Genomic DNA, 144,179 nt, shown 5'->3' on the forward strand with positions numbered 1-144,179 from the left:
CATGCAAGGCGAACACCATTTGCATTTGCCTTGCATGCAGCTGACCCGGGTTCGATTCCTCCAACCCTCTTGGAGAGCCCAGCAAGCTACCGAGAGTATCCTACCCACATCGCAGAGCCTGGCAAGATACCCGTGGCATATTCAATATGCCACAAACAGTAACGAGTCTCACAATGGAAATGTTACTGGTGCCCACTCGAGCAAACCGATGAACAACAGGATGAATAATATTGCATTGTGTAATACACCACAGTTTCTTTATTCAGTCATCTGTTCTTGGAAACTCATCTTGTTTCTAGATTTTGACAATTGTGGATAATGTTGCAGTGAACATGGAATCACAGATGTCATTTTGGAAAAGAGTTTTTGGGTCCTTGGGGTAGATGCCAGGAAGGGGAATTGCTGGGTCATATGGAAGTTCAATTCTTAATTTTTAGTGAAGTGTCTATATTATTTTCCCAAAAGGTTGAGCCAATTGATACTTCAATGAGCTGTGAATGAGGATCCTTTTCCCCTATACCCATGTGAACATTGGTTAGTTTTGTTCTTTTTGTTGTGTGTAACTCTCACTGGTATAAAAGATACCTAATTGTTATTTTGACTTGCATTTGTGTCATGACAAGTGATGCAGAGAAATTTTAATATACTTAATAACCATCTGTGCATCTTATTTGAGGAAGTGTTTGTTCCTATCTTCTCCCCATTTGTTGACAGGGTTATTTATGTTTTTTTGTTGTTGTTAAGTTCTAAAAAGTTTTGTTTATCTTTTATATTTACTCTCTGTCAGATAAGTGCTGTACAAATATTTCACCAATCTGTGGGGTTGTGGAGTGTCATTTTCTTTTTCTTTTGTGGTACAGAAGCTTCTTAATTTGAGGTAGTCCCATTTGTTTATTTTTGTTTCTGTGTCACTGGCATTGAATCATTGAAGATGCCTCTTGGTTCAGTGACATGAAGGGTTTTGTTTTCGTTTTCCTCACTGAAGTTCATGGATTGAGGTCTACTCTCAAGGTTTAAAATTGACTTTTGTGTATTGCATGAGACAGGCATCAATGCACTCACGTCAAGGAAGAGCTTTCTTATCTAAGCCCACAGAACAGTCACATCAGGGAAATGAAGTGCAGGGTACCAAGGAATCATTCATTTTTACAGAGAAAATGATCAAATGAAAATAACGCTCTGGGAACTGGAGTGATAGTATTGCAAGTTCTTTGCATGAGCTGATGCTGACTCAGTCCCCAGCACCAAATATGAATGGTTTGAGTCTAATTCACATACACAGAAGAAAATGAGGATGTCTATTTAACCAGAGTGTCCATATTTCCCAAGCCCCAAATTTCAGGCATAACAAAGTATATTTCATTCCTTTTTATTTTAAAAGAAAAAAATCATTTCAAATTAAGGAAAAATCAACATTAATAGTAACACATCTCATACAATGATGGAAACAGACAACTCAAAATATATAAATCTTTACATAGTTAACTGTATCTTCTTTATAAAGACTTTACACTATTTTCTCAGCATACAGGACATATAGTTTTATTTGCTTTACCTAAATATCAGAAACCCGCCTTCCTGATTGTTCTGGAAAAACTCATTTTTGTCAAGCCCCAAGGATTCATGGAATTGTTCCTGACTCCTGAGCATCCTGCTGGGAACTGGAGGAGACTGTGGAAGTTGAAGCTAGGAATCAATGGAAACCTCCAGAATTCCCAGCAAAGCTGTGTGTCACTATCAGTCCAAGTACAACGCCAGAACACGAATTATCCCCATAAATCATTATGTAACAAGCAAAGGGGTTTGCTGCCTAATGTGTGGTTGTTTGTCAAATATTTCTAATCTCAGAACAGAACTCCACTGGTGGGATTGCAGCTCTATTTTCAACAATATTCACCTTGGATGACAGCAATAACCCATGAAGATGAGGTGTCAGTTTCATCTTCCTGAAACGTGCTATGCTGAGGCAGCCACCGGTTAGCAGGTGTGAATTCTCAGCTAGAAGGTTGTTGAATGCCCTATAAGCCTGTAACTGAGCCAGAATCCAGACTCCCATCTAATCGAAATCTCGTGCCCTTAGAGGTTTGACTGTAGTAGAGAGGGAAGATTCTCTTGGAAATTGTAACTCTAATAGATTATAAGTTAATCAAAAACATACAATGGGAACCAAGAGATAGCACATGATTGACTCAGGTTCAATCCCCAGTACCCAACATGGTACCCTAACACTGCCAGGAGTGGCCCTCACACATGAGATCTGTGGTTTATTGTTTCTTTTTTTAAAAAAAACTTCTTTTGTATCTGCAGTGGGAAGGTACCATCTGTACTTCTTTTGATGGAACTCTCTGTTAATAGAAACAGACAAGGATCAGGTTAAGGATTATTAACCACCCATTTCTGAAATACTACTAGCCACAACCTCGTTTTCTTAATATGCCAATAACTCACATACTGGGGTGTATATAAAGCATAGTATAAAAGCTGGGTATTAGAGACTGGAGTGATAGTACAGCAGTAATAGTACAGTTTTATTTATATAGAGCCAACCTGAGATCAATCCCCACATTCCATATAGTTCCCAGAGGCCACCAGGAATGATTCCTGAATGCAGAGCAAGGACTGAGCCTTGAGCATCGCTGGGTGTGGCCTCCAACCAATAATAACAACAATGAAAAAAATAAATGTTGAATTTTAGCATAAGGACTAAGTCATCTCCAAAAATCCTAATACTGCACTTGATGCTAGCAAGCCTGAATATAGCAGCTTAGGAAAAAGAGATGAAGATTCTAATCTATGAAAAGGAATTAAATGAGTGTCTTATAAAATTGACACCTTAAGTGTACTTTTAGGATGCTACCAAATTTTTCCTAACGCAGAAACCAACGTTCAAATTTGGTCTGCTGAAGTGATAGTACAAGAGTTTAGGTTCTTGCCTCACTGTGGGGTTCATCACTAGTTTGGCTAGGGTCCCCTGAGCATTGCCTGATTTGGCCCCAAGAAACAAAATGAAAGTATCCACCTCAAAGTGTGCTGCTTCCACAGTGTGATGGCAGATCTGGTGAATCCAGCGCTGCCAGGGAGATTAACAATATTCGAAAGTCATTAGAATCAATGATGCTGTAGGCTTACAGCTATGAGTTCACTGGAATAAAAAAAAATAAATGTCGCTAAATAGAACCAAAATTATCTAAGATATCCATAGAAATATGAACATTTTAATAACCTGGATTACTAATGAATATCATGAAAACAACATCTATTGTTAAGATGGTAACTATTTATTAAACTAGTCAATCAGAATCATTGATGTACAATAATAGGTGGCTACTCAGGAAACCACTATCAGAATTTTGTCACTCCAAGTATTTTTAATTTTTTTTGTTCTTATGGCCACACTCAGTAAAACCCAGGACTTACTCCTGACTTTGCATTCAGGGATTGATCCTTGAAGGATTGAGGTGACCTCAGGTGACAGGACTGGGTGCTGGAGAGGAAACTCATTTACCCAGATCAAGTAAAACATCCCACCTCTGTACTATCACTTTAGCTCGTTCTAAAGGCATCTTAGATTTTCAAGAAAAATATTCTAGTAATATAATGGTATATGAAACAACTAAAGATACATAGGTGACAATACGGATCACTGTCCTTTTTTTTTTCATTGTTGTTTAACTTGTAAATGATGGCAGTATAGTTGTCATTTTTTTCCTATAAGGTATAAGAGTCTTTGTTTTGTTATTTTGGGCCACACCCAGCAATGCACAGGAAATACTCCTGGCTCTGCATTCAGGAATCACTCCTGGCAGGGCTCAGGGGACCAGACATGATGCTGGGGATGGAACCAGGGTTAGTTTGCATCCAAGCCAAGTGCCCTGTCAGCTGCACTAGCCCTATGGAGACAAGAACACATTCTTGATGGAGGAAAAATCTAATTAGGGAAGCCACAGTATTTTGTGCATCATGGTGACAAGCCCCAAGCACCAGAAGAGCAAACCCTATTGATACATACCTGTATATCTCATCATCTTGCTGTTGATATAAATACTTTCATGTTCTTCTTGCTAAGTTTGGAATCAGAATGATATAAGTGAGTTATTTATGCATGTTTTAAGCCACCCATAAAACAATTATTTACGCACATATATGCTTATATATTAAATGTGTACACATAAAACAATTTTGTTGATGAATGCTATGCTTTATTCACATAGCTCTGTTTGTGAAAAGTTTAGTGAATATCAGTTTACTTGGTCTCATCTGGTTGGACCTCCTCTTTCAGGACTCTGAAAGTCATTGTTAACTTGTTCCAAATTACACTAGGAGAAATGAGATCTAAACAGAATTATAGTGAGAGTTCCTAAAATAAATTTCAAGTAAAAATTTAGTTTGTTGTGTGGCTACAATAGCGTCCAAGAGGTTTTGGATTTCTGTATTTTAGTATTTCAGTAACTAAGTCCAGAGAAATTTCTGCCAGAAGTTGCATCATTGCTAGCTCGTACCTCTCCGCTACTTTATATTCCACATATGAGTGAGATCTTTCTATGTCTGTCTCTTTCTTTCTGACTCATTTCACTCAACATGATAATTTCCACGTTGATCCACTTATATGCAAATTTCATGACTTCATGTTTTCTAACAGCTGCATAGTATTTCATTGTGTAGATGTACCAAAGCAGCAATGAAAAACAAATTATCAGATGCTTCCTTTCCAGCATATCTGACTTGGGGGGGGTGAAACTCCAAACAATAATAGTGAGTTTTTTGTTGAAATATTGAATGTAATCAAAGTAAAGAGAAAGTAAAGTGAAATTTATCAGCTACACAGGCAAGGTGGGGGCTGGGGAGGTGGGGGTTGGGAGGTGGGGGAGATTTACTGTGGTTCTTGGTGGTGGAATATGTGCACTGGTGAAAGGGTTGGGTGTTTGAGCATTGTGTAACTGAGACTTAAGCCTGAAAGCTTTGTAACTTTTCACATGGTTATTCAATAAAAAATGTAAAAAAATTAATTTGTCATTTTTCTTTACCAATTACTCACAAATTGTTATTTAAAACTAAGACTTTGATTTTAGGAATGCCTTAGAAAATTAATAAAATCACAATTAATAATTTTGCTAGAACTAGATATGATAAATCACTGAAACTTAAGGAAATTCTCAGAAAATTATCTTATTTTTGTATGTGCTAACTAGGAAGACTTATTAATTTACTTCCTTTTTAAAAAAATTTTATTAGTGAATCACCATAAGGTACAGTAACAAACTTACAAATTTTTATGTTTGTATTTTGTTTACATCCCTCCATCAGTGCCCATTCTCCCTCACCAATGTTCCCAGTGTCCCTCTCACCACCCCTACTTCAACCCCCACCACCCCACCCTGCCTCTGCGGCAGGGCATTCCCTTTTGTTCTCTCTCCTGTTGGATGTTGTAGTTTTCAATAGAGGTATTGAGTGGCCATCATCTTCGGTCTATAGTCTACTTTCGCACGCAGCTTTCAATCCGAGTGGGTCCTCCCAACATTCTCTACGAGGTGTTCCCTTCTCTATCTCAGCTGCCTTTCCCCCCAGCATGTGAGGCCAGTTTCAAGCTGTGGGACAGACCTCCTGGTTTTCATCTCTACTACTCTTAGGTGCTAGTCTCCCATTCTGCTACTTTATATTCCACAGATGAGTGTGATCTTTCTATGTCTGTCTCTCTCTTACTGACTCATTTCACTCAACATGATACTTTTCATGTTGATCCACTTATATGCAAAGTTCATGACTTCATCTTTTCTAATAGCTGCATAGTATTCCATTGTGTAGATGTACCAAAGTTTCTTTAACCATTCATCTGTTTTTGCACACTCCATTATTTTCCAGATGTCAGCTATTGTAAACAGTGCTGCAATGAACATACAAGTGCAGATGTCATTTCTACTATACCTTTTTGCCTCTTTGGTATATATTCCCAGGAGTGGTATTGCTGGGTCAAATGGGAGCTCAAATTTCTAATTTTTTGAGAATCATCCATATTGTTTCCCAAAAGGGCTGAACCAGTCAGCTACATGCAAAAAAATGGGCTTAGACCTCCACCTATCACCATGTACAAAAGTCAGATCAAAATGGATTAAAGACCTGAACATCAGACCAGAATCCATAAGGTACATTGAAGACAAGGTCAGCAAAGCCCTCCACGACATTGAAGCCAATGGTATCTTCAAAGATGACACACCACTGGCCAAGCAAGTGAAAGAAAGATAAATAAATGGGACTATCTTAAACTCAGAAGCTTCTGCACCTCAAAAGAAACAGTGACCAAAGTACAAATACAGTCTACAGAATGGGAAAGGATATTCACCCAATACCTATCCAATATGGGATTGATATCAAGGATATACAAGGCATTGGTTGAACTTCACAAGAAAAAAACTATCAACCCGATCAAAAAATGGTGTGATGAAATGAACAGAAATTTTCTCAAGGAAGAAATTCGAATGGCTCAGAGGCACATGAGAAAATGCTTGACATCACTAATCATCAGGGAGATGCAGATCAAAACAACCATGAGATACCATCTCACACCACAGAGACTGGCCCACATCCAATAAAACAAAAGCAGTGGGTGTTCGCTTGGATGTGGGTAGAAAGAGACCCTCCTTCACTGCTGGTGGGAATGTGGACTGGTTCAGCCCTTTTTAATTTACTTCTTTTGAACGCAAATGAAGGCATTTATTTTAGTTGTCATAACATGGTTTACAATAGCATTAACATATATACGTAGGCATACATAGTTATTGCACCATACACACCACAAACAACCAATAACACCTGGCTGCAAAGGCATAATGTCTTTGTATGTCAAAATCATAAGCATAAGCACTATTGTAATCATGGTTTTTATTGTTTTTATTGAACCACTGTGAGATGCAGTTACAAAGTTGTTCATGTTTGGGTTTAAGTCAGAAAATGTTCCAAAACTCATCCTTTCACCATGATGGTTGTACATTTCCCAACCAACAATGTCCCCAGTTTCGCTCCCACCACCTACTCCCCAGCCTGCCTTGGTCTCTGTGGAGATTCTCTTATCTTTATGTCCCCTCCCACCCTTCTCCCTTCCTCTCTCCACAACTCCCTCTCTCTCTTTCTCTCTGTTTCTGTCTGTCTGTCTGCCTATCTCTGTCTCTGTCTCTCTCTCTTCCTCTTTCTCCTCCGCCTCCCCCTTTGGGGCACTATGGTACTGAATGATATCATGTATATCCATTTACCACTTTCTAGCATTCAGTCCTTGTCAGGGTGAACATTTCCAACAATTATTGTCATAGTAGTCTCTTCTCTATCCTAACAACCCTCTATAACTCCCCCATTTGTGGCAAAAAAATCCTGTAACCATGTTATTTAAACTATAATAAAGATTAATTGAAATGTCCTAATATTCTTTACAACCGACCCTTAGTCTTTTCTCTCTCATAATTATGTAGGACCTAATATGCCTACATGGGATCATATAATATTTTATTCTCCTTTTGACTTACTTTGCTTACCATGATCCAGTCTTGTCCATTGAAGTTGCAGCAGACTGTATGATTTCATTTGTTCGTAGAAACTAGCAGTATCCCATCACGTGTACATTGGCTCCTCTGTCGCTGGAAATTTCATTGCTTCCCAATACTGGCATTTTACGCAGCCCTGCCGTGAATAATGTCACGGCATGTAATGTTTGAGCAGTTTTGCATTCTTGGTCCATATACTAAGATACAGTCTTGTTAGATCATGGGGTATCCGTATTTTCAATTGTTTGAGATGTCTCCAAACTGTTTTCTGTAGAAGCTGCACCCGGTATGCTCAGGGATCACTTCTGGCACTGTGCTCAGGGTTCACTTCCAACGGGCTCAGGGAACCCCATAGGGTACTGGGGATCCAAGCCACATGCAAGACAAGCACTTGCTTGCTCTCAGGACCCAGTGTCTTTTTATTTCAGCCCTGCGGAAACATTTTTAAGTGTGATATAGTTCCATTTGTGGATTTTTGCTGTGACTTTCTTTGCCATTGACATCATATCATTGGGAAGAACTCTGCAGTCAACATTATCATGGGGGATTCAATGTTTTCCTGGATGTATTCTACAGAATCAGGTTTCAAATCAAGGTCTTTGCTTTTCATTAACTTGTGGATCTGGTGCAAGTAGTGATCTACTCTCATTTTTAACCTGTGGTTAACCAGTTTTCCAGGTGCCAATGGAAAGAGGACTTCCTCTTTCCACTCAAGCTTTTAGCTTTTCTTTGTAAATTAACTGTTCCTGATTGGAGGCTTTGCATTTGGACTTTCCATAGTAAAGATGATTGGAGAGTATGTTTTTATTTCTGCTCCTCCTCCTCATACTACAGTCTCCTGTTAATGTGATTTTTCACTTGTGGACTTCTTGAAATACCCTAGAGTCCCATATGGTTGAGAAATTATGCTATAGATCAGTATAGTTTCAGGTACAGTGTATGGTATAGTGTGGTTTCAGATCAGGGAATACAATGTCTCCTATCTAATTTTTTCAGAATTGCTTTAGCACTTTGGGGAGTTTTATGGTTCCCACCAAGTTTTAGTAGTAGCTAAGCTGTGTTCTTAAAGCTGTTGGCATTTTGATAGGACTTGCATTGAATACATATGTTTTGTCAAAGATGGTCATAATATTTTTTAAATTATTTATTTTTGTTTTGAAGTCACATCCAGCAGTGCTCAGAGGTTACTCCTGACTCTATGCTCAGGGATCATGCTTAGCAGGGCTCACAGTAGGGTGTGGGATGCCAGAGATCAAACCTGGTTTGACTATGAAGACTCTTGCTCTGGTCACTAAAGATAGTCATTTTAACTGTTAATTGTTTATAATCCATAAGCATGGAATAACTTTCCATTTCCTTTTGCTCTCTTGTTTCATCTTGTTTCATTTTTTATATTCTGTCATATGTATTCTTACTTCCTTTGTTGATTCCAAAATGACACATGGTAAATGGAATTTCTCTTTTCTGATTTCTTTCTTTTCTAATAATTGTTTGCATGTAAAAGATTTCTGTACATGGATTTTGTATTTCTTTATAGGTTTATAGTTTCTAAAAATAATTTTTGTTTAATTTTAAGGGTAAATGTAAGTCATTTCTAAAGATATTATTTTCCAATACAAAGAAATTGTCAGTTCTTTTCATAGTAATGTGACAACATTCTTCATCTTTTTCAAAGCAGCTAGAAGAACAAAAACTTTTTAGTCTTAGTTTAGACTTGTCAGGTGAGCATTTACTGAAGGTGGCAACTATATTTCCAGTTAACAAAAAGATTGTCAAATGTCAGGAAAACTTTGACATCTAGGAGAAAAACTTGATGTCTCTTTTTCAGTAAGTTGCCCTCGTGTCATTCAAATAAAATATATTAATTCATTTTTTCTGAATTTAGTTGAAAAACTAAAATATTTCTAGGCAGGTTATCTGCCTATTTGTTCTCTTTCAGAAAATAATGTTTAAATAGAATATGAATCAAACTCAAGCACACAGTTGATCGATATTGTGTAGCTCTATTCTATTGCATCCCATGGAAACAATGTTCTTTGGAAGAGAAACTAAAAGTGAAATATGACTTCTTCTCTAAATGTACAATAGATAAATATTTGTGTTATGTAACAAGATTTATAATTGGATGCTTCTATGCCCATTGTAATCAAATTTACAAATTCAGCATATTTCATTCTTGCAATAGAGATGCCAAAAACAGTAACAATAAGTCTTTGATTGAGAGATGTTACTGGTGCCCGCTCAAACAAATTGATGAGCAATGTGATTACAGTGACAGTGAATGTTTCTTAGAGCAAAAGAGTGAGAAAAGTAAACTTTGTCTGGAGCTAAGACATATAAATACAAAGTCTTCTATGAGTTCTTTGTTTTCCTGTTGCATTTCCAATCCAACTTCAACTTGGTCAGGCAGAATGTGCATCCCTACAGACGCCTGTGAAGTGGGTGCTGAGAGGGAGGTCAGGACTGATGAAAAGCTGCAGAAACTCCTACCAGGCAAGTCCACTGTGGCCCTGCTTATGTCCAGCCTGAGTCTCCTGGACCACGTGGTGTGACACCTGATCTGTATCACTCAAGGTTTTGGGGATCCAGTGCTTTCCTGCTGAGGGCAGTGTATACCCTTTGAAATAGTCCAACCTCTACCCAAGATGCTGCCAGGTAAATCTGATTATATAACAGTCTTTCAAAGATGTGTGAGCTTGGGGCTGGTTCTCTGCAGATAAGGATAATTGCTAGGGCATTGTCAAGAAAAAGCTTTTAATTCTTGGAGACCAACCATTCAGTGACTTACCAAGACCTTTGTTCCTATGGAGTTTTGTCCTGAGGGATTATAGCCTTTGGTTTTGACCACTTGGATAGTAATAGAGTAAATTCCAAGCATATCTTGGTTGTAGGGATTCCTGAAGTTATTTCATAAGCTCCTCCTTACCTGCCTTGGGGGTGAGATACTCTTGGTAGCTTGCTGGGATCTCTGAGAGGGGCAGAGGAATCAAACCCAGGTCAGCCTTCTGCAAGGTAAATGCCCTACCCGCTGGGCTATCGCTCCAGCCCACGGCAGAGCCTGGCAAGCTCCCGTGGCACATTCAATATGCCAAAAACAGTAACTACAAGTCTCACAATGGAGACCTGGAGACGTTACTGGTGCCCGCTCGAGCAAATCCATGAGCAATGGGATGACAGTGATACAGTGATACTCTTTACCTGACTGTCTATTCTTTATTTAATTTAGAGTTTCTTTTAAATGAAATTATTTCTGACCTATGATAAAAATAAAGATTAAACACTGGGTTCAGTCATTGTAATACTCAAAGTGCTTTTCTGTTATGAACATAAACATAAACATATATGTATCTGTTACATTTAATGTCAATTATATGCTAATTGATATATTACTTAAAATTTATTTATATGACACTAAATGCAAATAGAAAAATAACCGGGGGAAACAGGAAGTATGTAGCAATATCACATACAAACATGTTTTCTGTACATTTGTTCTTTAATAATTGCAATATTATACTTACAAAACTATTTTTTGACATGGGGAAATCATTCTTGTAAATCTGTACTATTCTTGACTAATCAGCCATTCATGGAATGATTGCTATCACATTGGAAATTCATATTTTCTCTTTCCTTGAAATAATCGCATCCTGTCCGTCTCAGAGGAAACTGCAGGAAGCTGGCTGGCACACTTCTCTGTGGGGAAGAGGATGTAGGCAGGACATTGTAAATTGAAAGTAAGATCTGTACTGTCTGTTCTGACTGATTCCAGCTCTAATCCTTACACATTTCCTAGTTCAAATGAGATAGCAATGATGAGACATTCAGACAACCGGTGACATCTCCAGTGATTTTGCTTCCTCTTCTTTCCTCCGGGCCATCTGGAAATGAAATATGACACTATAGTTTGTGCACAGACTAAACTCCTTTATTCCATTTTGCTCATGAGACTTATTTTGGCTTTTCCTTATGTTCAGCTGGCAGTCCCTTCACTATTTCCTCCTTGACTCATTTCCTAAACTACGCGCTAAAAGACATTCTGATGTTTCTTAGGAATCTATACATTTCCTATCATTTCAGTCTTCTGGAGAATGTGCACTTGGCCCTGATTTGAACTGCATGATTCCACTTGCATATTTTCATATAAACAGATGATGCAAACTTAAAGAGTCAAGAAATACATTTGTGTTGATGTAATTTTTGCTTCCATCTGATTGTTAATGTTTTTAATAAGATGTATCCTCACAACAAGTATACAATACATACTAAGTATATATCTTGTGTTGATTAAACGTATTACTTTCCAGATTACCAGCAGTTTCTCAATTCAATACATTTCCTTCTTTCAATATCCCTCCCCCACTCATAGCTGTAATTTTCCCAACATGCAAAGGAATCTCAAATAGTTTCCTTGCTTAAAAACATCAACTATTCAATTTATCTAAAAGTAAATTCAGTGTTATCTGAACTTATTAATTTTATACTAGAGTACTTCATTTCTTTCTACATTTCAGTTTTGTCTCCTAAGACCTAGACCATGAATTAATAACTCTTCATCTTGCATTTATAATACAATTATAATGCACCCAAGATGTTATTTCCTTGACTTTATGACTCCTTGAATATTTTTGAGGGTGTGGGGGGAGGTAATACCTGTTGGCTATATGGAATTACTACTGTCAGTGCTCGAGAGACTATATGGGATGCTGGTAATTGAACCCAGGTGGGTGAGTGCAAGGCAAATGCCCTACTCACTGTTCTATCACTCAGGCTCCTGACTCCTTGAAGACTTAGGTCAACAGATAGCATTTGGAGGAAGCTCACAGGAAACGGTTTTCTTCTTCCTGTCTGAAGACTTATCACTGGCTTTCATCGCTCAGTCTGTACCTGTCTTGAGAATAAGTTTAAAATTTTCCATTATTATAGCTGCAATACTTAGCATAAGACTGATATTGTATGGTTTGTTAAATTTAATTTAGAATGTACAGTTGTAGTAATTGAGCAATGAAATATGATTTTAAGAGGCTGTCAGGGGGCCAGAGATATAATACAGTAGGTATGTGCTTGCTTTGCATGTGGCTTAATTGAGCTTGATCCTAACACCAAATACAGTCCTCTGAGAACAGAAGAGAGCCAAAAGTAGGTTTTGAGTACCATTGGATGTGCATCACCCCCGCAAAAATACTTAAGGGGTTCTTAGTTAAACTCTAGGGTCTTCTTAGGAAAAAACCCTAAGCCCACTTTTCTTACAATCCTTAGTAGAGCAGAGTTGATGATATCAAACTCATTTCCTGCTTTCAGAATCAGCACTTAATATCAAAATGTGCAGAGAGCTGATTAACCGAGGGTAGGTGTTACTACTTTAATACATGCACAGACTAAGAATTAGACGCAGGCAAATAAGATAAAGAATTATATATTTGTTAAAAGCACTGAAATAGAAGGTAGGTTTCTCATTCTGTTTTCAGGTATGCAAAGATATTATCTCTGTAATAATAAATATGATAAGAGATGGGGTCCTTATTGAATGTTATGAATAGTATTTAGTAAGTAAATTATTTATTGAGTTTCTACATAAATACAAAGTAGCAGCTGGTTTATCATGGTTTTTATGGTTGTAAAGCAAGATAGTTACAAGGGCCAGGTCATTGTTTTCTACTTATATTTTCCAGCATGTGGTTTTGTAAACTCATTCTTCATAATGGGCCACATTCAGATGAAATTTGGGCAGTAAGACAAGTCAGGAATCACTTAGGATTGTTAGGGAGAGAAAAAGTGGTTGTCTTCCATATAGACAATGGTCAGAGACCAGAAAAATTAGACTAATTTTTAATGATGGAGAATCACAGTGCAAAACTTGGGTGAAGCAAAACTTTTAGAAGCTGGATAATTATACAGCTACAAAAAATGAAGAGGAATATGAGACAGAATGTCAGATGGGTACAATTTTGGTTAATGGAATGACAACACCAAAACTTTTGCCATCAAGTTTTCTTCCAGGGAGTTTTGTACAAGTTACACAATTTCAGTGTGGGCTCCAAATACAGGCACTTTCTCCAGATAATTAAATACTCTGGTTAAAGCCCATTAAAAATCTCCCAATTATGACACTGAAAGTTCACATCATTCTTTCTCTCATGCACTTCCTGGCCTTCGTTTCCTGTAGTGCACATGTTTTAGATATTCTTTAGAAACAGTGTGGGATAGAAATTGGTAGCTAATTGGATGCCAGTGACATGGGTCTAGAGAGATCAGACAGGACCTGACGGTTTCAATGCTTGCAACTAATTGGATGGAGAACAGTCACTTGAAGCAGGAATAAATACGTTTGTTGCAAAAAAAAAAAAAATGGGCGTATTGCTGGGGCAAGGGGGAGAGCCACCAAATTGGCTTAGTTTGTTTTTGTATAATAACAGCATAAGTTTATTCTTTCAAGACTCCTTGGAAGAACAGAAACCAGCTCGTAATTGAAAGACAAAAGAAGATAATTTGGGCTTTGAGGCATTGGATTGTAACAGGGAAGAGATGAGAAGGTGAAGGTGTGATTTCAAGAAAATGTTCACTGACCACTGTGTCTGTGAACTTTGAGACTATCAAGAAACATTAACTGATAGAGAAGGGAAAATAAATGATGTAAATTTGGTAATAGGTTTTATTAGGAATTAATATATATTTTTTAATTTTATTGAATCATGTGAGATAGTTACAAGCTTTCATGTTTTGGTTACAATTGCACAGTGATCAAACACCCAACCCTCCACCAGTGCACATTTTTCACCACCAATATCCCTGGTATATCCCCTTTCCCACCCTCCGCCTGCCTCCATGGCAGACAATATTCCCCATACTCTCTCTCTACTTTTGAGCATGATGGCTTGCAACACAGACACCGAGAGGTCATCATGTTTGGTCCATTATCTACTTTCGGCACACATCTCCCATCCCAACTGATTCTTCTAGCCATCATTTTCTTAGTGATCCCTTCTCTATTCCATCTGCCTTCTCCCCTCCACTCATAAAGCAGGATTCCAGCTATTAGGCAATCCTTCTGTCCCTTGTATCTACTGTCCTTGTGTGTCAGCCTCATGTGATGTTCTTCTATACACCACAAATGTGTGCTCCCTCTATGTCTGTCCTTCTCTTTCTGACTCATTTAACTTAGCATGATACTCTCCATGTCTATCCATTTACAAGCAAATTTCATGACTTTATCTCTCCTAATAGCTGCATAGTATTCCATTGTGTAGATGTACCAAAGTTTCTTTAACCAGTCACCTATTCTAGGGCACTTGGGTTGTTTCCAGATTTTGGATATTGTGAAAAGTACTGCAATGAAAATATAGGTGCAGATGTCATTTCTACTGTGCTTTTTTGCATCCTCAGGATATATTCCCAGAAGTAGTATTGCAGGGTCATATGGAAGCTCAATTTCTAGTTTTTGAAGAACTGTGCATATTGTTTTCCAGAAAGGCTGGACCAGTAGGTATTCCCACCAAAAGTGAACCCTTTTTCCCCACATCAATGTCAGCACTGGTTGCTTCTGTTCTTTTGAATGTGCGCCAGTCTCAGTGGTGTGAAATGATATCTCATTGTTGTTTTGATTTGCATCTCCCTGATGACTAGCAATGTGGAGCATTTTTTAGTGTGCCTTTTGGCCATTTGTATTTCTTTTTTGAGGAAACTTCTGTTCATTTATTCTTCCCATTTTTGATGGGGTTGGTGGTTTTTTCTTATACAATTATACTTGTGTCTTTTATATCCTGGATATTAATCCCTTATCAGATGGGTATTGGGTAAGTATTCTTTCCCATTCTGTGGTCTCTACCTGTTTTTTGGTCACTGTTTTTTTTTTTAAGTCCAAAAACTTCTTTGTTTAATGTAGTACATTTTGTTTATGTTTGCTTCTACTTGCATGGTCAGTTCTGTTTTATCCTTAGAGATGCTTTTAGCTTCAATGTCATGGAGAGTTCTGTTTACATTTTCCTCTATGTACCTTATAGATTCATGTTTGATATTGAGGTATTTAATTCACTTTGATCTGACTTTTGCACCTGGCATTAGACAAAGGTCATAGTTCATTTTTTTGCAGGTAGCTATCCAGTTTTCCCAGCACCCCTTGTTGAAGAAGCCTTCCTTGTCCCACTTTACATTTCTTGTTCCTTTGTCAAAGATTAAGTGGTCATATATTTGTGGGTCTGTGACAAAATATTCAACCCTGCTCCATTGGTCTGCAGGTCTGTCTCTAGCCCAAGACCATGCTGTTTTAATTACTACTGCTTTGTAGTAGAATTTGAAGTTGGGGAAGGTGATGCCACCGATCTTCTTTTTCCCAAATATTGCTTTAGCTATTCATGGGGGTTTATTGTTCCATATGAATTTCAGGAATGTTTTGTCTATTTCTTTGAAAAATGTCATGGGTATCCTGATAGGGACCACATTAAATTTGTATATTTGTGCTTTGGGAAGTATTGCCATTTTGATAATGTTAATTCTTCCTATTCATGAGCAGGGGATGTGTCTCCATTTCCTAGTGTCCTCTTTTATTTCTTAAATAGTGTTTTGTAATTTCCCTTGTATAGGTCCTTCACCCCTTTGGTTAAGCTGATTCCAAGGTACTTGGTTTTCTGAGGTACTATTGAGAATGGGATTTTTTTTTAATGTCTCTTTCTTCTCTTTCATTATTTGTATATAAGAAAGCCATGGACTTTTGGGTGTTGATTTTGTAACCTGCCTCTTTACTATATAGACCTATTATTTTTAGGAGATTTTCTGTAGAGTCTTTAGGGTTTTCTAAGTATAGTATCATATCTTCTACAAATAGTGTTAGCTTGACCTCTTCCTTTCCTATCAGTTTGCCCTTGATATATTTTTCTTTTCTAATGGCTATGGCCAGGACGTCCAGTACTATATTGAATAGGAGTGGCGAAAGTGGGCAATCTCGTCCTGTGTTTGATATTAGAGGGAACACTTTCAGTTTTCCCCAATGAAAATGATACTTGCCGTGGGCTTCTGGTAGATGGCTTTGACTGTATTAAGGAAAGTTCCTTCGATGCCCATTCTGCTGAGAGTTTTCAGCATAAACGGGTGCTGGATCTTGCCAAATGCTTTCTCTGCATCTGTTGATATGATCATATGGTTTCTATTATTTCTTTTATTGATATGATGAATTACGTTGATTGACTTGTGAATGTTAAACTATCCTTGCATCCTTGGGATGAATCCTACTTGGTCATGGTGAATGATCTTTTTGATGAATCGTTGAATTCTATTTGCTAATATTTTGTTGAGGATCTTTGTGTCTGTGTTCATCAAGGATATCGGTCTGTAGTTCTCTTTCTTCTGTTATCTCTGTCTGCTTTTGGTATCAGGGTGATAATTTGCTTCATATAAACTGTTTGAAAGTGTTTTTCATACTTCAATTTCCTGCAAAAGCTTAAAGAGGATTGGGAGTAAGTCTTCTTTAAAGATTTGAAAAAATTCACTAGTGAATCCATCTGGGCCAGGGCTTTTGTAATTGGGGAGACTTTTTAATTACCGTTTCAATTTTCTTGATGGTGGTAGGTCTCTTCAGGTATTCCAGGTCTTCTTGGTTTAGCCTTGGGAGGCTACAGAAGTCTAGGAATTTATCCATTTCCTTGAGGATTTTGTGTTTTGTGTTATAAAGATTCTCAAAGTAATCTCTGAGGATCCTTTGAATTTCTGTAGTTTCTGTTGTAATGTCCCCCTTTTCATTTCTGATTTGGTTTACTAGAGTTTTCTCTCTTCCTTTATTTGTGAGTCTTGCTAGAGTTTTATCAATCTTGTTTATTTTCTCAAAGAATCAGCTCTTGGTTTCATTGATTTTTCGCATTTTTTTGGTTTCCATCTCATTAATTTCAGCTCTGAGTTTTAGTATTTCCTTCCTCCTCTTTGGATTGAGCTTCTTTTGTTGGTCATTCTCCAAGCTCCTAAGCTGTGAGGTTAGGTTACTTATGTGGACTCGCTCCTCATTTCTGAGGAATGCTAGTAGAGCTATAAACTTTCCTCTTAACACATCTTTTGCTGTGTCCCTTAAGTTTTGGTAACTCTTGTCCGCATTTTTGTTCGTTTCCAGGAATCTTTTGATTTCCTCTTTGATTTCCTTTCTAAACCACTCTTCCAATAGTGAGCTCTTTAATTGCCAGGTATTTGATTTCCTTTCCTGTTTTTGTGCGTGATTTACTTCTAATTTCAGTGCATCATGGTCTGAGAGGATTGTTGATACGATCTCTATCTTCTTAGTTTTATGGAGGTATGTTTTGTGGATCAGCATGTGGTCTATCTTGGAGAATGTTCCATGCACAATTGAGAAGAATGTGTATTCAGCTTTTTGAGCATGAAATGTCCTGTATATATCTACTAAATCCTGTTCTTCCATTTTTTCCCTCAGATGAAGTATGTCCTTGCTAAGCTTGAGTATGGTTGATCTATCAAGAGGTGATAAAGCGGTGTTGAAGTCTTCCACTAGTACTGTGTTGCTATCCATGTCTTTCTTCGAGTCTATGAGTAGTCGTTTTAAGTACTTTGCTGGTCTCTTATTAGGTGCATATATATTTAGTATTGTAAGTTCTTCTTGTTGTACAGATCCCTTTTTCAATAAGAAATGACCTTCATTGTCTCTTCTGATTTCTTAGTTTGAAATCAATATGGTCTGATACTAGGATGGCTACCCCAACTTTTTTTTTATGGGAATTGTTTGTCTGTAGGATTGCTTTCCGACCTTTGACTTTGAGCCTGTGTTTGCTCTGACTGTTGAGATGTGTTTCTTGCAGACAGCAGAATGTTGGGTTCAATTTTCTAATCCATCCTGCCACTTTGTGTCTTTTAATTAGTGCATTTAGCCCATTGACATTGAGAGAGATTATTGTTATGGGGTTCTGTCCCATTTTTCTGCTGATATTTGGTGTTTTTGAGGGGACTGTCTTTGCCTTAAAGTAGCCCATTAAGTTGTTCTTATAACCATGGTTTTGAGTCTATGAGGTTCCTGAGCTGTTGTTTTTCTGTGAAATGTGTGTTGTCCCTTCTGTTATGAATGAGAGTCTAACCAGGTAAAGTATTTTTGGTGAGGCATTTATTTCATTGAGTTTTTTAACTCTGTTCCACCACTGTTTGGGGACCATGAGGATTTCATCAGACAAGTTGCCTATGAATCTTAGGGATGCTCCTTTATAGGCAATTTTTTTTCTTTGATCTTTCTGCTTTCAGGATTTTGTCTCTAAGATTTTGGTCATTTTGATCAGGATGTGTCTTGGGGTGTTTTTATTAGGATTTCGTCTAGCTGGTACCTTTCAGGCCTCCTGAATGTGGTTGGTTGCATGTTTTCTTCAACATTGGGAACATCATAGCAATGATGTCTTTCACAGTTTTTCTTCATCAGGTTTTTTTTTTTCCTGTCCCTCTGGGACTTCAATAATTCTTATGTTACTCCTCTTGACTTCATCCCAATTTTCTCTTGCCATCTGTCCCCGGATTGTGAGTCTCTTTTCCATTTTCTGCTCTTTTCTAGAGAGTCTCTGGACTTCATCTTCAAGCTCACTGATTCTGTCCTCAGCAGCTGTTACTCTGCTGCTGAGGCCTTCCACTGAGTTTCTTAATTCTCCTATGAGTTTTTTTGGTTCTGACATTTCTGTTTGTAATTTTGTTTGTATTTTCCTCATTTCTGTCTTCAAATCCTCTTGTATTTTTTTGGCATTGCTTTCCATTGTTTCTTTTAGTTCCCTAAGCATGCTCTTTTAGTTCCCTAAGCATCCTTCTAAATTCCCTGTAAGAAAGGTTGTCTATCACTTCATTGCTGTTGGGGTCTTCTGGACTAGCCTCTTTAATAAGTAAGGTTGGTGGGCTTCTGCGATGCTTTACCATTGTGACCTATGTGGTTTTGTCCTTCACGCTCACTGTTACTATTCTGCTTATGATGCAGCATTAATTGAGGTGGGCTTAATGAGTTATTGGCTACTGTGTTTCTGGTGAAGCTAACCTAGTGAAAGTTCCAACTAAGAGAGTAATTTCTGGTTCTTATGAGATGTGAATGGGGGAGAATAACTTGGGCCATGTTAGGAGCCATGATTATGGGAAGGAGCCCTGACATGGGATAAGTATCTGAATGGGATGAGCAGAGAGTGCCCGGAACATTGCAGCTTCTGGTGTGCACAGTGTGCCTCAATTCCTGTCCCCTGCAGACCAAGGATGAAAACTGGCTGCCCTGGGGTCTAGTTAGAATCATGGCTCTGGGAAGGAGCCCTGACAAGGACAGGATAACTGAATGATGAATTAATCTTTAAGAATTGAAAAGGGAGGTCATTCAGGACTGGAGCTATAGAACAGTGGGTAAGGCATTTGCCTTGTATGCGGATGACCCGGGTTTGATTCCCAGCATCCCACATGGTCCCCAGAGCACCGCCAGGAGTAATTTCTGAGTGCATGAGCCAGGAGTAACCCCTGTACTGTACTTTGCCGGATGTGACCCAAAAAGCAAAAGAAAAAAGGAAAAAAAAAGAAAAGGGAGTTTTCTTTTCATTCTTACTCATTCTTACTCATTCTCAGAGTAAGAACACAGGGACTGATGTGACAGCTAGGTGAGTAGTAAGCTTCGAACTTACTACACAGATAAGCACAGGTAAAGAGCACAGATAGATTTGCTCTTTAAAAAGCATGGTTTTCATTTCTTCCCTTTAGAAACACTTGAAGTAACTGAAAATATTACTTTTTGTTAGGACTGTTTTCTATAGGAATGACGCAAACTATCCTGCTCCAATCCTAGTTCCTATACTTCTAAGGATGGGGCTGTTGCATTTTCCCATGATTCTGTGATTCATGTCACATTTTAAGTTCATTTACTTATGTTTGGGGTTAGTTGATCCGGAATGAGAAAATGTCTTTGCTTAATGTCACATGTATTTAATATAAAAATATATTCCCCAAAGTGGATTATAAGAAAACATATTAAAACATAAAATTTAATCATATACTTTGGGTAACAATGAAGGTTCACTCAATCTCCACTGCCTACATACATTTGATCACTTGTATCACTTATCTTCCCATTGATCTTCGATTTGCTTGAGTGGATGCCAGTAAGGTCTTCATTTGTCCCTGTTGTGTGCTAGTGTAGCCACATATATTTGATAAATATTAATATTGATAGAGTTCAAATTGTACTTGCTTTGCGTTTTGAATCTTTTTGTCTGTTTGGATATATGGTAGTAAGTCCATAATATTTGCAACATTTAGAGTTTTGGTAGAAAATAACCATCTTTTAATGAGTTATAATAATTCTATACTCTATTTCCCCACGCAATCTGCAAAAATTGAAAGGAAATAATAAATATGTATCTATTTTACTTCTATCCGAGAATAGACACATGCCAGTGAATCATCATATCAAACTGAGAATTCTAACCCCCTGGCCTCATGTTATAGGAAATTGGCAGGTAAAGAAGGTGGTGGGTGGGGAGGTCTGAGATCCAGAAGGATCCAGAGAAAAGAAAGAAGGTTCCTAAGGTGACTTCCCGTCTTTACACACCTAGGTGACAGAAGCAACAATTACCCCCAAATTATCTGAAAAATTAGAACACTGTCATGGAACCAAATGTTGTCTAAGCCTTGCCCCCTTATTCAGGGAGAAGAGAAACTACCTGAAGAGACTTTACAGAGATCCTGAGTTTGATCACAATTCCCTGCATTAAAACTGGAATACAAGCAAAAATATTTAAAAGTGGCATTTGTACCCAGCCAATAAGGACAAAGAATACAGACAGAAGGACATCAATTTTCCCTTAAATCCCTAAAAATGTCTGTTACGGGAAATAAAATATATGTGTTGAGTTACAATAATGATTCTATTCAGACAATATAATCAATTTTAGGTTAAACACTATGAATTCAAACTCTGGAAAGAAAATGGAAGAATAATAAATACATGCACTAAGGAAAAGATATCAATTTGAAAAGGCTACAGAATGCTTAACTCCAGTTATGGCGCATTCTAGAAATAACCCAAGTGGTACAGTTACATAGTCAGTGTTTGCCAGTGTGTGCCAGTGGGAAGTGGGTAAACTGAGGGAGCGTGGAGAAGTTTTTAAGGCAGTATGAATGCACTGTCTGCTGCTCCCAGGGTGTCCCGCCCCATGGGATCAGACATTTGTTCAAGAACTTGTGATGAATGTAGCACTCTGGTGGATACAACATCCTGGAGTGTCTGTGTACGTGGTGGGGTTGGAGCAGAGTTGAAGGTTGTGAATCTACAGCTGCTCTAAAGATGAATTTGAGAATTCTTTAATAAATCTGACTGGAGTGATGGCATAGCTTTAGGGCGCTTACCTTGCATGTGGCCGACCCAGGTTCAATTCCTTCATCCCTCTTGGAGAGCCTGGCAAGCTACCAAGAGTATCCCGCCCACACAACAGAACCTGACAAGCTCTCCGTGATGCATTCAATATGCCAAAAACAGTAACAAGAAGTTTCACAAAGGAGACATTAAGGTGCCCGCTTGAGCAAATCAATGAACAACAGGATGACAGAGCTACAGTGCTTTAAGAAATGAAGCTCAAATGGTACTTCTGAAAGAATGGGTGAATAGCTAAAGGAATGATTCACTTGAGGTGCTATGGTCAAATAACTGAGCTGCCTGTTTGTGTAAATTAACTTCTAGAAATTCTGTCCATGGAAGAAGGCCAGAGGGACATGATAGGGTGTAAGGTATTCTACATGTAACATAGCCAACCCTGGTTCAATTCCTATCATTATGTGTATCTGAGTCCCTGAGCACAGCCACTCATATACATGGCTCCCAAAAGAAAACCAAGCTTCTGTCCGTGGAAGCAAATTCTCTCCTTACAAAGAAAATTTACTTGACAGCAAACTAAACACTAGAGTTAGAGAAGGAGAGACACAGGGACAAACACTCCAGTTTAAGAGCTTTACACAATGATCCATGGCTTGAATCCACAAATCCATTACTGTGCTGTCTCTGGCCAGATAACCAAGCTGACTGCATGATGATTTAATTATCTTTGCTGACAAATGTTCAATTACTGAGATGAACATTCTCCGTCTTATCATTTAAAATATTTGAGAAAAGTTAAAAGAATACCACTTACAAGATGGGAATGAGCCATAGAGGTACTCTGTTATGTCAGTAGAATTAGATCCACTATGAATTTAGCAGGGATGTTAATTTCTAAGTGCATATTTGCATAGTGTTTGTTCAATTATCCTTTTTGAACTTTAGGATGTCAAAGTAAACTGTTGTTTAAATACAATTTTGCCCTAGCTTTAGTGAACACAAAGATAATGGCAGAGTAATTTGACAAATAGTTTGGAGTTATAAAGCAATCTAAAACCGTTTTTAAGAAATGGATGAACCAAGTATAATTGATTCTTGACTGTGAGTGGTGTATTGAAAAGAAACCCATAGCAATCAAACACTCTGTCCTTTCCTAAATTAATCTTAATGACAAAGGAAAAATCATAATTTGCTTAGTTAGAAAAACAGTAGAATAGAAATTAGTTCACATAAAATCATTAAGTCATTTTCTTTTTATTTGTACTGATGGAACTTACTCATGACAGTGGTTATTCTTATGGAGTAAGGGTGTGTTTTTACACATCTTGTAAAATCATGGAATGTTCATGTATGTCAGACTTGGTTTTATGAGTGACACTTATTCAATCTTTCAGCTAATTTTATTGAAGAATACCTTTACATAGACCAAAGATGAAAATATCTCTTGCAGAAATATGATTTTTTCTCTTCCTCCTTCTCTACCTCCTTCCTATAAGACATGCTTGTAAAACATGTATGCCTCTGTGATACTGATATATTTAAGAATATTAAAATAATTAGAACATTTATAGAATAATATTACTATTATGTACTAAAATGTTGATCTGAAATAGCTAGCTAGATATTCTTTGTTCTAAACAACACTAAATTTCATGCAATTTGATTTGATATTTTTATAATCTTGATGCTATAGCACAGCGGGTAGGGTGTTTGCTTTGCATGTGGCTGACCCAAGTTTAATTCCTCCGCCCCTCTCAGAGAGCCCGGCAAGCTACCAAGAGTATCCCACCCACACGGCAGAGCCGTGCAAGCTACCTGTGGCATGTCCAATATGCCAAAAACAGTAACAACAAGTCTCACAATGGAGACGTTACTGCTGCCCACTTGAGCAAATCAATGAGCAATGGGATGACAGTGATACAGTGCTACAGAAAAAAGCATGAACAGAGTGCATATATAATACTTGAGGGAACAATGTAAAATTACAAGAACATTCAAGTCAGGAGCTATTTTTGCTGGGACTCACACAATTTTTGACAAATGAGAATGGAATAATCTTCTGCCAACAGGACCTGGACTCTATCCAGTGGTTTGCTAGACCAGCTTATACCAGTTCCTATGAGTTGATTAGACACATCAATTCCTGACTCCACATGCTGTTCTTTTATGATCAAAAATCTGCCTTAGTGGGAGTATTTTCATTAAAGAAATCAGCAAACTCTATAAATAAGAGCTCCTCCCTCCCCTCCTGGTAACATTGTTAACAGCATATCCCTTATTTTTTTTTTCATTTGACTACTGCATACTGGTAAATGGATGGTTTTGGAACACCATATGACCTAAGCCCAACCATGAAGAACGTTGTATCTCACAGCGATTCAATAAAAAATTAAAAACATAATCCTTCTCCTCTTTATACTCAAAACCCTCCTAAGGTTAGTAAATAGTGCCGGAAATCCACGTTTTGACTGTCTGAAAGGACATCTTCAGGAACTATTTCAGGTAGGAAAAATTTATGTTCTTAACTTTCTGCTCATCAGTTACAACCTGGATGATAAATGTATAAAGGACAATGTTTTATATTATTTGCTCAAAAGCAAAAACCTAGGTATACAGAAATAAGGCAAAATAAAAGTATTGTAATGTACTAACGATATAACCTTTTTATCTTCACTACAACCTTATAATTTAAAGTTTTACATGACAATGAAATTGTGTTTTCTTCTATTTTTTAGATACACAGTTACAAAGTTGTTCATGATTAGATTTCAGTCATATAATGTTCCAATATCCATCCCTCCATCCCTTCACAAGTATACATTTCCCACTCTCCACCCTGACTCTGTCAGGAACTCTCTCTTTCTCTCTCTCTCTTTCTCTCTCACTCTCTCTCCCCCTCTCTTCCTCTCTTCCTCCATGCCTCCCTCCTCTCTCTCAATTTCTCTCTCTCTCTCCCTCTCTGTTTGCATTATGGTTTGCAGTACAGACACTGAAAGTTTATCATGTTTATCATGTATTTCTCTTTACGTGTTTTCTTTATTACTCTGAGATATTCAGGCTAAGCATTTCAAAAGTTATTTAAACGTTTAATTAAGCTTGGCTAGTTTTATGATTGTATTAACTATAATACCTAAAATGGAACATCATAAAAATATATCATAAAACAAATATACTTAAGTAGAAAAGCAATACTGGCAAAACCTAAAGTAGCTTACCTATCTCCAGGAGAGGTACCGTGATCACCAGGAAGATGGTTTTCCCAAGGTCAGGCTTATCCATTGCACTCCGGATGTGCTGACCTCTATGATTTTCCCAAATGTGGAAAACTCGACTGCAGAATTTGTGGCAGTGGGGTCTGAGTTTGTGCTTCTCCCTGAGAGTGAGCCTGCGTAACAAAAACCTTTTATTTTAACTGGAGCTAAAAAATCTAATAGTTGTTCACATAAATAACAAATAACTTCACCATATATCAAAAATGCTAATTTTGAAAAATATCTAATATATATTTAAAGAGGTGATGCAAAATTACTATAATCAAATAATTGGAAATATCCAAATCCATCTGTTTGTTTTGGGGCCACACTGGAGTGCTTAGGACATCCTCGTGACTTTGCACACAGAAATAACTCCTGAAGGCTCAGGGGACCATATGTGGTAAACAGGCCCCATGCAAGGCAAATCCATACCTACCTTACTATTACTCCAACCCTCAAATCCATTTTGAAACTATGAATTTTAGAAAACATTATTTTAAATTATATTTTAAAAAATATATATGAAGTTGTGTAGCACTGTATCGCTGTTGTCCCATTGTTCATCGATTTGCTTGAGCAGGCACCAGTAACATCTCTATTGTGAGACTTGTTGTTGCTGTTTTTTGGCATATCGAACACTCCATGGGTAGCTTGTCAGGCTCTGCCATGTGGGTGAGATACTCTCGGTAGCTTGCTGGGCCTCCAAAAGGGACGGGACAGAGGAATCAAAAACGGGTCGGCCTCGTGCAAGACAAACATCCTACCCACTGTGCTATTGCTCCAGTCTGTGAAGTAGGGTAATATACTGTTATAATCTTATCAAAATATTTATAATACTTTCATTTTTTAAGTGCATAATGTGATGAGAGACATAGCCCAAAGGGGTAGAGAGAATACCAAAGTCCCTGAGTTCAGTTCTCACAGTGGTCCTCTGAGCACACTGGGAAGACCAGGATAAAATTAAAAGTTTGACTGCATTTCAGTTTTGTTCACTTTGTCTCATGATAACTCACAGACAGCTATTCCACAGCTATTTTCCATGCCGTTACAGAACACTTTAACGGCTTACCATGAATTTTAAGCCCCTATTTTCTGCACCTCAAATTTCTGTCTGTTGTAAGGAATGATGCTTTTTCTCTGAAAAATTTAAAGGATAAAATTCATATGCGGAACTATCTTTCTACCCTTAGTCTAGAACACAGTTGTTCCCAAGTTATTTCAGCAGAATCATTTGCTTTAAAAGATTGTCTTTGGACGGATCCTTAACTAGCTTGCCAAGAGCACATCTTACTGTACCAGTGGGAAACAATACTTAGAAGAAACTGAAAAGCACCACAGCAATCTGGACATTCATGCAAGGCTGCAGTAATCTTCCCACAGTGCATAATTTTCCTAAGTTGTGTTTCTTTAAAGCATCAATAATACATTCTAGTGTCTGACAACCTGTCGTGACACTGATGAAAGAATGTGAAATCTTTCTTCTCTGTTGTTTTCTGTGGACTCTTGTAGCTAATTTTACTGCTTCAGTAGAGCAGATGCTTCTGTGGGCATATAGTCTTTGTCTTCATGATTACAAAATACGGAAATAAATTGTCATTTTTCACCAAGATTGTCTTTAGGATTCTACTTTTCCTCTAATGGGGTTGTCAAACTGAAACACTAGCTGTGTCAATCTTTTAATAGGAAACATACTCTCAAGTCCTTATTGTTATCCTTTATTACTGGCCTCTTTGCAGGACAATTAAGTCACATTTCTTTTTTTTTTTTTGAAAAATGGCTCAGTTATGAGTAGAGCACATTATCTGTAAGCCGTATTAGAAAGATACAGGGAGACTGTCTTAAGAATACAACAGTGGGGCCGGAGCGATAGCACAGCGGGTAGGGCGTTTGCCTTGCACGCGGCCAACCCGGGTTCGATCCCCGGCATCCCATATGGTTCCCCAAGCACTGCCAGGAGCAATTCCTGAGTGCAAAAGCCAGGAGTAACCCCTGAGCATTGCTGGGTGTGACCCAAAGAGCAAAAAAAAAAAAAAAAAAAAAAAGAAAAGAAAAGAATACAACAGAATGTAACATACAGATCTGAGGTAAATAGTACTCAGAATATACCCACCTATGGGACACCAAGAACACCTAGTAATACAGATTAAGCCTCGAATTTAACAATTAAATCATGAAGACAACCTCCAGAATTTTATGATACATTAACACTGATATTTAGTAGAAAACTCACATGATAGTTCCTAAAATCTCAGCTAGCTATAGATACTATTGATCAGTCTCCCTTTATTCTCATAAAATTATACCTTTTTGCTAAGAAAAACAATTCAAAGTAAACTTAATTCATCAGCACAAAACAGGAATAGTTACTAATATCAACAGAAATAGTCTACATGTTTTACATGTAGCTTATAATACAACTTTGGTATAAATGCATTTACATATAGTACATATACATCTATTTTATTAGATAGATAGATCCTATACAAAAGGAAAAATATAAGGGAAACATAACTGGTTTTACACTTGTCTTCTAACAGTTTGATAAATTTAAACTCTTTTTTCTGTTCTTATCTACAGATAAGAGCTATAAAGTAGCAATTTAACTAACTTTTTATCTTCCACCTCTTCACAGATTCCAAGGAATGACATTTCTCAGAAAGTGATTTCAGCATCCCCGTTTTATCTCCTACATTCTGTCTAAATCAAGACACTAGGAATTTTCTCTTCAGCAGAGTACAAATTGCCCTTCCTTTCAACCTAGGCTACTCATAAAATAAGGACTATTTTTAATGGCAGAATTAATAACACTTAGAATTGACCAATCTTCACACGCATTAATCAATTGTTGTTCTGTAGGAGAATTTCATTATTTGCAAATATTTGCTTCTGTTTTTCTTTTTTGCTTTATTTTTGTTCCATTTCTATTTATAGAAACATTGACATAACGTGGGTAAGATTTTTTTAAACTCTAGCATATGTTGCAAATATTTTCTCCCAGTCTGTCACATCTTTTATCATAAAAGTATACTGATTTTGTCAGACTTCCCTGTACTATGTTGTGGTTAAGTTCCCTAGTGTTTATAATCATTTTACTCTCTTGAGTGGAATAAACATTTTATCAAACTTTCATATCCCAATCTCAACCTGCGCTTCCCCTTGGAGCTTTTCTCAGCATGCCTCATCCCTATCCAATTATTATAGCTATGTTATAGCAATATAATTATAGAGTGGAAGTGGCCAGTTCTCTTACAAAAACTCTTGTCTGATCAAGTACAGTGTTATTTGCTTCCGTTATGGACAACCAAAGTTTTCCATCTTCGAAACCAGCATTTTGTGTGCCTTTTAAAACCATATACAAATATCTCTTTTCTGTATTAAGTACAAGGCCTTTACAGATAGATCACCCAGCTTAATCTGCCCAATTTGAGATTCTTATTTCTAATCTCATTTTACCCTTGTAAGATAACATGTATATTCAGGAATTAAGTCTCAGACACACTGGGGGGGGCATTTTATGTCAATCTTTTTGTGTACTGATAAGTGTAAAACACACTTAAAAGAAAATATTTCATGAGGCTGGAGGGATGGTAAGTAAAGTGTAGTAGGCAGTGTTCTTGCTTTGCATGTAGCTGACCCAAGTTCAATCCCCAGCACCCCATATAGACTCCCAAGCCCACCAGCAATGATTCTTGAGCACAGAAACAGGAGTACACACAGCTGGATATGGCCCAATGCCCTCGCCCCCAAAAACACACAAAATAGAAAAAAAAATACTTCAAGGAAGACTATTATAGAATATAAATCAAGAATTTCTTCTCTTTCTCCTCAATAGCTTTCTATCTACTAATATGCTGTAAAAACTAAACAGATAAGTTCCAATGTGGGAGAAAACATCCATGACACAATGTACAAAGGACTTCCACCTCCCTGCCATGGAATAAATATCTTTAGAAAAATAAGTGATAATGATAATGAGATGCTCACTTTGCATTGGCAAACCAGAGTTTAATCCAACATTATACATAGACCCTGGAGGCAAGAAAAAACCCAAAAATCTGGATATTAATAAAATTATGAATATAAGAAGCCTTTCTAAATATTTCAAAAGGACTCATGTGATTCTCTCACATACCATTATTGAAAGTCAAATACTTTTTCTGGAGATGAAAAATTTCTACATGCAAATATTCAATATATACTCAAGATATACAGCTTTGCATGAAGAATCCTGGACAAGTGTCTTTCTGTAGCATCATTTGAATTAATATTCAGTAGAGAACAGGACTACCTATCACTAAGGAGAGATAACATCAATCTGACCATATACCCAGCTCTGTTAAATTGAAAATGAGACAAAATCTCTATTGACTTACATAGAAATGCTGTAGAAAAGTTGCCCTCAACCTATCCTTAAACCTAATCAGAAACTCAGCTCATCCTCCATAGATCTCCCTTTGAATCTTCAGACTATTCTTGCTCAGTGTCAGACAATGGATCACAACATGATGAACACAGAACAGGTCACTGCTCACAGACTTAAAGCCTGGGGGATACCATGCTCAAATGCCCATTAGAGTAACGGTGAATATGCATGTGATTCTAAACATACAAACTGTCCTGACAAAACAGTCCTCAACAAATATATTCTACTCTAGAAAGTCAAATAAAATATTTAAAAATCTAGCTGTCTGAAGAGGTAGATGGAAAACTGGTATTTTCAGTCACTATTATGGGCTTATGCAAATGGAATACATCAATAAAAGGGAATACATGTTAAGTTATCTTTAAATATATAGGCTTCATTAAGACTCTTCACTTATCCTCACTTTTATGGCATATGTGCATTAAGTTGTTGACAGATCACTCTGAATTTTTTCTTTTGTATTGCTTTTTGGGTCACACCCAGAGATGCACAGGGCTTACTCCTGGCTCTGCACTCAGGAATCACCCTGGCGGTGCTCAGGGGACCATATGGGATGCTGGGAATCAAACCCGAGCTGGCTGCGTGTAAGGCAAATGCCCTACCTGCTGTGCTATCACTCCAGCCCCAGATCATTCTTAATTTTAAAGAATACAGATTGCCCAAAGCACTGAACACTCGAGCTGATGGAGTTTGTAGTCTTTCAAGCTAAACATACAGTGCAGTGCGTTCTCAACTGCACTTAGCAAAGATTCTAGGTCTTTTGTAGTAAGAATGGAGCCATAGTGACTCCAAGAGAAAGAGAAATTGCTCAGTGGATATTTAACCTATCGGTCCATATCTGTGCATCGCTTTGTGTGACTTGGCTTGCTGAATCCTAGCAGTACATTAGAGCCTTGAATGATATTGAGGTCGTTTGTATTCATAGTCTCTCACTTTCTGCTCTAAGTCATTAATAGGCTTCATCTCCTGTTTCCAAAAGCTTTATTTCCTAGCAGGTCTTCATCCAAAAGACTGAATTTAGAATATTTCTGAAATATTACTCAGGATTTACTTGCTTTATCAGAACAAGCTGATAGTCCAGCCTTTGACTAGCCCATCTGTTTCCAGGCCCCTGTTGAAATCCCCCTCATCTAACTTCACCTTCTCACAGCCACAGCTGAAGGCCTCATCTTGGATGAACTTGCTCACTCTCTCTCTCTCTCTCAGAATCATATTTGGTGCCTCTCCTGTGGAAAGCCATACATTTTTATTCTCTTTGGTCAGTATTACAGTGTAACTCATTCATTCCTCTCTCAGCAGGGTTAGACTATATGAGAAATTAGTATTCACACGTGGGAATTTTACTTCAGTTAAGAAGTAAAAGGAATTTTTATCTTTTGTTTTTAAAATCCCTTTTGTCTTTAACTTATTTAAACTCTTTGTATTTTTCTGCTTATTTACTTCACTTGTTATTCAGAGTCTCTTGCCTGCACGCCTGGCTGTCTTCCCTGGGGCCCCTCAGAGGGGATGGGCTCCAGCTTCCCTCCCCACCCCAAGCAGAGCTCCTTGCGCCCAAAGACCACCGGAACCTAGACACAGCCCACATGGGACAGACTTGCAAGCTTCCCATGGTGTATTCATATGCCAAAGCCAGTAACAAGCTGGATCTCATTCCCCTGACCCTGAAAGAGCCTCCAATGCTGCATCATTGGGAAGGCTGAGTGGAGAGAGGCTTCTAAAATCTCAGGGATAGGACGAATGGAGACGTTACTGAGCCCGCTTGAGAAATCAATGATCAACGGGATTTTGTGATTTTTGATTCGTGATTCGTGATTTACTTCACTTGTTCTTAGAATATTTCTTTTACTGTATCTCTTTAGTTCTTTCCTTTTACTTCTTAACTGAAAAATTCCGGTCCCCTGCTAAACTACATTAATATTCAGGAAACATTTTATTTCTATTATAAAAAAATGTAAGGTTTATTTCAATTATGCTTGCTGGCAAAAATTTGCATACTACTTTATTTTTCTAAATAACATTTGTACGAGGAATAATAGATAATTCCTCATTGTATTTAAATACTTTGGTATCTATAATAGTCAAATATGTTTTTATAATTTATGGAATGTTTTAGTAGCTACTAATAATATTAGTGGGTGGTTTGGGATATGCTTAAATTGTTTTAAGTGAGAAGAATATAAAACGTTCAGTATTTAAATATTAAAACTGATTTATGGTACTTATTAGTGAAGACCTTTCTATATTCTAATACTTTTAGGGTCTAAAAGCTCCAGTCACTATGTCGAATGAGGCCCAGACACATCTGGTTTGATCCTTACAGTATCCTGATAGCATCTTGGAGCCTCACATTTTCCTATTTTAATTAAATTTGTAATTACTGAATTCCAGAAAAGCTTAGTTTAGATATTCCTTCAAAGACACACATAGAAAATGTAAAAAATCCTGTCTAGGTGCCCAGAATCTTAAATTGTTTCTTGCCACTAGTGCTACAACTCAGTTCTTTACAATTACTTATCGGTGAAGGTTGCTATTCTCTGATCCCTGTTACATGGCCAGTTCTAACTTATTACTTTCATCCCGTTATTATTTCTAGCTGTGTTCTTAGTGGAGAATTCCATTTTTTTTTTCTGTGTTTAATTCCCCTCTTCCTACCTTCTGTGTGGACTTCTTTTCTCCTTAAAAATTACTATAGCTAGAAAACTACTTCATGTTTTTAATAGAGATTTTTCTTGGGAACTAATTTTTAGAAAACAAAATGCCACTCATTTTTAGCTACTCTTAATGCATTCTGACAAAGGTACATGCCAGCATGACTAACACCACAGTCCTCGTGTTGAATATTCTGGTAATCTCTGACCTTTCTTCCTCGACCCTAAGTGTAGCATCTGCAAGGTGTAACATCCCTTTTGGGCTGCCAGAATGTCTGTTATCCAACTTGGGAGGTGTAGCATATTTCCTGTCACCAAGGTCATAATGGTCGTATCTACTATGCAAAACCATAAAATTAACTATTTGACTTAATTTCCCTCTGCTAGTCATGAAGTTGTGGGCTTAGCCAGAGTCAAGTGGCTGGTAAGCTAGGTGATAGGACCCCATACAGAGACACAAGTTACTCCCAGAGGTATGTGGGAAACAGTGTAATGCTAGGGATTGAGCATCTTGGCCACAGGAAAGGCAGGTACTTTAACCTTTGTACTTTAAGTTTACATGTAAATAACTGCAAAGTAGAAGCAAAACATAAGTCATGCATATACAAAAACATGCATTGCTATAATCAGAAAATTGCTTTTTCTGATTCACCATTAATTTTTATCACTATGTGACTTTTATATGTTGAAGTTGGCATTTGAAAAACAGACTAATTGTTTATCCAATAGTAACTTTGCACACAAAATTTCTTTTAATGGTATCTCCTGGTCTTCCAGTAGAATATAATTTCTACTTTGGAAAATGCTTTGAAGGTAATGAAACAGGGATCAATGTATCAATTTAAGAATCTTTATCCAGTACTCTACGTTTTGAATATTATATAATATCTAGACTAATATAATCTCATATTACATATTGGCTGTTGACAGTATCAAAATTAGTGACAAAATCTAAAGTAACCCCATGCTATACCAACTAGCAAATAATTTCAAAGGTTATTGAACCTCATACACATATTCTTAATTTTTTTTTCTTTTTGGGTCACACCTGGCGATACACAGGGGTTACTCCTGGCTCTGCACTCAGGAATTACTCCTGGCATTGCTCAGGGGACCATATGGGATGCTGGGAATCGAACCTGGGTTGGCCACGTGCAAGGCAAATGCCCTACATGCTGTGCTATCGCTCGAGCCCCTACACATATTCTTTAAAGTAACATATGTACCAACAAAGAAACTAGGTGTAGTACTATATAACTATTTAAGTTACAAATCATCAAAATGGTCAATTTAGGATATTGCTGTTAAACGTAGGGAAAAGTAATTGGAAGCAAGTAAAGTGCATGCATTTCCAGCTTTCACTGTTAGAACAATCATATGTGGTCTCCACTTTGAGGAAGATAATAAAATTTTAAAAATTCCTGACTCATCATTTTCTGACACACCTGTCAAAACACCCCTGGCCCCATGCCTGTCATTCAGTAGCAGCTGGGATACAACCAAGACAGAAACACCTTCTTCCCTAAAGGCTCAGTTGCTTTGTCTTATTTCTCATAATCATGCAGCTTCAAATACAATTAGCCAGCCTAAGAAGTAAAGGACAGTCAGTGACCTAAAGATCTGTAAGAACTATGATTCTGGCCTAGAGTAAATACACCCAAGTGTTTTTTTTAACATTTTCAGTGTAGCAATATGGCATGTTCCATTTCAGGGACACTGGGTTATAGATCCAACCTATAAATATCTGTCTAGGCCAGAAAAGTGAGAAGAATGCTTGTTTAAAATGCAGGATCACCGAAAGGTAGGTCAGTTTAGAAAGGTAGGTAACTTACCTAAGGAGGTAAGTTTAGGAGAACGTTTTGGGTTACTTGTTTTATTTTCATCTTTTAAATGGCAACATCTGCCAAACTGGAAGTCCTGATTGCCTAGGGAGCATCTTTCTCTTAGCCCACTCCTTCGTTGCAGAGGCTGCTCCCCATCTAGACAAGATACCACACTGGAGACTCCCTCAAGTGGGGAAAGAAGTGTGATTGTTTCAAGTCTGCTGAGGGCTTTCCGAAAGGTGCTCTGTCTACTCAAAAAAGAGAGGTACATGAAGACAGCTAGACTCAGCATCTCAGCGTTGTTGTGAAGGTATGATATCTGGAGATGAGGCTTCTGCCGTGTGGTGACCATGAAGTGTAGCCAAGAATGGGAAGAGCAAACATGTTAAATAAAATACACATTGATACACAAACTGCAATGCACAGGAAAAGTCATTTTCCTCTGTGCACATAAACTGGGAGCACATTCTAGGAATGAGGGGCTTGAAGGCGTCACTACGGAGTAACTGGATTTTGATTGAGTGATGGAATTGTTTTGCAATTTGAAACCTGAGACTTCAAGGGGTGAAAATACAGCTGACTGTCTCGTCCCGGTTGCTCCTGCCACGTGGAGTGAGAAAATGCTTGGTTCTAAGAACTAGCCTACGGGTAATAAAATAACATCCTAGAGTTGTCAGCAGCGACCTTTCCCCTCATCCCTTCCAACTTTGATGCTGTAAGAATTTAAAATATACTGTGATTCTTGGTGGTGCACTGGTGAAGGGATGGGTGTTCGAGCATTGTATAACTGAGATTTAAACCTGAAAGCTTTGTAACTTTCCACATCGTGATTCTATAAAAGAATAAAAAATTAAAAAAAAAACCTAAAAAAAAAGAATTTAAAAGATCTCCATACATTATCAGAATTCCCAAGTTCCTAAAATTATTCCCTGGCTGAGAAGTTCTGAGTCAGGGTGATTTGAGGCATTTGGGATTTCTAGAGACATTGTTAGAACTACAATTTCTAGAATCTACTTTTCCTAGTTTTTTATTTATGTGTTTGAAATAAATATTGCAAGACCCTTACAGTAGAAAAGTAGAAAAGTCACCAGACCTGGAAAAAAAAGGGCTAGCTTGAGCACATTGAATTCTGACATCTCCTCTAGACCACTTTAAAAATATATATGTGTATGGTAGAACCTTGAAATTTTCTGTTTTCTGACTTTGCTGAAAAATGTTGTACTTTTAGAACATCTGTAATATCAGGTTATTAAACTATCCTTGGGCCAATAATATTCTCTAAGAAAATGTCTCTCTCTTAAATAGTAGTTTTATATCTAATAAAATTTCATTTCAAAAGGCCAGAAAATAAACCCAAATGTTGTTACTTTTATATGATATCAGACTAAATAAGAAGCATAGTTAGAGATTGTAATAAAAAGCTTTTTACCTAGAAATTTAATAAAAATTGCTATATTTCTTATACCAATTTTATAAAAGTAATAGTAATACTGATGGGATTTAGTTTTTTGAAGGGAAGGTTTAAGTTATATGACTCTCAGATTTTATAATGAGAAGTCTCTCAAGAACTTTCCAAATTCTCAAAGTTGAATTTCCTGAGATGGCAAACAATTCTGAAGAGTGTATGGAGTTTTCCATCCATTCAGTTGTCTTTGAAAATGGCAAGGCAAATTCAGATGACATTTGCACACACAATATCTACTTTACAGCTAATGAATATTATTAACATATCAACTTTCAATATGAAAAACTGGCTATCATGTATTGAATACCAAATTTTTCTAAAATCTATAACTCGCCTATCTTGCCCTGCTAGATATTTTCTAAAATCTGTAATTCACCTATCTTGACCTAATATTGTATTTTCTTAGGAACTTACCATTCCTCTCTAACCATCAGAATTTTCCTTAACATGAGATCAAGAAACACAGCTTTAGGACTGGAGCGATAATACAGCGGATATGGCATTTGTTTGCCTTGCACTCAGCCAACCCGGGTTCGATTCCCAGCATCCCATATGGTTCCCTGAGCATCACCAGGAGTAATTCCTGAGTGCAAAGCCAGGAGTAACCCCTGTGCATTGCCGAGTGTGACCCAGAAAGAAAAAAAAAAGAAAAAAAAAAGAAAAACATACCTTCTAGGATTTTATGAAAAGTAAAAGTAAATAAAAATTATGTACATGAACTACTACCAGATTATCTGCTATTCAATAGTGCTGTAGGTGCAAGTAAAACCTGTACTGAAGGGAGCAAATTTGAAAAAAAATCAACAGTTCGAAAATAACATCCAGAGAAATGGTTATTAGCACACTAAAGAATTTTTCTGAATGTCAGTAGTAAATCCTTTACATTCCAGTCCCTAAATGGAGAAAATTGCCTTAATGATAGACATACCAAATTACTATTTTTTGCACTGAACTTTTTTTGTTGAACATATTAGAATCAATGGATGTAAATAATTGAATTGTAGCTTGTATCCTCAGACGATGGTTGCTGAAATGTGTGATTCCTAGTCAGTTTCTAGGCCCGCTATTAGTGTCTCTGCAACTGCTCAGCAAACTGAAAACAAATCTTAAGGAAAATAAATAGAAAATATTCGGAATCAGACTTTGGCACCTTGGCAGTCCTCCGTGTGTATGAAGGTTGTTGAAGCAGAGAGCGGCTCACCTTCTCCACTTGAAAATCTCAAATTCCATGAGTGACAGTAGGATTTGAAGGAAACAAAAATAATCTTGAGTGTAAGGGTAATCATGCTCCGTTACTCTAAACTGAAAGTAATAAACAGCTCCTGGACTGTGCGGAAAAAAAAATATAACTCAGAGCAAAAATGGAAAATATATTTACTAATTCCAAAATATCTTTAATTCCCCAACATTAGGATAAAACAACATAGGCACCAGTATTAGATGTTTAGCTTAATACACACACCACATTCTTCCATATTCTTCTCAAGTAAACTTTTATCTTTATTTATTTATTTATTTATTTATTTATTTTGCTTTTTGGGTCACACCCAGCGATGCTCAGGGGTTACTCCTGGTTTTGCACTCAGGAATTACTCCTGGCAGTGCTTGGGGGACCATATGGGATGCCGGGGATCGAACCCGGGTCAGCCGCATGCAAGGCAAACGCCCTACCCGCTGTGCTATCGCTCCGGCCCCAACTTTTATCTTTAAAACCTAGCTTTAGTCACTAAACAAATGCCACTCTCAAAATGTGTACTTTCAGATTTTTCTCTTATATTTACAGCAAGACTCAAGTTCAAGGGCACTTTCACAGAAGTTTCTTCATCTTAATGAAACTTTGGTTAAACCCTTGGAGAAATAGTTTATTATCTTGATGTTAAAGTTCTCTAGGGCTATGAAAAATGAATGCTGTTACAGGAACTTACTTTTGTTATTTTTCCCACTGACATTTAGGAGACAATTATGTGAGCGGTTTCTCTTCATCCTCTGAACCACAATATAAAAATCCATACCCGAAGTATGTTATGAGAGACTAACTCTGTGTTCCATTCTTAGACTCAATCAGTTTACAATAAACTCCTTGGGTCACGGAGAACAAAATTTTATGTTAAAAACTAAGAATTCTCTGTAGAGATGGAAGAAGGCTCCGCTAAATAGAAATTTTGGTTCTAAATTCTGATGATTCAAACACAGTTCCAAGTATCAGTGTCTGTAGAATGTTATTAAATTTTTCCTTCTTATCTAACTGCTTATCTTGGCTTCTCTTCATCTAAAATATAAAATTCTATTAATTGCTATTATCTTGAAAATAGTTGTTTCTCATCCAAATATTAGTCATGTGTGTAAGTAACCTACAAAATCTGTCTTTTTCTATTATTGCCCAAAAGGGGACTTCAAAGATAGCAAGGAGGGTAAGGCTCTTACCTTCCATGCGGCCGACCTGTGTTCAATTCCCAGCAACCGTGTATTTCCTCTGATTTGGCCAGGAGTGATTCCTGAGTTCAGAGCCATGAGTAACTCCTGGGCACTGCCAGGTGTGGCCACCCTCACCCCCCCCAAAAAAAAAGGGAAGAAAAGTGTCCAAAATATACAAATAACATTTAAAGCTCAAAAGTAAAAAAATAATAATAATAACAATTTTTTAAATTAGCAAATATCTAATACCTGTGAAACAAAAGTTATACATCTGTTAAGATGGCAAGGAAGTCTGTGGTAAGGCAGTTGATGTTACTGAAGCATTTGATATGAAGGCACCAGCAGTGTGCCTTTACACCCCATTAGAATGGCTGAAACAGAAAACAGATAAAATCTCATCCAAATTCTGCTAAAAATGCAGAGCAATAGGGACCCTCAAACATTTCTGGTAGGAACGTGAGGAGTAGATGCATGCTGGAAGAGCTTGGCACTTTCTTACAGAGCTAAACATAGTTTTCCCATACGATTCCATATGAACGTTTTCCCTTGAAAAGCAAACATGCCTGACGTATTTACCCAACTGATTTGGAAACACTTCTATGCAGAAACCTGCATGGAAATGTTTACAACAGCATATAATCACCCCAAACTGGTATCGACCCAAATGGCTGGGACTAAATAGACAGAAAGACGCCTTAGAGCATCTGGACAATGCGTGACTAGTCAAAAGTGAAAGGAAATGAGCTCCTGGCTCTCAGAAGGATCTGGTGCACCACGACCTATTGCTCAGTGGAAGAATCATGCCTACAAAGATGCCATATTCTGCCAGCACAATCATATCATGTTTTGAAACCATCCCCCTGGGTTCCGCCTGGCCTGGTGAGGCCAGAAGACTAAGTCATCCTTTCTGAAAGGGAGACTGACAAATAGGATAAGCTTTCAGCACCTAAATTGCAAACCATACTGAGAGAGGGCTGGAGTGATAGCACAGCGGGTAGGGCGTTTGGCTTGCACATGGCTGACCCGGGTTTGATTCCTCCATCCCTCTCGGAGAGCCCAGCAAGCTACCAAGAGTATCCCGCCCATATGGCAGAGCCTGGTATGCTATCCATGGCATACTTGATATGCCAAAAACAGTAACAATAAGTCTCACAATGGAGACGTTACTAGTGCCCACTCGAGCAAGTCTATGAACAATGGGGTGACAGTGAGAGAGAGAGGAGAGAAAGAGGAGGAGGGAACAGGAAGAGAGAGGAGAAGGGAGAGGTAGAGAATAAGAAGAGGAGGAGGAGGTGGAGGAGAAAGAAGAAGAGGAGAAAGAAGAAAGAAGAGGAATGAAGAAGACAAGAAAAAAGAAAAGTGCCTGTAATAGAGGAAGGCTGCAGGGGGAGTAGGGTTGGACATTGGGGACATTGGTGGTGGGAAATGCACACTGGTGGAGGGACCAGTGATGGGGCACTCTGTGACTGAAACCTAATCCTGGACGACTTTGTAACTGTATTTTGCTCCCAGTGATTCAGTTGGAAGCAAAGCTTTTGTTACTTTACCTAGGATGCTTCTGGGCATTCCTATCCATATTATTCCTCTCCCTCTACCAAGTCTACTAAGCTGCTTCTTAGATCTTCAGCAGGAGAATCTCTTGGCTCCTTGGAGATAAAACTCATCTCAGTGTGGGACCTCTTTAACCCTGTTCTCCCCTCCCCCAGCCTCACTGCCCTAGGCCTACACTCAGCCCCTCCCCCCACCCCTTTTGATTAGTTGAGCCACCATGAGATACAGTTACAAAGTTTCCATGTTTGAGTTTCAGTCATACAATGACTGGACACCCATCCCGCCACCAGTATACAATGCACACCAGTGCACATTTTCTGCCACCAATGTCCCAGCACCCCCTCCCATCCCAACCATCCCCCCTGTCTCTTTGGCAGTCAGTTATTCCCTGTACTCTCTCTCTGCTTTGGGGCATTATACACTTAGCCTCTTGAGATGCTGGAAGTGACCCCAGCAGGCTTCTCATCCCTGCCTCTGAGGCTTTCCCAGGGGTCCTCTGTCTACCTCCACCATGACTTGGGACACTGTGGTTTGCCTCTTGACCAAAGTTCTGCATAGTTCTGTGATAGGCTCCAGAAAAAAATTCTTTTCCGTTTCCTTGCATTCTGCTATTATTAAAAGGGCAGGAATAATGACTTTCAAACTCTACATTTCACAACTGAAAACAAAAATTAATCATCGTGACTTTGAAAAAGCATGTGAGGCTGAATTCAGAGAGAACTTAGATGAACATTGGGAGGAAAGCATTCCCAAATAAGAAAATATAGAGCAACCTCTGTTTTATGAAGTGAAGGAAATAGAGAGATGCTAATTTTATGGAAGTTATTTCTTGTAGAGATTGTAGAAATTTTAGTACATAAAAAGGAATAGAAGATTCTTATATCAAAATTTAGGAGAGGAGCTGAAGTGATAGCACAGAGGGTAGGGCATTGGCCTTGCACACAGCCGACCCGGGTTCCATTCCCAGCATCCCAGACGGTCCCCTGAACACTGCCAGGGGTAATTCCTGAGTGTAGAGCCAGAAGTAATCCCCTGTGCATTGCCGGGTGTGACTCAAAAAGCAAAAGAAAAAAAATTAGGAGAGTGAGGATAGACCTGGAATATTTGTAGCCTTATAATTATTATGATAAAGTATACCCATTTAAATGTTTTTGTTCTACAAAAACAACATTTATGACAAATGCTTTTTGTTCCAATCTATGTGGTTATGAATTGACAGAAAGCTTATTTTCAGGTAAAGATCAAGTCAATGAGAAAGAAAAATCAAAACAATACCTGCTGTTGACAGTTAGGATGCCAGATTATAGGATATGGTAAATATTCATTTTACAATGCAGTATTTTTCATTTTAATACTTTAAATGTTTAACATTATTATAATTTTAATTCACTATGCTTGACTAATGCTTATTATTTTTTTCTGTTGCTGATAACACTAAAATTTACCTTCTGTCTGTCTGGTTGTTGCCAAACCTTGGAAATTGTCAAGGTAGCCTAAAACTTGGCAGCAGATTCAATTGACTGTGGAGGTAGTGAAATCCTACTGCCCCTTCCAAACAAATAAGAAATATATACTAGAAAGGGCTTATACAATCGATAAAATAAAAAAAATATATTAGAATCATAATGTACTATAATTATCTAACTGGGATCACCACCATTCCAGACAGGTTTTAATTTACCAGCAAACTCCGGCACTGGAAATTAGAGTCTAGATAGGGGTTCTTGAAATCAATCTGTGGGTTTGTCTCTCAGCTATCCTAGCAGCTGCCTACACAGTGCTGGGGATGAAAACTGTTTGTAGGTAGCACTGTAGCACTGCTGTACATTGTTCATTGATTTGCTCAAGCGGGCACCAGTGATGTCTCCATTGAGAGACTTATTGTTACTGTTTTTGGTGTATCGAATATGCCACAGGCAGCTTGCCAGGCTCTGCCGTGCGGGCAGGATACTCTCGGTAGCTTGCCAGGCTCTCTGAGAGGGGTGGAGGAATCGAACCCGGGTCAGCCGCCTGCAAGGCGAACGTCCTACCCACTGTGCTATCGCTCCAGTAGGAAAAGTGGAGGAAGAGCCTATGGGTTGGGTAAATGAATGACAACACCATTTTTAAGGCAAAAATAGCAGCTTTTGTTCTGTGTTTTGGGAGTGATGCTTTGAGCCACGCCCAGCTGTGCTCAGGGACTAGGGCCCTACAGTGCTCCGGGACCACATGCGGGGCAGAGGAAAGGACCTATTCATCTTCTTGCAAAGCAAATACTTCACCTCCTGAGCCCTCTGTATGGGTCCTGTGCACTTTTTTTCCAAGAAAAGAACAAAACAAAAACCAAAGCAGAGAAGACAAGTGTGAGAATTCAATAGCCCCCACCTGCTACATGGTCTTGGAAATGGAAGTCAGTTCTTCATTATTTCATCACGCTTGTCAAATGAAGGTCCCAAAAAAAGTGATTTCAGATAGGACAAGAGCTATGTTCTGAGACTCTCCGAATACAGGAGTGAACTCTCAGAAATTCTCTGGATTCTTCTTCTCTGTGATATCCCAGGTGAATTTCTTGCTCAAGGTAGCTGACGTCTCATCAATCAGTGACACTATGTAACTTTGATAATGTTCTATCTTTACATAATTATGTTTCTTATGACCAAATAATCAACAACGTATAATAAATGAGTTAAAGTGGTTCTTTGCTGTAAGACCATAACATACTTTTTGTCACGGAGAAGTTTTCTGTCATTGTAGCACTGTCATCCCATTGCCCATCATTTTGCTTAAATGGACACCAGTAACATCTCCATTGTGACACTTGTTGTTACTGTTTTTGGCATAAAGAATATGCCATAGGTAGCTTGCCAGGCTCTGCCCTGTGAGCGAGATACTCGGTAGCTTGCCAGGCTCTCCAAGAGGGGCGGAGGAATGGGGTACTGTATTAATAGTAATTAATACCTTTAGGTTCAAGGCCATTCCTTGCAAAGCTTGGGGAGCCATATGCATTATTGGAGATCCAACTGGGACCCCGGCCGTATGCAAAGCAAGTGCCGTATATCATCTCTCTGTCTCCATCAATCATATTCCAAGACTAGACAGGCCGTTGATTCACATTCCAAAGGGAACTGACAGGTCTATCTTTTTAGTCTAGTTAATGTTTCTCCTGTCTCCTAAGACTAAGTCTGAGACCCATGTAACTTTCCTCCTACCATTCTCAACGTGCTAACTATAAATTGGCAGAGGAATCAGGTAACTTGCCTACTGAATTTCATTTTGTACATATTTTTCAGTGAACTCTGGGTTCAGTGTTGATATACTCCTAATAAGAACCTGACTTGCTGTTTTTTTCCCCCTTTTCATGAGGAACTGGCTATCTCAAAGGCTGAGTTTTTCATTGGTAGCTGGACAGGTGAGGTTTTAAACTACAAACATACCTTCATTTGTGCGGGGGTGGGGGGACAAATAGTTATTCCCAAAACTTTAATCTAGTATTGTTCTTGTTTTGTTTGTTTGGTTTTTTCTTTGCTTTTTTGGGGGAGGGGGGGCTCACAACCGGCGATGCACAGGGTTTACTCCTGGCTTGTGCACCCAGGAATTACTCCCGGAGGTGCTCAGGGGACCATATGGGATGCTGGGAATCGAACCGGAGTCGGCTGCATGCAAGGCAAATGCCCTACCCGCTGTGGTATTGCTCCAGCCCTCCTATTCTTGTTTTGTTTGGGGGCCATACTAGTTGCTGCTCTGGGCTTATTCTTGGTTCTGTATTTAGGAATCACTCCTCGCAGGGCTCCATGGCTGATGCCAGAGATCAAATCCAGGTAGACAGTGAGCAAGGCAAGTGCCCTACCCGCTGCACTCCAGCTCATTCTAAGTGTTGTTCTTGAGATCAAATGTAGAACAGATCGAAGCTAGAGAGATAGTACAGCAGGCAGGGCTCTAGCCTTGCATTTGCCTGACACGGGTTTGATCTCCTGCATCCCATATGGTCCCTGAAGCATCCATCACCAGGAATTATAAGTATTTCGGGGTGTGCTGCTGCCCCCCTCTCCCTCCAAAAGCCAAATTAAAAAAAAAAAACAAACAGAAAGATCTCAGGACCAGAGCTGGTACAGTGGCTGGCAGGGTTCTTGCCTTATACATCGCCAACCCAAGTTCAATTCCTGGTGCCCCATCTGGTTACCCCCAAGATCAGCTCAGGAGCGATCCCTGAGCTTAGAGCCAGGAATAAACCCTGAGCACTGCCAGGTGTGGCCAAAAAAGAGAAAATGAGCCATTTTCCAAGTCAATATTTCCAGTATTTGCCAAGTTTCACCTATAAGTCATACACTTCTAAGTGTTGCTGCTTGTTGGGTCAGGGTACCATGCTGTGCTGTGTATCAAACATTGGCCTCTAAGATTGTTTAAAATAAGTTCACTTAAGTGATTTCATTAAAATCTAGTGATGCCCTGGACTTTAATACGAATCAAACTGGGATCGACTGGGATCTAAATCCTTAGAATGCACTCATTCTAAGCTTACCTCAATTACTTCAAATTTTACCCCCAGTACCAAACTTAAAAGGAAGGGGGAGGGGCATCCCGAAGGGTTACAGAGCACTCTGCACATGGAACACCCAGTTTCTATTCCCTGACCCCCCAATACACACACACAAAGCAATTGGGAGTAGCCCCTGAGCACTGTTAAGGTGTGCCCGCCTTCCCCAAAATCACCTGAAAAACAGGCCCTGAATGATCGGGAGTGACTCAGTGGTAAAGCAAATGCCTTCCGTACGTGAGACTCTGAGTCTATCCCTGGCATCAAAAAACCAACCAGGCACTTAAAGTTCCCCCAAAAGAAAGTGAAAAGAATTCCGGAATGAAATGACTATGGACAACAATTGTCTTATCAATAACCCCCCCCCCTTGTTTTGAAGGGGAGAATGTGAATGCAGTCACCCACTACCATAAATTATGCACAGGAGTTTTCCACATCTGGGGAAACTGCAGGGGTCAGCATATCTAGAGTGCAATGGATAAGTCTGGCCCTGGGAAAAACTCTTACTTTTTCTCTGTTGAATCACCGCAAGATAGAATATTACAAAATTATTCATGATTGCATTTCAGTCATACAATGCTCCAACCCCCATCTCTCCACCAGTGTGAAAAACATCTTTTTGAGGTGTTCTCACACAGCGACTAAGGGGTGTCATGTAAGTGCTTCGTTGGCACTTTATTTTTTTACTACTTTTACTTAAAGAAATTTACTTAGATAAATGTGAGGGGAGAAAAAGAGGGAGAAGCTTGTTCAAGAGGAAATGTGTTTCTGCAGAGGAGAAAAATGCTGGGTACCTGCCTTCAAAACATGAAATTGTTAGTCCTTTATTTTGGTCTCGAGATATTATAAAATAATTATTAATGTCTTCTGGACATCAGAAACCAAGAAAGGCTGAGAATTCCTTGTTTAATGGATAAAGTAACATGGGTTTGTATACAAGGGATAAACACGAAAGGCATATACAAACTAAAGCAGAGTTTAGGAAACATTCTGTTTTGCACAATAATAAATACCCCGAGGTCAGTATTAGCAAAAGAAATTATCCTTAATATTTATGGCGGTGTAAACTAAGTGGGATAGGAAAGATGATGAAAAATATTCTGAATAGTGTTTCATAACTCAATTTCTTGAATTTTAAAAACTTCAAATTGATAGTATCATCTTTATTTTTTTTCCTTACTTAGTTGGGGAAGAGAATGTTTTTCTGTAGATCATGGCAGACCATCATTATCTGTGAGCACACAATTCATGAACTTTGCATTTTTCCTTCCCCTCTCACACTGTCTGGATTCAGAAGCCAAGTGTTCCTGCCATTTAGAAAAAGGTTGTGTGTTTATTACCTTGTATCTGAGGCATTGCTTTGATAATTGCAAGTATTAGTAAGCTGACAGCTCTAATTGCATCTCCAATTACATATCTGAGATGTTATTTGAGTTTTTAGTGTTTACCGGAGAGGTTATTTTTAAATGATTGCCCGTAAGATTGCTTCTAGAGAAAGTGCTGTCGAAAAGCACTAACATGGTTTTCAAACAGCACCGTCTCAGTTCTGTCTCAATGTGGGGGATTCACACTTTCCTTTATTGTGGTAAAATACAATAGGTATTGCCATTTTAGATGTTAATCTAAATGGTGTCCCATTCAGGTGATGCGGGACAGAAGTCATCCCATACTGAAACTGCCCAGTGCACAGTGATTACTCATTCTTTTTATTCCTTCAAGCTCCCAGGACCATGGTGCTACGTTTTGTCCCTCTGAGTATGATGACACTTAGCCCATCACGCCGGTTATTTGTGTTTGGGTGACGTCACTTACCATATCTCCCAGGTTTTATCCAAGCTTAGCATGTAGTAGAATTTCGTTCCTTTTTAAAAGTGAATAGCCCATGACATGTCTCAATTGGGCTTGATTTACCCATTCTCACTTTAGCACCCATTTGTGTCTTTACGATCTTTCGGTAGATGTGAAGAAATGTTGCTAAAAATGGTGCACAGATGTATTTATGATATTGCTTTATGCAACGAATGGGAGGACATCAATGGGAATGCAAAGGAAAGCAGCATTCTAGTTACCACTGAAGATTACATTTAAAAAAATAAATTGTTTTATTTTCTTTCCATTTGGAGGGTTTCGGTGGCCACACAGAGCGGTAATCTGGGCTTATTCCTGGCTCCGCTTGGCAATCACTCCAGGCAGCACTTGGGGGACCCTATAAAGTGGTGGGCACGGAGGACACGTGACAAATGCCTGCACCCCAGTGCTCTCTCTCTAACCGAATACATTTAAAGTTTTGGAACTTAGTTTCCTAAATTTTATGAACATTTATAAAAAAATTCTTTTAAAATATATTTATGATTTACTATAAACATTTGATGTATAGATTTATTTTATAAAGCAATATTGATTGTCTTGTATAAAAATTTCTCAGACAAGAAGGGGTCAGAATGGCTTGAAACGAATAAGGGTTTTGTTCCAGAGGGCATTTGATCGATTGGTAATAGTGGACCAGAAAGAGGGTCCCGTGAGTAAGGTACCTGCCTTGCACAGTGCACATGGGTTCAATCTCCAGCACTATCCTTCGTCCCCTGAGCACCACTAAGAGTGACCTCTGGGTCACTGTCACTGTCATCCCATTGCTCATCGATATGCTCTAGCAGACACCAGTAACGTCTCCATTGTGAGACTTGTGGTTACTGTTTTTGGCACATCGAATACTCCACGGGTAGCTTGCCCGGCTCTGCCGGGAGGGTGAGATACTCTCGGTAGCTTGCCAGGGTCTCCGAGAGGGGCCAAGGAATCAAACTCAGGTTAGCTGCGTGCAAGGAAAACACCCGCTGTGCTATCACTCCAGCCCCTGGATCACTGAAAATTAAAAAAAAAAAAAAAACACAACGAAAATTGTTAATACTTTTCTGCATATGTGACCATGTTATCTTTTATATTAAATCTTTATTTTGGTTTAGTTTTTTTTGGGGGGTCAGACTCTGCAGTGCTCAGGGATTATGCCTAGTCCCCTGCTTTTGCACTTAGGGATCAGTCCTGGTAAGGCTCAGGGAATTTTATGAGATGCCAGGGATCAAACCCAGGTCGGCTTACCCTCTGTACTACTGCTGCAGCTCCAGTTTATATTCAGTCTTATGTGCCTTTTAGTAACTTATCATGGAGTCTGTACATAAAGGAGAATAAAACAATTATAAGGGGGTAAAATTGAATTATGTCAGATATTAGAAGAAAACACTAAATACCTTACCCTTGATAACTAGAAAACTTTCATGCATAAACATGCGGTCAAATAACACTAACATTGTATATATTCCCATAAAAATAATTTGATAGGAAGTCTTTCATTTTTCATCACAGCGGGTAGGGCATTTGCCTTGCACACGGCCGACCCGGGTTCAATTCCTCTGTCTCTCTCGGAGAGCCCGGCAAGCTACCGAGAGTATCCTGCCTCCACAGCAGAGCCTGGCAAGCTCCCCATGGCATATTCAATATGCCAAAAACAGTAACAACAAGTCTCACAATGGAGACGTTACTGGTGCCCACTTGAGCAAACCGAGGAACAACGGGAAGATAACGCTACAGTTCTACAGTGCTACCATGCACTGACAGTCAAATTAGTTACCTCTGCTTCAGCACTCATATTCTACCACAATCAATTCAAATTAAGACACAGAATTAATGCACAGAAGACAAAATGGGCAACAAGAGACCATATATAAGGAATGAGAGAATAAAATCCTATTTTATCCCATAGAGAATAGTTTTCCCCTCATTATTTGAATGCTAGAACTGAGCTGGTGCTCAGAGTTATAAAAATTATAACTGCTACTTCAAATCTTTTTACTACTGCAATTAAAGTGCTATCAGTAATTCTAGTTATTAGTACTTCTGTTAAGATTTACTATCTTTAGAGAAGTTGTAAATTTTGAATAAAATTGAAATAAAGGAAGGTACACATTCTCCCACACATCCCAGATTATCAAAAGCATATAGTACATATTTCTCTTTTTACCAAAAATAAACCTAAATTGACCAGCACCATCATTATTCAAAACCTATAGTTCACCTCGGGATTCAGTCTTCATATCGTACATCTTATGGGTTAGAACAAATGCTTAATGGCATGTGTTCGTTATTATATATCATAGGCGATTTCCATTGTCTTAATCACTGAATCACTGTGCTCTTTCATCCTCTACACCTAGCGACCACTGATACTTCAATCATTTTCATTGCCTCCACTAAATGTCGCATAGTTGAAATAATATAATGTGTGGCCTCTTTCATTTTTTCCTCAACATCGGCAGCTTTTTATCTGGAAAATATGTATAATGTTATTTGATGAGAAAAAAAAACCCACAGCAATCCACACAAAAACCTTTGTCAGGAAGCAGAGCGAGAGCTCACAGGGCTGGGGGCCGAGACTCAATAACGCGCCTTCTTTAGATGCACGCTATGCTTGTGATATGCGCTTTAGATTCTTCCTTGTCCTTGCCATAACTCAATATGTCATTTATTTCTATATTAACTGACGTTTAATTACCTGAATGAACCATAATTTACTCATCACATGCTGAAAGTAAATACTGGTTACTTGCATGTAGGTAACTAAGAAAAATATACTACAACATCCACGAGCAAGTTTCTGAGTGAAAATAGGTTTTCATCTCAGTTTGGAAAAGGTCAAAGACTATCACTTTGGGTCATACGGTAAAACTACATTTGCTGTCCTCAGCAACCTTACCTGTTTTCCAAAGTGGCTATAGCATTTTGTATTCACCTGGTATTTTTACTTTTTTTTTTTAATCATCACATGGTGTTGTGCGTGCTATAGATTTGGAGCATAATTGGGGCATATTTACACATTTTAAAACCAAATAAATGGCTAGAGTATATTTTTGAAAGTTTTGCTTTTTTCTGCTCCTTCTTGTCATGTTCTTAAAATGAGTGCAATACCGATACAAACTCTCTCAAATTGTAAATATAAGAACAACCTGAGGTCTGTGATGATTTTCTTGTTAAAATACAAGATTATCTGCAATTCAATCGAGATTCACAGCAATTCTCTTAACCCATTGTTTTTGTTTTTTGAGGGTGTCAGGGTGGGGAGGACACATTTAGCAGTATTTAGAGTATTCTTCTGGTTTCAGGTATTGACTTACTTTTATTTAATGTTTAATGAATTGATCTTTAATATAGGGAAAACAGTCTGTACCATAAATTTGTTCTAATCTATATGAAACAGTTGATACAAATACAGGAAAATGTAGAGTTCATAAATGTTAATTTTTTACACTCTTAAGTACAATTGCAGTGATATCACAGAGGGTAGAGTATGTTTATCTTGCATGTGACTGACCTGGGTTCAATTCTTCCGTCTCTCTTGGAGAGCCCAGCAAGCTACCAAGAGTATCCCACCCGCACAGCAGACCCTGGTGTGCTACCCATGGCATATTTGATATGCCAAAAACTGTAATAGTAAGTCTCACAATGGAGACATTACTGGTTTCCCCTTGAGCAAATCGATGAACAATGGGACAACGGTGCTACAGTGCTATTAAGTACAATATTAACATTATGATGTTGTGTAATTTCTATTACCATAACAAAAGCATTTAATTTTTTAAATTAGTGAATCACTGTGAGGTACAGTTACAGACTTACACACTTTCGTGCTTGCTTTCAGTCATACAGTGGTCGAGTGCCTATCTCTCCACCAGTGCTCATTTTCTACCAATGGCCCCAGCATCCCTCCCACCACCCCCACCCTGTTTTACCCCCACCCCATCCCACCTCTGTGGCAGGGCATTCCCTTTTTCTCTCTTTCTCCTTTTGGGTGTTGTGGTTTGCAGTAGATGTATTAAGTGGCCACCATATTCGGTCTATAATCTACTTTCAGCCCGCATCTCCCATCCCAAAGGGCACTCCTAGCACCCTTTACTTGGTGCTCCCTTCTCTATGTGAGCTGCCTAACAAAAGCATTTTCTTTCTTACAGTAAGCAAATTGTTTGACTGGTGGTCTAATCAATAATAGTTCTTGACATCAGAAACAGTCTTTTTCTTCACAGATCCAAAGTCCTACAGAGTGCAGGGTTGACTGTACGCTGAAGGTTGGAGGAATAAATGGACAGAGAGAGCAAAAATAGACGTTCAGTTTTCAAAGCCGACACCAAGCACGGTGAGTAGTGAACCAAATTTGAGCTGGGGACAGTTCAAACAGTGGACTCACACACCTACCATATGTAAGGCCCTGGGTTTCTCCCTGGTGTAAATTCCCAGTCCCAACACAACTAGAAGTGGCTAAAATTAAATAGACCCAATTTAGTTCTTACAGAGCATAAATTGAAAGTTTGTCCTTCTAATTTTTAATGTCATTTACATATTCTGGGAAAACTATATTGAGTAAAACAAAGATTCTGCCATCAGAAAACTAATCTTATTTTTAAAGTCATTATTGGAATGGGAAGCACAGGGCTTAAATGGCAGTATACACAGTCATTCCGTTGCCTTGTAATTTAATATAAATATTCAGGAATTCATGATTAACTTTAAATAAAGCACAATCTCTGGTGCATAATGATTCCTTAAATTGTCTCCTACTCTATGTCTAAACCCCTCCATCCACTTCCTGGCAAATCCTAGACCAAACACTGCTCTGTCAGGATGATTTTATAGAATAATAAAAACTTCCAGTCAGAGAAGAGATGGAGCTTCTAAGAATTAAAATACCATGTAATAAGATCTATTATGAATGATGCACGAAGGGTGCACTCTCGCATTCTGCTGAACTTTCTGGAGAAAATTGAAAGCATATCTTTGGTAGAGGGAGAGGTTGAACTTGTTGGATGCGATAGTGTGTGAGCACCACGGCAGGCAGGCGGGTATTGGGATCTCAGAGAGCAGGCCGAGGTGGAAAGCAGGCTCCATGAGTGTCTAGGCTTGCAATGCCACTATCTTTATCTTTTTGATCGAATCACAGTGATATACACCCTTACAAAGTTGTGCATGATGGGACGTCAGCCATATTATGTTCCAACATCCGTCCCTTTGTCCCTACACAGTGACCAGTGTACTCTTCCCACCACCACCAGTCCCAGTTTCCCTCCTGCCCACCCACCCTCCCACCTGCCACTATGGCAGGAAGTTTTTTTTTTTTTTTTTGCTTTTTTGGGTCACACCCAGCGATGCTCAGGGGTTACTCCTGGCTTTGCACTCAGGAATTACTCCTGGCAGTGCTCGGGGGACCATATGGGATGCGGGGGATCGAACCCGGGTCGGCTGCGTGCAAGGCAAACGCCCTACCCGCTGTGCTATCGCTCCGGCCCCAATGGCAGGAAGTTTTATACTTCCTCTTTCCTGCTTTCTCCACCTTCCTCCTCCACCTCTTCTACTCCTCCTTTTCTTTTCTCCTCTCCCCTGCTCTCCCCCTCCCTTCCACCCTCACTCTCCCTCCCTCTCCCCTCACCCCTCCACCTCTGGGCCTTTGGTTTACCATATATAATTAAAAGTTATCAGGTAAAAGGTATATCCCTTTACCAATTTTCAACACTCAATTCTTGTTCAAAATAATCATTTCCAACTATTATTGTCATGTTGGTCCCTTCTCTATATTCCCCTCCCCCCACCAATGCTTGTGGCAAACTTCCAACCAGATACTAGTCTTCCTGTTTATGCTGGCCTTGGATATTAATCTCATTACACACACACACACACACACACACACACACACATCTCCCACAAACGAATGCAATCATTCTATACCTGTCCTTCTCTGACTCATTTCAGTCAGCATGATACTCTACATGTCATCCATTTATAAGCATATCTAATGACTTCATCCTTTCTAACGAATGTAACTATTCTTTGAAGCTGAAATTTAGCAAACTTATTTACAGTAATTAATTTTGTTCCCATCCTAAATGGATTGAAATTCATTAACTCTGTCAGCTTAATCCAGATCCAAAGCTAAGAAGTTATTTGAAAGCAAATAGCCCTAAATAAATGTACCCAAGAAAATGTAAAGATTTTAGATTTACTTAAAGTTAGTGGTTTATATTTTATTAATTTTTCAAAACATACCCGAAGGAATCACTAAATACAGATTTTTTTCAAAAGAACATTAAACATACGATGAACAGAAGCACAACGCTTTAATTTTGCAAATTTTTGATATTTTCTATTATTGTTTGATGAGGTTTTGTTCTATCCCCCTTCTATGTCATTAAAAAGTGCTAACTATTTCACTTTTTCTCATGTCTAGTTTTATAACCAGTGCTTCGCTAGTATGACAGAAGCGGTGTTGCATAATTTCTGAAGAAGAATCTTAAGAAACTGCACTTTTTTTCTTTCTTTTTATTTTTATAACCATAGTGCTATGGAAAATCCAGATGAGCTAAAGAGGTCACATGAGAATAGCAAACACCGACTGTCAGATACAGCTAAGCCTCCAGTCTGGAATCACCACCCACTACTAACCATGCCAGTCAACAGTCTCAATTTAAGCCCCAACACAGACCCATATTGAAAACAGTCCAAGATAAAAACAAATGGAGCAACACTACACAGCAAATCCAAGTCAGCTTAAAAATTGTAAGAAACAACACACACATCTTTGTTTGCAACCACTCCCTTTGGGGATGTTTTGTTATATAGAAAGAGATGAATGTAAGAAATCATTCTGGTTTTCTCCAATTATTTTTTCATTAAGCATCACTGCCAGGTTTGCGTAGAAACCCCTACCACTCCAGTACCAGCAATATCGATAACAGCAATGATAAAGAAAGAGGAAGGGAATTAAAACAATAAAACATTCCAATGCCATCCTGTAAGAAAACAGAGCAGACATTACTGAAGGACCCAAAAGAGCCAAAGACATCCTGAGACAAAAGGAGCAGAGAGGCTTCATGCTTCCTTAACAGGAAGATAAGCACTAGGGACCTGAGAATCCCTGGCTCAGTGGACACCTTCCCCGAGGAGGGCAGCATTGAACTCCACGGAGAGCCTGGTCAGGCCCTTTCTAACCCTCTTCCTGTGTATCCCAGCAATGCACTGCTCACCTATGTGTCTTTCATTATGCTCCTTAGTATATCCTCAACCTCTAATGTACAACATATCACCACATAATCACAGATTTTATAACTTTCTCCAAAAAAACAGAGTGCAACCATTACATGAAGATTTAGAAGTATTATAAACCAATTTTTGGATTAAGAAAATAGGGTTGGGGCTGGAGCGATAGCACAGCGGGTATGGCATTTGCCTTGCACACAGTCAACCCAGCATACCATATGGTCCCCTGAGCATCGCCAGGAGTAATTTCTGAGTGCAGAGCCAGGAGTAACAGCCCTGTGTATAGCCAGGTGTGACCCAAAAAGCAAAAAAAAAAAAAAAAATTAGCAGTGACAACAATGAGGCAGTGGACTGTGGTAACTTGGTTTCCCAAGTCCTGAGCGATTCGAGCAGAAGATGCTTTTCAAGAAGGGAATCTTGGGAATCTGAGCTCATCAAGCACCTTGGATAAGAAGGGCAGGATCACAATCCTGTGAGCCCTTACTGTATGGGATCTGATCTCATGCTAACTCATGTCAGATATTGACTTGTTGGGCTCCTGGGTGATGCCACAGAATTTCTTTTCATGTGATTACAAAAATCCACATTTGCTTCCAGAAGTGCCATGAACGTGACAATGAGTGTTACAGTGTCAGAGAGCATAGAAGATGCAGTGAATTTCCCAATGGATATAAATTCATAACGTTTTCTTTTTTTTCTTTTTATTTTTCATAACGTTTTCTAAGGCTAATCATTGGGTATCAGGAATGAATCCACTCTACTAAAAATCATTTTCCAACTACTAAAATCATTTTATTTTCAAATATGTTATGCTTCCATTTGCAGATGAATCACACAGCTTAATCCAATATTTTTTTTTTTTTTTTTTGCTTTTTGGATCACACCTGGCGATGCACAGGGGTTACTCCTGGCTCTGCACTCAGGAATTACTCCTGGCCGTGCTCAGGGGACCATATGGGATGCTGGGATTTGAACCCGGGTCGGCCGCGTGCAAGGCAAACGCCCTACCCGCTGTGCTATCTCTCCAGCCCCAATCCAATATTAATTGTGATTCATCTTAGCACAGTTTGAGAACCAACAGTCATTTCAATATTTCTTCATTGGATTTATATATAAGCAGAAAATTAGTAATAGAAATATAAAACAGAAACTTTTTTATAAATACTAGTAAATGGGCCAGTAATGATACTTGGGTACAAATAGTCATTATCTTGCTATATTTGAGTAGCAGTGAATTTCATGATGGAAATATTGCTAAGTCATTTTCAGAAGTTGAGTATGGATGAAACAAGCATTGATAACTATTCCAGTTATCAAATAGATTCTATATATGATTCCATGGGCATGTGTGTGCATGGATATGAATGAAATAGACATAAAACTGGGGGAATTTTTCATATGTTAAAGTGTTGAACTTGCAATAATATGACCCACAACATATTCTATTCTCAAAATACTCTCACATATTAAAATATGCCCCAAGAGTAACTGCAAGGATGTACAACGTATTTTCAGTCCAGGATATATTTACTAATTATTATTCATATTTGAAAGCATAAGGAGGCTTTGCTTAATGGAGTTTTGAATGTCCTCTGAGTTCAAACCGCATCTAGTGTTATTGATCCAGACTCTTCATCACTGAAATAATCTACATTATTAGGAAGATGCAGAATGCTTTAAAAAGACCCTTTTTCAACGTCTAAACACTAGGTCAACCCTCTTCTCCAGGACTTTGAAATTCATATGGGACAGAGCTCGCTTCTCTGTGCGTCAGGAAGCAGCTCGTGAATGACAGCTGGTGAGAGCGACAACTCTGTCCTGCGTCTCTCCTCTCCACACCCACGTTCCATTCTGGTATCTCTCCGTTCTACCCCATGCAGACTGCCATTTATTTGGGGTGACAGGATGTCCAGTCTATTATTTCCTTCTATGAGTGGTTAGAAGATGGGATCTTAGCTCTGCTCTTGAGGGACGTGGAATAGGGTCATTTCCCTTCAGGTTGCTATGTGTGATTCCAATGCTGCTTAGTTTTGTCCATTTCTAATTCAGATTCTATTTTTCTAGAATGTTCCAACTCAGAATTTTTTAATTCCAACTCTCTCCTCTATTCAGATGAACAGACACCTTTAGGTGTGGATTAGAAACTGATATTGATGTCTACATCTTCAAAATATGTAGATGTATCTACATAAAATGTAGATATATTTTTTCTTCATATGCATTTAGAGAAAGATGCATTTTAGTTATTTTTAACAGAAAGGTATATGCCCAAAACTTAAAAAAATTCATTGTTTGTACTAACAACAAGTACATGTGTATATACATTCTTGTAAATATCACACTGTAATAAAGCTCAGTGAAATACAGTAGCAAGATCACTCCCTACGATCAGTTTACCAATAATTATATTTGAAATTACAGCGTCCCTATGAGTATTGCCCTAGTGGTGGCATGAAGAACACAGGCCATCAGTGTTGCAGTGGGTGTTTACATACCATTAACATGCAGATGTTTCATATAACATTTACTGTTTAAAAAATGTGTTCTCTACAGTAATTCTTCCTGGGAATGATATAAAGAAAGATTTTAAAATCTGAGAGAATATCTTGTCACAGGCTATTTTAAGACTAGCTAGATACCTCTAATTGTAACCTGGATATGCCCCAAAGAGAATTTTCTAAATTGATAAGCAGAGGGTTGGAGGTGAACAAATAGTACCCTGCTTGAAGATAAAAGGAAAGTCTTTGCAAATCAAATGAATATGCCCTATATATTTATAATTTATTCTTTACCAGTAAAGCAAGACAGCTTTGGTTAATGTAAAATAAGTAGGATTTCAGTGTCTGGATAATCTTTTAAAGAACATTGGAATATGATGATAATATCATTGATGGTGACACAGTAAAAAAAATATTCTTTCCTTTTTAAAATCCAATTCTTTAGAAGCTTCAGATATTTTTGTTAGAATAAAGAGTCATACCTCCTGGGGAGTTGTCTTGTTTTGTCTCCTCACGTCCTTTTTAGTGTATGGGCTGCCAAAGTGAGCACACCTCACCACCTTTTCGGGCGCAAGGTTTGCCTATATTTTTCCCCCACTGTGGTAATTGCACACAACTTGAGACGGTTCCTTAAAGCATAATCATGTTTGATAAAGGACCCTTTGCATTTGATGTAAGGTGATCTCCTGTATGGAAGCAATAACATGTATATCGAGAAACATTTGATTTATGACCTATTTCATAGGAGGAGTGTCTCCTGGGATCCTAAAAGTCAGCACTAACACACAGCACTCAGAGACAAGTAAAGGGATAGATTAAAAGGATTGCAGGAAGGCAGACATAATCATAGAAGCTTAGACTTCTATGAAGAAGTTCCTTAGAGGTAGTTAGTTCACATGGAAATCACTTCAAAATCATTATGCAAACAATAGTCTCCACTTGGACTTTCTGTTGTAGGATTCTGAATGTTAGTTTTCACTCATTCAAAAATCAAATGACTAAAATTTCAATTAAAGCAAACCTTTAATAAATGCTGTATTAAGCAGCCTCTCACTAATACTATAGTATATATGGATGCACATCCAGTCTATTGTCCTATTAATTTATTTTTTCTCTGTTTTTTGAATGAATGCCAGTAGTGCTTAGGGGAATATGTGTGGTTCCAGGAATCCTACTGGAGCCAGCAGAATGCAAAGCAAATGCCCTAACCATTACACTGCAATTTGTATAAAGGGGCAGGAGAAAGATGATGCTACAATATCCAGGAAAAATTGTGAGTAAAAATAATCAGGGACAATGTTCTCAGCTAAATATTACCCCTCTTTTGGAATTTGTGCATAGTATAAAAGATATTATTTTTCTATTTTATGTATTTGGAATGCTTAAATATTTCAAGTGTTTGGAATAGCTAAAACTATAGAAATATGTATAACATTACTGTATAGCCTACTAAAATGATGATTCATACTATTTTCCTATTTGGGGTCATTACAGTAGAAAATAAGGGGCTAGAGATATAGTCCAGCAAATAGGGCACTTGCCTTGCACATAGCCAAAACAGGTTCATTCTCTCGTACCACGTAAGTTCCCCCAAGCACTGCTATGAGTGATCCCTGAGCACAGAATCAGGAGTACGCCTTGATCATAGCCACATGAGTCCATAAAGCAAGTCAGAACTGTCATTTTAATATTGTCAGAGGCCACAGAGATGGTGCAGAAGGTAAGATACTTGCCCTCGCATGTGGCTGACCCCAGTGTCATCCCCCCAGATTCCTGAGGTTATCAGGGTACCACCATGTGTGATCTCTAAGACAGAGTCCAGAGAAGATAACTCAAGAGCGAGCTGCAGCACTGGGTGAGAATAATGATGCCACATAGTCCTCAGAGCACTGTTAGGAGTGACCCCTGAACATTGCCAGGTGTGGTCTTCAAACAGAAAAATGCAGTTATCCAAAGCATGGAATTGGTGATAGATGTTACCACGGGTCAAGTTTTGGTTTTCCTGTTTATCCTGACTTGTGCAAATTATATTTTCCAGTTTATCATTCATAACAGAGGATTATAATATTAATGACTCACCTTGAGAGTTGTATGCAGGATTAAATATAATTGGGCATTCCCAGAGTTGCACAGTGTTGACATACAGTGATTTTTCAATGAAGACCTGGCAAGATTCAATTAACAGAATTTTAAAATAAGCATTTTATATATTTTTACTCCTTTAATATCTTATAAATATAAATGTCCCAAACTACATCAGTTTTGATATAATAAGCCACTTGGTGTCTTCTGAGGTACTATAATAAAATTACCCCATGAGAAAGTATGCAAATGTTTCCTAAAATTAATCTACTAATAATGTAATCTAGCTTTTCATTTGTTTTTTCGCTGAAAGTATTTAATAAGCTAATAAATGTACTTCATTGTTTCTCTAATTCAAATGTAACATTTTAATATTTTAATAATTTAATTAGTCTGTATACCAATACATACCATTTGTCTTCAACAAATGATCAGTTTATGTCCCATGGACATCAACGTTGGCCCTTGAAATTTTTGTCTCCTAATTTTGCACTAAATTTTTTGAAATGACAAAATATAATTAACATTATACCATGATGCCTCAGGAGGTTTTTATTATTTTTTGAGAAACCTAAATGATGACAGAATAGTCACCCAGAAGAGACGATGACAGAGTGAAATTAGGCTCCATCACTGTGGCCTTCTGGGACATTTCCCATTAGGCCTGGGAAAGGTGTAGGGCTCTAGGATCTTGGGAGCTGAATGAGCCACTAAAATAGAGGAGACACACCCAGCAGTGCCAACACAAACCCTGATGCTGTCTTCCTTTCTTGTCAATCTCAATTAAGTCCTCAAGTTTTAAAGCCAAGCTTAGTAAAGGAGCTGAAAAATATGAACCCATGATGTATAAGGAAACTGATATGGACTTCAGGATCAAATCTCGTGCATGGTGAAGCTATGGGTGGTAACCTATGCTACGCTCAAGCAGTGTAGACAGCTGTCCTAAATATGGTTACCCAGGAGTTACTTTGGAGGGCTCTCATTGAGGGTAGGATTTTGACCTGGGAACTGTTTCAAGTCATCATTAAACCACAAAGTAGACTGCCTCTTGCAACAGACATGAGAGACAGTCCGTCAGGATTCCAAGCCAAATTCTGGTTATTTGATAATATAGCTCAAATGAGCCACCAATGTCATCCAGAGTTTCCTCTTCAGTGGATGAGGTCTCTTGCCAGGTGGGGGAAGTCAATGGATCATTCCCATTCCCAGGCTGGACCTTAGAATTCTGTTCTCACTGGAGCCTCAAAAAATCCTCATTCTCTGGAGATTTCCCCTTCAGAGCAGTGCATAGACCACATGAGGTCCAGGAAATCATGTGGTCTGGCCCTGACCCACAATAGGATACACACACACACACACACACACACACACACACACACACACACACACATTTCTCACTGGCTGCCTATGGCCCATCGGTCACAATTGTATGCCTATGAATGAGGTTATAAATATCCAAATGGCCCTTGGTAGAAAACAGTTTTTCCATCTCTGCTTTAGGGTATCCATTCAGAAATTAACAAAGACTTATTAAAGCATGTTTGATATTTTAAAAACTGTATATTAACAAAAAATAATCTATGTTTTCCAATAAGGGTTTCACTGATTACTACTAGAATCTTTTCTAAGTTGAAATTTAATGGAATCATTAACACATTGAATTTATTATGTTCCCATGATACCAAGGCTGACCTCTTGCTAACTGTATTTCCTTAATTTGCATAACATCTCTATGTCTCAAATAATTATTTAAAAATATATTAATTATATATAGTTGCTCTGTATGTATTATAATACATATATATATAAAGTATTTCTACATATATGAAGCACTCAATAATGCTAGTTTTGGCATATATTAAGTATCCAGTAATACAATAAAAGAGATAGTACAGGGATGAAGACCCTTGCTTTGCATGCAGCAAACCCCAGTTTGATCCCTGGCATTACCACCTAGGACACTCTTCAGTCCCCCAAGTACTACCTGACCTAAGGACTGATACTTAAACACAGAGCCAAGAGTAAGCTCTGTGCACAGCCAGGTATGGCCACAAGTTTTAAATAAATGTACACAGCATAATTAGGTAGGTATCAAGTAAGTGTTATAATACAACATGCATTTACTATATTTCATTTCAAAGAAAAATTCCCTTTCAAGCAATTGACAAATTAGGCTCAGAGTATCAATTTTTCTTTCTTTTTTTTAATTGAATCACCATGAAAAAAACACAAAGCTTTCAGGTTTAAGTCTCAGTCATATAATTATTAAACCCCCATCCCTTCACCAGTGCACATGTTCCACCACCAAGAACCCCAATATATCCCCCTCCCAACCCCCCACCTGAGTAGCTAAATATCTTCCCTTTATTCTCTCTATACTTTGAATACACTCAATATTTCAATAGAGAACTCACTTTATTGTTTGGAATTTTCCCCCAACAATCAGGCCTGCTGAAAAGGCACCATTTAATAATTTGTTTTCCATTGCTGAGAATGAAGATTATATGAGCTATCACAGCCACCCAGTTTTGGGTTTCTGATATTTTAGCTCAGTTCACAGTCTACATGCATTTCTGTAAGAAGTCGCTCTGGGTGCCAAAATGGGTTAGAAGATCTCTCGGATCATAGTCTTTAGGAGCAGAGGGTCCGTTTCGAACGCAGCAGCTCCCGATCTTATCTGGGCAGAGAGTGTGCCAGTAACGCTCCCCCATCCCATGATCAGAGTACCAATTTTAAGTGTATAAAATATACCTTTAATTGATTTAAAAAAAATCTCTAAAAAAATAAGATTATATCACATATAATTTAGAGAAGACAGCAATTTCCCAAGGCTATGCATTTTACCAAAGAAGAAATTGTCCTGAGCGTGAAGATTTAAGAAACAGAACAAAATACTCACAGGCTCACTAAGAGAAAACAAATGCATGATTTGCAATCACAGTGAGAGGGCCAGAAGTGATGTGCTGAACATATAAATCAGTTGCCTAATGCAATGTATGCTCTTCACGGGACTGTGAGGAATTGAAAGTATCGATCTTGTCTTAAATAGAAAATAATTAATTTAGTCTAAGTCGAGGATAATAGAGAACTCAGGAAACAGACTGCAATATAATATGTACAAGGTTAATTTGGTAGGTCAGAGAAAATTAGAAAATTAAACCTACACAAGGTAAATATTGAAAAAGCAAAATTTGAATAAATAAGTTCAATACAATGATAAATATCTAGCACACTGTTCAACTGGAATTCTCAAGCTTTATTTTGACTGGCGCCTCATGGGCATGCAACAGCTAAGGTGTAGACATCAGACAAATTCTTATTTGAATAAATGAGCTGTTGATTTCATTTTCCTTGTCTTATATATAATCAGAAAATAGCCTTTCAAATAAAACTTTCTTGCCTTTGAGGTAAATTGTTGCTAATTCGGAAGCAATTTTCGCTGAAGGTGTAAAATAGTTTGTAATATTCACATTAGTTCTGAATTAACCCTTGGAATCATGAAAAGCTTTTATTTGCTACATTAACATAGTATATATTTTAAAAGTTTTCAGGCCATAGTTTTCATTTTTCATTTTTTTACTTTTGTCACTTTTTTTTAATTTAATCACCATGAGAAAACTTACATTGTATGACTGAGACTTATACCTTTCAGGTTTAAGTCTCAGTCATACAATGATTAAATACCCATCCCTTCACCAGTGCACATGTTCCACCACCAAGAACCCAGTATACCTCTCATTGCCCCCCCCTCGCATGTGTGGCTGACGATTTTCACTTTTCTTTCTCTTTACTTTGATTACATTCAGTATTTCAACAGAAAACTCACTATTATTATTTGGAAATTTCCCTCAACAATTAGACCTGCCGAAAAGACATCGTTTGATAATTTGTTTTCCATTTTTGAGAATAAAGAGCATATGAGTCGTCGGCCACACAGTTTTGGATTTCTGGCATTTTATTTATTTATTTATTTATTTATTTATTTATTTATTTATTTATCTTTTTGGGTCACACCTGGAGATGCACAGGGGTTACTCCTGGCTCTGCACTCAGGAATCACTCCTGGCGGTGCTCAGGGGACCATATGGGACGCTGGGAATCGAACCCAGGCCGGCAGCGTGCAAGGCAAACGCCCTACCCACTGTGCTATCGCTCCAGCCCCTTGGATTTCTGGCATTTTAGTAATTAAGTCCAGAAAATTTTTGCCAGAAGTTGAGACATTGCAAGCTCGTACCTCTGTTTAGTGGGCTCTAAAAGATGGCGGTCACCACTGCTGCCACCAAAAGAAAAGCCCAAGAGAGAAAAACCTTTCCCCTCCTGGGTCTGTGTGGGGCTGTAGCTTAGTTCACAGTCTAGAGACATTTCTGCAAGAAGCCCTGAGTTCTAAAGTTAGTTAGTGGGCCTCCAGGATCATGGTCATTCAGGAGCGGAGGAGCCGTTCGTGTGGGGCTGCTCAGGGTCTCATCTCAGTCTCTTAAATTTTTATTTAGCCTGGATGCTCTTAGATGTAAAAAAATAAACATAATTTGGTTGTGGGGATGGAGCAATAGCACAGCAGGTAGGGCATTTGCCTTGCACGTGGGCAACCCAAGTTCAATTCCTCTGCCCTTCTCGGAGAGCCCGGCAAGCTACCGAGAGTATCTCGCCCTAATGGCAGAGTGTGGCAAGCTACCGTGGCGTATTCAATATGCCAAAAACAGTAACAGAAAGTCTCACAATGGAGGTGTTACTGGTGTCTGCTCAAGCAAATCGATGAACAATTGGACGCCAGTGTAATTTGGTTGTATGGACCAAATTTGTATAGCCAAAATTTAGTTAAATTTTGTTGTATAGAAATGTTGGCCAAACTTCCTCTGAATTTTATCATTTATCATTTGTATATTTCTGAATATCTCTCTAACTTTACCTGGACTGCAGAGTGGCAACCTGAATACTTACTAAATGTGTTTTACTTACATATTATTGAACATATTTTCAATATTTTAAATAAAAAAATTAATTTAAAAATCAAATTTTTAAATTTTAACTGATCATCTTAAATACCAAGGTCTGCTTTTTTTTCTTCATGATTCTACCTAGAGTTTTCCTTTTACAAAAAGCTTTGTCTATTGTGATATAAAATTCCTGGAGCCTCAAAGGTGGCAGAGTTGGGGATGGTGGCTTGCCTTGCGTGCAGCCAACCTCAGTTTCATTAATCACCACAAATGCCCCTTCAAAACCTGCCAGAAGTGATCCCGGAGCACAGAGCCAGGAGCAAGCCCTTACAATCTTTGAGTGTGGCCTCAAACTAAAAACAAAATAAATTCATAGCTATCTATTATATAAAGCCGTGTAGTTATCTTGAGAGTTTGTTTCAACTTCCAATGGAAGTATAGGTGTTGAGAAGCACAGTAGAAAGTTTAAAATATGTGTAAAAAAAACATTTATTTGAGAAAGAAAAATGGTAGCATATGGTCCTTGAAACATGCCCCAGCAAAACAGCTGTCCTTAAATATATATATATATATATATATATATATACATGTATATATACATATATATATAAACAATTTAGAAAGTCTTTAGAAATTTTTCTGAAAACAGAAAACAAAATAAAGATTTTCCAAGATAATATCCAAATCTCAGTGGCAAGAAGTTTTTTGGCACTTGGACTATGATCAATTGATTACTCACCACCTTATTAGACTAACAAAAACTGGACTTTGATCCACTGGTTAGCAACCTCACCTCACCACATTAATGAGAACTTTACTCCAGGTGGACCCAAGGAAAGAAACACAGCTTTAATTTTCCCTATCTTCCAATCAAGGACTATTGTCATTTGGAGAGGGGGTCATCCTGTGGTGTTTGCGGGCCTCAGGACTCCAGCCTGGCAGTGCTCAAGAAACACAGTGGTGCTGGGAACTGGATGTCCACAAGGGTCCTGCAGGTTAAGCCTGTGCTCCAGCCTTTGAGCTGTCCGTCTCACCCTCAAATGCCCCTATGTCTTTAGAGCAGGTGAAGGACATCAGATTGTCATCATCTACACTTCATGTGGCAGAAGCTCGACTTTGGAAGAATCTCTGAGACATCCGGTGTTTTCTTCCTGCACCCAAGTCACACAGGTATTCCCAAAACTATGACACAAGAAAAGTGGGTAAATAATGTTGGGAGTCTCAATTTTTCTTGCTCCAGGTTATTCATCAAGTTGGTAATTTATATCAGGATGACAAGCCAAGAAGACCTAAGGGTCTTTCTCCTCTTCGCTGTCTTGCATGTAATACTAACTCACTAAAAGATGACACTCACATAAGCTAGATAGTTTTTATTGGTTGCTTTTTGGCTTTTTGGCTTGGGGACACATCCAGTGGTGCTCAGGGCTTACTCCTGACTCTGCACTCAGAGATCATCCTAGCAGGCTCAGGGGACCAAATGGGATGCTAGGGATCACACCCAGGTTGGCCACATGCAAGGCAAGTGCAAGGCAATTCTATCACTCTGGCCTTTCATATAAACTACTTAGAAAATCCTTAACATTAAAAGCATGAACTGAGGGGGCTGGAGTGATAGCACAGTGGGTAGGGCGTTTGCCTTGCACGTGGCCGACCCGTGTTCGAATACCAGCATCCCATATGGTCCCCTGAGCACTGCCAGGAGTAATTCCTGAGTGTAGAACCAGGAGTAACCCCTGTGCATCGCCAGGTGTGACCCAAAAAGAAAAAAAAATAAAAGCATGAACTGAGTTTCGCAGACTCTGCGGTAAGCATACTAAGCACAGTAACTCATTCCTTGCTTACACGATACAGCTGAAGTACAGATGGGATGAAGATCTCAGACATGTCACAGAGCAAACCCTGAATGCCAGGCTGATGTCTTATCCCACAGCCAACCCTCCCGCCATAAGTACACTGTGCTCCAAAAAGGAGGAGTGACTCATGACCCTTTCTATTTTTCATTCTTTCAGCAGTTATAAATATTTTCTGACTTCACCACGCAAGCAAGATATTTCATTGCAGGCATCATGTACCTCCTTTTTTGTAACTCTATTTATCATACGACTAAATAAAATGCCATTTGATACGTGAAAGGAAACAAAACACCAAAAAGACTGGGAACAAAATAAAGACATTCTCAAATAAAATATTAAAGAATTTGTTGCACAAAGGTCATGTCACCCCAAATGTTAAAGGGCAGACAAAAGTTCAATCCATGTGATAAAACAAAAGACTTTTGGTAAGGTTATGTCCAATGAAAGAAACCAGGCATAAAAGGTCACACAGCTTACCAATATGAAATATTCAGGGATGAGCAATTCTCTAAGAGCTAAGATCCTAGACTGAAGGATGATCGGGCTGAGGTTAGTGAATACAGTACTATTTGTGAGTGTGGGGATTCTTTGGGTCCTAATGAAATGTTCTACAGTTTATAGTCATGATGTTTGCAAACTGAAAATCAATAAACTGTATATTTAATGAATGAATGATAAGCTTGAGATTTACATGTCAATACAGCTGTTTATAAAAATAGAATACAACATAATTAAAAGCATGCAGCCAAATCCAAACCCTGAATAGAAGCAAGGTTTTGTTGGATACTTGCAGACTTCTAAAATCTGCTGAAATTTATGTCCATTAAATGTGTTTATTGATTAAGATCATACAGAAATAAGTAACTAGATAAGAAATGAAGGGGATCATATCAGATAGGCTAGAGATCAGTTGGCACTTTATGAGTGTAATATTATTCTACCTTTATAGAAAAATAGTTAAATTTTAACTGAGGAAGTATGTCTTCAGAGCTCATAACAAATAGTTAATGGCTTGGGTAAATTAGCATTGATGATGGATCAATCAGCAGGATGACTCTGTTGTAAGATAATTACACCACTTATTTTTTATATTCATGAGACACAATGAGATCAGGTTTATTTATTATACTACCTGGATGAAAAATTATCTTTACATATTTTATTGGGCTGGAGCACTAGCACAGCAGTAGGATGTTTGCCTTGCATGAGACACCCGGGTTTGATTCCTCCATCCCTCTCAGAGAGCCCGGCAAGCTACAGAGAGTATTCTGCCTGCACAGCAGAGCCTGGCAAGCGACCCATCGAATATTTGATATCCCAAAAACAGTAACAACAAGTCTTGCAATGGAGACGTTACTGGTGTCCGATCATTATATGACTGAAACTCAAACATGAAGGTTTTGTAACTGTAGCTCACGATGATTCAATTAAAACAACAACAAGACTCTTAGCTTTCTAAGCTCCGAGTGCCTGCTGCAACGTTCTCTGTGGTGACTCCCCCTCTATCTGTGGCTCCCATGATCCCTCTCAGCCTGAGGGCCGTGAGCTTACAGAAACCAAGTCCCCTTACATTTTCCTGGGTGGGTGATATATATGATCTTATCAGATAAGGCCACTGAATTAAAAGGACCATTTATAAGATTTACCTGGTGAGCCCCCTCAATTCACTGAAATTGTGACTTGGTTGTTTACAATGACGTGTTTTTCTGCCATGACCTTCCAATTGCCTACAAAGAATTACAATGCACAGAGCTTGAAGGCCTGGAACTTGCTTTGCACTTGGCATGATGGCTAACCACATGTTTTGCACAGATCTAAAATAATTTCACATGAAGCAGCCAATATTTTTTAAATGTTGTCATTGTACAGGGATTAAAATGCAAGTGCTGATCCAATTTTTTAGGGATTCTATAGAAAACTGCTTCACACCAGCTGAACATTCTGTATTTCTTTACACTCTAAAAGCACCTAAAAGCGCTGCAGATGAACATTTTTAAAGTATCATGTATTTTCTTTTTTTTCCTCCCGCGATTCTTATCTTTTCAGAATGTATCATGCATTTTTTTAAAAAAAGAACTCAATTCTCCAGGGAACTAAGACCAAAAGCCTCAAAATGAGGGAATCATAAAATATTTATGCGTGCTGTTTATAAAACAGAAAATATAAACAATTCTCTCTATATATATCTGTATATCTATCTCCGTATATTGCTTAGTAGAATGAGAAATAAATTGCCTAACTGCAGTCACAAAAAGGTCTTATAGTTGATAACTTTTCAAAATGAGAGGCCTCTGTTCAGAAATTTTTAACTTCAAAACTATCTGGCCAGACCAACTAGCATTACATAAAATAAAATCATTTATGAATAATGCCATTCTTGATATCTAATAAAGTTATCCCAAGAAAAGAATAATTTCTTAATCAACTATATGGGGGGTCGCCAATCTTACCGGGGCTGAATAACACATATTTGGGTAGACACCTGATTTAATTTAGCAGAAAACATTTTGCTAAAAGAAGTGCCATCTACTAAAATTATCTATTAAAAGACAGTGAGTTTCTCCCTAGAGGTTTTGTTCTGTTTTATTTTATATCATAGCATCACATATTCCAGATGGACTTAATTCCTTTTAGTTCTAATATGTTTCCATGTTCCAACTACTGTCTAATATATAATATTCCAGAAATGCTGCCTGTGGTCACTTCAAACTTAATACATAACTGTGCCAGTTTTTAATAGGAAAATTATCAGGCAGTAGGAGCTTTTAGATGTCACCTTTTCAGCTACTTGCTACAGGTCATTGCCATAGCTTTTTCCCTTATCAAATTGAATCAGACAGAGGCAATAATCTGATTGCATGCAACATGGAGCCTGCAGAAATATCTCTGCTTCCTGACCTCACTGCTATTCATCTTTTTCAGCCTGCATCGAGTTTCATTAGGAAACTTGGCTGCAAGGTTTATTCGGGATAGAGGGAGGGAATACAACAAAAGCAGAGTACAAAATTTCTCCAGATACTTCAATAACATCCTTTTAAAATTTACGATGCCTCCAAATAAATTACAAAGAAGACTAGGAGTTAAAATAGGAGTTGGCCAAAAGTTGCTTTGCCATCCTGTAGAACTTTCTTGACATACACCTGTCACTTGGCCTTTTTGATCAGCCTTCTCACCTAACAGGGATAAAAGTATGGAAGGGAAAGATGTGTTTAAACTGCAAAGTGCCCTTGAGCTAAGAACCCGGATCCCTAGCCAGAGGTGTTAAATAACTGGAAAACACGTACACAAAAATGACCACCTACCAATGGCCTTAACCACGTTTGATGGCTATTTCTCCTACTGAGATTATTGGGATCTTCGATCTAGGATAAATACTACCTAATAACGTTCTACTATGAAAAGGTCCCCATCTAGCTACAATGAAGTTAAGCAGCTAATGTAAAAACATTAATGTCATTGAGAGTATTTTAGAGGTGTCAAAAATCCATGGCCTTCATATATGCAAACAATGAGGCTGAGGAAAGGGACATGAAAAAAGCAATCCCATTCACAATCGTGCCCCAGAAAATCAGGTACCTCGGAATCAGCTTAACCAAGGAAGTAAAAGACCTTTACAAAGAAAACTACATAACGCTACTCCATGAAATCAAAGAGGACATGAGGAAATGGAAACATATACCCTGCTCGTGGATAGGGAGAATCAATGTTGTCAAAATGGCAATACTCCCTAAAGCATTATACAGATTCAATGCGATCCCTATAAATATACCCATGACATTCTTCAAAGAAATGGATCAAGCAATCCTAAAATTCATATGGAATAACAAACGTCCAAGGATAGCTAAAACAATTCTTGGGAAAAAGATGATGGGAGGCATCACCATCCCCAACCTCAAACTTTACTACAAAGCAGTAACAATTAAAACAGCATGGTACTGGAACAAAGGCAGAGCCGTAGACCAATGGAACAGGGTGGAATATCCCTACACACAACCCCAAATGTATGACCATCTAATCTTTGATAAGGGAGCAAGAGATGTGAAGTGGAGCAAGGAAAGCCTCTTTAACAAATGGTGCTGGCACAACTGGACAACCACATGCAAAAAAATGGGTTTAGACCTTGACCTGACACCATGCACAAAAGTCAGATCAAAATGGATTAAAGACCTCAACATTAGACCACAAACCATAAGGTACATTGAAGACAAGGTCGGCGAAACCCTCCACGATATTGAAGATAAAGGTATCTTCAAAGGTGACACGGAACTAAGCAATCTAGTAAAAACAGAGATCAACAAATGGGACTACATTAAACTAAAAAGCTTCTGCACCGCAAGAGATACAGTGACCAGAATCCAAAGACTATCCACAGAATGGGAAAGGATATTTACACAATACCCATCAGATAAGGGGTTGATATCAATGGTATATAAAGCACTGGTTGAGCTCTACAAGAAGAAAACATCCAACCCCATCAAAAAATGGGGCAAAGAAATGAACAGAAACTTTACCAAGGAAGAAATACGAATGGCCAAAAGGCACATGAAAAAGTGCTCTACATCACTAATCATCAGAGAGATGCAGATCAAAACAACCATGAGATACCACCTCACACCACAGAGACTAGCACACATCCAAAAGAACAAAAGCAACCGCTGTTGGAGAGGATGTGGGGAGAAAGGGACCCTTCTTCACTGCTGGTGGGAATGCCGACTGGTTCAGCCCTTCTGGAAAACAATTTGGACGACTCTCAAAAAATTAGATATTGAATTCCCATTTGACCCAGCAATACCACTGCTGGGAATATATCCCAGAGAGGCAAAAAAGTACAATCGAAACAACATCTGCACATGTATGTTCATCGCAGCACTGTTTACAATAGCCAGAATCTGGAAAAAACCCGAATGCCCCAGAACGGATGACTGGTTGAGGAAACTTTGGTACATCTATACAATGGAATACTATGCAGCTGTTAGAAAAAAGGAGGTCAAGAATTTTGTAGTTAAGTGGATGGGCATGAAAAGTTTCATGCTGAGTGAAATGAGTCAGAAAGAGAGAGACAGACATAGAAAGATTGCACTTATCTAGCGTATATAGAATAACAGAGTGGGAGACTAACACCCAAGAACTGTAGAAATAAGTACCAGGAGGTTGACTCCATGGCTTCGAGGCTGGCCTCACATTCCGGGGAAAGGTCAACTCAGAGAAGCGATCACCAACTACATTGTAGTCGAAGGCCATGTGGGGGAAGGGAGTTGCGGGCTGAATGAGGGCTAGAGACTGAGCACAGCGGCCACTCAACACCTTTATTGCAAACCACAACAGCTAATTAGAGAGAGAAAACAGAAGGGAATGCCTTGCCACAGTGGCAGGGTGGGGTGGGGGGGAGATGGGATTGGGGAGGGTGGGAGGGACACTGGGTTTACGGGTGGTGGAGAATGGGCACTGGTGAAGGGATGGGTTCCCAAACTTTGTATGAGGGAAGTATAAGCACAAAAGTGTATAAATCTGTAACTGTACCCTCACGGTGATTCTCTAATTAAAAATAAATAAATTAAAAAAAAAAGAGTATTTTAGAGGTGTGCTGGTAAATGTTTAACAAGCTCTTGTGTTAATGTTTACCATTGCCACGATAGAAATATCTTCAGTGGCAAATCAGCTTGCCAGACTTCTCAAATTTTATAGTTTCTCAGGTGAAAATTTTTAACTAAAGATGACTCCAATATGCTAGTGAATGGACGGGGAGGGGCACTTGGGGACCCAGGGCAACTCCTGCCAGTTCTTGGGCTGGCAGCACAAAGTTCATTGGGTAGGTGATCCGGCCTGTGAATCCTGGGGACACCAGAGCCACCGCTGGAAGGGGTCAGGTGCCCATGTGGTACTGAGAATTGAATTCAGGATCTTCTGCATGCAAACCATGTGCTCTGATCCTTTGAATCATCATACATGAGTAAACGTTTTGTGCCAAAGATGATAAAACTGGCAAACAAGTTCTTATTAGTTGATCTTTGTTTTAATGGCTTTTTAAATTTTTTTTTTCAACTTTGTTTCTGTTTGGGGCCACACCTGGTGGTGCCCAGGGATTACTTCATCTCTGCATTCAGGGGTGACTCCTGTTGGGGCTCAGGGGACCATCTGGGGTGCTAGGGATTGAACCCAGGTCAGCTGCATGCAAGACCAGCACCCTCCCGCTGTGCTGTCACACTGGCCTTGTGTCGGGGTAACTCTCAGAGACCCTGAAGGAAGCGATACTCTGAGCTTTGCTTTCCTTTCCATTTTGACTTCATGTAATTATCACTAGCTAAAACTAATCCTAAATTAGCACTAAAACTCTGATTAACAGGCCTCAGTTTGATTTTGCATTTGTTCTGAAAAAATTTTTGAGAGGCTCTCCCGAGTGTGTTCAGGGGTCCGGAGGTCATACTTGGTCTGACTGTTTGGCCCTTGTGGTTTATCCCTGAGGCCCTGGTACTGGGGACAGCTCACATCCCTCAGCCTCACATAGCTCACATAGATGCCTGGACTGAACGTGGGTCATATGCGAAACCCTAATTTACTCCAGTCTTTTAAGTTCGATTCCTAACCCCTAATCGGGACATTTTGAAAGAGTTGAAATGTAAACTAAGGATAGATTGCCCTACTGCTGAGTGGTAGAGCACAGATCTATAATTCTGGGACCCCCAAAGGCCTCCCAGAGGTGCCAGGTGATGCTATGTTGGGGGCCCCGAGATCCAACCCATCTCTGGGGGTGACTGTTGAATAAAGGAAAAACAAAGCAAGACAGAATATGATTCAGGGACCATAAGTACGCTACATTTTATTTACCTATTTGTAAAGTTTTCAATACTTGTTCCAATTTCTCATTCTTATTATTCTTCCTGAATTATCAACTTGGGGCTTTTAAATATCAGTGAGGCCAGATAAAATATACAAAACCACTATTTTATCTCATGGGCATCAATTTCCACCTCTGCGACATCTGCTCCTCCCTGTACAGTTCCAGAACCAATAATTCTATAATACTTTCATATTTCTGTCAAAAACACAACATAAACAAACATGCTAGGTATCAAGGTTTAAAATATTTAGAATTCATATACATTATATTTTTATTATTCCAAAATAAAACCTACTCTGTTCCTGAGTTGCTTAACTGAATACAATTTTTGGTAGTATATAATTTGACTTTATATCCTTGGAACCTTCAAAATTAACTTGCATGATAGTCAAGGAAGGTGTAACTATCCAGGAAATTATGTAACTACAGACTCTAGTCTGTGAACTCTTGAGTCAATAAAAATAGATTTTGTTCATTATAGCAATATGGAAAATCAAACTAGAAACCCCTTATATCTCTCTAAAAGTACTCACAGAATTTTTACAACATACTTGCTCCATGTAGCTCTGTGATAAGGGGTCCTAATATTTTATTTCTTTTTTTGGTGCACTATTTATACTAAATTTCAGTTTGTGGGGACTTTTTCTCTCTCTCTCTTGAATTTTTTAATACATGTGAAATAAGTTTTAGACAAAGTCACCCAAGATGATGGGGAAAATTGCTTTTGGGATAACGGAAAGAGGAAGAGCCAGAAAGATGGGCAGTGATTGATGGCAAAACAGCGCTTACTGCTTCCATTTCATTAGCTCTGAACAACATTGAATGGCATTTACAGTGCATTTAACTCCTCTCCTGTGCTGCTTTCCAGGTGACTGCTTAGAAGCTCTGCTACCCAAAGTCTTTACCAGTGACATGTCATTTTGTACTTTGACATACAGTAGAATTTGATTTTCAATCAACTTAGCACATAAGGCTTGTTCTTAAAATTGCTGACAATCCTGATTTATTTTTATAGGCTGCCAAATGCCTACTTCTTTGCTGTCACGCATTTTCCTTAAATTTATTTAATTTAGAAATATACTTTTCTGACTCCTTCACTCTTTCCTTAACAAGCAGATTTCTTTGGCAAAGTCCTGGAGTGATTCACTTGTCTTGAAACAATAGCCCCCCTTGTTCAAATATATTTTTATCTTGGCGCCCTGAGCTTACTATATGAAACATGCAGCATATATTTCTTGCAACATTAAAACTGTGCATTTTTTAACCTTCACAAATAGATCAAACCCTTTAAATGTCATAAACTAGAGCCAGAGTCATAGTAAAACAGGTAGTGTGCCTACCTTGAACTAGCTGACTTGGGCTTGATCCCTGGCATCCTATATCAGCCCCCGAGACTGCCAGATGTGATTCCTGAGCACTGCCATGTGTGGCTCAAAAACCAGCGGGCACCAGTAATGTCTCCATTCGTCTCAGCCATGAAAGTTTAGCAGCCTCTCCTTACTCATCTTTCCCAACACTTGGAGGCTCTTTCTGTTTTTGGCATATCAAATACTCCACGAGGAGCTTGCCAGGCTCTTCTGTGTGGGTGGGATACTCTCGGTAGCTTGCCGGGCTCTCTGAGAGGGACAGAGAATGTATATCAGGAAATACAAGCAAGTATGTTAAAACCAAACACATGTGTGCTGCTTTAGGCACATCAGTGGGCTAGACTATAAGAGGTCGTCCGGCCTGGAAAGAGTTTTGTTTTATATAGTCTCTGGATCTTGGCCATTGACAGGATTACATAGCACTGGGGGAAGTTTGTGGGTGTCACTGCCAAGCTACTGGAATATGGGGATCTGGGTGGAGAGGCCCAGTCCCGATCCCAGAAGGCTTGGAGATCTCAGCCCCCAGTGCCGCATGCCTGGATTCCTCTGCTGGTTGCTTCATGCATAAATAAGTAGCTATTGTGAATGTCTGAAACTACTTGTGATTTTTTTGTTACCAAATAAGCAACTGTGGACATTGGCAGAAGCCAATGTTAAAACAGAGAGAAAAGTGATGTTCTCTATTCCCTGATTCCAAGCTGTGACTCAGCAATAAAGAACAACAACAACAAAATGTTCATTCACATGTACACCTCATATGTACATGGAGATACCCAGGGAAAAACAACCCACAGAAAAGTAAGCAACTCTGAGAATTCAGATGTACTGTAGGACATCCATCTAAGGGACGAGAAGGAATAGGTTGGCTTTTCAGGATTGAGTCCTTGAGTTTGAGTGCAGAAGACTCTTAGGAAAATGAATGAGCACTATGAGAGCTTCAGACCATATTTTCCTGGCTGGGTTTTGCCTTCTAAGCTCTTCTCCCATAAGGTTAGTCCTCTGTGGTTGATGAAACTTTCGGTGAAGGGGATCAGTGACAAGTGAATCCACCTTTAAAGATTTATCTTTTGACCAATATGGAGAGTTAAGATACTGTCAGGTTGGAGAGAGTATAGCTTGCACAAGGCCAACCAGGTTCAACCCTGGCACTCCTTGTCATTGTGTGAACCCTGCCAGGAGTGATCCATGAGCACAGAGCTGGTAGTAAGCCCTCACCACCACCAGGCATTGCTCCAAATCAAACAATAAAAGACCTTTTCTACTGCCTTTACAATTCTTTCTGGTCTTTTTGTATGCCTGTTGTTTGAAATGCCTACCATTCAGAACAAAGAAGATGCTTCTGAAGCATCTTTCAGGGAAGGTAAATTCTGTTCCCTTTTACATACCCCACAAGTGGAAATTACTGTCTTTTATATACAGCATCCAAAAGACACTTAAAATTCAGTAGATATGAATATTGTTCACTATTCTATAAGACCAGAACTGACACTCATTTCATATATGTGGCAGTCTCAAGATATATGCCACATATCACTGTCACTGTCACTGTCATCCCGTTGCTCATCCATTTGTTCGAGCGGGCACCAGTAACGTCTCTCATTGAGAGACTTATTGTTACTGTTTTTGGCATATCCAATAAGCAGGGGTAGCTTGCCAGGCTCTGCCGTGCGGGCTCCATACTCTCAGTAGCTTGCCGGGCTCTCTGAGAGGGATGGAGAAATCGAACACGGGTTGGCCGCATAGTACAGTTCAAAGTCATAAAGGAATGACAGAAACAACTTCACTGGGATGATGGGTACATCACGCCATATCTGTGGCTCTTCTCATGCTGGACAAGATAATAAACTACAATGAGAATGTTTAGAAGATAAAAATGGCAAGGGTATGGAAAATTTACACCACTTTACAACTTACATAATTATAAGAGTATGGAAAATTTATGATTTACACAACTTTACAATTTACACAATTACAAGTGTAAGGAAAATTTACACAGCTTTGAATTCTGGAATGTTACAAATGAGAACTTTGATCCCCAGTTAAGGAATGAACAAGGGACCTGGCCATTAAGCAGTGAGGAACGGGATGAGGGGGGTTCTCCCATAAAGGAGAACAGGTGACACTTCAGTCACAAAGCCTAGCCTCTGGGTATTTGCCTAGCTGAAAAGACTTCTAACAAAAAGATTATTGCATGAGCTATTCTGGAATCAAGCTCATGTTCTTGAAAGTTATGGGGAAGTTTCCCTTGAAGTTCATGGGTCCTTGATTGTCGACAGTCAATAAACTTCCATATACCAAAGTGATAGATTTACAGGGAATGCATGTTCTGGACAAACTGGAAAAACATTCTCTGAACACGTTTTGAGAAGTCTAGCCTATAGACATGGATGTTAGAATTTTTGAGGGAGGGGTGATATTTGTTGGTTTGGGGGCTTATGCAGAACCAGAGAGAGAACCTGGAACCCCCGCATGGACAGTGCAAGCTCCAGCCTGTCAAAACATCTCCCTATTCCTAAACTTAGATGAGATTCTAAATACCATAATCCATTTTTCTATTTTTAATAGGGGAGATGCATGGCGGTGTTTGGGGGCTTCCAATGACAGGGATCAAACCCAGGACCTTTCACGTACTAGATTTATGTCCTACTACCTGAATCACATCTGCAATCACTTTGTCTGTTTCTTTCAGCTCTTGTGTTTTATCATGTTTAGCTATTTTATAAATACCATGGATGGAAGACTTCAATAGTATCCTCTTTTGTAAATACATTTAAGTCCTTTTCAGGGGAGAATTTCAAAGTATTTAAAGCAATACAAAAGAGGCATATCTGTATTGATAACTTTCTGAGTGGCCATAATCTTTAGGCTCTTTGAAAAATATTCCATGAGGCAATCCAGATTAATCTTTTATCTTAAAAAAGTTTAATAGCAACAATACCTACCTTGATCATAAAGAAAAAACAACAGTCTACATAAATTATCTGTCTGAAACAGAAAAAAACTTCATGTGGAAGATGATAATTTTACAAATAAAGGGAAATTGGTGGATCTGTGCTTTGTCTAAGGTTCTGTGTTGGGCTGGAACTAGAAGCCACATTTTGTAATGAAGAGTTTATTTCTTCTGCTTTCCCCTTCCCTTCATTAGATCGAGCAGCACATTTTTTGTATCTAAGGTAAAAAAAGAAAAGCACAACACGTACAAAACACCGTGAAAATACACATTAGATGCATGGGTATGGCATCATAAAAATTGAAACAGATTAATCAGTGACTAAGATGAAGAATCTGCTTTAAATGATTAGGAATCAATGATTTGATTTTTTTATGAAGCTGAGAAGCAAGATTTCAAGACTGAACACATCTCAAGAATCAACTGGACTTTTAAAGTATTTGTCAGAAGGTTACCGAGAGTGTCGTAGTACCACAAAGTTCTTTAATTAATTTAATCTTGGCATAAAATTTCCTGCCACTCATTTAATTTTTTTACTTGAACCAAAGAAAATAATTCCCAGGCCAAACTCATTTTGTGATTCTCTTTGAAAGGAAACCAGGATTGCTGCACTTAGGAAACAGGCTTGACCATATGTCAGGCATTTATTTAATGTGGACATCTGTCTCTCTGCAACTCAGAACATAAAGATGGCACACGTGATCAGGTGCAGCTGGTGAGCTATTTCAGACACCGTGGCCCAAATACATCACAGGGGCCAAGTGGCCTGCTTCCTGCTGAATGATCCGGCTTTCCAGAAAATGAGAAGCCGGACCTTTACAACTCTACAAGATCATGGAAGAGATGTGATGTCTTTGCTGCTGAGATGTTTGGAATGCCCATTTCCTCTTACATAGCTTTTTGGACTTACATATGGACAAAACTAATTCATGTTAAACTGCTGCTGTTAATTGCCCTGGTAAGGACACTGGACTATGAACACCTATTTATGTCTATTTATACCTTGAGATTTGGGCTGCAGCGATAGCACAGCAGGTAGGTGCATTTGCCTTGCACATGACCAGCCCGGGTTCGATTCCTCTGTCTCTCTAGGAGAGCCTGGCAAGCGACCGAGAGTATCTCGCCTGCACCTGTGGCGTATTTGATATGCCAATAACAGTAACAACAAGGCTCACAATGGAGACGTTACTGGTGCCCACTCAAGCAAATCACTGAACAATGGGACAACAGTGCTACAGTACAATACCTAGAGATTTGGGAACTAAATAAGAGAACGTTTTCAGCAAGGATAATAACCTTCAATCATCCTTTGTATTTTTGGAAATCCACACCATGATTTACTCAATGTAAATGCACCATTGCATTTATACAGTAATTAAAGTTAAGTATTCTAACCTACACATTTCCCTAAAGAAATAATCCAACTTCAGTTTTTTTAGAAATAATCTAACTTCTTACAAAAACTGTAGCACTGTATCACTGTAATCCCATTGTTCATTGATTTGCTCCACCGGGTACCAGTAACGTCTTCATTGTGAGACATGTTTTTACTGTTTTTGTATATCAAATACACCACAGGTACCTTGCCAGGCTCTGACAGGCAGGCGAGATACTCTCTGTAGCTTGCCGGGCTCTCTGAGACAGACGAAGGACTCAAACCTGGGTTGGCTGCATGCAAGGCAAATGCCCTATCCACTGTGCTACCACTTTAGTCCTCTTACAAAAACTAAATCATTGAAAAGATTAGTAATTTATATAAGAATGAAGTAATGAGAAATGAGAAAAAAAAAGAAGAGAAAAAGGAATAATTGCAAGGCACTGACTTCTAGCATGGTTTTATTTTTTTCATGGGTTCACTTGTTTGGAAAGTTTTTGTTTCTGGGCCTAACACTGATTCAAAGGAGGGCCAGCAGTAATGCACCAAAAACCAGCTGTACAATCACCTCACAGATGTGAATGTGAATGAACTCAGAGCATGGGCCCAGTTGAAGTGAGATATCTTGTTTGAAAGAAGAAATTTTGAAACAGTCATGTTAGATAATTCATTTAGAGGGGATTGTTCTCCCAAAATTACACGGATCATTTCTACTACTGAAAATGACCAAAAGTTCCTTCTTTCTCTCTCTATACACACACATAGGTATAAATCTCTATATGTGTGGACAAAAAAGAAAAATCAACCTAAATGTTATGTATATCATTCGGTAGGTTTAGAAATTTTAATATTTTTTAGATTAAGATTTGAATAAAATGGGAAGAATATTACTGAAATTATTTTGAAACTCACTGATTTCAAAGTTATAGTGACTGCATCAAGATCATTTAGCTTGAGGAAACACGCTTTAAAACAAAAAAAAATATTTTTTTTGCAAAATATTCTTTTAGACCCATATTTCAAGCCTAATTAACTTATAATATGCCACACTACAGATTCCTAAGTAGTTTATAAAAAAAGGCAGAATTTTCATAGCTGTTAAGTTAAAAAATAAAACTTAAAAACACAATTGTCTTTTTACATTCTAGCTATGATTACAGTGAACCAATATTAAAAGTACAGTGCATATAGCTCCTCAAAAATGGCTAAACACTTAGCAGTTACTAATCATATATAGAAATAGTGCTGGAAAATAAAGAATTAGAAAATAAAATAAATAATTTTTTTTTAGGTATCAGAAGACAATAGTAACATGCTATTTTCCCTCAAATTGATTTATAGATCTCTTTGTTCTTTGAATTTATACACTGTCTTTGCATTTCATACAATTTAAAATATTTGAATGAAGGTATAATTAAAAATTTTTGAGAAACTCAAACTGATAAGAGATAACTCATAGTTTTATCCTAAAACTCTATTTCCTGTTTCTGTGAAGAAAAGTTTAGAGTATCAAAAGTACTCTGTATAAGTATTCATTATATTGCATTTTAGCAAGACCTGTGACTTCAAGGTTTTAATGATATATATACATATATAAGAGAAAACAGAAAAAGTTGAGCCATTATCAAACATCAGAAAAGCATTATTGTGAGATAAATGCTTACATACCTCTGTCTTTCTGTTCCTCACACATCTTCACCACATCTATTATCACATCAGGTTGAAAGAAATGATCCTGTATTTTCTCTACTTTTCTCTTGACTCCATTAGCCTGTGAGATCCCTTGTGAAGCAGAATATACCTCACTCAGTAATGTAGCATTCACCCTGGATGATTTTTCTGATTATTATGGTTAAACACTTGGTGTAGAATGTTAGATATTACTCACAAATATCATCATGCTTCAATTAGTCGTGGTTTGATTAGTCATTTTATCAATCATCAATATATACATTTATTTATCAATCATTGTAATGTTCTGCAATATAGAGAATAAAACCTAAGCATTTAATGTGAAAAAATAATTGTCTTAATCCACATTTCTCACTGAATTAGGAATGCTTTTTACTCTGAGGTTTTATTCCAACAAAAACCTAATACATTTAGACGTTTTATTCTTATCTTTCATAATTAGCTGTTTTGAGTGATAGTAAGGACTGGAGTGATAGCACAGCGGTAAGGCATTTGCCTTTCACGTGGCCTACCCGTGTTCAATTCCTCCGCCCCTCTAGGAGAGCCCAGCAAGCTACCGAGAGTATCGTGTGGGCATGGCAGAGCCTGGCAAGCTACCTGTGGTGTATTGTATATGCCAAAAACAGTAACAAATAAGTCTCACAATGAGAGACGTTTCTGGTGCCCGCTTGAGCAAATCGATGAGCAATGGGATGACAGTGACAGTGAGTGATATTAAAAGCTATAAAATAAACACTATAGAATTTTCTCATTCTCAATTAACTTAAAAGAAGATAAAATATCACAAACATTTCACTCTTAAATATAGAGCCCAGCAAGCTACTGAGAGTATTGCGCCTGCACGGCAGAGCCTGGCAAGCTACCCGTGGCATATTCGATATGCCAAAAACAGTAACAAGTCTCTCAATATAGACGTTACTGGTACCCGCTCAAGCAAATCGATGAGCAACGGGACAACAGTGCTACAGTGAAAATTATAACAACTAAAATAATTTTTTTTCTGGGAAGAATGATAGCTAGATTGGTATTGAATGATATTCAAGGCTTTTTATGATGTTAAATCTAGTACAACTCAGTTCCTGTGTATATGAGTTTTTAATCTATTCCGTTATTTAGTTATAGGCTAACACATATGCAAATGTGTTGACAATTTTATATATTTAACAATTTTAACTCTATATTCTCAAAGAGTTCTCTTCAGAAGTAAATAAATTTTGACATTTTGATGATTCACAGCTACTATTACTCTTAGCAATATAAATAATAACATAAACCTAAAAACTTACAGTGAATGAATAAAATTACTCTTTTCACTAAATTCTTAATAATTTTACAGAAGTTCAGTTGAAATCAGTCAGCAAGGTAGCTTAAGTTCTTATAAATTTATTTATAAGATAATATTTGCTTAATGCAGTTTTAAGATTAATTAACACTTATTAAAGAGTTTATTGTTATACAAGTTAGGATCCGAGACCATAACAATGGCAAAATAAGATATATCTGAGCTACAATTCAAAATCAAATAAAGAAAAAGATCAAAATTAAAGTTTGATGCTAAGGTAGGTACATGAGAGATGCATAAGGAATGCACAATGAAGCCGGGGACAGAGCTAACACAAAAGGAAGTTACCTAGCCACATGCAGTCAACCTCATTCAGTCCCTGGTACCACATGGTCCCCTGTGCATCATTAGGCGGAGATCTCTGAGATCTCCGTATGATCTAGGTTATCACTGATTCCAGAGGGCCAGAACAGCTCCACAATTAAGGACTGCCACATTGAACAGCTGGCCCCTTCTAAGCACTGCTTGGGAGACCCCCCCAAAATAAAAAAAAACATTAGAAACGGGTATGGTACTCATATTTCTGTTTAATCTTACAGAAATTGTTATGAGTAGTCTTTAAAGAGAATAAATTTTTAATGGACGTTGTGCTAAGGCACTTAAACTGAGAATTACATTTACTCCATGTTCATATATGGTAATTTTTCCATCAAAACTATTGACTTTCTTTAAGCAGTCAACTGAAGTATGACCTGAATGATACTTACAATGATAATTCATAAGATTAGCAATTGTTAGTTGTCATGGTTCTCTGTTAACTATCAGGAAACTTAAGAACTGTTGTTTTGATATGTGTGGAAACAAGTATAATACACACACACACAATTTTAAGTAATTAGGTTAGAATTTTATTTCCTTAAGCAAAAGAGAATGAGAAAAAGCAACATACTAGATTGCAGGTTTTTCCTGTAAAAACATAGACATCCATTATAATTAATTTAGAGATTCCCTTTGGTAGCACACTTAAGCATGCAAAATGAGCTATGACATCTATACCTTAACATTTATATGTAAATGAAAAAGATAAAGATTTAATTGTAAATAATTTTTAGACAAGACATATATTTCCAGACTTGAGTATTTTCTGAATAATTCATGCTTAGAAATCTCTTGAAAGCAAGTTCTAGCAGATTGCAAATTAAAAGGAGTTCAAGGAGGGATTTGGAAAACATATTCACAAATGACTTCAGATACGTTATTGCTAACTATGAATGAAGGCAGTAAAAGAGAATAAGACAGCTTACTCATGCACAAACAATGTGAAAAATACCTATTTCTCATTGTCTTCACTATTACTTTACAAATAAAAAGTTCAAGATCAAATGACAACTTTGACACAATACCCTACTACTTGAAAGGGCACATCTGATTTCTGTAAATAGTAACAAGACAAAGGGTTAAAATTCTACTGCAGAGGCTAGAGAGATGGTACAGTGGGTAACGCATTTGCCTTGCATGCAGCCAACCAAATTTCAATCCACAAAACTGCATCTTGTACCAAATACTGCCAGAACTGGGTCTTAAGCACAGAGCCAGTAATAAGTTTTGAGCACTCAGGTAGGGCCCCAAAATTTCAAAGGAAAAACTGAAAAACTGAATGAATACAATTCATGAGTTTAAACAATTGTTTTCTATTGCAATAGAATGTAAATGTATTTGAATATAAACTAGAAATTTTCAAGCACAAACTTGAGTAATACTAAATTTTTAAAAATAAAATGTCATCAATATAAATTGGGTAAAATAATGAAAACATTGTCTGATATTGTGAAAAATGTAGTTTTGAGTGGGCTGGAGCAATAGCACAGTGATAGGGCGTTCGCCTTGCACATGGCCGGCCAGGGTTTGGTTCCTCTGTCCCTCTCGGAGAGTAAGGCAAGCTACCAAGAGTATCTCACCCGCACAGCAGAGCCTGGCAAGCTACCCGTGGTGTATTTGATATGCCAAAAACAGTAACAACAAGTCTCACAATGGAGACGTTACTTGTGCCCGCTCGAGAGAATTGATGAGCAACGGGATGACAGTGATACAGTAGTTACGAATGATAACACTGAGCACCACTGATGGTCACAGAATTTCAATATATCAACACAGGTATTGTCTAATTTTCATATTCATCGACTTTAATCTAAGCCATAGTCCCAGAAAAATCATAATCCATGTCTTAATTATATTCATCATTTTATTCATTGTATCACTGTCATCCAGTTGATCATCAATTTGCTGGAGCGGGCACCAGTAACGTCTCCATTATCCGAGCTCTGAGATTTTATCACCCTCTCTTTATTCGTTCTTCCCAGCCATGCCACATTGGAGGCTCTTTCAGGGTAAGGGAAATGAGACCCATCATTGTTACTGTATTTGGCATATCAAATACGTCATGGAGAGCTTGCCAGGCTCTGCCGTGAGGGCAGGATAGTTTAGGTACCTTGCTAGGTTCTCTGAGAGGGAGAACTAGGCTATAGGAGGTCACGCAGCCTTGAATACGGACACGCCCTTCCAGTAGCGTTGTTCTATAGTCTCTGTTCTATAGTCTCGTAAAATTATATAATCTTTTTATTATATGTTATTATAATTATTTTATTATATAAAGATATATGTAGACAGTGACATTTATTACAATTATACACACATATGTACGTATATTTATCACTCTATGTATATATGCAGACAGTCACCTCAAACACTAAAGCATCACTCACTGATCCTGAGACAAGCCAAACCATCAAGAGACAGCACTTTGCTGGGGAATTCATGACTCCTGAGCTTTTATGATTCACTGCAACTTGCCCTTAAAGTTCTTAAAGGACTTTAGCCTTTGCAGCCTGAAGGTCAAATCTCTAGCCTGAGGCAGAGTCAAGCTCTGTTATGGATCACAATCCACACAGGTGGCTTAGCAACACTTCAGTGGAAGAAAACTCATATGTTGAGTCACCTAATGGACCAATCAAAGGAATCCACTGAGGACTGAGTTTATTGACGAGAGAGGACTCCAATAAATAGAAAATCATGCATTGTACACTGACTTTTTATGGTTGACTATGTCAATAACAAATATAAAGTGTTTATACCTTTTACATCTAACACAAGTGGATGTAACAGGGTTTAGTAGAGGTATTTACTTTCTTTCCTCCTCTTGGATAGACACCTTACTTCTAAGAGCTATTTAATTCAAATTATACAATATTAATATAAGAAACATTCTGAACTTTAACACCAGGACAATAATCATAATAATCTTCAGAATGTTGCAATATTTTGTTAAGGTAAAAGAAAAAAATATATAAGAACAAAATAGTTCTGTGACAATAACATGATTTATCTGATAATAACTAAAATAAATAAATCTTACAATATTACATTAGGCCACCATTAAAAAATTGAATTTTTATGTGCTCACAAATATTTAGAACTTGAAACTCAAAATATAACTTAAAACTTAAAAACCTTAAATTTATAAGGATACATTTATGAATATATATGCAGGAACTATATTTTGAAATCTATGATATTATTTAACAAAATTAAATAAAACTTAAACACCTGGAGCATACCACATTTATAAATCTGCTGATTTACTGGAATCAGAATCAGTATTTTCCAACATACTTTGTCTTTTAAATAAAAATTCAAGTATATTCTATGCAGCTGTTAGAAAAGATGAAGTCATGAAATTTGCATATAGGGTGGTCAACATGGAAAGTATCATGTTAAGAGAAATGAGTCAGAAGGAGAGGGACAGACATAGAAAAATCTCCACTTTATGTGGAACATAAAGTAACAGAATGGGAGACTAACACCCAAAAATAGTAGATATAATTACCAGGAGGATTACTCCACAGCCTGGAAGCCAGCCGCACATGCTGGGGGGAAAAGCAGCACAGATAGAGAAGGGACCACCAAGTAAAGGGTGCTAGGAGAACCTGCTCAAGATGTGAGATGCTGGCTGAAAGTAGACTAGAGACTGAACATGATGGCCTCTTAATGCCTCTATTACAAACCACAACACCCAAAAGGAGAGAGAGAACAAAAGGGAATGCCCTGCCACAGAGGCGGGGTGGGGTGGAGGAGACAGGGGTGGGGGGTGGGGGGAGGGATGCTGGGACCATTGATAGTTGAAAATGGGCACTGGTGAAGGGATGGGTACTCGACCATTGTATGACTGAAATGCAAGCACGAAAGGTTGTAAGTCAGAAACTATACCTCATGGTGATTCACTAATAAAAATTTTATTTAAAAAAACTTAAGTATATTATAAAATTTACATGTAAACTGCCAGCATAAAAAAGTCACATTTTAAGAGTATTGATGTTTTGTAAGAATGGGTTCAAATATATTTCCTAGCAGTATTCGAAGGCAGGATAGAAATAGTGACACTCTGGAAGTAACCAAAACAATTCATGAAAATGTCTTAATTTTTGCAGTACTTTTATCCAGTAGACAGAACAAAAGTTCAGTGATAAATGTCTACTTATCAAGAAAATTTAAAAAAATACCACCGTGAGGCCAGATGCATGCAGTCATCAGAAAAGATATGTTTAAAAATAAAACTGAAGACCTAACAAAAATGATGACACGAGCTACTTAAAAGATCCTTTAATGGTCAAATCCAGTGCCATTTTAGTACCAACATAAATAATGATAATTTTATAATCCAAAGTCTAAAATCTCAGTGGTCTCTACCAATATAAATAATTGAATGAGCAGACAAATGAAAACAGACACAACTGTCTAACAGAAGAGATTCAAATTCTAAAGTATATGAGCAATGAAAACAGAAAATAACTTTCAGAATAGCTTTTGTGGTAACTGCCGTCATTAATGGATGAATAAAATACATTTTATATATACAACGAAAACATACTAAGTATAGGATAACATAGCCTCAGGTAATTTAGGTTTATTGGGTTACTCCTGTTACAGTGCTCCCATTCCTCTTTCTTTATTTATACCTTCATTCTTAGTGTTCTGTTGACTTGTAAATATTGTTTTTCTCTTCTCCTTGAGTCCTTTGCATAGTTTATTCAGAGCAATGTTCTTTTTGTATAGACACAGGAAGACTTAGCAAATGCTATGCTTTTGTAACCTGGGAGTCATTTTACTCTACATGATATTTTCCTCCTGGGCATCTGTTCTCTCGACCTAAGCCTCAGCTGCCCTTACTTCCTAGCACCCCCAAAAGCAGGGGCCCCACGAGGGATAAGACGGACGGACACAGGGCAAGCAGTGAGTTGTGTGCTACCCTGGCATCAAGATGGGCCTGGCCAAAGTGCCTAATGCTTAACTATAAGTTAAGAGCTTGGTCATGGACAAATGCTGTCATGATCCAAACAGTGATAACTAGATTTGGACCCTGCTAGGGTGAGGAATGATTAATCTGGCCTGAGTGCTGTAGTCTGAGTCTGTGGCAAGATGTTGCCAGGAGAGCAGCCTTGCAAGCCTCAATGTATCTCTTGCTAAATCCATACAAAAAATAACTAGCATTAAGATGTTAATGAGTGTTTGGACTAAGGGAAGGAGAAAAACACCTTAAGAGTCAGGAAGGGCTTTGGAATACCTGGCCCTCAGGAAGGGCTTTCTTATGTTGATTTTGCTACCTGGCTGGGTGTAGCCTAGGGGCAAGATGGGAGAGAGAAAAAGGGAAGAGACAGACAAGAGGATGCAGAGAGGCTGCAGTAGATCCAGAGAGAGGATGGAGCTGAGAGTGTGGGAGATGAGAAAGATGGAAGATTGAATAAACGGTAACTAATCAGCAACCAGCTTGGTCCTCGTTCTTCCCTTGCCTGTCCTTGGCCAACGGCCATCCTGATCCAGCCCATACACAGTGGTTCCAGAGCACCGAACACGGGCGGTGAGACAGAGCCACCCGGAGAGCCCGAGAGTGCACACGCCCCTCAGCGTGCCTTAGTTTTTTACACTAAGTCTTATAAAAGCAGAAGTTTCTGCAATTCAGGTTTTTCTCACTTTACCTTAAAGTATGTAGAGTATTCCTATTTGCTAATATTGGATAGGTTATTTTTGGAGGCTGAGAATGCTACTACGCTATGATTTTTTTTTAGCATTCTTAGATTCCAAGAATAATCTAACAAATCATACCAAACAGGAATTTTCTACTTTTGGAAAATAGTGAAAACCTGTATGGGATAAAATATATGAACCTTGAGAACATATGCTAAGTGAAATCAAACTGTCACTGAAAGATAATACGTGGTTTACCTTATGTGAAAGAATTCATATAAATCTATATCACAGACAAAATGGAACAATGGTTGTCAGAAATTGGGGCAGTGGGAATTGCCAGAAACTTATCATAACTCTACTGTATGAATACATTTTTAATTGTATTAATAAGTTTCAAATATTTCCTTTATAATGTTGCAACATAGTAATACTAACATACTGCTACATTATGTTTTGAAGGCAGATCTCATTTTAAGTGCTCATTGCACAGTGAAGAAAAAAAAATTAAATCTCTCTTAATTCAAACCACGCTTAAATACTTTGCCAATGTAAAGCTTGTGTAAGATTATACACTGAGTGAAAACATCTTATACTTCTAATACTATTAAAACATAAACACAGAAACTCAAGACCAAACATGATGACCACTTAGTACCCCTATTATGAACCATAACACCCAAAAGGAGAGAGAGAGTGAAAGGAAAGGTGCCTGCCACAGAGGCGGGGTGGGGCTTTCTTTTAGTGGGGGTGGTGGGAGGGATGCTGGGAACATTGGTGGTGGAGAATGGGCACTGGTGGAGGGATGGGTATTCAACCATTGTATGACTGAAATGTAACACAAAAGTTTGTAAGTCTGTTATTGTATCTCACAGTGATTCATTAAAAAAATTTTAAAAATAAAAAATAACTTAATTTTAAGAAAAAGAAAACTATAGATAAGGATGCAGAAAGTATTTTTCTAAAATCAGAGGGGCAGGAGGAAGAGTGCGGCAGGCAGAGTGCTTCCCTTGCATGTGGCTGACCTGGGTGTGATCCCTGACACCGTGTTGGGTCCCCCAGTCTGCCAGAAGTCATCCCTGAGTACTGCTGGGTGTGATCCAAAAATTTAAGAACATTAGAGAAATTAAAAAGCACCATCTCATACACAGCGAAAGAAAATACACAGTTTTAATAAAAAACACAAGTCTCAGACCCAGACACAGACTTGATGGAAATATCCAGCTGGGAATTATCACAATCGTGATTAACATAGTAAGAGCCTTATAGCAAATCTGCAAGGACAGAGAGGCCAATATAGGCAACAATGAAAATCCTAAAAAGAAACAAAAAATATAGAGAGATAAAAAATATATACATATATGTGTGTATATATATACTTATTTAAAATGCCTTTAATGGACCAATTAGTATATTACACACAGCTGAGGAAACAGTCTCTGTGCTAGGGGATATAACAATAGACTTAGAATTCTTCAAACCCAGTAAAGAAAGAGGACAAAAACCGCATGCATGAGTGGGCACACACACACACACACACACACACACACACACACACAAACACCAAATACACTTGAGAGAGGGAGGGGGAGAGAGAGACAAAGACAGAGACAGAGAGAGACAGAGAGATTTAAGACTATGGAACTATTACAAAACTTGTAACCTATGGGCAGTGTATTTAAAGTGAGGATTTCCCCATATTAATATCAGCCAAAGAACAAAAGATCCAAGATGCTATGAGAATGCCAAGCAGGATTATAAACTGCACTTCAACATATTTCAAAGTATAGAAAATCAAGCATTCTTGGTAACACAGTGGGTAGGGTCTTATATGTGGCCAACCGAAGTTCGATTTCCAGCATCCCATTTGGTGGCCCAAGTACCACGAGGAGTGATTCCTGAGTAGAGGAGTAAACCCTGAGCACTGCCAGGTGTAGTCCCCATAAACAAACAAACATTAAAAAGAAATAAATCAAATGCTGTTTGAAATTCTAAGAAATATCATAGAAAATTTACAGAGAGCCTTACTTTAAGTATACTTTATTGTAAGTATAAAGACACACATTTGTTAAAGAAAATGAAACAAACCTTCTTTGAAAACCAGAGAATGGAGGGTCATATTTAAAATATGGAAAGAAAAACAAAAAACAGAGCCTACTATTCTGTACCCTATAAATTTATCTTTCAAATGTAAAATACTGATAAAACTTTATCATGCAAACAAAACTTAAGAAAGTTCCTTATCTGTTGACCTATCTTGCAATTAATGCTTAAAAATGCTTTTAAAGAGAAGAAAGATTATGTAGGTTACAAATTCAGACTACATCAAGTAAGTAAACTTAGAAGGAGTAACAGAAACTACATTAAAGACTTTATTTTTCCTATCTCTTAATGGATTTAACACTGTATGAAGTAAAATATAAGTATTAAAATTTATGCCTCCATATTCCCATATAACATTTTAAAATTATGGGTCATATAAGATATACATTATATATTATATATTATACTATTCCTCTGTCTTTCTTGGAGAGCCTGGCAAGCTACCAAAAGTATCCTACCTGCACGGCAGAACCTGGCAAGCTACCTGTGGCATAATCAACATGCCAAAAATAGTAACAACAAGCCTTATGATGAAGACGGACAGCACTGGTGCCCATTTGAGCAAATTGATGAAAATGGAATGACAGTGCTACAGTGCTACATTATATATTATGTTTATATATTATAATATTATGATATATTTTATTACATTATATATACTAAATTATATATCATGTTATTTAATATATTTAATATTTATATTTAATATAAGTGTGTATATTAAAATAAACATGTATGTGAATATGTTCTTGCATACAAGGGACAGAGGGAGAAATTAGCATTTTTGAAATATTAGTTGTTCACAGCAGGTAGGGTGTTTACCTTGCATGCAGCCAACTCTGGTTTGATACCTCAGTCTCTCTCAGAGAGCCCCAAAAACTACTAAAGTATCCCGCCTACACGGCAGAGCCTGGCAAGCTACCCGTGGCATATTCGATATGCCAAAAACAGTAACAAGTCTCACAATGGAGACATTACTGGTGCCCGCTCGAGCAAATCAATGAACAATGGGACGACAGTGCTACAGGTATTTTTACTATCTGTTAAATGTTATTCAATGTAAAGTTGGAGTTGTATCAGTTGGAATTTATAATGCAAAATCTAGAATTAAAGAAAATAATTAAAGTGTAACTTATATGCTATCACTGTCTCTGTCACTGTCATCCTGTTGCTCATCAATTTGCTGGAGCGTGCACCAGTAAACATCCCCATTGTGAGCCTTGTTGTTACTGTTTTTGGCATATGGAATAAGCGATGTGTAGCTTGCCAGGCTCTGTTGTGTGGGCAGGATACTCTCAGTAGCTTGCCGGGCTCCCCAAGAGGAGTGGAAGAATTGAACCCTGGTCGGCCGCGTGCAAGGCAAATGCCCTACCCGCTGTGCTATCACTCCAGAAATGAAGTTATATAAGATGTCCAATTAATATCACAAATGGCAGAAATTGGAAGACAAAGAAACAAAGAAAAGGATAAAAAATGGAAAGTAGTGACCAATCTGTTTCCTATTAATCAACTATATAAATAATCACTTTGAATGTCAGTTCAGTAAGTCCACTGATTGAAAGGTAAAAAAGAGACCCAATTCTAGGTTGTCTATTAAAAAAATCCATTTAAGTATAAAGACACACATATGTTAAAAGAAAATAGATGGGGAAAATAGATCATACTGACACTGATCAAAAGAAAGCAGGATTAGCTAATTAATTTCCAACAGAACTCACGGTAAAGCCAGCATCAAGGTACAGGAGATCATTATATGATGATGGAGGGACCAATTCTTCAAGAAGACATAGCCATCTTTCACTTCTGTGTGCTTAACAACAATGCGTCAAAATACATGAGCTCAAGACTGATAAAACTGCAAAGAGAAACAGGTGAGTTTCTTATCATTGTTAGAGACCTCAACACCTCTCTCTCCAGATCTGGCAAGCAGAAAATCAGTAAGGATATTTTTTAACTCAGCAGCACCATTAATCAAATGGATACAACAGCTGACATCTCTAGATGATTTCATCCAACAAGAGAATACACATATTTTTTTCCTGAAGCTCACATGGGTCATCTACCAAGACAGACCATATTATGGGACCCAAAACACATTAACACACTTGAAAGAATATAAATCATTCAGTGGCTGCTCTCAGAACCATAATGGCATTAACTGGAAATCAATAACAAAAAGATAACTGAAAAGCCCTTACATATGTGGGGATAAAAAAACAGACTCCTAAATAACCTAGTCCAAGAAGAAATAGTAATGTCATTAAAAAGAGCTGGGACTAATGTATTCCGAACTTTAGATCTTTGAACTTGTAGGTTTTGAAGATACAGTTTCTGGACTCCATCTTTTGTAGAAGCCCAACTATGGTATAACACATGGCTCACTTGTGGTGGTGCACTTCACAAGATGCCAATTCATAGTTCCAATATACCATGAATTTGCTTTTGAAATAAAGTTGAAACTTTCTGTTTACTTTTCCTCTTGTTAAAGAAACAGTGTGGGTTCTAACGGGATTTAGAATACAGATTCACCCCTAATATAAAACATTGGAAATGGTGGTAAGTGCTGGCTGAGGAGGGGGAAAAGTCTTTCTTTCTCGGCTTTTTTTCCCCTTTTCGGAGGAAAACGGCGTGGCGTCCGCCATGTTATAAGGACAATTAAAGAGGTACGAACTTGGTGGCCTGGGAAGAAAAAAAAAAGAGGTATGAACTTGCAACAGTGGGACGCATGGGCAATCTCCAGCCGGGGGGGCGATACCAGCACGCTCTCCGCCAAGATGCGACTGCTCTGATGCTGATCGACCATGATCCGGAGGCCAGCTAGACTACTTTTGGTAGCAGCAGCTGCTTGCAGCCACATCTCTAGACTGTGAACTAAGCCATTGCCCCATGCTGCCCCAGGAAGGGAAATGATGCAATCTCTAACATAAATCTCCTTGGACTTAGTTACTAAAATACCAAAATACAGAACTCCCAAACCTCATATCTCTTCATTCTCAGCAATGGAAAACTAATTATCAAATGCTTCCTTGTCAGTAGGGCTGTTTTTTGGGGGGAGAAAACTCCAACAACAATACTGAGTTTTGTGTTGAAATATGGAATGTAATTAAGGTAAAGAGAAAAGGAAGTGAAATTTATCGGTTACGCAGGTGGGGGTGGGAGGTTGGTAGGGTGGGAGGTATACTGGGGTCTTTGGTGGTGGAATATGGGCACTGGTGAAGGGACGGGTGTTTGAGCATTGTATAACTGAGACATAAGCCTGAAAGCTTTGCAACTTTCCACATGGTGATTCAATAAAATAAATAAATTTAAAAAAGAAAGAAAATGGTGGTAAGCAACAAAAGGGAAGTTGATGACACTGAATGAATTCATTTTTAAAAAGAAGGAACTAACATCAATAATGTAAGTTCCCACTTAGAAAATTAGAAAAATATATACCAATTAACCAAATAATAGAAAGGAAAAATTAAAAGTGTGGCAAAAATCAATTAATAGAAACAATCAAAATCTGAGCTTCTGAAAAAATTAATGAAATTGACAAGCCACCATCACGCTAATTAATGGGAAAATATCAAATGATTAAAATGACAAATAAAACATATTACCATACTTTTGAACAACCCTAGGGGACACAAATTCGATAACCTAGATAAACCGATATCTTGAAAGTCTCATCCTGCCAAATTAAGAAGATACAAACAATATAAATGGCTATTATATATAACATATATATAAAATTCATGTATAAATAAACATATATATGAAATTCAACCAATATTAGCTTTCTTTCTAAATAGATTGGAGAAGCCCCAGATAAATTCTCTGGCAAATTCTACCATTTATTTAAGGAAGATTTTCTAACATGTTCCTATAATTTGATTCAGAGTAAAGGGACTGAGGAAACACTTGCTAATTGAGTCCAGAATTGGTGCATGACAGATCCCTGCTGTAGTGGGTAAGACTCTCCACCATGGTGCTCAGAGTTCACTCTTGGTTCTGCATTCAGAAATCATTCCTGACAGGGCTCAATGGACCATACATAGTTCTAGGAATTGAATTCCAGTTGGCTGTGTGCAACCATCTTAGCTGCTATACTATCACTTCAGTCCCAAAACTTATATTTTATATAGAAACTTCTAATAATCTTATAAACTTAATTGCTAAGTGAACAGAAATAACATTAGCCCAGTAGAAACTTTAGAATTTTAATTGTGTATAGTGCATGATACATTGGGCTACACTAGCTCGCGACAGGGACAAATGGAGATGTTACTGGCACCCGCTTGAGCAAATCGAAGATCAATGGGACTACAAGTGATACAAGTGAAGTGATAGTGCATGATTCTATTTTATTATACAATACATTATATTTCTATTATTCTTTCATTTTCCGTGAAAATATTTTATTTAAAAAACCATATAATTGTGATTTTAAATTACCTTTCATTTCATGTAAGAAAAAAGAGAAACTTGTTCAAAGTCTTACTTTATTAGTTTCCGTTTAGTTGTATGTGTGTGTGTGTGTGTGTGTGTGTGCAGGTATAACACATGAAATATTTCCTTGTGTTTCCATAGGACTTGGTTTCATCTTTTATTATATAATATGGACTTTAACTATTAGACACAATATGCAAATAAATGTTTTTATTATATTTTGGTTGGGCTGGGGGGTACATTTTGGACCATACCTGGAATGGGACCATGTACAAGACGGATGATAAAAACCATGATTAGTCACATGCAACTGTATTAAAATCCCTATCCATTAATTCATTGCTTATTAAGTTCCTTTACTGGTTAAAGCCTTTTTAAATTATCATTGTCCCTCCTTGCAACCCCTTCCAACCTCATATTTATGCTTCCTTTTATTCAGTGTCTTAGAGTTACTGGTCAGTACGAATCAACGTAGGAGGTAAAATTTTTGTTTTACCCCATGACTTCCGCCAGCAGTAAATAAAACGTAGAATAAATAAAACCTGAAATACTTATGCTGGCAGGTTTATTGCCATGATTTATTGGTGACATTGAATTTACTCTTGTAATAAAGTCCTATGTGAGAAATACTTTGTCAATAGCAATCGGACACAAAAAACAATCATCATGATGGAATTAATAACACATAGCTGGGTAGATGTGAACCCTGGTTGGTCAAGAAATATCATCAGAATACGATGTCGGTAGAGAATGTTTCAACTTTATGTGTGTAAAAGGACGGGAATGAGATTGGAGCTCAATAATTTCCCATCAGCACCTATTTCTTTCTCGCATTTAACTATGCTGGCTTTCCATACATTTTATTTATGCTTTAAGGCACTTTGGAGACAAATAATTATCAATCAGAATTTTAGTTGATTTGACTCTAACAAAAAGTGAAAGAACTTTATTTTGTTCCTCCTTTAATTTCTCTCACACAATACTGTTTCTTCTTACCTAAGAAACATCTAAGACCACTAAATTAGATTTTGAATTCTTATATTACTCTCAATGGGGTTTTTTGCAGTTTTGATGAGATAGAATAGATGTATAATATTGATAATATCTGTAATAGCTACAATATTTAAACTGTACAGCATTATTTGCTATTTACATAGGTATACACAGTAATTAAGATAAATAACCTCTCCAAAAGTTTACTCCACACTATTTGAAATCTGTCCCTTTGTACTTCTCCTTTTCCTTCCCTCTCTGGTTGCTAGGGAAACATTAATCTGCTTTCTGAGAGCAATACAACAGTTTTTGTAGTATATATTTTTAGTGTGATTTCTCTCACTCAGCATTATTTTTCTGAGAACTTACCATATTGGGGTACTATCGATAACTTATTTCCACTGTCAAGCACTTATATAATGTATATACCAATACATATATATACTATATATACATATATACCAATACATATATACATGTATATACCAATATTTGAGAATATCTATATGTCATTGATTATAAATCTAGCATCATTTTGTCTAGATATGAAATTTCAAGTGAAAATAGTAGGGTAAGTATGGAAAGTAAAAAACCAAATTTTTATTTTACATTTTATTACCTATCAGCTCAAATTCATTCTGATTTTCCTAGCCTAATAATTGAGGTATATTTTGTAAAAAAAAAAAAAAAAAAGTCATTGTCAGCTAACACTAATCCTACTCTGTAGAGGGCGTGAAAAGACCAGGGAAGGAAGAGGAAGAGGGGCCTCTTTCTTCCTGGTCTCTATATGCCTCGTGATTCTTTCTTATAAACCAGACTCTTGGGGACCAGCGTTGCTCCAGTTTGCATCTCCTGTGTACATGCATTGAATCTGCACTTGGTTCATCAAGGACTAGTGCTGGATTCCTGAGTACCTTTAGATTCTCATCTCATTGGCTCTGCAACCGCAAGTTGAAACTTGCCCTGAGGATCCATCCCACCCCCCTTTGCCCCCCAGAAGGGAGTTGCTTCCAAAGGATGCTTCTGTAGACCAAAACTGTACCCAGTTCCTGCTGAATCATCACATTGTCAAACAAACAACGTCCAAAAAGATTCAGCGTCTAGTTGTAGAGACTCCCCCATCCTGGAGTCTCAGTTGGGGCATGTGATACTGAGGGATTTCTGATGGGCCGTAATACCTGCACCTTCTCTGAGAGTCTCCGATAGGGTAGTAACTAATGAGGCTGATGAACCCCATAGCATCCACTCAAGAATATGTCTGGCAATCTCTGAGGCAGCTTCCTCTCTGTGATGGTTCCCCAGCACCGCAGGTGTCTGAACGAGCTCCATCAGAAATAGTGCCGCAATAATGCTATCTAATGAACTCTTGCCACATACTCTGAAACGCAGGCAGGGGTAAGGGCCTGGGTGATGACACCTCCTGGGGCGTCTGTATCAGATATGGGGATGACATCTGTGCCTTATGTCTGCTTATTCTTTCAAAGACTTTCAAACTCTTTCTTGCCAATTGCTATTATTCCAATCCCCTGGTGAAAATAAACATGACCTGAAGTTTAAATATCTCTCAGCAACTCATTGCAGGATGTGTCTCCTTCCCGTTCCTGATTATGCATGGTTATTACCCAAACTGTTCTTGACTTTTGCTTTTAGATTATATTGAACAAAGGGGTTAAATCTGGGCAATTTTACTCTCCCTCTCCTCTTTTGCTTTTCATGTAGTTTTTAACGTGAACGATCATAAAATAGATTAGTTCCTTTGATGGTGATATTTGAGGAACTTTGAGATGCTTGGCGGTTCCCAAAATATCTCTCTTCATCATCTCTCTGCTGGTGCTGAAATGCCACAATGTCAACACCATTATTTTGGCTTAACATTTTACCCATTATTAAAATGGGAAAACTCTGGGGAAGTGTTTGACATTAAACTTTCTCAGGAATTCTAACCGTGGCAGAAATTTCTCTTCTAGTCACTTCCAAACTTATGGCTCTAGAAAATGAGATTTTTGCCCTGTTGGATAAATAACTTCCTGTATGTGTTTGGTATGCTTGTATGTGTGTATATACTCCAGGGTGTTGACAGAAATTGAAAAGGAGAAGAAAACATCACAGAAAGTAAAGGGGGGGACAAAGAAAAAAATTAGAGTATCACAGTTTGAATAGATCTAGCTAGAACTGCAGTGAAATGATTTTTTAAAAACTTGACAATATTTTTTTTCTTTTTTGAATCACACCCGGCAACACACAGGGGTTACTCCTGGCTCGTGCACTCAGGAATTACCCCTGGAAGTGCTCGGGGACCATATGGGATGCTGGGAATTGAACCAGGTTGACTGCATGCAAGGCAAACACCCTACCCGCTGTTCTATTGCTCCAGTCCCTTGACAATCATTTATTCCTGACAATAAATCACTGAGTATTTACTGGCCAGGGACCAAGCAAACAATACAGAGATGTTGGCCATGTCCTTACAGAGCTCTAATGACAGTAGCTGATATTTTATGACAATATTTGAGACTACATTTGACAGTATTAGATATTATATTTAGGCTGTGAGTTTTATGAGATTTCCCACAAAGTTTTAGGTGAAAAATCGGAGGAGGAAAATATCTTATTTTCTGCTAATGGGTTTGAGGTGAAAATGGTATTCTTGATTTGAGGAAACACACTTTCTTTACAAGGCTCTCACAGTTTTGAAATAAAATAGAAATTGACTTTGTCTCTTTGAAGAACTGTTTGAAGCAACCTTAAAACTCTCAGTACATGATTCATAATAGAATAATAAAGTAAAAATAACACCTTAGCAAACACACAAAAGAGGAATTGAAAGAGTGAGCAATATTATTTGACTCCAAGCAGCCCTCTAAGTTATATGCGACACCCATTTTATATAGGAGGAACTAAATCTTCAGAGATTAATACGGCCAATATTCAAATATTATTTTCTAAATGTCACCTTTTTCTTCACTTTTCTCTTGGACACTATTGTCTCTTTGGATGTGTTATTTTGGGGAAATAGATATCAATATAGCATCAACTTGATTGAATCAATGTCTCAGTTTCATATTACGGTGCTACATCTTCTAGCAAATTGACTTGTTAAACCAATAGAGACTCGAATTGAGCTGGGAACTTTTCATCCTTCTTGTTGCCAATCACCTCATCTTCTGAGTCGAAACTCAGTTTGGGGTTTAGACTTTCATTATATGAAAATAATGACTTTAGTAGATCTATCATTGCTTCTCTCTCTCTCTCTCTCTAAGAAAGAGCTCTCTCTGGAGAGTGGAAAGTTATATTTTGAAGCTCAGACTCTATGACATGAAACAGAGATTCTGAGCCTATCTGAGCTTGGGATCAGACATTTCTTAAGATACGATGTGAAGCTAAGAAAAGAATGAAGGGGGAGGAGAAATGCCCGGTGATCTCATTCATAGGTGGCATATGAATAAAGCCAAAGGGTGGCCTGTGTCTAATGAAAATAAATCATGAGACTCTGACAACAAAAGTGATACCTCTAAGGAGGGGAGGGGAGCTGGAGGCAGGGGAAAGAAGAGGTAGTTTAGGGCAAGTGAAGGATGGGGTGGATGGGCTCCTGCAATTTGATGGAGGTAGAGATGCAATAATCACACACCCAAAAACTTCATCACTAACATTATTGTAATGGTTAGCTCAATAATAACAGTAATAAAAAATTAAAGATAATTAATGACCTTGATCCAGAGACTCACAAATGAATCTCAAAATGGATACTCTCCCTACAGAGATATCTCTGGACAGAAACCATTTACAATTTTAGAATTCCAGGAGCACGTGGCCACTTCTGACCTCTAATGATATTCATAATAAGAAATAGAAAATAAAAATTATCTAGCATCGACCTATGGCAGGCAGGCTTGAATAGTGTTGGGAAACTTTGCAACAATGGTGGTGGGAAGGTGTAATCATGGTGGGGTTAGTATTGAAATATTGAATGTAATCAATCAATGTGGGTAACTTTACAAAAATAAAATTTAAAAACTTAAAAAATATAAAATATCTAAAAATATAAAAATAAAAACAAAAATAAAAAATTAACGATAAGCATGATGAAGGAAATCCTCATGAATAAGGCCCCAATTTCTGCTTTTCTGGTAGTGAAGAGGATCGCCAACTTCTGTTGTTTGGCATATTGTAAGTCTCACAATGTACTCTACCATATTTACTGTACTTTTATTGGCACATATAATCAAAGCAAAAATTAATAATAATTTTCTTTGCATACAATTTCACATGTTGTATTACCGACTGTTCCTGGTATATTTAATATGAGCCCTCCTTGGATAATTTTTAACATGTTGTTATGTGTTAAAATCTGCATAATACTTATTTTAAATTCTACTACACTTTCAGAGAGTCATATATGCCTCTACGTTTGCAAGCTCTAATATAAGCAGGCTTTACATTATATTGGCACTGGGTTTTCTAACTATCTGTATAGAGTATGTTTGTAAACTAGTTTCTGACAGCATTTTTTTTATCTGCTGTGCTTAGTTTGCCCTACAAACATGATACTTTGATGAAAACACATGTTTATTTGTCTCCATGCCTTGAGAAGTTCAAGCAGGCACCATCAACGTCTCCATTGTGAGACTTCTTGTTACTGAGAAGCTTTGAGAAGTAGGAAAGGCAAAACTCATGACTGGGAAAAATCAAAATAAAACTCAGCACTTTCTGTGGTTTCATAACATGATAGTTGATACTATGATTCACAAATTATATAGTAATTCTGACTTTTAAATAACTGCCATATATAAAATTTTGGTAGAGATTTTCAGAATCTTTCGATAAATAGAAACAATGTTTATTCAAACAATTTTTAAATACAAAAGAAACTAATAGCAGTGAGTATTAAACTTCAGGCTCTCAGTAAAAAGAGGCAAAATATGTTATGCTTCCTTTGTTGTTTTCTGTTCTTTAATTTTTATTAATAGCACTGTAGCACTGTCATCCTATTCTTCATCGATTTGCTCGAGAGGGCACCAGTAACATCTCTGCTGTAAGACTTGTTGTTACTGTTTTGGGCATATCAAATACACCACAGGTAGCTTGCCAGGCTCTGCCGTGCGGGAAGGATACTCTCAGTAGCTTGCCAGGGACAGAGGAATCAAACCCAGGTTGGCCACATGCAAGGCAAATGACCTACCGACTGTGCTATTGCTCCAGGCCAATTCTTATTTATATAGAATGTTTATTTTGCAAAAAATGATTCCCAAAATGACTTTCATTGAAAGGAGGTAATTCAGTTTTCCTTATATATTACAGGTGCCTTGACTTTCTTTCCAGTGATAATTATGTTTTGAACTCGAGGAGACATTGGACGTCTGAATTCCAGGCCTAACACCCAGGTGCTTTGTGGATTGGTGATTCAGTTGAACATCTCTAGGCAGTAATTCCACCAGTTGGCACATTTTGCAGCTCAGCATATTAATACAGACTTTCAGAGTTAGAAAATAATCTTCCGACTCTATAATAAGTATCAGCACTTTTGGAGCCCTCCCTAAATCCTGTTTATTTCAATATTCCTTGTAATGGTGATAAGCTATAGCTCCCGGAGTGGCTTTTACGAACTAATGTAATGATATATGCGATGTATTCTACCTTTAATGTAAGGGCACTGCTATTAAAACATTTCTCAATTCACATGAATAAAATTGATCTATGGTACAGATACAAGACAACTCGAACAATTATTTGCTTTGTTCAGGCTTTTGAGCATATCCAGTAGTGTGCAGAAAATACTCCTGATTCGGTGCTGAAGGATCACTCGTGACGGTGCTAGGGTTTCACCGGTGGTGCTGCCAATGAAACTGGGATCAACCACCTCCAAAACAACAGCCCGATCCTTCATATTAGCTTTCCAGCTCCCAAACCTTTATGTACAGAAACAACGGGAATTGTGTGGAAAAGATACGGAACTTTTGACAAGGTAATTTTAATGGAAGCTTATTTTAAAATATCCATAAATACTGAGGCAAGGGAGGTTCGTAAATATGTATCAGTAATTCTGGCATTATTTGAAAGGAGAGAACCAATTACATGTTCAGAATTAGTAAATATTTTAGAAATTGACATACACATATTTGCAGCATCATAAAAAAATGCAAAAGTTCTTCTTCCCCAAGGAACATATTTTTGTTTGCCTGGTATTAACAGAGTGTGGAATAAATGTATCTACTCTCATACGTCCATCTTGCTTCGGCTCAGACAAGTCTCTGTGTTTTTCCCATGCTGCTGTTTTTCTTTTTGTTTTCATCGGTGATTGGGTTGTGCAAGCAAGAGCGTAAAAAACTAAGTTGCACCCAGTTAGAATGAACCCCACTGTTCATACAAATTGTAGTCTGGAGGGTGTAACTAGCACACACTTAAAGCTGAAACAACACACCCCATCCTGCGAACTGTCAAATCAAGAGCTGTAGCCTACAGTGGAATGATTCTGTGGTCATCTCAATGAGGAAAGAAGCACACAGAGAATACTGGACACCCCCTGATTCCAGGAAGACTAGATGGCTCAGTGAATTAGGGTAATTACCTACCTAGCAAGCACGAGTCCATGAGTTTGAATCCTGGTGCTACCCACATGCACTATCACCCTGGTGCTGCCTCAAAGTGTGAGACGCCAGCACATAACCAGGTATGTGTGAGAACAGCAACTAAAGGGCATGACTTCCATTGAGCACTGTGACTGGATGATATGTGAGCACTGTGGCAAGAAGTGCAACCCCCAAGGAGCGTAGGTGTGAGTATCACAGTGGTTCCAGGGAGCACTGGAACCAGGACATCGATGAGCACTGCAACTCAATGGCCATAGTCTGTGTGTGTGAGCGCCGTGACCGAAGTACAGAACTGCCCTGAGTACTCCCGTGAGCACTGTAATCAGGCAGACTCATGACCCGTGAATGCATTGCTACCTGGCATGGGTGCTCTTATTTTAGGTCAGTTTGTTAAATACATCCATGATAACCTGTATGGCTCTAGCCAAACATTTGACAAACTTTTACAAAATCACATGGAGAAATAGTTATTCACCAAAGCAGCCACGCTTCAAAATCGCCTGGTGTGTGAGTTCAAAAATTACAGTTTTGGGGGCATTTATCCTTACTCACTTTTCAAGTATGTCCATAGAACTGCATTTAACCTTTTTCATTATCGCAAAATACACAGAGCATAAAATGGAGCATGTGCAGCATTTCACGCGTGCAGTGACATTATGGTTTTCCCTCGTGGCACAATCCCTATTGCAGCCCAGTTATTTCCCTCCCCCTCAGAGGAAAAAGCCATTCTCCACCTCCCTCTTTCTAGCCCCTGAGCCACAATCTGCTTTTTTTTGTGGGTAGGGGGCTCACACCCAGCAATGCTCAGGGGTTACTTCTGCACTCAGGAATTACTCCTGGTGGTGCTTGGAGGACCATAGGGATGCTGGGAATCGAACCCCAGGTCAGCCACGTGCAAGGCAAATGCCCTACCTGCTGTGCTATCACTACAGCCCCACACTCCGCTTTCTTTCTCTGTGCAGTTGTGATTTCTGGATACTTTATATCAATGAAATAAAAAAAAATTAAGGCCTTCTTATAGATCAGGATGTGTTAGCAGATGGAATGTTTAGAAGTTGTGTATTACCACAGACAGCTAGAAAACACCGTTCAGTTCAATAGAGATTTAATTCTGTTGCCCTCTTCCAAAGGTGTACATTTTCAGTGTCACTTCAGGCTCTGTTTTGACCCCTACTCTGTGCCAAAAAATGATGAATTTATTTTTCGGTTCTTTTATCTTGCTCAGAATGGAAATTAAATTCTCCAGTTTGAGTCTTTCACAATTGAACATCTTCCTCACTTTGGCTGTAAGGACAGACCCCGTGAATGATTTTTTTTATTTTTTTTTATTTTAATTTTATTTATTTTTAATTAGAGAATCACCGTGAGGGTACAGTTACAGATTTATACACTTTTGTGCTTATACTTCCCTCATACAAAGTTCGGGAACCCATCCCTTCACCAGTGCCCATTCTCCACCACCCGTAAACCCAGCGTCCCTCCCACCCTCCCCAATCCCATCTCCCCCCACCCCACCCTGCCACTGTGGCAAGGCATTCCCTTCTGTTCTCTCTCTCTAATTAGCTGTTGTGGTTTGCAATAAAGGTGTTCAGTGGCCGTTGTGCTCAGTCTCTAGCCCTCATTCAGCCCGCAACTCCCTTCCCCCACATGGCCTTCGACTACAATGTAGTTGGTGATCGCTTCTCTGAGTTGACCTTTCCCCGGAACGTGAGGCCAGCCTCGAAGCCATGGAGTCAACCTCCTGGTACTTATTTCTACAGTTCTTGGGTGATAGTCTCCCACTCTGTTATTCTATATACCATAGATGAGTGCAATCTTTCTATGTCTGTCTCTCTCTTTCTGACTCATTTCACTCAGCATGAAACTTTTCATGCCCATCCACTTAACTACAAAATTCTTGACCTCCTTTTTTCTAACAGCTGCATAGTATTCCATTGTATAGATGTACCAAAGTTTCCTCAACCAGTCATCCGTTCTGGGGCATTCGGGTTTTTTCCAGATTCTGGCTATTGTAAACAGTGCTGCGATGAACATACATGTGCAGATGTTGTTTCGATTGTACTTTTTTGCCTCTCTGGGATATATTCCCAGCAGTGGTATTGCTGGGTCAAATGGGAATTCAATATCTAATTTTTTGAGAGTCGTCCAAATTGTTTTCCAGAAGGGCTGAACCAGTCGGCATTCCCACCAGCAGTGAAGAAGGGTCCCTTTCTCCCCACATCCTCTCCAACAGCGGTTGCTTTTGTTCTTTTGGATGTGTGCTAGTCTCTGTGGTGTGAGGTGGTATCTCATGGTTGTTTTGATCTGCATCTCTCTGATGATTAGTGATGCAGAGCACTTTTTCATGTGCCTTTTGGCCATTCGTATTTCTTCCTTGGTAAAGTTTCTGTTCATTTCTTCGCCCCATTTTTTGATGGGGTTGGATGTTTTCTTCTTGTAGAGTTCAACCAGTGCTTTATATACCATTGATATCAACCCCTTATCTGATGGGTATTGTGTAAAGATCCTTTCCCATTCTGTGGATAGTCTTTGGATTCTGGTCAATGTATCTCTTGTGGTGCAGAAGCTTTTTAGTTTAATGTAGTCCCATTTGTTGATCTCTGTTTTTACTAGATTGCTTAGTTCCGTGCCACCTTTGAAGATACCTTTATCTTCAATATCGTGGAGGGTTTCGCCGACCTTGTCTTCAATGTACCTTATGGTTTGTGGTCTAATGTTGAGGTCTTTAATCCATTTTGATCTGACTTTTGTGCATGGTGTCAGGTCAAGGTCTAAACCCATTTTTTTGCATGTGGTTGTCCAGTTGTGCCAGCACCATTTGTTAAAGAGGCTTTCCTTGCTCCACTTCACATCTCTTGCTCCCTTATCAAAGATTAGATGGTCATACATTTGGGGTTGTGTGTAGGGATATTCCACCCTGTTCCATTGGTCTACGGCTCTGCCTTTGTTCCAGTACCATGCTGTTTTAATTGTTACTGCTTTGTAGTAAAGTTTGAGGTTGGGGATGGTGATGCCTCCCATCATCTTTTTCCCAAGAATTGTTTTAGCTATCCTTGGACGTTTGTTATTCCATATGAATTTTAGGATTGCTTGATCCATTTCTTTGAAGAGTGTCATGGGTATATTTATAGGGATCGCATTGAATCTGTATAATGCTTTAGGGAGTATTGCCATTTTGACAACATTGATTCTCCCTATCCACGAGCAGGGTATATGTTTCCATTTCCTCATGTCCTCTTTGATTTCATGGAGTAGCGTTATGTAGTTTTCTTTGTAAAGGTCTTTTACTTCCTTGGTTAAGCTGATTCCGAGGTACCTGATTTTCTGGGGCACGATTGTGAATGGGATTGCTTTTTTCATGTCCCTTTCCTCTGCCTCATTGTTTGCATATATGAAGGCCATGGATTTTTGGGTATTGATTTTGTAGCCTGCAACTTTACTGTATAAGTCTATTGTTTCTAAGAGTTTCTTAGTAGAGGTTTTAGGCTTCTCTAGATATAGTATCATGTCGTCTGCAAATAGTGAGAGTTTGATTTCTTCCCTTCCTATCTGGATGCCCTTAATCTCTTTTTCTTGTCTAATAGCTATCGCAAGTACTTCCAGTACTATATTGAAGAGGAGTGGTGAGAGTGGGCATCCTTGTCTTGTGCCTGATCTCAGAGGAAAGGCCCTTAGTTTTTCCCCGTTGAGGATAATGCTTGCCGTAGGCTTGTGATAGATGGCTTCGACTATCTTGAGGAAAGTTCCTCCAAACCCCATTTTGGCGAGGGTTTTCATCATGAAAGGATGTTGGATCTTGTCAAATGCTTTCTCTGCATCTATTGATATGATCATATGGTTTTTATCTTTCCTTTTGTTGATATGCTGGATTATGTTGATTGATTTCCGAATGTTAAACCATCCTTGCATCCCTGGGATGAATCCCACTTGGTCGTGATGTACGATCTTTTTGATGAGTTGTTGGATCCTATTTGCCAGTATTTTGTTGAGGATCTTCGCATCGGTGTTCATCAGGGATATTGGTCTGTAATTTTCTTTCTTAGTGATGTCTTTTTTTGCTTTTGGTATTAGGGAGATGTGTGCTTCATAGAAACTGTTTGGGAGATTTCCTGTTTTTTCAATTTCCTGGAAAAGTTTGAGGAAAACAGGCAGCAGGTCTTCTTTAAATGTTTGGAAGAATTCGCCAGTGAAGCCATCTGGGCCTGGGCTTTTGTTTTTGGGGAGGTTTTTGATCACAGCTTCAATTTCCTTAACATTGATGGGTCTATTCAGGTATTCCAAGTCTTCTTTGTTCAGTCTTGGGAGATTGTAAGAATCGAGGAATCCATCCATTTCTTTTAGGTTCTCCTGTTTTGTGGCATATAGACTTTCGAAGTAGTCTCTAATGATCTTTTGAATCTCACTGGTTTCTGTTATGATGTCCCCCTTTTCATTTCTGATTCGATTTATTAGGGTTCTTTCTCTTTCTTTCTTTGTGAGTCTTGCTAGCGGTTTATCAATCTTGTTTATTTTCTCGAAGAACCAGCTCTTTGTTTCATTGATCTTTCGGATTGTCTTTTTGGTTTCCATGTCATTAATTTCTGCTCTAATTTTTATTATTTCTTTCCTTCGATCTGGTTTGGGTTCCCTTTTCTGGTCCTTTTCTAAGGTCTTGAGTCGTGAAGTCAAGCTGTCTATGTGGGCCCTTTCTTCCTTCCTGAGGAATGCTTGGAGAGCTATAAATTTTCCCCTTAACACGGCTTTAGCTGCGTCCCATAGGTTTTGGCAGCTCGTGTCTTCATTCTCATTTGTTTCTAAGTATTTTTTGATTTCTTCCTTGATTTCCTTCCTGACCCACTCATTGTTCAACATTGAATTGTTTAATTTCCAAGTGTTTGACTTGATTCTCCGTGTCAGTGAGTGGTTAGCTTCTATCTTCAGCGCATCGTGGTCTGAAAAGATGGTTGATACAATTTCTATTTTTCCGATTCTATTGAGGTATGTTCTGGGGCCCAGTACATGGTCTATTTTAGAAAATGTTCCGTGTGCACTGGAAAAGAATGTGTATTCTTTCTTTTGGGGGTGTAAGGCCCTGTATAGGTCTATTAGGCCTCTCTCTTCAATTTCTTCTTTCAGAGTCAGTGTTTCCTTGTTGAGTTTTGTTCTTGTCGATCTATCTAGAGGCGATAAGGCCATATTGAAGTCTCAGACTACTATTGTGCTGTTAGTGATGTCCTCTTTGAAGTCTGCTAGGAGTTGTTTTAAATATTTAGCTGGTCGCTCATTAGGTGCATATATGTTTAAGAGTGTGATTTCTTCCTGTTGAACATATCCCTTGATAAACAGAAAATGACCTTCGCTGTCCCTTTTAATCTTTTTCAACCTGAAATCTATGTTGTCGGATATTAGAATGGCCACTCCAGCTTTTTTACGGGGGTTGTTTGCTTGCAGGATTGTTTTCCATCCTTTGACTTTGAGTCTATGTTTACTCTGTTTGTTCAGGTGTGTTTCTTGCAGGCAGCAGAATGATGGGTTTAATTTCTGGATCCATTTTGCCACTCTGTGTCTCTTGATGGGTGCATTTAGGCCGTTGACGTTGAGAGAGATTATTGTGATAGGATTTTGTGTCATATTTCTGTGGTATTTGTTGTTTTTATGTGGCTCCACCTTGTCTTACAGTAGCCCCTTGAGACCTTCTTTCAAGTTTGGTTTTGAGTCTATGAAGGACCTGAGCTGTTGTTTATCTGAGAAGTAGTGTATGGTTCCTTCGAGTTTGAGTGAGAGTTTAGCCGGATAAAGTATTCTTGGTGAGGCATTCATTTCCTTGAGTCTTTTCACTATGTCCCACCATTGTCTTCGGGCTCGGAGGGTTTCCTCTGACAGGTCTGCTGTAAATCTGAGGGGTGCTCCTTTGTATGTAATTTCCTTCTTTGACCTTGCTGCTTGCAGAATTGTGTCTCTATCCATAGCATCCGTCATTCTGACTATGATATGCCTTGGAGTCTTTTTATTCGGGTCTCTTTTTGCTGGTACTCTTCGGACTCCTTGTATCTGGATGCCTGCCTTCTCCAGCTCTGGGAATTTCTTAGCAATGATGTCTTTGACTGTGTTTTTTTCATTGGGGTTACTTCCCTGTGGTTCTGGTACTCCAATGATTCTTATGTTGTTTCTCTTGAAGTCATCCCCCAGGGCTCTGATTCGCTCTATAGCCATTTTGAGGTCTTTGGCCATGATTTGTTGTTGTCTATAAGCTTTCTGCAGCTCATCTTCCAGGTCGCTGATTCTTTCTTCAGCTGTAGTCATTCTACTGTTGAGGGCATCTAGTGAGATTTTTATTTCATCTACCGATTCCTTTATTTGTGAGATTTCCGTTCGAAGATTTGAAATTTCTGCTCTCATTTCTGCTCTCATTTCTTCCTGAATTTTCTTGGTAGACCGTTCCAGCGCTTCATTCATCTCCTCCCTTAGTTTATTGGATGTCTGTTCCATGGTTGCTTGGAGTAGGTCGACTCTCCTCCAGATCTCCTCTCTAAATTGTTTATCTGAGAGGTCATAGATGTGAGTAGCCCCCATTGATGTTTCTGGAATTTTTTCTTCTCCCTCTCTTGGTGGAGGGGATTTTCGCTGCTTCTTCATATTGTTACGGAAGTATAGAGTTGGAGCTCTGTAGTTATTTGTTCCTTTTTCCTTCTTGTGGAAAGAAGGTTTTCTGATCGTGCTAAACTTCCCTTATTAACTGAGAGCTTTTATAGTGTCAGACTAAGCTAATGGCTATTTTGTGTGTTAGAGATCGCAAAAGTGAATTTTCAAAAACATACAAGTACTGATTGAGCTGAGGAAACAAAGAATAACTGCGGCCGCGTTAGAGGCCGCCGCTCTGAGAGGAGGCCACGCCCACTTTTAGACCACGCCCACTAACATACAGGACACGCCCCCAGTGTCTTCCTGCGAGGGCGGGCCGCAGTTAGGGGGCCGGGGAGGAGCCGGGGCGCAGAGGACACGGGCTGGGGCGGCTGGAAGGTCTCGGGGAGTCCAGGCAGCGGGAAGCGGGGCGCGGGAGGGCGTGGCCGAGGGTCCGGGAAGGTACCTGAGAGGGCGGGCCGCAGTTAGGGGGCCCGGGGAGGAGCCGGGGCGCAGAGGAAACGGGCTGGGGCGGCTGGAAGGTCTCGGGGAGTCCAGGCGGTGGGAAGCGGGGCGCGGGAGGGCGTGGCCGAGGGCCCGTGAATGATTTTATTCCACATCTATCACTGACTTTTCTGGTTCACCGGAAACCAAAGGGGTTCAGCGAATCAAAAATTACTGGGTTTGTTTTATACAAAGTCAATACAGGTAAGGTTATACAAAATAACCTTAGCAGGGTGTAAGGTCGCACCCTGTAGTTCTCAGGGCTTACTCCTGGCTCTGTGCTCAGGATCAGTCCCGGAAGTACTCAGTGCAAGGAATCGAATCAAACTTCTCCATGCAAAGCAAGAGAACTATCTCTCTGGGCCTGGCTATACTGAAAGTGCTGTACTCAAGTCAAGGGACAAGGCAGGTCACCAAACCTGTGAATCTTCCTGCCTCAGAACATTTTTGTCTCCTCTACATTTTATATCATAAAACAGAAAATGACACCAGGTGTTGGGGAGTTGACATAAATGGCTGACCCTTGTGCCTTGCACAAAGAAAGTTCCAAATTCCATCCCCAGTGTGGCCTGAGCCCCAGGCATTGTGGGGTTTGACCCTGGTGGTCCCCTACACTGCTGGAGACCCAAGCAGTGCCACATCTCCTGCTCTGAGCTCTGAACTGTCCAGCACATATAGCTGGGCTCAGTGGTGCCTAAAAGTGATCCCTCTATCGCCGAGCACTCTTGGGAGAGCCAAAATATCAAGCAAAACAAAGCATGCAACAAATAAAGCTTAATGATAACTTTTAAATGCCTTTTATCAGCTTTGGATGTATAACAAAAATTCTTTTTCATCTCTTCCAAGGGGACTCCCAGTTATACGCACAAATCTATTCACTCATATTGGGGGTGTCTCTTATTGGTGCTCAGGCTCCCACACAAGGCCAGGGATTATCTCAGGGGTCAGCACAAAAGCGTGTGCTCTAGCCTGGCAGTCTATGAAGCCAGCCTCCTCTTTTAAAATAATATAACAAAGGTTGTTTTAAAATTCTACCACATATGAAATTTAATCCTCTTGCTTTTAGTTGTAGGCCAGGCAAGTATTTTCCAGAAGATAAACATATTTGAAAATACGCATTTAAGAGAAAGCTATACACAGCAAATAAATGCATATCAAATACTTTATTATTATTGTATCTTAAATGAATTTAATTCCCCTTTTTTCTTTTAAAAAATGGCTTAAAACAGAAAGCAAAAATTGGACCAGAGAATGAACTCAACAGGCTGAGCTCAGGCTTTGCATGCAGGAGATCCAGGGTCAATTCTGGCACCACCTGGTTCCCTGAGCACTGCTGGGAGTGACCCTTGAGTACTGAGCCAGGAATAGGCCCCAAGTATGGGCAGGTGTGGCCCCAACCCAAACTACAAAAGTGAAACAGAATGTACACAGTCCCACCCTGAGCTTTGTCTCTCAAGGGACTTCTGTAGGCTGAATGAGGGCACCAAACAAACCAGTCATATGCCTTATACATATCAGCTATTATTTATGTCCAGAGGGATAGAGTAAAACTATGTTTAGGGCCTCGAGCAGGGAATGCGATCATTAATTATTTGGACACATCCAATGTTGACATCACAAGGGTCCTTCTAAAGAGCAGGAGGGTCAGAGAGAGAAAGAAGTTGGAAAATGCGATGGGGCTGAACCCAAAGGTGAAGATTGGGGAGAAAGTCAAGAAAATAGAAATATCCAGAAGCAAGTGAGGGCAGGAGACAGATTCTCCCCAGCCCAGAGTTCCAGAGAAAAGACGGCCCATTGAGCCTTGGTAGAGTTTAGTTACCATAGGGTAGGCAAGATGAAGACCAAATTAAGACCAAACTGACTCTTGCATTGTTTTAATTTAGTTAGTTGTTATTTGTTACAGCAGAATGGAAATGTGAAGCATTCAAAAGGCAATAATGTTTTCTCATAATTCTTGATAATCCACAAATATGTGCCTTCTTGGAAGAAATAATGATTTAATCACTTAGATATTTTAAAAATTCACCTTCATACTCAAGGTATTTTAGAGATGCTTTTGGTCAAGTATACCAGTGATCAATACTCTTCGGCAGACTAGTCAGATATCAAGAAAGCATGAGTATACTGAGATTTCTCCCAGGAATTTTTTTTTAATCAGAATTTAATATCTGTCATTAAAATATGCAGATTTATTCTTACTTCATTCAACTAAAGGTCCACTTGATACAGGATTTATACATAGTAAAATAAGGAAATATGGTATATATATATCTATTAATATATAAAATCAAACACTTTTTATAGAAAATTGAACACTTTATATTAATATATAAAATTGAACACTGGGACTACGTGCCAGGCTGTTTTCACTTGGGGCCCTCCAGAGGGGAGCAGGTGAGAGCCCTCCCCTTTCCAAGGGACCCAACCCCAGGAGCCAACCTTCATTGCCCAGCTGCCGTCACGCTCCAGGCCGCTTTCCAGACAGTGTGGCTGTACACTTCCTACCCATTTTCCATCATTTCCACACCGTATTTGATGGACTTCAGACAGTAGGCAAGAAAACATAGAGTAACATATATATATATATATATATATATATATATATATATATATATATATATACACATACATACTCTCGGAGTTACCGGCAAGCTACTGAGAGTATCCCACCCACACGGGAAGAGCCTGGCAAGCTACCCATGGAGTATTCAATATGCTAAAAACAGTAACTATAGGTCTCATTCCCTGACCCTGAAAGAGCCTCCAATCATTGGGAAAAACGAGTAAGGAGAGGCTGCTAAAATCTCAGGGCTGGGAGGAATAGAGACGCTACTGGTGCCCACTTGAGTAAATCAACAAACAGCGGGATGACAGTGATACAGTGATGCCTTGCTTTTTTCTTGCTGCATTGAAGTATTTTTGTGAGTGGGCACACACATTGAGCTGACGTTTAAAGAAAAGGTTTTCAATGTCCACTGGGGCATTGAATAAAATTGAATAAATCTATTAAGTTTTACCCTATATTTTTTTTCTGGAGGTGTTCCACGCGGAGACGCTTGGTTTCACTCCTGGCTCTGCACTCAGGAATTACTCCCTCGGTGCTCAGGGTGCCATATCGCCATATCGAATGCAGAAGATTGGTCAAGGTCAGCAAGGCAAGCACCCTACCTGCTTAACTCTGTTTTACCCAAACATTGATTTTTTTTTTCAGTGCTGAAGCAATAGCACAGTGGGTAGGGTGTTTGCCTTGCATGCAGCCTACACAGGTTCAATTCCTTTGCTTCTCTTGGAGAGCCTGGCAAGCTACCGAGAATATCTTGAACTCACGGCAGAGTCTGGCAAGCTACCCATGGCATATTCGATATGCCAAAAACAGTAACAGGTCTCACAATGGAGATATTTCTGGTGCCCGCTCTGCTTGAGCAAATCTATAAACAATGGGATGACAGTTATAGAGTGATCTATTAAATGCATTAACACAATTCCTTGCTATATAATATTTAAAAAGTATGATAATGTTGATATACCACTAAATACCATTGTGCTCATGAATTTTGTGCAAAGAATTGACTAAATATATGTTCTCAACTAAATGTGCTACCATCATATAGAAAAAGATAGAAATCTGACACCATTCTTTTTTATTTTTTCCAAGAACTTGAAGCTTTATATCATATAAATATTGAAGAGCAAAAACAGTTCTCAAAAAATGTAGAGCATAAACTAATCCTCAAAGTGCACATAATATAAAAGAGCACAGTCTTAGGATTCAACTTTAACTGATTTGGGATCTCTGTTTTTCCACCAGGCAAATGATCCTGATGAAGCAATTGATCTCACTTAGCCTCAATTTCCTCACATGACAAATGGCTCAGAAAATAATACCAAGTGCTACAGGGTGCTTGCGAGGCTAAATGTGTAGGTTTAGAAGGAAGTATGTGTTTAGTAAATGATGCTAATGTGACACACCTGACAGTGTATATTCATTTTCTTAACTGATCCTCAAAGCAACTATAAAACTTGTGTAGTTATTTCTACTTTAGAGGTGAAGAGACTTCATTGCAATGCCAACATGTCCTCTACGAACATTTCAGGAAGAAGTTTTTTACTCTAAGAGGAAGCTGTCGGTGTAGACGTCCAGTTGACGTTGAATATGCTTGAGACCATCTGTGAATATCAAGTACAAGATGATGATCCTCTAAAAAGGTCAAAGCTCAACTTTTAGAGAAAAGCTCGGTATCCACATAATGAAGATGGTGATATATCGTGTCTTTAATGAAACTCAGAAGCAGCTTCAAACCCCGTGAAACAGTTACTGGGTGTCTCTTTTGTCCTTGAAGCAACTTTCATTTATTTTGAGAGGATTTGGGATCACATCTGGCAATGCTCTGAGGATCTTCCTGACCCTCTGCTCAGGATTGACTCCTGGACAGTGCTCCAGTGACCATCTGTGGTCCCAAGGATCAAAATAGGAGCGGGCACATGATAAACGAGTGCCTTGACCCCTGTACTATCTCCCTGGCTTCCCAACTAAGAAATTCTTTAGATATGAGGTGAGACTGGAGAATAATCCCAAAAGGATCTTTCATATTTTCTCTACACATCAATTCTTCAGGCATTTTCCAACCGCTCAATTTGATTCTTTTTGTTTTTTTCCTTTTCTGACTCTGGAGACACATCCTATTCCTGTGTCTGCACTCAGGGATAACCCCTGGCAGAGTTCAGGGACCATATGCGGTGACAGAGATCAACCACGGGCTGGTCACATACAAGGCAGATACCCCACCCACTATACTACTGTTCATATCCTTTTCTCATTCATTAAATAAGTTTTACAGTTTTCATGGCAGCATGTTATCAATTTAATTTCTTTGTGATATTGAGAGTATATGAATCCACATTTCTATTACTCTTCTCAAAATCCAAAAACTTTTGAATTTATATTCAGATTTTGGGGGGTTGGTTCCTTTTCTGATGTACGTTTTTTGTTTTGTTTTAATTTCAATTATATTTTATTTTTTTCACAGTTACAATGCTATTCATGGTTGGGTGTCAGCCATGCCATGTTCAAACAGCCATCCCTTCACAAGTGTTCATTTCCACCCCAATTCCTCCTGCTCCACTCCCATCTGTCTGCATCTATGGTAGTCTCTCTCTCTCTCTCTCTCTCTCTCTCTCTCTTTTTATCTCTCTCTCTCTTTTTCTTACTTTCATTATAAAAGTACAGTATGCATTGCAAATCATAATAACAAGTAGGAGAGAGAGAGAAAGAGAGAGAGAAAGAGAGAGAGAGGAGAGAATTTATTTTTAGATTTATAGAAAATTGCATTAAGAGCACAGATCTTGATCCATCCTCTTTACACCTGCCTGGCCAATAGGTGTATTTCATCAGCCCAGTACCTTAATTATAAATATGGAGCCAATATTGATAGGGAACATCAATAAAGTCCGCACTGTACAAGATTCATGCATTTTAAGAGCTGTGCTATTATTTGTTCATGCAATCCAGCACATAAGTGCATGAGTGTGGGTTTGCATCTTTCAGTAAAATTATCCACATGTAGAATATTAAGTCAATAGACGAAGTTATTCCTAGCAGTCACTTATTCTTTAATGTCCATAGGATCAAGAGTAATGACTCTTCCTTCATGTCTTGTTTAGTAATTTATGTCCCCCTTTTATCTCCTGGTTAATGCATCACTGTTATTATTCTTTTAAAAGAACCAACCTTGACTATCACTGATTTCCTCTACTAATTCCTAACTTTTTTATTACTAATTTCTGTCCTAATTGTATCTTTTTTTTTTCTTTTGGTGTTGTTCAGTTCCAGAGATTGAACCTATGGCATCAGACATGCAAGTCATGTGCTCACTTACTGGGCCATATCCCTGGCTCTACTTATTAATTAGACATTGTCCTTCATTTTCTAGTTTCTTTGAGTCTCATCATTTGCAGTTCCTTCTTCTTTGGTATTTTATTTTTAAAGCGTTTTTCCTCCCCCTTTGTTTTCTTGTTGATGTAGTGACAAGTGGTTCACACATATGATTATATTGTTCATACTTGTCTCAGCACACTTGTGAGTTGTTGCACATTTCTTTTCTTTCCTTTTTTTTTTTTTTGCTCTTTTGGGTCACACCTGGAGATGCACAGGGGTCACTCCTGGCTCTGCTGTCATGAGTTACTGAGTTACTCCTGGCAGTGCTCAGGGGACCATATGGGATGCTGGGAATCGAAGCCTGGTCAGCTGTATACAAGTCAAACGCCCTGCCCGCTGTGCTATCACCCCAGCCCCACATTTCTACATGTAGTGTGGGCTCACCCTCTGGCCACAATGCTCCGAGGAGGGTGAGAAAGTCCCTGTGTACTGCACACATGCTCTAGACACTCGACTTCAGAGCTTGCATGTCACAGTTACGGTGCTCCCCTGGGCTAGCAGGCCTCAAGCATGGCTCATGCATACATACACCTGCTAAGGAATGAGGTTCACATTTTCTGCTCTAAGCTGTCTTTACTCAGTCTCCAAATTCAGACATTGTCTTTTTTTTTTTTTTTAGACTTAGTCCCCGTCCTGCTGAGCACTCCACTCAATTCCTGGCGACAGCAGAGAAATGGCCCAGATTCACGACTGATCTCGGATGGACATGGCCCCCTGTAGCTGACAGTCCTGGCTCCAGAGCCCCCAAAGCACAGCTGCCCACACCTCCCAACTTCACAGTGCTGGCAGCCCAAGAGAAGCACAGAAAATTAGATGGGGAGACTGCAGAGAGGCCCGCTCAGCTCAGCGAGTGAAAGCAATAACGCAGAAGGCTCAACTTCCACCTAACGGTTCAATAACTCCTTAGGAAATGACTGTAGTCGCACCATGACGAGACGTACACTGTGAAACGCCATCGAAAGTCAATTATTTTGTGCCTGAAAGGGAGTGCGCTTGTGGGTGGTAGGTGGGAAACGGAAGATACCGGCAGAGGAAAGGGCACATCGATGGGTCACTGCTAGTGGAACACTGACCACCTGTGAACAACTTTGCCATTCATGGTATTTTAATTGAGTTTCATACAATGATTTTTCCCCTTTTAATAGAGAGGAGATCACAATCGGCGATGCATAGGGGTTACTCCTGGCTCATGCACTCAGGAATTACTCCTGGTGGTGGTTGGGGGACCATATGGGATGCTGGGGATCAAACCCAGACTGGCTGAGTGCAAGGCAAACGCCGTACCCGCTGTGCTATCACCTAGTCCCTAATTTTTTTTTCTTTCCTGAGAGACTTTTTTGACTCTTTTGTCATTTGGGAGTATGAAGCTTCATCTCTAACTATTTTAGAATTTTCCAATTATCTTCTGCAATTGATTCTCTTCTAGTTAAGTTTTGGTTAATTATTTTAAATCATAAGGGCGTTTCTTCTGGGGCCAGGGATAGTGTAGTGGTCAGGGTGTCTTGTGAGGGCAAGATAATGCCATGACAGGCTACAGCTAACATTAAATCTCAAACTAGGGAACCATGTATGCAGACTGTGAACTAAGCTTTTGCTCCACGCCGGCTAACGGAGGAAATATCCTTCTCCCTTGGTCTCTCCTCCCTCCCGGGGGAGAAAGCATGGTGTCAGACATTTTATGGGTCCTTTGAGCAGGTACGAACTTTGTGGCTCGAAAAAAAAAAAAATGTGTGCTTTGAACTTGAAACGGGACACCTGGGCAGGCTCGGGCCAGGGAGGAGCTTGGGCTCCGGCTGAGATTCGACCCGGGTGGCCATGCCTCTGCACAGCCGCGGGAATGCCGAATGAGCAGGAACCAGAGGCAGCTATAAGACTTGGGTTTCTGGCGAGTGCTTGCAACCATGTATCCAAACTGTGAACTAAACTTTTTCTCCATGCAGCTCCAGGAAGGGAAATGATTCAATTTCCAACTTTAATCTCCCTGGATTTAATTACTAAAATACAGAAATTGTAAACCTTTTTATTTCTTTTTATTTTTTATTTCTTCATTCTCATCAGTGGAAAACTCAATATCAAATATTTACTTTTTATTTCTTCATTCTCATCAGTGGAAAACTCAATATCAAATATTTCCTTGTCAATAGGGCTGTATTCTTGGGGGATAAATTCCAACAAAAATAGTGAGTCTGTGTTGAAATTCCAACAACAATAGTGAGTTTTGTGTTGAAATATGGAATGTAATCAAGGTAAAGAGAAGAGTGAAATTTATCAGTTACCCAGGCGGGTGCAGGTGGGAGGCATACTGGGGTTTTTGGTGGTGGAATATGGGCACTGGTGAAGGGATGGGTGTTTGAACATTGTATAACTGAGACATAAGCCTGAGAACTTTGTAACTTTTCACATGGTGATTCAATAAAATAAATAAAATAAAATAAAATAAAATAAATCTCAACTAGGTCTCGGTTTCTGCTTCCCCAAAGCAGAACTGCTGTTTCTGATAAACTCCTAGATGAGTAATTCACCCAGATAAGAAACTGGGCAGTTGGATCTGACCAGTCATGAGGGGTCACGGCACCCTTCTTGGACAAAAACCCAAACTGTTACTGGTACCTGCTGTCTAATTGCTGACCACTGCTGTAATCGGGCCGATGCTAAAAATAGACCAGCCTATAAACCGCTTCTTAACTGAACCCTATGTAAAATGCGTGTAATTCGGAGTTGGGGTCCTTGTCAAGACTCCACTGCGCTGGGTGATACTTGGAGCTCGCTCGAGCTAGCAATAAAGTCCCTTTGCTTGTGCATTATCACGTGGACTTGGTCTGTCTGTGATTGAGCTTCAAAATCTCGGCCACAGCAGTCTCACCTCTGCCCCATGGCCATGTGGTTTTAGTCTCATGCACCTGAGCATTTCCGTCTGTTCATCTGGAAAACCTGAGAGTACCCAGGATAACCCATGTGGTCCCCAACACCACAGGGCCCAAGCTGCACCCCAAAGCCAGGACAAGACTCTAAACTGGATCTGTTGACTGAGTATCACTTTACACAGTCCCTGGAAAACCCGAGCTCCACGTGGGAACCCTTATCTCTGTACTCCAAATAGAAAAAGAAAGAAGGATGTTATATTCCATCGTGGTCTATGGTAGACAATTGCATGTCATTTTTGTTCTTAATATCAGCAATCCTGCCTTTTTCCCCAATTTTATTATTATTTTTGGATCAAAATCATAATAATTTTGAGGTCAAACCCGGCGATGCTCAGGAGTTACTCCTGGCTCTGCACTCAGGAATTACTCCTGGTGGTGCTCAGGAGACAATATGGGATGCTGGGATCAAACCTGGGTTGGCTGCGTGCAAGGCAAATGCCCTCCCCACTGTGCTATCACTCCAGCCCCCATTGAGTGACATTCTTCATACTACATTTGTAATTGTTCTTAGTTTTTCCCTTTGGAATCTTGTCTTCCTGTTTTGCGTTGTCTGGTTTTCACTGAGAATTCATAATTTGTTTCATTTTCTATGATCTCAGTATTTCTATTGTTTTTCTTTTTTGAAAATCATGGTGGTTACTCTACTATACATAGGCACTTATGACTAGTTTATATTTACTTTAGAATAATGTTGCATAACCTCAGTAGTGCATTTAACTTAGAATAGTGCCTTTTCTTTCATCCTATCCTCTGTAATATTACAACCATACAGTTATACTTATATATTATAATCACCCAGTACATGGCTAATGCTATTGCTACAAAGTTCACTGAGAAAAGTGGAAGAATTTATTATTTTCTATAGTTCTATAGTTCTCCTTAATTTATTATTATATTATTAATTTATTATTTTCTATAGTTCTTCTTTCTGTTAGTAGTTATATTTCCTTTCCTCTAAATAACATGCAGGAAAATAAGATAATCTCTAACTTCTGGTGTAAGTCTTAGATTCTTTGATCACTAGTTAGTGCACATTTCGGGTTTCTTTCATTCTTTAAATATATTTTACTATTTTAATATCAGTAATTTGTCTTTTTATTTTCTCTTTGAATGAAGTCAAGAAAGTATGATTTCAATTATTTTCTCTAACCTTACTTTCAAAAGCATAGACAATTTAACTTTGCTATGATGAAATATAACAGTAGCCCAGTAACTTCTAAAATAAATATTCTAAAATGTGTATGATGCTTTACTTTGGTTTATCAGATTGTGGGTGACATCAATTACCTTTTTAAAAGTGTCCATGTATTTCTTTTTATATCTAGAAATTTAAATAACCACATCTATGAATAAGTAAGCATAAGTGGCTGTTTGATCGTTTTTATAAAATACGAGCCAGGTCATGCTACATTAAGAAATCAATTTAAGAAAAATCGGGTTGATTATGGCACACTTTAATCGCCTGTTATTAAAGCTGTCCCTTCTTCTCTCCTTAAACCAACTCTTTCCCAATGATTAATTGTCACCCCAGGATTTTCCAGAGTGTTTCTGCACTGATATGGCTCAGCAGGAATGCCTAAACAGAACATTAACATGAGCAGTGGTGAGGGAAGATTAAAGATTAAAAGTTGTATTTAATTTTCTAATCACTGGGAGGGCAATTTGCCCCCGGGATGTTCCCTTTTGCAGGTTGCAAACCCAAGAACTAAATGTAATAGAAGTGCATTGGTGAGATTTAGAACTGAATTTTTGTTCAGGGATGATCATTTTTAATGCTCATAGATATTAAAATAGGTGCCAAATTCTTATATTGATATATCATGATTTTCTTTATCTGTTGAAGTGGAGTGCTATAAAATAAATTATTTAATACTTATAAAATACTTACAAAAACATTGGTGTATTTCTCCCTTTTTCTCTGTTATAGTCTTTAGCATCACCACTTAGGGTACCTCTGCTATTATCATCCTTTTTATGAAATAGTCTTTCATCTCTTACTATGGAATAACTGATGATGGTGTCTTCAGAGTTCCTGTGTCAATAGTAAAATCTACATGTATGATATAGTCCATTATATTTTAATGAGCATATTGGATCTTTTCTGGCCAACAACAAATTAACTACTGTGCAGAAATTACCAGTTGGGATATTTAATGTTTTTCCAAGACTTTTGCTTTAGATGTATTAATGTATAACAGATTTTCCTAAGTACACTTTAGAAAACCTAAGAATCTTTGTGGTGGTTATTCATTTATCATTCCAGTTGAAATTTAAATCCAGATCTTCCAGATCAAAGTCAGATCTCTCCTCAGATAGCATGTGTCAATACTTTATTAGAGTATGTACCAATACTTTTGAATAAAGATGTATAAAAATAAAAATAAAAAGCGTGGGCGAGGAAAGGGAAGCCTCACCGCACCGAGCCAGGCACAGGGCCTAGGGCAGCAGCTGTCTCTCCCGCCACCCGAGTTCGGTAGCCTCCAGCCGCTTCCCCCACCCCGGGGAGGTTGATGGCGAAGATGTGGCAGGCGAAGGAAGGAACGGAGCCAAGATGGTTGGTCTCACTTGCAGTTTATTCCAATCTTCCCTCTATACACTCTCCTCTGGAACTCTCCTTGCCCCCTCATACAGCTACCTTAAATCTCCCCGTCCCCCAGCAGCCTGGGGCTTATCTAAAGGTGTGGTTACAATCCATAGGGGGTATAGTTCTATCTCTCAGGGGAATGCCTTCACTAGGACAGAATCTCTCTTTCAGCAGGAAGACCCACCCAAGGGCAGAGTCCCATGAATGTGTTTCTCTTCTCCTCAGCCAGCAAACATATAAGAATTCATAATATTAATCATTTTGTATGGACACAATAAGAGATGCATTAAAGCTTATAGAATTGCTCTCCTGCGGCCATCTCAATCTCAGACTACAGTGCTCAGGCCAGATCAGTCTTTCCTATCCCTAGCAGGGTCCCAGTCTCATAATTACTATTGGATCATGACAGCATTTGTCTATGATCAAGCTCTTAACTTATAGTTAAGAATTAGGCACTTTGGCCAGGCCCATCTCGATGCCAGGGTAGCACATAACTCACCGCTTGCCCTGGATCCTTCCCGTCCCACGTCGGGGACCCTACTTTGGGGTGCTAGGAACTGAGGGCAACTGAGGCTTAAGTGGAGAAAGCAGATGCCCAGGAGGGAATATCGAGGCCAATTAAGTCTTAAGTTATAAAAACATAATATTGTCTTCTTGTGTCTATACAAAAAAGACATAGCTTTAAAGTAAATTATTCAAAAGGCATAAAGAGGAGAGAAAGGCAATGTTATAATATTCAGTGTCCTAGGAAGTTCTGACCTTACCAATTAACAGAGTTTGATTAAGGGAAGAGCAGATAAACTGGTAGAATTGGTTACAGATAAACAAAAGAATGGGAGTGACTCGGGAGCACTTTGATGGGTGTGACTGATAAACCTAAGCTCCTAGTGGCAAGGGGGAAAGGACAAACCAATGATATCCAACAAAAGACATGAGCACAACTAATTCTAGAGCTAGTAGAAGTAGGTGCTAGGGTGAAATTTCTGCTTATGTCATGCAGCTTTAAGGACCTAATGTCTAAGAAAATGTTCTGAGCAAATAACAAAACTGATTAAACACTGAGTAAAAATAATCCACTCAACTCAGTAACTAAAAAAGTGGGTGAATTGCTAATTCATATAAGTAGTCCACAGAACTTCCAAGCAGTAGTTTTTGGTAATGGAGAGACAGAGGTTTGGTTTTTCAGAATTATAAAGGATTTAGGGTTGATGAAACTGTGTGATCAAGTATATGGAACAAATTTCTGACTTTTCTTGGTAATACATTCCAGTTGCCAGAAAAGGAAGGTATTAAAGCACATGTGGAAATTTCTTATGGACATAATCCAAAGTGGTAGCACATCATTTCCACTGCCTTCTAAAGATGAAAATCAATAAATGAACAATATCTGTGTTGGCCACTGAGAAATGGAAACTCTTTGCAGAAGGACAAGAGGAGCTCTTTCGAACATAGATGATCCAACAATATGGTTCACCAATCTCCATTTCCCCAGGAAGATCCCTCTCATTATCTATTCAGAGAAACCATCATGATTCTATTCAATAACTGACTCTGGATCGGTATCTGCCCTGCATCTCTTAAAAGAACCACCCGCCCCAAACTCAATTCTGTGGGGTACCAATAGTCAGAATCAAATCAATGACTAGTCCTCGACTTTGACTTATGCATGGGCCTCACTTATTATGCAATATCAGATCATCTTTGTTCCCATTGGCTTCCAATAAATGTTCAGTAAATTTAATTATAAAACTTCCTTAGCGAATGAGAAGGCAATAAACTCTTAGCTGAAAATATTCTAAGTAGAAAATATACACAAGACAAACCCAACGTCTAGTTTATTTTGGAAAGTCTAGTAAATATTCTCAGAACACTTAGCGGAGGGGTGGGCAAAATCATCTAACACAACGTCTCCTTTGCTGAAAGTGCTAACGTCTTAATATAGAATAAGTGAAAATTAGAATGCAGAGGATCCAGTTACCTATGGAGTTCACAGGACTTGGGGATTGTGACTCTTTCAGCCCAGCACCATGAAACAGTGTCACACCTCCCATGGCTAGCACAGGAAAAGATTAAAATTCAAAGACTGAATTATGGTTTCCTTAGCATGTGGATTATCATCACATCTCGGTGAAGTTGCAAAATCATTTAAGTTGAAACACTAAATCAGGAACCATCTGTCGTTTCTGTTCTCTCTCCAGATTGAAATCATCAGTGGGTTTGGTTGTTGGGACCTGGGAGAAATCAAGTAGCAAGAAATTCAATTTTGGAAATCAACAGAATCTTTAAGATAGAAGAATGCAGACTTTCACGCAAAATTTGGTTCTGTGTAGTTCCTGACAGAAGTTGCACGGGGGATCTGGGGTGGTACATAAAGGCAGAGACACTGTTCCAATTGAACCCAAAGATTTTGTATAGATTGGGAAAATGTAAATACCAAGCTTGATGGGAAAATACAGTGTTTGCGGTAAGATTGAAGATAACTTCAAAAGGAGAGCTAATTTACTTTCTCTGTTCAGCGTGCATATTAAAAATGCCATCATAACTCTCGTTTTCAAGCACAGAATTGTTGATAGGTCTTTTTGTGTTTCTGAAGCATGTGTATCAGATGCATGAAATTACAAGGCACCTGACATTTTATGAGCATTATTTGCTATGTAACGCCACATTTTAAGCAGAATGTATTCTAAGACAAGCAGAATATTTCACACACACAAGAAAAATGTTTTTGGAGGACATTTATAACCAATGTGAGGGTAATATTGAGAGAGTTGGCATCAAGAATGTTTTCGAAGATTCTGAGCCACAAGATAAATATTCATTATGGTGCATGTTTTACACAAGGTTGAAAAAGGAGTGAGTCAAATTATCTCTTTATGAGTGAAAAGTCTTAGAAATTAAAATTGGTTATTTTAGCTTATTTGACTAGACAATTGCAGAAACCACATTTATTTCAGTTTACTTTCCTCTTCATGGATATTTATAACCACCAAGGAATGAGTTACTCTGAAATCGGAGGGGACACATCCACTTAAATTACTTTTTTGTCTGTCAAGTCCAGACCCATATCATTTTCTGTATTTTCCATTCAGGGGGCTATATGGGGTGCTAGGGATTGAACTGTGGTGGCCTTGTGCAGTGAAAGTGCCCTACCCACTGTACTAGCTCTAAACCCTCAGATAAAATCTTTCCTGCCCTCCAAAACAATTATTTGTTGCTTACTAAAATAATTAGGGAAATGTTTTAAACTTCCTTTGTAACTGAATGTTTGTTTAGAATTTCCTTATAGATTAAAAACATTCCTGTCCAAGTATGATTTATAACTTTATAATTCTCAAAACCAAGCTAAATCTATCTTCCTTTTCTTATTTAACAAATCAGTATTGTGCATTTTTAATGTATGATAAAAAAGAATTTAAAAGACCCGCAGATCGCCCCACCTGGGCACCCATCCTCCCTGCCTGCTGCCCAAGACCCGCCTCTCCTCTGTCAGGTGTGAATGCACCCCACACCACATCCCAAAAGGTTACTGGGGGCTGGGCCTGTATCTAGGGGGACACGGCTTAAAAGGGGGCGTGGCGTTCTGCTCCAGCGGCTGGAGTTATTTCAACCTGCACAAACTCTGCCTAAATAGAGCATAGCCTTAAGCCGTCATGAGAGGCCCACATAAAATAGGAGGAGCGCCTGAGAGTAAGGAAGTATACTAGAATAGGAACAAGGCTATCATCACCAACTTAGCTCATCCAGAATCCATTCTACAGCGAAAGACAATAGGGATAGACAACTACAAGGTGTCAACCCTATATTTCCATAACAATATGAAGAAACAGCAAAAATCCCCTCCACGAAGAGAGGATGAAGAAAATATTCTGGAAGCCTCAACTAGGGTTACCCACATATACGACCTCTCAGACAAAGAATTCAGAGAGGAAATCTTGAAGAGGTTCGACGTACTCCAAGCAACCATGGAACAGAAATTCAATAAATTAATGGAGGATATGAATAAAGCATTGGAAGGGTCCTCCAAAAAATGCAGGAAGAAATGAGAGCAGAAATTTCAAAGCTACAAACAGAATTAACACAAATAAAGGAATCGGTAGATGAATTTAAAATCTCAGTAAGTGCACTCAAGAATAGAATGACTACAAACAAAGACAGAATTCGTGAACTTGAAGATGAGCTGCAGAAAGCTTACAGACAACCAACAAATAATGGCAAAAGACCTCAAAATGGCTATAGAGTGAATCACAATCCTTGGGGATGACTTCAAGAGGAACAACATAAGAATGATTGGAGTATCAGAAGCACAGGGAAGTAACCCCAATGAAAAAAACACAGTTAAATACATCATTGCTAAGAAATTCCCAGAGCTGGAGAACACAGGCATCCAGATCCAAGGTAAATGGACACTGGTGGAGGGATGTGTTTGTGAACATTGTACGAGGGAAAACAAGCTCTAAAATGTGTAAATCTATATCTGTACCCTCATGGTGACTCACTAATTAAAGAATAAAAAAAAGAAAGAAAAAAAAAGAATTTAAAATAGCTTTTTTAAAATTACAACTTCTCTAATGAATTTCACACTTTTGTCCATAAAGACTTTTGTTTGTAATGTAAGTACTTTAAATTTTCATTTTAAAAATTTTGATCTTTTTTCTTTTGGCAGTGACAGTATTTTTACATTCATTGACACCCAAGTTCTATATGGCACTTATAGGGACATATTCTTTGATATAAGAACTAATATTTGTTAGTTTCCATTTCCTTCATTCATGCTTTGGTCAGATTGAATCAAATCTTGTTATATGGTTACAATAATTAGAAGTACAGTTGATCATTCTCAAAGTGTGTTCAATACAAGAAATCACTCAATCTTCATTTTAGAGATCATAAAAATTCATTTTTGCTTTTAAAAATTTTCATTGTATATTTAGGGGATTGGAGTGATAGCATAACGGGTAGGGCTTTGCCTTGCACACGGTCGACCTGGGTTTGATTCCTCCATCCCTCTTGGAGAGCCTGGCAAGCTACCGAGAGTATCCTGCCCACACGGAAGAGCCTGGCAAGCTACCCGTGGCATATTAGATATGCCAAAAACAGTAACAACAAGTCTCACAATGGAGATGTTACTGGTGCCCACTTGAGCAAATCGACGAACAACTGGATGACAGTGATACAGTGATACAGTGACTCTCAGAATTAACACAATTAGATGTAATACTTTCAATTATAGACCCAAGGATTCAAGTTTTAGGAAAACTAAACTTTATGAAATCTTATACACCATGCATTTGCAACTTTTTTAAAGTAAAATTATGTACAGGAAATTGTATCATGCAAGTGAGACGCACTGAAGCTTGAGGTGCTATAGGCTTGTGGTCATGTTGACTCCACTCATGGCAAAAATGAAGAGAGAACTGAGAGCTGGTCTACCAAAGGATTCTTAGTGTGATTGGGGGAGGGGGGCAGTAGGGAAAGGTAGAATGAAAAGGACAAAAGCAGGGAAATGATAGAGGAAAGCAGAAACTCCAGTGTAGGCGATGGTGCTTGAATGTTTACACAAGCAACTCTATTGTAAATAGTATTGTACGTTACCGTGCTTAAAATGTTATATACATATGCATGTATACCTAAGTTTATAATGGAAAGAGTGAAGAAGTAGAACTGCGTCTTAGGAAAGTTAATTAACTTTCACGGAAGTGATAGAAATAACATGTTTATGATTAAGTAGAGCATCGTCTTTCAATATGTAGAGCATGATCTTGCAATTCAAAATACAGATGGGAAAATTGGTTGAAAGGGAAGAGAGTGAATATCAACCCTGGGCAATTAAGGAATGGTGCCTGATTGGCCAATCCCTTTGGTGCCTCGACTAAAATAGCTTGCTAGTTGTCAACAATAGATGTGATAACTGCTCTCTATATCACTTTGCTCTTAGAGTAGTCGATTTTTAATGTTATTAGGAAAATTATGGCATTACAATAATTACCTTTCTATCAATCTGTTATCTCAACTGCGAGCTCATCAAAGTTATTCTATCTCATCAATCTGCTTTGAATCTAGCTTGAAAACCATAGCAGTTTCTTGAGTGACTATCTTCAATGTATTTGACTATACCACAGACATCCTTTTTTATTTAACAAATATTATCCATGAATATAAATCTATAAAAATAAATCATCATTATGGCATAAAACAAGTCTGGATTGACATATTGTACATAAATACTGAGACCTGTATTTAGATCTCACATTCAGAATTTTCTTTTGATTTCCTATCTGAACTCTCATCTGAGGAACAAAATTGCCTCAAGAAATCTAGGTTACTGATATCAATGTTGGGAGGAGAGCTTATATTTTACCTTGTAATAGAGACAAAATATTTGATTTTTTTTGGAAGGGGTTGAGGGTTGGGGCATACTGAGTGATGCTCAGAGTTTACTTTGGACTCTGTGCTCAGACATCATTCCTGACAGTATTCAGTGTGTGTGTGTGGCGGGGGGGGGTGGTATGTAGTGTTGTGCATCAACGATGTCAGCAGTAAGAAGGACATGTGCTCGAGCACCTGTAGCATCTGTGGCTCCAATACAGACTATTGTAATTGCAGCCTTTTAAAATATTTTTATAATCCCACCAGACTTGCATACATCACACACCTTTGCAGTGTCCAAGAAACAAATAAAGAAACCAAGGAAATTTAGAGTATCAGAAAATATTGAGTGGAAAAAATAATATCAGTCAAAGAAGTAGCCTGTTTTTTACAATTAAGTACATGTTTTTGATCTTTTAGTCAGAATCTCAGTTCAAATAATTTATGCCTCAAGAAAACTCCTGCCTCTAATTAGAAGAGCAAGTAAGATAGCCCTTGATATCATTAATCTCTCTCAAGGTCAATGGACTAAACTCCCCTATAAAAAAAGGCACAGAGTAGCTGGATGTATCAGGAAAGAAAATCTATCCACGTTCTGCCAATAAGAAATACTGAATATATATAGATTCAGAATAAATGGATACAAAATAATCATACAATCCAATGGAAAAGAAAAAAAAACAGCTGGAAAAGCCATAATTATATCAGACCAAATAGCAGCTACTATGTACTATAAAACATAATTAGAGACAGTTATGGACACTACTGATTAAGAAAATAGTAGATAAAGAAATACTATCATCAACATTGATGCACCAAATGAAGGCTCAGCAAGGATCATAAAGCTTCTATTCACAAGCATGAAGAAACAAGGTGACAGAAACACAATAGTAGGGAGAGACTTCAATACTCCACTTAGGCTACTATTCATAGCAACCAGATAGAATATCAGTAGAGGCATGAGCCCTAAATGATGAGTTACAAGAACTGTAACTGTTGGCATATATAGTAATCTTCATGCCCTAAAACAAGAACAAATATTCTTCTCTGGTGCACATGTAACATTTTCCAAAATAAATCACATATTAGCACGCAACTCAAACACACATGAATCTACAAATATATAAATTTTATGGAGTAACTTCTCAGACCATAACACTATGAAGGTAGAAATGAACCACAGAAAGAAGATGGGTAAACTTCCAACACATAGAAGCTTAACAAAACACTGCTAAACAACAACTAGATCAAAGAGAAAAATCAAGAAACAAGTAAAAGGATTCATCAAAACTAATAATGAAGATATACACTATCAGAACGTATATGATACAGCTAAAGCTTTACAATGGGGGGGATTCATAGCAATGCAGGCCCACATTAAAAACGAATTACCAAGTCCACATCTCAAAGATCTTGGCAAGGAAGAGCAAATGAGCCCAAAAAGTAGTATGAGGAGGGAAATAGTAAAAACTATAATAAATAACTTAAGGAGAGAAAGGCCAAGGAAATGGAAAAATATTCCAATATCATGAATTAGAAGAATTGATGCTCAAATTAAAAATTCTACCTAAGCTATTACATATATCCAATTCAGTGCTTATCCAAATTCAGATAACAGTCCTTAAGGACCTAAAAAATTAAATAATTAAGTTTTTATAATATTAGAAGATACTTAATAAATAAGAAATTTGGAGATATCCCATCACCTAATTTGGAAGTGTATTATAAAGCTATCATGACAAAAACTGCATGATACAGGAATAAAGATCTCTGATCAATGAGTTAGAATTAAATTTCCAAGGAAAAATCCATATAAATGTGCAGTTAAATCTTGACAAAGGACCTGAGAATATGAAGTGGAATAAAGATAGCCGCTTCAAAAAATGGTGCTAGGAAAACTGGATAACTACATGTAAAAAAAAATTGAAGCTGGATTCATATCTTATACTTTACATGGAATTCAATTCAGAATGGATCAATGACCAGAAACTGTAAAGCACCATGAGGAAAATTTAGGCAGAATTCTCCAAGAGTTAGAGCTCAAAGTTGCCTTCAATGACCTGGTAATGCTGGCAGAGGCAACAAAATCAAAAATAAATAAATGGGGCTACATCAAATTAAAGAGTTTCTGCATGGAAAATAACACGTGGGATAAAGCTAGTGGGTGAGGGTGTGAGGGAGGAATTGGGGAGATCTAGTACCTTACCCAAAGAATTGGACTGTTAATACTCCATCCCACTGATACCCCCCCTTCTATTAACTGAATCTCTCTGTAATTGGTAGAACCTCATAATACCTTGGCAGAATATTTATTCTCTTTTTGGTCTTTAAAAATCATTTAACTCCATATATAGCCCAGGAAATCTTATTTTCTTCCACTACCACTTTCTTAACCAAAACTGTCTACATGCCGTTACCTCTTCTTAGAACAAAAGAGTAAGAATTCCAGTACTGACCATTGGGTTTTATAGGAACTGATGGATCTTTCTTCAATTTTCTGTTTCCTCCTGAGCAGTTTTTATTTTGGAGTGGGGAAGGTAAGCTACACCCAGGGGTGTTCAGGGCTTAGTCCTAGGTTTTGCTCAGGATAATTCCTGGTGGGGCTGATGTACTATGTACAAATTCCTGATGTATTATCTGTTAGGGCCTACCTAGTACCTTTTCATTAAATTTTTATATAACTGAAGAAAGTAAGTAGACTGGAGCGATAGCACAGCAGGTAGAGCATTTACCTTACACATGGTTGACCCAGGTTTGATTCCCAGCATCCCATATGGTCCCCCGAGCACAACCAGGAGTAATTCCTGAGCAGAGCCAGGAGTAACTCCTGAGCATCGCTGGGTGTGACGCAAAAAGCAAAGGAAAAAAATAAGTAAAACTGACTTTCATCTCCTGTGTGTGTGTGTGTGTGTATGTGTGTGTGTGCGTGTGTGTATGTGTGTGTGTGTGTGTGTGTGTGTGTGCATGCCTGACTGTCTGTCTGTCTGTCTGTCTGTATTTGGAGGGTTGGGATTTGGGTCACACCTGGTCATGTTCAGGGATTATTTCTAGCTTTGTGGTGAGAAATCACTCCTGGTTGTACTCAAGGACCATATTCAGTGACAGAGATTCAAAATGAGGCTCAGCTGCATGCGAAACAAGTGTCTTTACTGATGTATTATCCCTAAGATCCCTGGTTTTCCATAATTCAAACCAAATGTTTTCACTAGTAGCATATATCTTCAAAAATATAATTATTATTGAAGATAAAATCAAAGATTAGGAAATAAATATCTAAACAATTAAAACATTTTCAAGATGTATGTTAAAGTGTCTAATTTTCTCATAGCCTTATGGAATCTCTGAATGTCTTGTGGAAACAAAATTCATTATTACTTTTATCTATTAGCACTCTACATATTTCTCATTAGGATGAAGTATTTTAGAGTGCAATGTCTTTCATAGCATAAGCTCAACGAGACATCTCAATATACTGCAATTATTAAGAAAACGGGCTGGAGCGATAGCACAGTAGTAGGGGGTTCGCCTTTCATGCAGCACACCCATGTTTGATTCCTCCGCCCCTCTCAAAGAGCCCGGCAAGCTACCGAGATTATTGAGCCCTCGCGGCAGAGCCTGGCAAGTTACCCGTGCATACTGGATATGCCAAAAACAGTAACGATAAGTCTCACATTGAGAGATGTTACTGGTGCCCGCTCGAACAAATCGATAAACAACGGGATGACAGTGACAGTGATTAAGAAAACATGTATCAAGCATTCATTTTTAGTCCAACTACGTTAATAAAATCAATTGGTAAGATAAGAACCAGGAAAATATTCAATAATGAGGGTCCAATGGAAAGATAACAGTGACTTAATAAATACAATGAGCATTTTGAGACAAATTAATGATAAATCATATTCTAGTGGGTTAAGCAATTAATATAAGGTGAAGCCATGGATTTGGTTTTCACTAGCAGGCATATAAAACAGACGCTAACATTCTGATGGTGCCGGAGCAATAGTTCCATGGATACAGTACTTGCTTTGCAGGCGGCTTCTGTGGGCTCTACCCCAACACCCTCTCTTGTTCCCAGAGAGATCGCTGAGTGGAGAGCCAGGAGTAAGCCCTGAGCACACCCAGGGTGGTTGGTACCAAAACCAAAGCAAAACAACAAAAAAAGTAACACTTTATAACCTCCTGTTACTGAGTAAACATATAAGTTCAGGGAATTGTTGTGGCTGGTGGCAGTTTTCTTGGGTGTTGATAACTGATTAGATATTTGGGACAAAGCAATGGTTCTGCTGTGACTCTGATCCACGACTAAATTCTAACTCATTCTACATTCTACACAATCGTGGAAAGCCTATTCACTTATTATTTATAATACAAGGTAAGGAACATTGCACAGATCTGTGGACCAGAACCTAGAATTAAATTAGATAACATTCAGATTTCTTCTAGCTGTTGAAGACCAGTATCAGGGGGCTGGATCGATATCGATAGTAGGGAATGCCTAGCAAATAACTGCTTACTTTAGTATTGTATGAGTTCAGATATAATGATAATGTGTAAATTTCCCATGTTAATAACTACTTCATATAGATGAAAAATTAAGAACAGACATGGCTGAAAAGACATTGATAGAGTGGCAAATTTTCTGTAGCCTCTGGACATGAATACTACATAAACATGCCCTTCAAAGTTCAGTTTAAGAAGTGTATAATTTTCTTGTATTGACAGAGCAATTATACCTAGTTTCCTATAAGATTTTTTGTCTTGAGCAGAATGGAATGACATGGATGCTTAACCTTAATATCGCATGAAATGCAATTCAGGGCTGAGATTTTCGTTGTCTACTTTCAGGATAGAAACATAGCAAAATGCAAGCAGCACATCAAAGTGATAAAATCTCTACATTCACAAATAAAACCTAATTAATTTGTCTAACAAACTTGTATTATACCTTGAATATGTAAGGGGAAATCCCTGATGCAGAACAGTAAAATTAAGTCATTACAAAAAATTTACCTACAGAGGGGCTGGAGCAATAGCTCAGAGGGTAGGGCGTTTGCCTTGCACTCAGCCGACCCAGGTTCAATTCCCAGCATCCCATACGGTTCCCTGAGCACCGCCAGGAGTGATTCCTAAGTGCAGAGCCAGGAGTGACCCCTGTGCATCGCAGGGTGTGATCCAAAAAGCAAAAAAAGAAAAAAATTCACCTACAGAATTATTAAATTTCAAATAAACCAATTTAATTCAGTTACCTACACATTTACTTCAATTCATTGTTATTCACATGGGCCTTGTTGGCTTTATTTCATATATTCACATGTTTTATCATAATGCACATTTTTACAAAATTCTCTATTTACTTCCAAGCAAAAGATAGAAAACAATACATAAATGTCTTCTTTTTAAAAAAATCATTTAATCAAGTTTTGAATAATGCAATTAATCTGACCCTCTGATATTTTTCTTTTCACAGTGTTTGCTGCACTTCACAACTTTAATGTCAAACTACTAATCTTATGGCAATTAAAGTAGCTTCAATTTGCTTAGTGTCCTTCCTCTCTAAATATGAGTCAATCCTCCCTTCTTATCCTGATAATCTCTCCTGGGATACCTTTTTCTTATTGAAGTTATTCTTTGATACACATGATTAGTAAAGACCCTTTCTATCAAACTTTATAGTCTACTTTGTAACTGTCTTTAATTTATTCATTTTAAATAGTATGTGGGAGACACACTATATGTTACATACTCTGAAGTACAGAGAAGGGAAAACCCATCCTGATATCAGAAAGTACTTTCCTTAGTTTTAGTTAATGAAGTGTTCCGAGGGGAAAAAAATAAGGAAGGTGAACAGACTGTGAGTCAGATGTGTGTTTAGATAAGATAGTCAATGAAATTGATGGCAAGATATTCAAAATTCTACATTGTGTTAACCTTCAGAGTCTGGGCATATTTTGTGTTTTTATTCCAGGATATACCACTAGCCCCAATCTTCCACTATAAACCATGAATAACTGATTCTCCAGTCAATACTTCTTGCAAATCAAGCCCTACCAGATTGATGCACATTTGATGTACATAAACATACCATATTTTTGGCTTTTTGGATTACACCCGGTGATGCACAGGGGTCACTCCTGGCTCATGCACTCAGGAATTACTCCTGGAGGTGCTCGGGGGACCATATGGGATGCTGGGAATTGAACCCGGGTCGGCCGCGTGCAAGGCAAACGCCCTACCTGCTGTGCTATTGCTCCAGCCCAACAACATACCATTGTTAAAAAACAAAACACTTTCTGACTAAATTTCTCCTTTCCAATGAGCAGATAGATTTATTGAATAGATACAGTATTACAGACAGGGTCCTTCGCCTTGCCATGAATTATATAAATTCAGACTCCCACAAAACATAACATGGTTTTAATTAGAAATACTTAAGCTTCTCGCAGAGCAAAACAAAAATTTACATCACACGGCCAACTCCTTCCACTAATTCATATTTTGAGGTATTCTTTGTGAACCAATACACTCAATGATTCTCTGCTAAAATGTTTTTAAAAATCACTCCTTTTCTTACAGTATCATTTTAATTGTCTCACTTTTTACTGTAAGATTCCTATCAACAACAGCAACAGAGAAATTCCATTACTGCTCCTTTTACCGGGACCCCCTGCCTCCTCTCTTATTAAAACCCACATGCTATCACTGTTCTTTACTACATGCTTTGCATATGACTCAGCTCACTCTCACAGGAACAGAAACCGAAGGGAAAACCACTCTGACAATGAGACTGTAGACCCAAGTTTATGTCACTTACGTTCTTAGACACCTTGATCATGAAGATTGCTAATGACCACTTCAGCTCTGTGCAAAGTATTGGAAGAATGTACCTGTTTTGCTCACTGACAGGTTGACAGTGGAACATCTGTACAATTTGAACTCCAAGAAGACAATAAACAGAAAGCTCCGAATTGATTATTACAAGTTCTCACGTTATCGAATGTCTTCACTTATTCCTTGCAAATTGGCTTTATGTTGCTCCAGTGTCTTCTGATTTGTTTTGTTTTGAGTATTAATTCACTCTTTATGGGTCGTATGTTAGTATACCATGCTCGCTATCAAAGAAACAATAACCCCACTACTGTCCTTTGGACTAGTTCTACTTGGACTGTTAAAACATTTATAATGTTGTGATCCCTCAGTTTTCACATTATGAGAATGCATCACTTTTTAGAAAGCTGAGTGCAAGAAAATCCTCTCATCTTGGAGGAAGCTTGAGAGGCATGAGTTAAGTATGCATCTCAAACTTCCATGAGTTTGCTTTTGTTTTTCCTATTTCAAAATATCGATTTCTCTTGGATTGCAGAATTTATCAACAAAAGTGTTTAGAAAGGTGGAAGGGAATAAAGATAAGACCAGAAATGACATAAGAGCACTTTTTTGGGAGCTGAGAACACTTTTGGAGTGGTTGTGTGATGTAGCTCTCCATCAATACTATATTCTTAAATACTATGGCGACCACCTGACCCAGACTAAAATTTAAAAATTAAAGGAAATTTATATGTATGCCCATAACTTATTGCTGGATGATATTTGAGCTGAATTTTTATTTTTTTGTGTCACACCCACTGATTCTCAGGGGTTATTCCTGGCTCTGTACTCAGGAATTATTCCTGACAGTGCTCAGGGGACTATATGGGATGCCAGGATCGAACCCAGGTTGGCTGTGTGCAAGGCAAATGCTCTACCTGCCGTACTACTGCTCCAGACTCAGAACTGAAATTTTGAAACTTATGCCAAAAACAGTAACAGGTTTCACAATGAAGACATTACTGGTGCCCACCTGAGCAAATTGATGAACAACAGGAAGACAGTGCTACAGTGCTACAATAATGCTTCAGCGTAAGCTACTTACTGCTAATTAAAAGATGCAATTTCCAGACAAACCACACATAGTTTTGATGTAGGCAGGTAGACAGGGAAAGGCCCTCGGCAACAAAACTTAGGTCAACAGAACTTCCGGGAGGAAAATCCTAAGACTGATTCACCCTGTGGATACAGAAACAGACCTGATCAGACCTTCAGCTGACCCTGAGGAGGCTGGACCCCTCCCCATGAAGCTCCTCAAACCCTCGGACCTCTCCCTTAAATGGGATCCAGCCGCAAGAAGACTCCGGAACTTCCGGATCAAGACAACCCGAGAAGAGCCTATAAAAGGCACCTTGAACACAGGGAGGGCGCGCATATGCTGCCCGAGCCCGTGTGCTGCTTGTGCCTGCGTGGCCCAGTACATGTGGTGCCCGAGCACATGTGTCGCCCGCATCTCCCCTCTTGAGATGTGGACTTTTATGCTTTCGTGCCTAATGCTGGGGTGTGTGGAGGGGCTCTCTGTGCCCTTGGAGAAGCCTGTGTCTCTCCTGAGCACGTTATTCCGTCTCTCTTACTCTCCACTCTCTCCCACTTTTCTCTTCCTCCTTCCCTTCAAAAACCCTCCAAATAAAATCTCTTTTACTTCACTGCTTGTCTTTCCTGCAAGTGAGACAAGAACCCTGGAAGCCCTGGGGAAGGCCTGGGTCTGGCTTCTCCTTTCCTGCAAATAGCAAGTCCTGGCCCCAGCCTGAGTCCGTGGCTCCCGGAGAAATCGGGTGTTGTCAATCAACTCCCGTGCCGAGAAGACCAAGGGGACTCCAGGTGTGGCCTGACGGCCACCTCGTGGGGCTGATGGGGCTCGGGCCGGGCCGAGCAGGAGATCATCAGACTCTACCGGTCCTGGTCTTCCCAGCAGGAGCCAGTGGCAGAAGTGGAGTGGGAGAAGGTGACTGTCCTTCTCTCCTCCCGACTCATGTGAGCCACCTGGGGGATCCACAAACATGAGTTTGAGCTGGGTAACTGGTGTCTTAAAGAAAATGAACCATGTGAATTCTGACAAGAAATTCTTCTTCCTAGGTGTGTTGACTGCAGAATACTTTTTAACATCAGACAGAAGCTATCATATTTCCAATTGGTTAATAAAATACTCACTGTATCACTGTCACCCGTTGCTCATCGATTTGCTTGAGCAGGCACCAGTAACGTCTCCATTGTGAGACTTGTTGTGACTGTTTTTGGCATATCGAATATGCCATGGGGAGCTTGCCAGGCTCTGCCCTGTGGGCAGGATACTCTCAGTAGCTTGCCGGGCTCTCGGAGAGGGATGGAGGAATCGAACCTGGGTCGGCTGCGTGCAAGGCAAACGCCCTACCTGCTGTGCTATCGCTCCAGTCCCTAAGCCCATTCATATACTATTAAATGCAATCTCTGATTTTTTTAAACAGAAAATCTAAATTTAAGCTATTACAAAGACAAATTAATTTTCACTGATGTACTTGAGGATCTTCATTCCTACTTCATTGTTCTTTTATAGAAACTTAACAAATGGTGGAATGAAAGCCTATATCCTAATAGGTTAGAGCAAAATGGTTTTTTGAAACCCACAACAGTTTTGTGTGAACCGGAAGAAGCCCAGCCTCTCCTAAGTACTTGAGGGCGGCGGGGAAAGCTGGGGGGAGGGAGAAGGCTCCTGGGGTGCACGGAGTGAGCACAGGTACTCCTGCCTTTCCAGGTCAGTACAACTTGGGTATCTGGTGCTACCAGTGTTCTTCAGCCTATGGTTGTGAGAGACTTTTATAATGTGGAACCAGAGCACAAATAGTCCCAGCCCCCTCCCTACACACATCAATATTTAATGATTTATGGATTATTTATTTATTTATTTATTCGACTTTTTCAGTCACACCCAATGTTGCACAGGGGTTACTCCTGGCTGAATACTCAGGAATTACTCCTGGAGGTGTTCGAGGGGCCATTGGGGCTCTGGGAATCAAACCTGGGTTAGCTGCATGCAAGGCAAATGCCCTATCTGCTGTACAATCGCTCCAGCCCCAGATTATTTTATTCTTTTCTTCCATAAGTTCCTTGCAGTGTGTTTTCATTGAACCTCCTAAAATCCTCTTTTTTCCCTTCTATTGTGTCTCTCATTTCTCAATTTCGTTAACGTGCTAATTACAGCTGCCTGACCGTCTCTGTGATTTTAGAGATCTGACTCATCTCATTTTGCTAATATTTTCAATTTTATCTCATAATTCTCAGTCAAATTTCCTCAGTGTAGTGATAAGTTTTGGTTGCACTTTGCAGCAAGCTGTGTTTCAGAGAGTCTGAACGTAAGTCTTTATGCAGAGGTGTGTGTGTGTGTGTGTGCGTGTGTGTGTGTGTAAATAGGTTTGTAACCAGATTCTGTGTCTAGTGAATTACACGTTGAAAGTAGTCCTGGAAATATGTCAACGCAGGGTTATGGCTGGCCCCTTAGAAAAGCTCATTACATAAACAGGCAGTAGGTACTTTCAACTCTGCTGAATTTCTGGCGTGCAGCTAAATTTCAAGTGAATAATCATATTCTTGTTAAGATTTGGTTTTTAAACTTTATTAGGGAAAATGCATTTCAGCTTTCCACTCAGTTATAAGGATTAGCACTTTTTTGAAAGTTTGGCCCTGATCCAGGGCCTTTATGTGTTTTCCAAGGAATGATGGTCTTGATCCAGCTAGCCCCAAGGCCCTGTGAGATCCTCAGTGACTCCCCTCCCTGTGTGAGTTCAGAAGTGTCTCAGAATCCTGTGGGACACTTTAGCAATCACAGCTAGGACGGAGGCAGAAGCCTAAGCAAATGTCTGCTGACATGTTGGCACTTTCGCTGCTGGCAACTCTCGCCTCAGAACTGCTGTAGCTCACTAACCCTCAAGTTCTTCTCCAGGTTGCTCTCTCCTTTGATGGGACAGTGCCTCTGGGATCTGTTGGTGAAAAGCAGGACTCGTCTCGGTTTTCTTTTACTCGCCAAAGCCTTGTATTTTGCACAGGAGAAACCCCCAGTGGTCGTCTTATACGCATTGTCCATTTTATCTGCACTTATCCGGGGAGCGACATCTGATCCTTATCGACTTCACTGTGTGCAGAATGCCAAATGCCAGAGGAATTTCTGCATAGATTCCAGATGTTCCTGTTTTCTAACACAATAGATCATGGGGCAGGCTGCCAGACTTGGGATTGATTGCCTTAATCCAATTATCAAGCTGAGTTGTATCTGAGTTTTGTTTTGTCAAGGTTCCCCCCACCTCTGTCTTACACCTTGATCTTGAATATAATCCTCTACACATATTTGGGAGGATAGGGACTTAGGCCCCACAGAGCAGTACTTTTGGCCTATTCCTGGCTCCGTACTTGAGTGGTCACTGTTGATGGTCGGGAGACCAGAGGTGAGATCAAAAAGGGTCAGTCACCAGTACGGCAAGCAAGCTCCTTCCTTACTGAACCCTCCTCACCTCTCCATTGTCATTCACCTGATAAGTTGTTGAGTTCACCAGGAAATTATTTACCTGCCTAAGTAGGATCCAAACCTCTTCTTTCTCTTCTGAGTTCAGTAGGACTTTTGAAGAGACTTTCAAAGACTATTTTCAAAGGCTAAAAAGGAACTTATAAATTTAACAGAGCCAATAAAAACTTTCCCTGAGAAGTCACGCTCCCAGCGTTTCAAACCAGTTTAATTAGCATCTTGTTTGGAGCCCAGATGTATCTTGAATTCTTAAGGCTCTAATGATGTTTGAGGATGCTCAGAGAGACAGGAAATGGTTTGCTAGTGAAAAGAAAAATATCAGCTTAATTGGAGTGAAAAAGAAAACTTCAGACTTTAGCAAAAGAGCCTTTGATCTTGCAGGATGGCCAAAGGAATGTGCAGAAATGCTTAGTTACCTCCTCCGGAGCCCACATTGTCGTCAATTAGCTATAGAGCAGGAGATCGGCATCTCTGATGCGATGGGCCCCATCACTAGTTTTCTTGGTTCCTAGGTTACTCTTATTAGAAAACTGGCACTTTGACTTAACAATTTTCTGACATTTGAAAAATATCATTCTGTTAGAAAGAGAAAAAATAGCCTGATTTTCTATGAAAAAAACATTGTCCAGCCATGAGGTAGCAAAAAGGCACAAGAACCATATCCCCTTGAGAGGCACATCCTGAGTCTCAGAGATAGAGAAATTGAGGCACCACCAGATAGAATGTGAGGAGATCCCACCAAGAGAAGGGGAAACCCCCTCTGAAAAGGAGAATCTACAGAAAAAGCTAAAGACCCTGAAGAGATTGTGAAAGTTCAAGGCTTCCCTAGGACAGTGCCAGGATGAGTTTCTCTGTGTGCAGAGAACCCCAAGACAAGACCATGTGGAAGTGTTGCACATAATCTCCTCAAAGCCTTCTTGGCTGGCTTGCTTGTTTAAGTTTATATTCTCTCGTGACATCTCTTATTCTCTCTTGCTTTCTCTGTCCCTCCATCCTCACCACATCTCGCTAAATTTCTTTCAGTACAAACTCTTTTGTTTCACCAAGAAAAAAAATGTATATATTATATATTAAATTGCTTTAATTTTGGTGGGAGGAGCACAGGCAGGGGTGCTCAGGGATCACTCCTGGTGGTGCCTGGAGGACCGTATGTAATGTCAGGGATCAAACCTGGGCTACCCACATGCAAGGCAACCCCTGTACTATCGCTCTGTTCCCTAACTTCCCTTTTACTCACTTGATCTATAGAAACTAAGAAGCAAGTTAAATTAAACAAAATAGGAATAGGGTGCTGACCTTTTAATGCCTCAATGCACTGCCTTCTCAGACGTACATTTCTTGAATTTCTGCCATCAACGTGGCTGAGTCAAACCTGACGCACTATGAAGTCAGTCAGCGCAGACAGATACTACCTGGGCTCACAGCGGGACGTGGGAGCTCAGACAGTCAAACTCACAGAAGCAGAACGGAAAGGAGAGAGACAGAGATGGCAGCTGGGGGGTGGGGAAATGCTGGTCCAAGGGTAGAAAGCTTTACTCTCCTCAGAGGACAAGGGCTAGGACAACAGTTAACTCAGAATTCACAAGAAGTTAGACAATTTGTGCCCCCACTCAGACAAAGGGCAAATGGGGGAGGGGACTGAGACAGGAACTCCCTGAACTGTGTCTCACAAGCATAGCTATGTTAGTGCATCCTGTCTAAATTTAATTTGTCAAATAGATTTCAGTATGCAAATAAAGTCCTTTCACAAGAGCGGTAGATTAGAAACAGAACGGAAAGGGGTAAATGTCTAAACTGTGGCAATCACTGTCAAGCTAAATGAGAAATAAAGAATAAACTATAGATAGGTAGTAGCAAAAGGTGAGCAATACTATTATAAAGGCTAACCTTCAAGGCAACTTAGGTGATTTACTAGAATTAGAATTTTCTCTTGAACTCAGAGTTTACTAATGTTCCATTTCATATAAATATTTGCCCCAATCACTATATCGCTGTCATCCCATTGTTCATCGATTTATTCGAGTGGGTGCCAGTAACGTTTCCATTTGTCCCAGCCTTGAGATTTTAGCAGCCTTCCCTTACTCATTTTTCCCAACAATTGGAGGCTCTTTTCAGGGTCAAGGGTTGAGACCTATTATTGTTACTGTATTTGGCGTATCGAATATGCCACGGGGAGCTTGCCAGGCACTCTTCCTTGCAGGTAGGATACTCTCGGTAGCTTTCTGGGCTCTCCAAGAGGCATATATATATATATATGTATATATGTATATACATAACTCTCAGTAGCTTGTAAGGTTCTCTGAGAGGGAGTATTAGGCTATAAGATGTCTTCCAGGAGCTTGGTTTTATAGTTTCTGGATATTGGCCGTTGATAGGATTGCATAGTGCTGGAGGCAGTTTCTGGGTGTGACTGCCTAGCTACTGGAAAATGGGGGATCTGGGCAGAAGAGGCCCAGTCCCTATCCAAGCAGGCTCGGAGGTCTCATCCCCAGGTCCCACACACCTGGGTTCCTCTGCCAGTTCCTTGAAGCTTGAGGCTCATCTGAACGTGTTGAGAGGGGCCTTGAGTATGGCTGTGGCTGGTTTCTGGAGGTCTTTGGCTGTTGGGGCTCTGCTCAGGGCAGGGAGGGAAACTCAACCTACCCCCTTTGAGGGGCTTTAGTTAGGATATCCAGGTGTGGGGGCAAGAAATATATATTTTCCTTTATGGTGATGTTTTGCACAGCTGCTCATGCATGAGGCTCAGCCTGAGCGTGTGGAATCAAAAATTAAATTCTTCAAAATTTGAATCAATGGTCAAAAGATTTTATAGTGGGTGCAAGAGAAAGTCTCTTTTTCAGACATGTTGAGCTACTGTTTAGCTATGATTTTTTGTCTGTTATAGTAAAATATGACATTTAGTTTAGAAGCTTACTTTTTACTTAGTGGAGTTATTTGATAACTGTATACGTAATTTCTTGTAACACCTTCACATATTGATAATTTTTGCATTCAAACATCCCTATGTGTCTTCAAATTAGTCAAATTTTCTACACTTAATATGCCAAATTTCATTATGCTATTTCTAAATCTATTAAAATAAATGGAAAATACATTAATTTTCATTCTATTTTTCTATTTGAGATTGTGGACAATATGCTTAATCTTTTGCATACTAATAACCATTGCCCTTTAAGATTTATTCTCCTCAAGGGTGAACATCACTGAAAACTATTTAAATTGGATTTTTCTCTTATACAGTCTGAAAAGAATTTTTGGCATTTGCCTAAGTTTTATTCACTTATTTGTTTTTGAGCAATACCCATTCTGGTACTACTCACAGCTCAGTGCACCAGGGATCATGGGGTGTTGGGAATTGAATCGATGGTTCCAGATGTCAAGTGTGTACTGTAGGCATCAAGTCCCTCTCTGAATCTCTGGATTTTGGTGTCATAAAGAACAATGTCAAAATATAGATCTTGAGTGATCTTGAGCACATCAACTGACAATAAACTGAATAGTATTCTAAGGCCTGTGGGGTGCTTAGTGCTTATCTTGCACAAAACTGGGCCAGTTAGATCCCTGACACTGGATATGGTTCCCGGAGCTCCAAGCACAAAGCCAGAAGTCAGCTCCGTGTACACCTTACCCACTGGATTATCACTCCAGCTTCCAACTCCCACTTACAAAACAAAACAAAACAAAACAAAACAAACCAGTCTCAAGAGTTGCATGTATTCAAATTATCCAAATAAACATAATGACATTTAGGTGAAGTCCAGGAAAATTGTGCCCTTCATAGTACTCTGCCAATAGCACAATCACAGATTACCCATTATCCTATCTCTTCAGCCCCAAGACATTATTCTTATGTGAAATTGGTTTGGGGTCAGAGGAGACAGTACCTTTGCCCCAAATATTGTAGCAACTGAGTTCTTGTACAGTTGAATGGAATACTTAGGTTCATGTTCAAAGTGTCACTGTCACTGTCATTGTCACCCGTTGCTCATCGATTTGTTCAAGCGGGCACCAGTAACGTTCAAAGTGAGGTAGCCATAATTAACACCCCCCCTTAATATAAATGCTCCCATCATTCTGGGTGATTATAAAATTTCTTTATGTACAAATCAAAATGTGCTGATCCTTTGCAGCCTCCTTACTCTATTCATGCCTAACAGTGTTCAGTGACTGAATATTCACAAAAGGAGGATTTTGCTCTGCTCCATTGTGATCATGAGGATTGATCTCAGGAACTCACCAGATCTATTCATAATTGTCACCAACAAATTGTTTTTTACTTTTATCTGGGCCATAAATAAAGGTTCTTGATACAGATTTTTGTCCAGAATTGGTTTTTGTATGTGTGTGTGTGTGTGTGTGTGTGTGTGTGAGTGCAAACACATTTTTATTTATAGTATATACTAGCATGTGCTTTGGGAATGTTGTAGTGGACAAATGTTTAACTTTAACCCCACATTTCCCAGACTTGTTTTCTCACAAAATCTCCTCTTCTACAACACCCCATGTGTCCTATGGAACTACTATTGCACAAAACAAACCTTGTGAAAGTCCTAGATTTGGATTTTGTGGAAGAAATCGCTCAAAACTGCAATAAAAAAGGTACCTCATCTCTGCAGACGGTCAATCACACGGCCTTATCATTTGACTGGTTTAAAATGTCCAGCTTGATTTTCTGCATAACTCAAGATACTCAAAGTAAGAATGGGTTCTATAAGTATTGATTTAATTAGATCTGCTTTAAGTCTAAGAGTCCCCTACTTGTAAACAGTGTCTAACTTAACAGACTCCTTAGAATTGAATTTAAAGAGAGGAAAAAATCTGTAAACATATAAGCACGGTTACAATGTGAAAAACTTTCATAAAACTTAAGATTAATGTTTTTATCATTATGAAGCTCTTAACACCATTACTATAGTTAGTCAAATCAGTGAGTAAATATAATAAATAGGAAATAAAAGAGTCCCTGTAAAGAGCATGCCAGAAACTTTTATGATGTGGGCAGAATCATTAAAACATGTCAATGTGGTCACGTAACTTAGTAGCCAAACTGGCTTATTAGGCAAAGATTATTAAAATTAGTAAGTAAGCAAGCCATAAACTTGTTTGGCATGAATGACAACAAGCTGGTAATCTGTTAAACATATTAAATAAAGATAAATAAGGGGTATATTATCCTTGCTATAAAAAGTGGAGCTGGAAGGAACAGAAGCCCAGATATTTGAGACACTGACTATTGATGAGGCACTCAATATCAATGAGCCGATAAACTGACTACCCCTAGTGATATTCTACTTCGAAATGCAAATCTAACCCACAGCTGCCTGGCTGACTCCTGGTAAACCACAGCTACTGACCAGGCTTGACTCTCGAACCCCGACAGAGCAAGTCTATGCTAGCTCGGAGGCGCCTTCTGTTCGCTGGTGTTCAGAACTACACATTTAACAGAGAAGGCTGAGAATAAGGTGATCAGGGCACTTCAGATACTTTTGTTTTTCATGTCTGTGTCCAATCCAAACTACAGTTATCTACTTCTGTTATTGACCCTACATGCCATTGAGTGTTTTAAATTGATTTGATAAATTACAACTCTGTCTGTGAACTTTATTGTCCCATTACCTTTGAATAGCTGAACTGGTGCTCAGAGACTATAATCGTAGTAAGACAATTATGGTACTTTTGCAATTTTCCACACAATACATAGTCAAAATGTAAACACTAAAAGCAGGGGGACTTATGATTATCAATTAAAATAAAAATAGCAATGGCACAGCGGGTAGGGGGTTTGCCTTGCACGTAGGCAGACCTTGGTTCGATTCCTCTGCCCCTCTCGGAGAGCCCGGAAAGCTACCGAGAATACCCTGCCCACACGGCAGAGACTGGTAAGCTACCCATGGCATATTCAATAGGCCAAAAACAGTAACAACAAGTCTCACAATGGAGACGTTACTGGTGCCTGCTCGAGCAAATCGATGAGCAATGGGATGATAGTGATTACAGTGATACAGTGATAGAGTTCTTCATCCGTATTCCCGAGTCTATCTTCTCTTCAGTAGGAACCAATTAACTTCCCTCTCCCTGAAAATAAAAGGAAACATTCTTAGTGGGTTATAGTTTCTATACCAGACAGTTCTACTGCTTTATGTCTTTTCTGTGTTCTTTTCTTATTACTTATTCTGTTACTCACTCTATTTCTGCACAGAGGCCTCCTCAAGTTGCCAGAAACTTCTCTCAGCTTCTTGACTCAATCTGGAGTGTTCTGAAAATAGGAGCTCAATTAATCTCTTCAAATCTTTGTTCAAATGTCACTCGTTGCGTGCTTCCTACACTGGCCATTCTGTTTAACATTAAATCCCGCGTGTCACTATAATCCCACAGTTAAGTTTACCTTTATGCACACTTTAAACACTTGAATCTACTCTCTTTCCATATGCTGTATTTAATGGGTATACTGCAGTATTTCCCCAGTAAAATATTAATTCTTAAAGGGCAGATAAAGTTATATATACATATGTATGTATATATATGCTAACTATAGAGATATATATCTATATATCTATATAGATATGATAAATATGTATATTTATATACGCCCTTTAAAGAATACATATATGCCTTAAAGAATATATACATGCCTATTTAGTTCTTTTCCATAATTTCATTTTTTAAAACTGTGTATGTATGTGTATATGATCTGATGATTCAATGTTGTTTGGGTCCTAGTAAGCTAAAAAACTGACCACAGTGTGCTCAGTCAATGCCAAAAAAGACCGATTTTATGTATTTATAACTTTAAAGACCTCAAATATATAAAAAAAAAGATGAAGAGTATGGTTCAATCACCTTACACTACAATTTAAACTTTAGAAAATTCTATACATTATTGGAGTCTGTATCTAAGGCATTTAAATCACTTTAAAGAGAGGGTAATATTTCTTTTTTATTAATAATAGCCATTTATCCTTAAAAGATATTGTCTAAATACCTTTCACCATTGAGCAAGGTACTCATAATATAGAGCTACAGGACCACTATTTTATTTTGCCCGCAGATCTGAGAGTGAGGAATTCCGGACACAACTTTCATGGCTTACCTTTGCTTCATGATATATGGAGCTTGGCTCAGTTATTCAGCTGAAATCCCTGAACAATGGGAGTACATGAAGCAGTAGTGGGGAGGATATTTCCAAATATAGTATATTCACTGGCACACAGGGTATTTGCTTTGGAATGAATAAAAGATGGGGTCAGGTTATAACACTCAATAATTATATGCCCTTAACTTTATTTATCTAATAAGCAATAATAGGATAGTTAGTTTCTACATGGGTTCCAAGAATGAAAAATCCAAGGATCAGAGAGATACAACAGGGTGTAAGGAACAAGTCTTGCATGCAGCTGACCATGGTTTAATCTATCAAACATATGATTCCTTAATCACTGCCCAGTGGAACCTGGAGCCCCCCACCTCAAACCCGCCCCCCACACTGCCAGCGTGGATTGAGTTATTATAAGCTACCTAGGGCCCAAAGAGCACTGAATACTCAGAGCCTCTCGCTAAATTGGCAGTTTGATTTGCCAATAATTACTGGAAGGGGCTCTTGAGTACTGTCTGGGAGACTCCAAAAAGATAGGATAAAGAAAACTAATGAAAAGGCAGTCTTATTCTTAATGACATGGATGCCCAAGTCACCAGACCCAAGGCAGGCATAAGGCCACTGGATTCTACAAAGTGGGCACGGATGCCGTCTTTCAATGTACAGAATAAGCCATTAATTTGCTGATGTATTTTAAAATCACCCAAAGTACAAGCATATTCATGAAAGAAAAGTTATGATAAATGATCATTGAAGAAAAGGATCCACACTTCTCCGACAGCTTTTAAAATAAGAACATGGGAAGGATGAGTAAAAAAAGCA

General features: G+C 38.7%; 1 non-coding gene across 1 annotated transcript; it reads left to right on the top strand.

The window, feature by feature from the left end:
- Window positions 1-25,039: 25,039 nt before the first annotated feature.
- On the top strand, window positions 25,040-25,204 carry LOC129402643 (U1 spliceosomal RNA). The gene has a single exon (XR_008628753.1). It is a non-coding gene; the product is annotated as a U1 spliceosomal RNA (small nuclear RNA).
- Window positions 25,205-144,179: the final 118,975 nt, after the last annotated feature.

This window comes from Sorex araneus, chromosome 2, assembly GCF_027595985.1.
Source record: "Sorex araneus isolate mSorAra2 chromosome 2, mSorAra2.pri, whole genome shotgun sequence".
NCBI classification, from domain to species: Eukaryota; Metazoa; Chordata; class Mammalia; order Eulipotyphla; family Soricidae; genus Sorex; species Sorex araneus.